This window comes from Physella acuta, unplaced genomic scaffold (genome assembly GCF_028476545.2).
Source record: "Physella acuta isolate Inbredline_101_S28 unplaced genomic scaffold, ASM2847654v3 ptg000010l, whole genome shotgun sequence".
NCBI lineage: Eukaryota > Metazoa > Mollusca > Gastropoda > Physidae > Physella > Physella acuta.
The window spans coordinates 9,809-153,987 of record NW_026731530.1 but is presented as its reverse complement, the minus strand read 5'-3'; the positions used below and the strand labels follow the sequence as shown (position 1 = coordinate 153,987).

The 144,179-nt window shown below is 38.2% G+C and overlaps 4 protein-coding genes and 1 non-coding gene across 6 annotated transcripts; 3 read left to right on the top strand and 2 right to left on the bottom strand.

The window, feature by feature from the left end:
• The first annotated feature begins 37,780 nt into the window (after positions 1-37,780).
• On the top strand, positions 37,781-38,364 carry LOC131931005 (dynein light chain 2, cytoplasmic-like). Its single transcript, XM_059287720.1, has one exon. The coding sequence runs from the start codon at positions 37,908-37,910 to the stop codon at positions 38,175-38,177; it is 270 nt and encodes an 89-aa protein (XP_059143703.1). The 5' UTR covers positions 37,781-37,907; the 3' UTR covers positions 38,178-38,364.
• Positions 38,365-52,775: 14,411 nt separating this feature from the next.
• Positions 52,776-77,211, top strand: LOC131930694 (repetitive organellar protein-like). Of its 2 annotated transcripts, none has more exons than XM_059287312.1 (9): positions 52,776-52,899; positions 57,991-58,617; positions 59,190-59,518; positions 69,133-69,392; positions 70,884-70,980; positions 71,583-71,714; positions 72,406-73,086; positions 74,141-74,329; positions 74,703-77,211. In XM_059287312.1, exons 2-9 carry the CDS (start codon positions 58,332-58,334, stop codon positions 74,871-74,873), a joined length of 2,145 nt encoding a protein of 714 aa, XP_059143295.1. In that variant the 5' UTR covers positions 52,776-52,899; positions 57,991-58,331; the 3' UTR covers positions 74,874-77,211. The 2 variants fall into 2 exon arrangements, with proteins under 2 accessions (XP_059143295.1, XP_059143375.1); XM_059287392.1 differs by lacking the exon at positions 52,776-52,899 and adding an exon at positions 55,614-55,672.
• Positions 77,212-96,564: 19,353 nt separating this feature from the next.
• On the bottom strand, positions 96,565-122,371 carry LOC131931092 (protocadherin alpha-6-like). The gene is made up of 10 exons (XM_059287828.1): positions 122,238-122,371; positions 110,539-110,967; positions 109,373-110,077; positions 107,732-107,868; positions 105,450-105,648; positions 104,541-104,693; positions 102,538-103,837; positions 101,459-101,587; positions 100,701-100,824; positions 96,565-98,356 (listed from the first exon to the last, which is right to left on the bottom strand). The coding sequence occupies exons 2-10, from the start codon at positions 110,796-110,798 to the stop codon at positions 97,785-97,787; spliced, it is 3,579 nt and encodes a 1,192-aa protein (XP_059143811.1). The 5' UTR covers positions 110,799-110,967; positions 122,238-122,371; the 3' UTR covers positions 96,565-97,784.
• Positions 122,372-129,061: 6,690 nt separating this feature from the next.
• On the bottom strand, positions 129,062-130,039 carry LOC131930016 (dynactin subunit 5-like). The gene has a single exon (XM_059286414.1). It carries the CDS (start codon positions 130,030-130,032, stop codon positions 129,499-129,501), a length of 534 nt encoding a protein of 177 aa, XP_059142397.1. The 5' UTR covers positions 130,033-130,039; the 3' UTR covers positions 129,062-129,498.
• An 8,806-nt stretch (positions 130,040-138,845) lies between these two features.
• LOC131931826 (U6 spliceosomal RNA) lies at positions 138,846-138,946 on the top strand. The gene has a single exon (XR_009384372.1). It is a non-coding gene; the product is annotated as a U6 spliceosomal RNA (small nuclear RNA).
• The last annotated feature ends 5,233 nt before the right edge of the window (positions 138,947-144,179 follow it).

Genomic DNA, 144,179 nt, shown 5'->3' with positions numbered 1-144,179 from the left:
GAGAAAGTTATAAAACACTATAATAAATGTCTTATATATGAAAAATACACAGAAACAATTATGGAATATAGGGGTCGTCCATAAATGACGTCACACTCGTAAGGGGGAGGGGGTCCGTAATTTTGTGACGGTGTGTGATGAGGGGGGGGGGTTCAGATTGTGTGACGTCACCTTTTTGCATTATAAAAAAGCAATGTTAGAAAACGAGTTTTAGCCGTTATTTCGCGTTTTAGAAAACGGTTTTAACAATTGCAATAGGAATTGATCAAAATATCGACATTTTAAGAAAAATTCAACAGCAATTTTGTGAGGGGGTTGTAGGCTGAGACGTGACGTCATTTTAGGGGGGGGGTCTGGCTTTTTTATGACGACGTGTGACGGAGGGGAGGGGGGAGGTAAAAATCGTCAAAAAAGCGTGACGTCATTTATGGATGATCCCATACCTCTATGCAAACATCTAAATATAAAAAAAAATATCTGTATAAACAAACATCCGCGAAAATTAGATTTTCGATAATATGTATTTGCTTGTTAAAGTCTGGTTTGAGGTAGTATACTTTAAATTTGATATTGTCCTTCTTGTATACATTGAAAATATGGTAACATTTAATGGTGAATTATTTAAAGCATTTTATATGACATTTTAAAATAATATTTGCTGAAGTGGGAACACGATAGAGAAGCTGAAATTAATAAATATTTTATATTCTTATTACATTAACCTTTAAAGTAAACAATCAGGTATCACTTGATTTTTAGAGCGAGACGAGGGGGAGGGGGGGGGGGGAAGGATATCTACAAAAAGCAAATACCACAGAAAGGAATATCCCAGAAAAAATATCCAGCTAAGAACCAATTCTTTACTAAAACAAATTTGTACAGAACCAATTATTCAAAGAAAGAAATATTTCCAGAAACAATAATCATCAGCCACAAACATCGAAGGAGAAGAATTCTTTACAAAAAAATAATTAATTAATAAACGAAGGTAATAAAGCTTATCCAATTAAAAATTAAAAATTTTATTTTATCAATTTACTTTATTAATTATAATATGTTGTTTGCAATTCGATCATTTTTTAAAAATCAGAAAATTGATTATGTTTATCAGTAACTGATAATTTCTGATATTTAGATATTTTATTTTTAGCAATGAGGTCATCTTTTGTAAGCAATTTGACTATATTTTGGATGAGTCGCTCTTTTCCTTATGTGTAAGCCCTGGTAGGTGGGGATGACTACACTATCTACCCTCCCTAGGCTTATCTAACTAATCTGTACGAATCAGTTCAACCGTGGTAAAGTAAAACCCACGGTGGTTAAATCTTATCCTTAACCTTAGTCTAAATAAAAAAAACTACAAAAATAAAACAAAGCTTTTAGAAGTTATAGAATTTATTTTATAAGGAAATTGGAACGAAAAATTTAAATGAAAAGGAATAGATCTGGATAAATTACATATGCAAAACAAAACTCAACAAAACAAAAGTCAACGGAATAAAACACCCAATTTCGGACTACCGTCCATACACCACAGAAACACGACACAGAAACACTTCAACACACAGGCCTCGACATTCCAAGAGAATGTCCTTCCCGGTCCACACACCACATTCACGAACTAAAAACCAATACTACGCACAAGAAAATAGTCCCTAATACTACAATGACTAACATCCAGAGGCGTAGCGACCCTTCCCGGCGCCCGGGGACAAACTTTTCGATTTGCACCCCCCCCCTCGAGATTTTGATTTGCACCCTCCCCTCAAACTTTCAATTTGCACCCCCCTCAAACTTTCAATTTATTTTTACAACCCATTTTGGCGCCCCCTAAGCTCGGCGCCCGGGGACATATGTCCCCCCCCCCGCCCCCCCCCCCCCCCTCGCTACGCTACTGCTAACATCCACGACATAAACCAAAGTGGAACCACACACCAAAGTTTGCATAAACAACATCAAAATATAAACAAGACAAAGCAACTATAAACCATTTTAAAATCATAATCATATCAGCGCCAGAATAGCGGACTATTTAGCTAAAAACCACAACAATCCTCAAAAGGAACACACAAAGCAACATTCACCTTTTTATACTAAAATAATAATTAAATAACTCCCCAGCCCCTTACATATTAACAGGACCAGCCATAAAATAATATAGTTTTAGCTGTAATTTAGATATATAAAACTTATATAAAACAAAACATAAAGATATATAGTTTAAAGCCCAATATCCAAATGTAGAAAGATCTTTGACCGTATGGTATTTGCTGTGTCGGTTCAGACTTCTAGTTGTAGGAAAGGCCTTTGGGCAGTTTGGACATTGAAATGGTTTTTGAGTCATGTGAACAGAACTATGTAGCTTGAGGTTATAAGCTGTGTTAAACATTTTAGTGCATTCGGAACATTTAAATTTTTAGCGCAATTTCCATTCTGGAGAATTGCGTTTATTAACTCGTCATTTCTGGGAATGGATGGATGAATGAATGAATGAATGTATGGATGAATGTGTGTCCGGGCTTTAAGTCGTATTTCCTCCTCAACGAAGCAATATCGATGACTAGTTCCAAAAGCAATTATGTTAAGCAAGTTACGAGAATGAGCATAGGCCATAAAAATTCCGGGTTTCTTTCATGTATTTCCCGGAAAAGCCAAAAAACCTCGAAAAAATTCAGTTTTTGGCCCATACCTCGGCAACCAGACCACATAGCGACTTGAAACATGTACCAATCGATTCCTGCCATAATTTAGAACAATATTGCCGAAGAAAGTTTTCAAAAATATCATCTCGTTCGGTCACAAATTTTAAAATTACATAAACACCTACAAACCGATCGTTCTTCTAGCTTGAACGCACCCCAGCATTATACGTCAGAGCTATTTTTAGATAACATAAGGAAATTGCGCATAAATGTCACTAGACTTTTTTAAATAACTTGTTTTCCAGTGATGTGAACAATACGGTGATGCTTTAGCCCAACTGCTGATGCAAAGAGCTTTGTGCAGATTGAACATTTAAATGTTTTTTGTGTGATATGAACAGCATTGTGGTGCCGCTGTAGCCAATTAGCTGTTAAGAAGATCTTTGTGCAGTTGGTACATTTAAATGATCTTTGACGCGTGTGAACGGCACTGTGTTGCTTTAGTGTAGACGCTGAAGAAAACATTTTAGAGCAGTTCGAACATTGAAATGGTTTTTCAGTTGCGTGAACAAAATTGTGGCGCTTCAACCTTTCAGCTGTTGAAAAAGTTTTTGTGCAGTTTGAACACTTTAATACTTTTTTCGGTATGTGAACAACGCTATGTAGATTTAGATTATACGTTGTGGAGAACGTTTTAGTGCATTTAGGACATTTAAATCTGTTTTTATTTATGTGAACTCTTAAATTGTGTGTTTTCAGTCTATCAGCTGTTGAAAAGCGATTTCCGCACGTTAAGCATTCAAAAGTTTTCTTAGCGATATGAACATCACCGTGCACCTTTAGTTTTCTAGCTGTAGCAAACATTTTTTGACATTTTTGACATTGAAATGTTTTCTCCGTGATGTGAACATCGTGATGTTTTTTTAGATTATACGATGTGGTAAGTATTTTAGAACAGATAGAACATTGGAATTTTTTCTCAGTCAAGTGAGTATAACAGTGGTTCCTTAGAGTGTTTACTGAGGCAAAGAATTTATTGCACGTAGAGCATTGAAATTGTTTCTTTTTTGTGTGAACAACTCTATGCCTATCTAGTTCACCAATGGTAGAAAAGCGAATCTTGCACTTTAAACATTCAAATAACTTCTCCCCAATTTGGATAACTTTCTCTAGTTTTACATTGGGCGCTGTATGTGCTTTGTCTGTAGATGGCGATATATTATTTTCATAGTTGTGTGCAGCTTTACTAAGTTGAAAACGTTTTGATAAAGTCAAGCTTTTTTTCGTCAACGAGCCATAAAAACGCTTTGGATTATTGTGCTTAATCTTATGCAGCGTTAAATTTATTTTGAACATAAAACTTTTCGTGCAAATTGAACATTTAAAAGGTTTCCCACCAATGTGAACAGCTACGTGCCGTTTTAAACAGAGTTCTGTAACGAAAGATTTTAAGCAAAATGTGCAAGAAAATGGCCTCGGGTTATTGTGCTCTTTTGCTTGGTGCTTCTCTAGGTCTTGTTTGGTAGTAAAAGATTTTCTGCAAAATGTGCAATAATGCTGCGTTACCCCAAAGTGTAAGTTTTGATGTTTTGTTAATTTGTCAGATGTGGCGAAGGATTTTGTACATGATGAACAAGAGAATACGTTAAGCGTTTTGCTCGAAAGACTGGTGTTGAGATATTTCTTAGACTGCAAGCAATCGTTTGATCTTTCACGAAGTTTACTCTGAAACTTTTTGGCATGGGGATTCGAAGTCTTTTCTGCGCAGGGATCTAGTGGCATTTCGCCAAGGTAACTCAACGACTTCTCTTCAAGTTGACTCAAAGGATTTTCGTCAAGATCACCCAAAATCTGTTTATTGAAAATATCCGAGCTGTTGTATTTGCTCTGCATAGTGTGATCTTGTTTTAATCTAGTGCTGTTTGTAAAACCGTTTTGGTAGGATCTGTAGTAAAAGGGATTTGATTTATCTTCTGTAACCCCACGCTTTGTTTGCTGGACGTGGGCAAGACTGGTCGATTTATTTTTTAATACGTTTTCCTTTAATCCCAATGAAAGTGTAAAAATGCTTTTGGGCCCTTGTTTGGGAACAGATGAACACGTTTCATCAGATTCTTGTTTCCCACAAACTTTTTTATTCTCATTAGACGAACTCGGCTCGCGTGAAGCTTGAATACGTCTGCCAGATAAATGTTTTTCGTTCTTTGACGATCTAGCTTTAGAAATCCTTCGTAACTTTTTCTCTGTGAAGGTACCTAAGTGAAATTTTAGATGGTGAGACACCTTCGGTCTTGTCCTGAAACTTGCGTTACATAAGTCACACTTAAAATGTTGGGCAACTCTCCCTTGCATTTTCTGTTTGTTAGCATCTGGTAGTTGATGCATACCAGATATAGTTCCTATTAAGACAGAGCTTATGGTATGTTATAAATGTTTAAATGGTTCTTACTTGTGTCACGTCAACTGATTCCAAACACAAAACTACTTTAAAAAAACAATTTGATTTTTGATTCCCACAATTTCTTAAAATTTGCTTTGATTTTCGATAATAATCACGTTGCTGTTTAGTAGAGTACTTTTAACACAGTAGCAGAGAGCGTACACTACATTATGTGTTGTCCTTGATTTAATCCAGAAATGTGATTTTACTTCAAGATTTGGGGTAGGTTAGGCAAAACATAAAAATGTCTGAAAAGGTAGAAATATGAGAAGGACGATTATTTTTATAAATACAACATATCCTTGTTATTTTAACTGTGAAGGTTTGATATATATTTCTTAAAATTTTTAAAAAATGTAACATTTCTTTATTTTGTATAATTATGTACAATGAAAGTGGAAATGCTAACATCAATTCGAGAAATACAAATTATTATTTCATAATTTAAGGAAAAGTCTAAAACTCGTTGTCTTAAAACTAAACGTAAAATTTGAGCGTATCTAGAATATCAGAAATATCCAATACACTGGAAACAATATACATAGAAAAAATTACGCACAGAAACAAATTCCACAGAAATAAAAATCCAGAAAAACAAAAAACAGCAAAAAATTAAAATCTTCAGATTGAAATATCCTTACAGTTGAATGTCATATTAAGAAATAGCGCTTGTACAATGTATAGATAAAAACAGATTTTCAGCGCTTAAGATTTAAGCACAATGATAAAGTGAGTTGTTCTATACATTAACTTTATCAGAGGCTGGGTAAAGACGATGGTAACAGCTGGAGGTATATTGGATGGCCCAGTCATTCTTATAGCCTATTGCTTTAACGTGATTTGTTTTATTAAAAATATTTCCCAGATAGCTTTATAAAATGGCAAACATGTCCTTTTAATTAAGTCTTATGTGACTTGTGATTATCAAGAAATAATTTTTATTCTGAGTTTGGGTATTTGGTGATAGGCCTACTTAAGTTGATGTTAGTTTGATCCCGTTGTGTTATGTAGTAAAGATCGTAATTTTATAGATGTATGTTGTCTTTGGTTATCTTTCTTGTGATCTTTGAATCTTTGTTCTATATAAAATAAAATTTCTAAGTTAGATGGAATTTGTAGAAAACTAAGATATTTTTTGTGAATAAAAAATATAACGTTTATAATTTAGGGTGATGAAGCTGTCTCAAAACTTGCGAGACCTTAACCTTTATCTGGTGTGAGCATAAATTAACAATGAGTGGTTCTATATAATTTTGGTGTTTTATAATTGTCAACAAGTCTTATATATTATTTAGCTTGTTGGATGTTCTTTGTATAGCCTGGCATGAGTCAGACACTGGCCCCTGCCCACCCCACTCAGGGAAAAATTATATGGGGCACCTGCCAAACTGGAGACCACAGTCCGGTTTATCCACGAAGTTGGACTTGTTGTCTGAATCCTCCACCATATTCTCAATTAAGAACGAAGAAGAAGAAGAAGGATGTAATCCAAAAACATTTTAACTATATCTATGCCCGAACCTTGGACCAAAAAATAAATCAATTCTAATCGTATTCCTGACACACATCGTTAGCTCTTACAATAACTTAGCCATGATCTGGGCCATGACAATAATGCTGTCCTTACTCTAAGCCAAACAAACCTTCAATATTTACAACAATATTAGCAACAATATCTTAATCATTTTTTTATCATCACCGTGTCTAGGTTGTGAGACTTTTGTGACACTGGTAAAAGTATGTTTTCTATATAGATTCCATTTCGTTCGGGTGGGGGGGGGGGGGGGGGCGGTAGACATTCTTCGGAGGGGTGCCCCCCCCCCACAAAAAGATGCCTAGAAGAAACTCTCAATACACATCATTGCTCACGGCCTATCGAGTTAAAATGACTAAATAAGTAATGCATTGTTACGTATAAAAAAAGTGGAAAAAGCGGAGTTTGAAGATTTCAGTTTATTTACTTAAAAAAATTATAATTTACAAGGGTAAATATGAAAAGTCTAGTTATCGTAGTTTAGTAAAATGATAATTAAACTATTTGATACATTAAATTGTTAACAAACAGTTTTATTTTATTTCCTGACTGAGGACTTGCTGGGGTGGGGGAGATAGAGGTGGGGGTTTGAGGGATAATTCTGTATCGTCATGTAGTAATTTAAAATATTCTCTCACGAATACTGTTTTATAGTAAGTAAGTAAGTAACGTTCCCTTTCAAACCTGACGGGGCAAGTGTTTTATGTCTCTTCTATTTTATCCCCGACCAACACGACCTCAGGATATTTGTCCTAAAAAATTGTTCCATATACGGAAAAAAATGTTGTGAGTGTCCTGAAGTGATATACAAAATTTTATCCCCGTCGGTCAAGTATAATGCAAATTCGAACAAAATTTTACAATGTGTCACAATAGAGTCAATTGTCAGTAACACCGTATAATAAACATGCAATTCTGGAAGGCTATAACTCAGTGTTTTGAAGAATACAAAATTCATAAGCCATCTAAAAAATAATCAAATAATTGTTTTAAACTTTCCAATATTTTTCGTCAAATTGAGGTCACCTTTTAAAAAAAAAACAACTCCAATTTAAATTTAAAAAAATCTAAAGCAATAAAAAAATTAAACTTCGTACTTAAATTGTAGAATGAAGATCCCGGAATACAAAGAGCGCAAAACAATATTAAAATTCGTGTTGTTACTTAAAAATATTTTTTTGTCAAATGTTTTGTGTACAAATTCGACCACCGTGTCGGAAAGGGGGTGAAGCTTCATTTCGAACACCTCTCTATACATAAACTGCAACCAACAAACATATGTACTGGTTGGTCAAACATGTCATATTTCTTGCTTGAGATATTCTTGAGAAGGCTCAATAAGGGAATGCTTTCTCGTTACAATGTATGCGAGAATGTTTTTTTATACCACCTAAACTGGAACAGGAATCACCACATACACTGCAAATAAAACGCTTCGTTTTTGTGGAGAGAAAAGCATTATAGGCCTGACCGGTGTTCTGCTTACATTTATAACAAGTAAAAGGAGTCCCCCCAGAGTAAACTTCACTCGGTTTGGCCGAGTTGTAAAATATATCGAACATTTCTCTGCATACGTTACACAGCATGTGTAGTTTTTTAGTATGCGAGAACATATGTTTGTTTAAATTTGTCACCACAGAGAATGCTTTACTGCAGATATTGCAAATACAGGACTTCTCGCCCGAGTGTATCGCGAGGTGCTGCTTCAGGGACGAAAACGAGGCCACTGTCTTTTGACAGAGGCAGCAGGTAAAACGCTTTGCCGTATGTATCTTCAGATGCTTATTTAGGCGATTCTCTTCAGCAAATTTCAATTCACACATACTACAAGCAAAAGGTCTTTCTTCATGTGATGCCATATGCCGCGTTAACAGATGCTTCTTGTCATACGATTTATCACATTTGCTGCACGGAAGAGCTTTCACCTTTGTGTGGACAAGAATATGTACTTTTAAATACTTTTCCCGAGCAAATGTTTTAAAACAAATTGAGCACATACTAGGCTTCTGTGCTGCATGGACACTAATATAATGCGCACTGAATACATTTTTATCCTCGCATTTTTTCTCACATAGCATACAGATATAAGCTTTGTCAAGCGCACCTAAGCGGCGGTAAGGCTTGATGTGAAATTCTAAATGTATTTTGAGCAACAAACGGGATTCGAACTTTTTGTTACACATCACACAAGTCAGCTGTTGTTGCGGGGGTTGGGGTTTACGGTTCCGCCGCGCAGGCCGATTGGAGTTTTTAGTTTTTTTGTCAGCGTTCCCTACAAGCTTCTCAGCATGGACGTTCTTAGTTAGATCAGAAAAGAGATTTCTGTTAGAAATTCCTCTTTTCGTATTTCTGGCAGTTTTAGGAGTTATCTTGGTAAGGGCTCTGTTTGTAATTAAATCGTTATCAGAATTAACTTTCTTTGGTGGATCAGAAAACACGTTAACATTAGAATTCACAATTCTCGTATTCCCAGCAGATTTAGCTGTTATCTTATTAAGGGCGCTGTTTGTAATTAAATCGTTTGGGTTATTATTTGAGATTATCCAGTTTAGGTTGTGGTTAGGGATTATCTCATTCGGGCATTGATTTGAGACTATACTGTTCAAATCATAAATTGGGATTATTTGGTTTGAGTCGGGTTTAGGGATTAACATATTTAAGTCATGGTTGAGAATAATCATATTCAAATCATTATTAGGAATTATTACATTTATATCAGGGTTAGGCATTATTATATCAAAGCTAGGATCAGGAATTAACATTTTCACATCCTGACTATCCGTCATCATATTTAGGTTAGGATTAAGGTTTATCATATTCATATCCAGACTAGGGTTTATCATATTTTCGTAAGGATTAAGTATCATCATATTTATATCAAGATTAGGATTTAACATATTTTTGTCAGGATTAAGCATCATCATATTCATGTCAAAATTAGCGTTTGTCATATTTTTGTCAGGATTAGGCATCATCATATTCATGTTAGGATTAGGGTTTATCATATTTTCGTCAGGATTTACCATCATCAAATTCATGTCAGGATTATGGTTAATCATAATTTTGTCAGGATTAGGGTTAATAATATTTTTGTCAGGATTAAGGTTTATCATATTTTTGTCAGGATTAAGGTTTATCATATTTTTGTCAGGATTATGGTTAATCATATTTTTGTCAGGATTAACCATTATCCTATTCAGATCTGGTTTGAAGTCAGGCAAACCCTGATCATCACCGAAGTCATCGCTCAAGACCTCTGACTTCATCTGTAGAACAACTTGATAGAGAACTGCAGAGGGGTCTGACAGTGTATTCACGTGCACTTTGTAATTACCAGACTGGTTTTCTCGTGAAAGATTGCTTAAATCTGTGACGGAATGTTTCGACAGCATCTTCAAAATCTTTTCTTGTGACTGATTTCGTAAATCCATGATCTAAAATAAAATTTAAAAAAATACACAAAATAATACTTCCCTTGAAGTAAAAAAAATAATTGTTTGAAACTAAGTTGTCATTTGACACTGTTTCTTTTAAATATTAAATTATTAATGTGTTGAATAGAATCTGAGCGTATCGAGTTCAACTAAACCTTTACTTACCGCTAAAGATTGAAGAGCACAAGAAATTGTTAAAAATTTGACAGAAACCTCTGCAAAAAATTTAATAAACTTCACTTAACGGTTGTGTTTCTGTGACCTCTGCATATGAAGGGAAAGGTATACATAAATATAATACCTTACTTAAAACAGTAGTTATTGGTTTTTGAGAAATCTGAGGTTGCCACGATATAATACTTATATATGAAATTTCTTCAACATGACTGAACCAGCACTCAAGTTATCCTATTCACAATCAGGCACACAGAGATACAGACACAGACACACAGACACACAGACACACAGACACACAAAACACGGAGTTACAAACACACATAATACAATTACAAAACTAAGTTATTCAGACTCACGGAGGTGAAAAGCGTCGAGATTTTATGAAAATATGGATTTTGATTTTTTTGCACGATTACAATGCTTCCTCCATATGCCAGAAAATAAAAATGGAGAAATTTTTAGCACAAGTCTAGCAAGGCTGCATATACAAGAAATGTTAATTTGTTTGATGAGTGTTGACTTTATTGAAAAAAAAACCCATTTACAACAGGGTCTAATGGAGAGGTAAAGCTGCGGCCTTTTTTGTTCATGGGTTTCACTGGATTAATTCAAGTCAACGCTAGAGTTTAAATGTATACAAATTAAACTAAAATGTATGAAATGTCTACTGTTTTTACCGGAGCATGTTCCATCATTTCCTGAGTTCCCCAGACAAAACCAAGTTATAGCTAAACGGTGCAACACACACGGGATAACAAATGTTTTGTTTGTGAGTTGGTTGAAGATCTACAGCTATCGGCGGTAAAGTAAAATTAATCTCTGAGGTACGCCTTTGATGTATTGTGATTAGAACTTGGTGTAGGTCTTTTTCCCTGCGACAGCTGTTTAACTACGAACCGAGGGTTTGGCTAAGGAAGTTCTAATTCAAATCTTGTTGACGTCTATGAAATAAATTCTTACATGGTTGTGGGTAGAGGAAGCTGAACTGTGGTAAAGATTTTTTTTATCGTTATCTAAAGCTGTCGCGTGTTGTGATTACATTCATAACACGTCTTACCACATTGGATGGGGTAGTCGAATGGTAGAGCGTCCGACTGCTAAACCAAAAGTCTCGAGTTCGGATCCCGGGCCCAAGTACAACTCAGCTCTGATGGGTACGCGACTCACTTCATATGTTGAGATCACCGAAACAGATGAACTCTACTTCACCTGACCTATGAGCCATAAAGAAGGTTCAAAAAGGAGATTTCACTTTACTTACTTACCAAATTGGTTAAGGGATCGTCTTATAAAGCAGTATATTTTTTTTCTTTTTGCGTTCACCACCAACAAATTCAGTAGGTGATCACGTGATGTGTTAGCCGTGATTTAGGTGACTCATGTCGTAATTTACTGAGATGATGCCAATTTATGACGTCACACACCTGGGAGTGGTCTAGCGGTAGAGAGCTGGACTGCTAACCCGTAAGTCTCGAGTTCGAATCCGGGTTCAAGTCAGTATACCATCCCGAGTCCACCCAACTCTGATGGGTACCTAACTCACGTTAGGGAAAGTAAAGGCGGCTGGGCATAGTGCGGACCACACTATCTCTTCATATGCCGAGGTCACAGAAACAAGTGAAGTCTACTTCACTTGCCCTATAGACCGTCAGGTTTGAAAAGGGAACTTTTACTCACCTGGGTGTGATGGTGACTGATTCAGAATTTTTAATTAGACAAAGCATTTCTTGTATAGGTAAGCATGTTGAAAAAATGGTGGGGTGTAGCATTTAAAAAATATTTTTCCTGAGCACTAAGTAAAAAAATAATGATACCTTAAGGTGGTATATTAGTCATTTTAATGAATTGGGTGTAACTTCTGATCATCTTTTGTGGAGACGGGGAAAAGGGGGTGGAGTGGGGGTGTTATGTCATCTGACCAAGAAATGGCGTGTGGTGAACATCTGCTACAACGGCGTGACGTCATTTCCGGAGGATACCTGACTAAAAATGTCAAAAAATCAAGTTTATAAAAAAATCAGAATACGATTGAATCATTTTTATTATTTAATTAGAGCCTACCAACTTTAACAATAATATCCATACTGTTCCAGTATATGATTTTCTACTCTTTACCAACACAAGAACATTTACCATACAATAACAACACACCAAAAATATAGATTGGTTTTTAGTTTGCAAAATGTCTATTCATTACTAACACGCACAAATATTTCTCATACAATAAGAAAACACAAACAAATATTGATAGATTACCTGAAATATAAAATCTAACCAAAACCTGATACAGTCTTTTAAAGTAAAGATAAATTAACGAACACACAAAAAATTCCAAGGGGAAAAAACGTGCAAATTCATTAATTATTTAAGTAAAACAAGTAAATTCAAAATCATGCGTAAGGACAGTTTTTAGAGATAGAAAGTTGTAACATATGGAATATTAAATACACATAACTCTCTAAAATGTCATGGTTTTAACAGAATTTATTTTTTTAAGTAACATTTTTGGGGTAAACCAAAGCATACAATGTATTTTTAGAGATGACGCAATAAAGCTGATTATATTTTCCAGAATTAAATAAAACATAACAAGCATTATATAAATATATACCAACAATTTGAAATAAAATAATTCTAAAATAATAATAAATATATTTTAGCCAAATTTATTAAATAGTGTAATTTTAAAATAGTCAAAATAAATAAATAAAAGAAATAGACATAGCCATTTATATTTTTAAATTCTGAAGTGTCAACGTTATAGAACTTTTTATAACACGTTATTAGTGACCGTAGTTACTAGATATGTGTTTAAAATTTCAAAAAAATATCTCAAACAGTTTTTGAGATATCTTTTGTCCGTGAGATCATTTGTCCTGAGATCATTTATCTTGAGATCATTTGTCGTGAGAATCATTTGTCCTGAAATAATTTGTCTTGAGTTCATCTGTCCTGAGATTCATTTGTCCTGAGAATCATTTATCCTGAGAATCATTTATCCGATTTGAAACTTCGTATCTTAAACTATGTTTACTCAAACCTCTCGAATATTATTGTACAACACAACCCATCCTCATCACATCAGAATGATTACAGTTACATTGCTTGACGCATGTAGTTTGTTTACAGAATACAGTGAAATATATCATTATATAACTTATAATTTTATTTCTATAATTACACCAGTAGATTCCCATTTTGTCCAAGTTGACAAATTTGATGTCGATGTTATTGGGATCCTTGATTAAATCTTTTCGTGCAGAATGTACAAGGATACCGCATTGACTCGCTGTTACAGGATAGATCAACCCTTAAATAACAAGCGAGTAGAAACGTCTTCAGACATTTTGGACAAGCAAAGAGCTACACGCCTTTGTGTGTGGTGAGATGATAGTATAAGTAGCCTTTTGTAGCATACGTCATCTGGCACAGGTGTCACTTATAGCCTAGAGTTGTATTGTGAAGAGTTTGGTGCCGCTTGAGTAAACATTTGGCGGGGAAGGTCATGCTACAGATACCACAAGATGTCGTTTTCTCAAGCGTAACATCACGTTCGTGATTCTGGGCATAAATTTGTAAGGTGAATATTTTTTCACACCATCTGCAAGGAAAACGTTTTTTTGTTAGTGTGAAGACGTTTGTGTTTCTTCAACCTATCAATCTTATAAAACCGTTTCTCACACAGCGAGCATTGGAATAATCTCGCCTGAGTATGTATTTGTTCGTGGCTGTTCAAATTTTCGATAAGATGAAAGCTTTTATCACAGGAGAAGCACTGAAATGGCTGGGTTGAATTGTGAAGTAGCCTGTGAGTGCGTAAAAGACATAAGCTGTGGAAATTTCTCTGACATAAATTACACGTAAAAAGTTTTTTGTTCTTGTGCACGAACATGTGACGAGCCAGTTCCGTGACGGAAGCGAGAGTTTCCGGACACCTTTTACACGGAAACATGTTGGCGTTGATGTGGTGATGGTTTCCGTGCTGTTTTAGAAGCCAAGCTTGGGAGAAAGTTTCGGTACAGAGGGTGCACTTAAATTTGTGAAGCCGCTGATGATAGTTTAACTCGCTGGCTTGATGAAAAGTTTCCGAACAAAACTGGCACGGAAGTGGAGATTGAACTTCGCAACTCGCCCTGTGTCGTGCTAAACAGGCAAAAGAGAAGAACGTTTTCAAACATTGCTGACAAGAATAATTGGTTTTACGGCTGTGATTTTCTTCGTGTTTTCTTAACAAGCAAGCTAACTTAAAGGTTCTTGAACACAGAGTGCATGATAAATACTTCCTGTTTTTGAGCTTAGTTTTTTCAGACCTATCCATGTTTGTAGTAACGTTTGGTGTAGGTTGAGTCCATACAGAAGGAATATTAACTAAGTGATGCGGGGAACTTTGTCTTGGCGAATTCAAATTATTTGTTGTTAAATTCTGTGTAGGCGGGGTGTATGCAGAAGGCTTTTTAATCACATGATACAGTGACGTTGTCTTTGGCAGATCCAAATGTGTTGCTCCTTTGAGTATAGGCGGGGTACATGTAGAAAGTTTATTAACCTTGTGAAATGGTAACGTTGTCTTTGGTAGATCCAAAGTTTTTGCCCTTTTGGGTGTCTGCGGGTGGCATAGAGACGACGATTCAACCACGTGATGCGGGGAATTATGTTTTTGCAGATCCAAATTTGTAGCCACGTTTTGTGTCACGTGATGCGGGCTAGTTTCTCTTGAAAGATCCAAACTTTCAGTCATATTTAGTGTAGGCGTGGTGTAAGTTGAAGATGTTGTATCCACGTGATGCGATGATGTTTGTTTTGGCGAATTCAAATTTGTAGCCACATCGGATGTAGTGGTAGTGCATCTGGAAGACTTTTGAACCACAGAGTGCGGTGTAGTTTGTTGTGTAATGTCCAAAATTTCAGCAATATCTGGATTAGTTTGGGAGCATACGCAATATATTTTAACAACGTGAGGTGATGTAGTTTCTTTTAACAGATCCAAATTGTCAGCCTTATTTGATTTAGGCGTGGTCCACACGGAATGTTTACTATCAACGTGATGCGGTGAAATTGGAGGTGTCGAATCCAAATTATTTATTGTTAAATTCTGTGCAGGCGAGCTGAATGTGTAAGGTTCATTAAATGCATGTGTTTGTAGCGTTGTTTTTAGTAGATCCAAAGTTGAGGCCGGGTTGGGTGTGGGGGGACTGTATGTGTAAGGTTCATTGACCCCGTGATATGGTGACGTTTCCTTTGGTAGATAAATATTTGTTGCCCCTTTGGGTGTCTGGGGTATGCATTTAGACTGCGATTTAACCACGTGATGCGGGAAATTATGTTTTTGCAGATCCAAATTTGCAGTCACGTTTAGCGCCACGTAATGCTGATTAATTTCTCTTGGCAGATCCAAAGTTGAAGCCGCTTTGGGTATAGGTGGGCTGCATGCAGAAACTTTATTAATCACGTGATGCGGGGAATTATGTTTTTGTAGATCCAAATCCGTAGCCTCGTTTTGTACATGCGGAGTGCATCCGGAAGTATTTTTAACCACGTGATGCGTGCTAGTTTCTAAGGACAGATCCACATTTTCAGTCACATTTAGTGTAGGCGTGGTGTAAGTTGAAGGTGTAGTATCCACGTGATGCAGGCTAGTTTCTCTTGACAGATCCAAACTTTCAGCCATATTAATTGATGTAGTTTTGGTGTAAGTAGAAGATGTGGTCTCCACGTGATGCGATGATGTTTGTCTTGGCGAATCTAAATTTGTAGCCAGATCGGATGTAAGGGGAGTGCATCTAGAAGACTTATGACCCACAGGATGCTGTGTAGTTTGTTGTGTAATATCCAAAATTTCAGCAATATCTGGATTAGGTTGGGAGCATACGCAATAAATTTTAACCACGTGATGCGATGTAGTTTCTTTTGACAGATCCAATTTTTCAGCAATATTTGATGTAAGCTTGGGGCACACGGAAGGTTTACTATCTACATGATGCGGTGATGTTGGACGTGTTAAATCCAAATTATTTATTGTTAAATTCTGTGTTGTCGGGGTGGATGTGTCCGGTTCATTAACCTCATGATGGGGTGAGGTTTTCTTTGGCAGATCCATAGCTGAAGCCAGTTTTGGTGTATGCGGGGTAGAAGATTTATTAACCTCGTGACGCCGTAGATGCCGGCGTAAAAAACTTGTTTTAGCGAACGATTTTGAGCACAACGTACAGGAGTAAGGATTCACGATGCTGCGCAGCCGTTTCCGTTTGTTAATTGGTAATTTTCCGGTCGGAACTTCCGAGCACAATGCGAATGTCTTAGAATCTCCATTGTGACGACACTTGTTTTGACTAGAACTCATGTCTTTATCAACCGCTGTATCGCAATGATCATCTGTTTCAGGCTTTGGTGTTGTGTCATTCAACGTTTCCTTCGGTTCATTAGAAAACTGGACGTGGCATGTTTTGCGGATGATCAACTTTATTTTTATGCCAGAGAGCTGGTTGGATTGGTGTACATCGTCTTTAAAACCTGGATCACAAAGCTCAGAAGTGTAGGCCGTCGTCTCCGGAAGTTTTGGGCTTTGTGATTTTGTTGTTTCCGGTTCCGTGGTCTGTTGACGTGGGGATGTTTGGAAGCTGTTGAAATGGTGTTTTAGTGCAGGAAGAACATCATGACCTGTCAAAGGTGGATATGTTTTTGTCATTTGTTCATGTACCGTTCTTTGGTTAGCAGAGTGGACCTTATGCATGGCGCTGATGTCATGCTGTTCTACTGTGGGATGAACAGCCTGACCTGCCACATAAAGATTTGCTGTTTTCATTACTTCACGTCCCGTGTTTTGTGTAGTCGAGTTATTGACACCGCGATGTGTTGGATACACCACAGGTAAATTTGCCAAATAAGACTCCCGTGGCACTATTTTTTCCCGCTCATTGCTATACGTGACAGGGTGCCTTGTGTAGTTACCGCCGAATGGTTGTGCTGCATGAACAAAAGATTGGTTTGCTGCATGAAAAAAAGGTGGATTTGCTGCATGAACAAAAGATTGGTTTGTTGCATGATCAGAAGATTGGTTTGCTCTAGAAGGAACTTGAAAACTATGGTGAGGTAGAAAAGAACTATGGCCACTCTGGTCAACTTTATAAGAACTATGGCCACTCTGGTCAACTTTATAAGAACTATGGCCACTCTGGTCAACTTTATAAGAACTATGGCCACTCTGGTCAAATAGATAAGACCTATTTCCACTATGGTCAACTTCAAAAGTTCTATGGCCACCTAGAAAAGAACTATGGACACTCTGGTCAACTTTATAAGAACTATGGCCACTCTGGTCACGTAGAAAAGAACTATGACCACTCTGGTCACCTAGAAAAGAACTATGACCACTCTGGTCAACTTTATAAGAACTATGGCCACTCTGGTCACCTAGAAAAGAACTATGACCACTCTGGTCAACTTTATAAGAACTATGGCCACTCTGGTCAGCTTTATAAGAACTATGGCCACTCTGGTCACGTAGAAAAGAACTATGACCACTCTGGTCACCTAGAAAAGAACTATGACCACTCTGGTCAACTTTATAAGAACTATGGCCACTCTGGTCACCTAGAAAAGAACTATGACCACTCTGGTCACCTAGAAAAGAACTATGACCACTCTGGTCAACTTTATAAGAACTATGGCCACTCTGGTCACCCAGAAAAGAACTATGGCCACTCTGGTCACCTAGAAAAGAACTATGGCCACTCTGGTCACCTAGAAAAGAACTATGGCCACTCTGGTCACCTAGAAAAGAACTATGACCACTCTGGTCAACTGTAGAAGAACTATGGCCACTCTGGTCAACTTTATAAGAACTATGGCGTCTCTGGTCAACTTTAAAAGAACTATGGCCACTCTGGTCAACTTTATAAGAACTATGGCGTCTCTGGTCAACTTTAAAAGAACTATGGCTACTCTGGTCACCTTGAAAAGAGCTATGGACACTACGGTCAACTTTAAAAGAACTATGGCCACCGTGGCTAAGTTTCTCCCTAGTACATTGATATCTTAATTTGTTTTTATCAGACACTCTGGCATGACGCCCACGAGAAAGTTTTAGAACTTTTGGTTTGCCAGATTTTTGCTGCATGCGCTTCCGTGAAAATTTTGTTTTGAAATCATGCGACACACTAGGCACCTTTCTTACATGACTTCCTAAATGATATTTTAAATGACGGTATAGTTTTGATATTATTTCGAAACTTTTATTACAGTTATCACATTTGTAAAACACCTGTTTGTTACCTGTCCTCACGTGTGTAGCTTCATTTACGCTCAGACTTCCGTTGTCAACAAAACTTTCAGATGTTATTTTATTATTTATGGTCTTCAAAACTTTGTTAACATTAGCTAATCTCTCGTTTAAGTCGTCAGTTTTCCGCTGTAAGCTCGGGTCAGGTTTTACACGATCCAATGTTTTGCTGACGTCCTTGAAGACCAATTCTTCCTCTCTGTCATCTGTCAGGCTCTCTGAATGATCCGATGTCGGAGTTTTGGACAGGTGGGACTGAATTTCTTCAAACAAAACCCTAGCAAGTAGATTTTTGAGAGCCTCCATGTCTCGGTCGGGGTCTGAATCCATCTGGATATACAGCTCGTCAATTGTAAATGAAAAAACACATCCGTATGGTAAATTATGAATGATGGATAAAGAACACGATTAATCTGTCCTTTGATTTTTGTCTATGATGGATGAAGTGTTGACATTAATCACAATTAGTTTGTTTTGATGTTAGTTAAAAACTTTCTAACAAAATGCACGGATGAAATGTGTTTATTTAAAGTCCAAGTATCTGAATAATAGACCGTGACGTACATTTGACTTGTACTAAGTCAGCAGACATTTCTTCAAACATATCAAATGATTCAAGAAAATTTTCCAGCTATCAGTAGGTAGGCTATACAGAGATATTAGTTAACAACTTAGCAAAGTCTCTTGCACTTTAAACTTGGATTAGTACAAGCATGTAAATGCACTCAAAATGTTTGTAGAATATTTTACATTTCTATACAACTTTGAACTTTATTCATTTCATTCTGGTAAATGCAATAGAAATGTTTTGAAAAAATAGCATATTCCAATACACGTTTAAACTTTGTTTATTTTACAGCCTAGAAAAACTTTTGTAAGATACCCCACAATGTCTTACAAACAAGAGGCTTATTTAGCTAGATCTTGATGTATGTAACAGAATCCCACACAACCCCACACAACCCCACACAATCCCACACTCCAGAAGTTTTTAGTTAAACCTCGGGCGACGTACTACGGCAGACAGCAAACGTTTCTCGCACCTCAAGCAACAGCTGGCAGAACTCGGGATGGCCCAGTGCGTCTAACAACTCTGGCTTGTCTGAAATGACTGGAGGATCGCTGCTCTTGCAAGTTCGAATTTGTACAATGGTACACATAGGAAAGTGTACTATTATTAAGATAGGAAAGTGTACAATGGTATAGATGGGAAAGTGTACAATGGTACAGATAGGAATGTGTACGTGGTAAAGTGTACAATGATACATAATGGAAAGTGTACAATTTAATATATAAAGTTCAATTCTGTATGCTTGTTTGTAAAATGTTTGTAAACTGTTTGTCGTGGATACTTCAATGGATTTAAGTGTTAGATTATAATAGTGCTCATGGTCTAAATTTATGAGTTAAAAAATTACTATTGAAAGTCTTTAAAAACAATTTTCATTTTATATACTTAGAATAATAATTTTTCAATTATATTTTATAAAAATAAAAAAAAAGTGTATCAACGTTTATAAAATTTCTAAAATTGTGTCTGAAATGTATTTGCATTTTGTCCTTTAGTTCTCATAACGTCCCTTGATTTGGAAAACACAGTTACTTCCCTTTAAAAAATTATTAAATCGGGGGAAGAAAGAATTTACTTTTTATTACTTTGTTTTGGTGTTAAGAAAAAAAAATAACATAATTAGCGGGGATTGATTAAGTGCAATGTCGTTGGTATTTTTAATACTGCCTTTTAATTATTCTATACACTGAACATACTGTTTACTAATTATTTTTTAAAAATCAATAACATTTAATAAGCCAGGTCCTACAAATCCTATATGTTTATTTCTTTCAATTTACGGATAAGCTTGGAGTATTATAATTTTGTTTATTAAATTGAAACAGGCGCGTCCGCCGGCGCCCCTGCACGGTTCGATTTCGGGCCCTGGGCTGTCATGTGAGCGCTATGCTGCATAATTTCGTTTTAAACAGTGCGATAGACTATGAATAAGAAAGGTTGCTATAGTCTTTAAGTTAATCAAATCCGGGCGTCTTCCGGCAACCCGACAGGGTGCTATTTGGCGCCCCGGGCCTTCCCGTGTTCGCAATGGTACCTACGTTCGCATAAGTGAGTTCAAAAGACTATGAATAAGTTGGGTACTATAGTCGTTTACTAAGTTAAATCAGGCGGTTACGCCGCACGTCATCATGGTGCGATTTGGCGCCCCGGGCTAGACTGTGAACACTTTGAGTTTATCTTTGCGTTTGTGTTTTCTTTGTGTTTGAGTTTGGGTTTGCGTTTGTGGTTGTGTTTGCGTTTGGATTTGGGTTTGGGTTTGGGTTTGTTTTCGTTTGCTTTTTTTTTCTTTACGTTTGTGTTTTCTTTGTGTTTGTGATAGTGTTTTTGTTTGCGTTTTTGTGTGTTTTCGTTTGTGTTTGTATTTGCGTTTTAGATTAGACACTAGTATGTTTTGGTCATGATTAATCATACTGGTATTCAGTCTCGAGATTTATCGTGACATTTTTTCTTATGTAGTTGTGAATACCATATGCACGTCAGGATCACGGACTGCAGTTAGCAGGACGCCCCATGAGTCCACTCAGCTCTAATGAATACCTGAATTATGTTAACGAAAGTAAGTGCGATTGGGAAAAGTGCAGACTACGTTGTCCCTAGATATGACGAGGTATTGGAAAGAGATGCACTCTAATCAGTGGCGTAGCGAGGTCGGTGTCACCCGGTGCGGCACTTAATGGTGTCACCCCCCAGAGGCGTAGCGACACCTTTCCCGGCGCCCGGGAACAAACTTTCAATTTTCGATTTGCACTCCCCCCTCAAACTTTCGATTTGCACCCCCCCCCCCCCTTAAACTTTCGATTTGATTTGCACTCCCCTTCCACCCTTGTCGGGATTTATCAAATTGGCTCTTAAAAGACTTTTTAACACTCGAATTAAGTGGAATTATCATTTTTCTCTCTATATTTTGCTATTCTTTGCCTTGGTGTCACCACCTTAAATGGTGTCACCCGGTGTGGTCCGCACCCCCCCACTCCTTCGCTAAGCCCCTGACTCTAATTCACCTGCCTTAGTAACCGTCAGGTCTGAAAGTGTATCTATACTTAACATAAAAATTCGTGTTATTTTGTAAGATTTTGTTACATTTTAGCATACGCTTAAACATTTCTGTTCAATAACATGTTTTACTAGCTTTGCTTTGATTTAACTTTGTTACACAATCTACACGTCACACAACCTAAAACCCCGAAGAGATGCCTGGAAGAAACTCTGCAAACAATAAGTGGTAGGTTCAACATGATAAAAAAAAAAGTTTTAAAAACAGTAAGCACCATGCATATATTTATAAAGCTGAAATTATTTGTCTGATTGGTATGTTATATTTTACTCAATAGAAATAATGTGTCTTTTGTTTGTTTTACATTAATATACTTTGATGTTGATATCCTTTGTATTGACGTTGTAATGTTATAAGCAGTTTTAAAGTAGTCATACACCAACGAAAAATAAGTAGATAGGAGAGACAATCCATTATATATTGTTTACAAACGGCACAACTCGAGTTGCCTTTTCTTGATTTGCCCGTATATTTATTTTCGAAAAGAAAAATAATGTTTGGTTGTGTTCTCTGATTAAGTCCTGGTATATTACTCTTTAAAAAAGCAAACGTAAACATTATGAGAATTAATGGAAAAATTAAAATTAAAGAATTTCTCGATTTAAAACGATAAACAATATTGTGATTTACAAAAAAAAATAAAAAATAAATAAAATCCCCTTTTATTTAACTTGCTTCCTCTGTCTATCGCCAGTGTCAATAGTCTGTCTATCTGTCTTCATCGATCGAAACGGGCGAGTGAAATTTCGGGCACTTCTAACAGATCCATTACTCTGACCCAATGACAATTCAATGTGTCATTAAATTTGACTTAATTGGATGACTAATTAATTTTTTTGTGAATTAATGTTTAAAAAAAAAATAATTAGTAGGTAAACCTATCCTACTATTCCTCACGGGGGGGGGGGGGGCGGATGGGTGTTGGGCAAAAATATCACTGAAAGAAACTGATCGATGGGTTTTGACGTGTCGAGCGCTATAGATCTACAACAGATTGGAGAGAATATCCTCCACCACTACCTCCCCGCACCTCACTGTTTTCTGCATATCCTACCATACATACGTGGCCCACCTCTCTCACTAGATGTCACAGATGGCCCCAACCTCCCCCTCCGCGCCCTACTGCCTTTATGCTGCACTGGATTCTTTGTTTAAAAAATGGCTGCCATGTTATGACCTTAGTTTATCAGGAACGCTATGCAGATTTTCCATTGGTATATTGTCAAATTGACCAATAAAATAGAACAAAACCACATATTCAAAAACAAAACAGAAAAAAGTCTAGGACGTTTACCCGACTGATTGAATCAAACGTGTCACACTTGGTTACACCGGCACGTGATATCGACCTACCTACACAGGTATGCTAAGTTTAGTTTACTGTTTTAGTTCTTACTGTCTGTATACAATACAATATATATGGATTGTTAGTTTTGTTATTAAAATAGATCGCTTAATTACGATAGTCTAAGATTTATATTATAACTTATAACTGTTTAATAGTATTATTTTATTTATCGATTTGTAGTTTCCCCCCTTTCATAATAGCAGTGGCGTAGCGAGGTCGGGTGTTACCCGGTGCGGCACTTAATGGTGTCACCCCCCCCCCCCAGAGGCGTAGCGACCCTTCCCGGGGACAAACTTTCAATTTTCGATTTACACCCCCCGCCAAACTTTCGATTTGACCCCCCCCCCCCGATTTGCACCTCTTAAAAGACTATTTAACACGCGAATTAATTACTTAATTAAGTGGAATTATAATTTTTCTCTATATATTTTGCTATTTTTTGCCTTGGTGTCACCCCCTAAATAGTGTCACCCGGTGCGGTCCGCACCCCCGCCCTCCCCCCTCGCTACGCCTCTGCATAATAGTCTAGTTGAGTATTTCTAATTGGCTGTGAGTACAGAAAATATTCCCTACAATCAACACTAACTAATTGGACATAAGTGTAATTTAAAAACTAGAAGTAATCAAATGTACAAATTGTCGCGATTATGACACAGCCTTATAGTCAGATGGGACCCGAACCTACACCCCACACGGTGTAGATTCGCTTCACCTACCATGCATAAAAAAAGATACGTAAATGCTAGTCAATTAAAAATCCTAGCGTTATTCTTCGACAATATCTAGTTTACCGAGGAAAAACGAATTGCGGGCATAAAAGAATTTAAGAAGCGACCCGCGCTTTATTTTAGTTAGTTAAATGGTAGTTCATTATCATTTATTTACATAAAATAACTTGTTTTCTTTTTTAAAACATTACTGCATCAAAGCTTGTTATGAAAACGTTTTTTATGCCTTTTTAAGCGCTTAAATTTTTTTTTATACAATAGAGTTGCATGACTAAAATCAATTACAATAAATGTGCGTACAATAGCGCGGTAAATAGTACTTTTTAAATGAAATAAATCTTTAAAAATTAATTAAGCATCCAATTATGTAAAACATGATGTCAGACTGCATTGGGTCTTGATCCACTTGCCAAGTATGAAAGAAATTGGTCGGTTAGAAGTGGTCAAAATTTTCTCGCCAGATTCGATCGAAGACTGACGACAGACAAATGAACGAAGAAACAAGTTAAATCAAAGCTTGTGAAAATGTCGCAAAAGTCGTCCAGCTGGTGCTGAATTCGTGAACGTAAACCTCATTGGAGAGCAATTAATCAATTAATGACCATAATAAAAAAAAAAAAAAAAAACCCTTTATCAGCTTTGTCACAAGCTAATGTGGTTAAATGCTAATTAAAAAACAACAACTAAAAAGGTGACTCTTAATTGTAATTAAATTAGTATGCAATTAAAGCCTACATGTCGAAAATTTAATTTATGACATTTGGCTGTGTTGTAGTAGAGATACAACAACAGCTCACGATAAAAACTGACTCGTTAAGTTTGGCGGATCCTGTGGGTGCGGGTGGCAGATATTGACACGGTGTACGGGCACAGATACAGGCACCCCCCACCCCCACCCCCCTCACACAAAGGCATTTTTATTTGTGTTTGGTGTGAATCCTAATGGCTTAAATATTACCATTACAATAAAAAACAGTATTCAAAAGAAAAAAAAATCTTTGTTTTTATAATAAGTCCCAGCTTCATAAAATATCAAATAAAAAAGAATAATTTCGAACAGTTTAAATAAATAATTATAAATAAAATATGAATAATTTAACCAGATTACAACGACAGATTTAATGACACATTACCTTTCCATTAATGTTGTCATGTACATTTTTGCAAACGTAGGCTTCACAATATTTACACAGCATAATTTTAAAACAACCATAAATGCCTATCAGAAATTTTTTTCTATTCCCAATCTGTCAGAAAACTAGCTTCAAAAACTAGAAACTGGAATTTTGAAATTTGCAGAGTTAAAAAAAAACTTATTGTATTTTATTTGTCACAATGAACAGCACCTGGACCCCCCAACCCCCCCCCCTTCCCCTCACCCAACAATCTTTTTTCAGCGTCACAACGTCACAAAAAGGGGGCCGCACCCCCGCCTCTAAATGTGCGTTTACTGTTCATTGATATCTCTTAATCAGGAAACATTATAATAAAACGCGACATTCTAAGTTGTTTAATATTTCAATAAAAATATTTTTTACCTTATTTACATAAAATTTAGCCCCATTTGGTTTGAGTTACTAACCCCCCCCCCCCCCCCCCCCCCCCACCATTTCCTGATATATTTTTTTTGCAGTCCCATTTTCTGAGATTTGCGCATGCCCATAGCAGTCTGTCAGCTTCCCTCTGTCTTTGTTGTGACCAGCCTCCATCTTGGACTGGAGTGTGGCCTTACATGTGGGTGATTTATCGTCGCGGATCTTTTGTTACTTCTTATGATAATTTTTGTAAGCATCGGTTTTTTTTCTCAGTTTTTTTTTGCTTGTCCAATTTATAGCACATCGCCTACCTGGCCAAAGGTAGACATCCATCATTTGATGACAGACACACAACACGAGGCGTCAAACAATCTCGGACCAGCAGAATTCACCTCAGCTGTCACATAACTGACTCACAGTTTAAAAAACTCGTTGACTTGAACTATAACTAATGAGCTTCAGTACACTAAGCTCAGACCTTACCTGATGCGTACTCTACTACTCTATATGCCATATTTGTTGAGTAATATTCCCACTTTAGGAATATGTTCGTTTTATTGTGATGAATTTCGATATTAAAGGATGCATGTGTTTTTTCCATGACTACAAGTTAAGCTGGTGCAGAAAAATGAAGTTGTAAGACGCTTGGCTGTACGTTGATGAAGGAAAACTAACAGCTCACACAGAATCAGACTTATTGCGTTAAACAAGTGCTACAAGTGATAGTGCGAGATGTTTCATCTTTTACAGACAATTTGAGAGTAATTCTTGTGAAATTTGAACGAACATTGTATCTGAATACATACAATGTGAGAGTGATACTTGTGAAATTTGAACGAACATTGTATCTAAATACATACAATGTGAGAGTGATACTTGTGAAATTTGAACGAACATTGTATCTGAATACATACAATCTGAGAGTGATACTTGTGAAATTTGAACGAACATTGTATCTGAATACATACAATCTGAGAGTGATACTTGTGAAATTTGAACGAACATTGTATCTGAATACATACAATCTGAGAGTGATACTTGTGAAATTTGAACGAACATTGTATCTGAATACATACAATCTGAGAGTGATACTTGTGAAATTTGAACGAACATTGTATCTGAATACGATTAAAGAGTAGCCTGTACACTTTAAACCTGACAATGTTTTAGATCACAACCCACCTAGATCAAACTGTTGTGACCATTATTGCCGACCAACTTGAACATTTTTTTGCCACAGTGAGAAGCTAGCAACATAATGAATTTGAACAAGGTTGGACATGAAGATATTTCATTTTAAAAGTTGTGTCAAACAGAACACACACAATAGGATTTTAATTGTATCACTTAACAGATAATGTCTTTATGCTACGGGCCATAGAAAATCATCTTTATGCTGTAGAATTCATTTAGAAAATTATGGCTATGCTCTAGACTTCATTGGGTATTGTCTTTCTGTTGTAGACTTCAGCCAAACGTGTATTTACGCCATAAACTTCAGAAAAAACGTGTCCTTTCGCCATAGACTTCAACAAAACTCGCCTCTTTACATCATACAGTTTGCTTGTTATTGTGATCATGGAGAATAATAAAGACGTTAACCAGGGGTCTAGTCGTATCCTATCTACAGTAGATGTCCTAGAAGACATCGATTCTAATTTTGACAAACTACGGAGTGTGATATGTACCCCGGCAAATTCAAACGAACGACCAGCGTTGAGCGAAGAAACGACGACCAACAACACTGCTGACAAAGATACAGCATTACAGGAGTTCTTCACCCAACATTTTGTATCAGAAGAACAAGACTTTGACGTTCATGAGACGACTGATGCAAGTTCTACCTCCTGGGCTAGTCCCTCGACCTGCGGGTCACCGCAACAGATGGACACTGGTCATGTAAACGACCTCAACGCAAACACGCCAACGTGTTCTCTAGAACCAGAGTCAGCGAATCCAGGCCAGGTGTCTTACGGTTGTATCACCTGTAACAGCACCACACGTTTCTGTCGATGTGAAACACCTGCGTCTCCCTACGATCACTTCGAAGACATGGAACCATTTTTTTCAATACATCGCCTTGAGCGAATCGATTTTGATAGCTCAGGTGTTGATACAGGTTCAATACATGGGCGGGTAGCTTGGGGGAGTTGTCATAGTTACACGGTCGGCGATGATGATTTTATGTGTGGTGGTTTTCTTGCTGGAGAATGTTCTGGTCGGTCATCGGAGGCATATGTGGATGACGAGGACAGTAATGTTGATTATGTTGACAATAATGTTGATGGTGTGAACAGTCATGTTGATGGTGTGAACAGTAATGTTGATGATGTGGACAGTAATGTTGATGGTGTGGACAGTAATGTTTATGGTGTGGACAGTGATGTTGATGGTGTCGGCAGTAATGTTGATGATGTGGACAGTAATGTTGATGGTGCGGACAGTAATGTTGATGATGTGGACAGTAATGTTGATGGTGTGGACAGTAATGTTGATGATGTGGACAGTAATGTTGATGGTGTCGGCAATAATGTTGATGATGTGGACAGTAATGTTGATGGTGCGGACAGTAATGTTGATGGTGTGGTCAGTGATGTTGATGGTGTGGTCAGTGATGTTGATGGTGTGGACAGTAATGTTGATGGAATGGACAGTAAGGTTGAAGGCTTGAACAATAATATTGATTGCGATGACAACACTGTTGATGACAATGAGAATAAGGATAGTTTTATCCATCCAGAACATAACCAACAGCCTCGACGAAGTGACAAAAATCACCCAGAGACCAACAATTATGTTGAGCTGAATGAATCTATAAAGCCTGAGGCATCCTTTATATCGATCAACATGCCTGATGTTTGTAGCTTGTGTAAAATTCCGGCACCATGCCAGTGTTCAATGGATACGGATGAATCCATGCAGGATATGGATCCGAGTGTCGCAGACACCATCAAAGAGTTGACTCTTCTAGAGGAGGACAAAGAAAATCGACCTTTAAATGACTTTGAAGGATTTCGAGCTGTTGCTGTGTGTATTTTTGAGCCATTTCCACGCGAGTACCGCTCGGATAACGCAGACGATGAAAACGTTGATGAGTGTCAGGTGGGTTCTGTGGTGGATGATCACCAACCTCTTCCCGTAGAGTTTCACCAGAGGGACGCAACTGACGCGGAATTCACTTTGGACATTATGGCAACACGTTCTACAAAGCAGATCCACACAAATGGTGTGGAAGATGTCTACCAAACTTTTCACACAAACTCTTTAGAACAGGTCGTTGATGTAGGATGTGTTATTGACAGTAACGTTAACAGAACGACGTGTAGTTTACAGCCGATGGATGGAGATGGCGTGAACGATACATACGAAATTATGTCATGTTCTTCAGAGTACGTGATTTCAAGTACCGTGATAGACACATACATGCCAACATGTTCTGTACATCAAGTGACTTCAGGTAGTGCTATAGACACATATAGTAACATGCCTACAAGTTCCACACAGCAGGAACCATTACATGTAAATGATGTTTCTTTTATATGTAACATTTGTAACAACCTTCTACCTTCCTGCCAATGTCCAGTGCCTCTATCCCCGGTGGATGGTCAGCAAGAAATAGCACCAGTTCCAACAGCAAATGGCACTAGAATAGCTCGAGTAAAATCAAACCAAAGTGTTTCTACAACAGATTCTACAATGACCAAAAGATTTTACAAAGACTCCGACGAGGATTCCAATGACCTATTATCTGCGGTTGATTTTCTAGAAGACATTGATACGATATTTGAAAAACTGCGAGAGAAGCTGGTAGCTAAGGATGGTTCAGCTACTCGTTTAGATGGTACACACCGAACAAAACATGTCGAGGAAGATTCGCATGTTTATGAAGGTTCTAATGACTTTCTGTCAGGTTACACCGAGAATTATTACATAGAATCTCATGGGAGTAATGGAAGAACTTTCAGTTCAACGGAGTGTGTGTCAACGGAGAGTTTTTCAGTGGAGTGTCAGTCAATGGAGTGTCAGTTAACGGAGAGTCAGTCGACCGAGAATGTGTCAATAGCCAGTCAGTCAACATTGAATCAGTTATCGGAGAGCGAACCAAAACTTAGTCAGTCCGCGGCCAGTCAGTCAACAAACAGTCAATCAACATGGAGTCAGTCACCGGCGAGTCAGTCAAAGGAGAGTCAGTCAACTAAGACTCAGCCAGCGAAACAAACAAACGGTCAGCGTGACCAGCAAGTACAGACGGATGACATAACTCTCCCCGATATCATCAAGTCGACCTGCTCTTTCGCACAACACGAAACATCGCGACCCAATTATACTTCAACCTGCAGAATTTGTGAACCGAATCGTCCTTTGTTTAAATATCCGAAGCCAAATTTCACCGCTCAGGAAACTATTTTTGTACACAACGTGTACAAAGATTTGGCCAACAAATATACTGTACCCAATCACCATCAGCTCTTCCATAATCCAGTAACATGTACACTGTGTAATCAGACATTTGTCGACCAGTCAGCCTTGGACCGACACATTCCCTTCCACGGGATAGCCGTCGTACCGTTGTCCTGTTCTGTCTGCTATCGAATCTTCAAACGGCCAAACCAACTGAAAAGACACGAACTCGAACACACAAAACGTTACAGTTACTTCTGCAAATTCTGCTCTGCCGTGTTTAGAAAACGGATTTATTTAAAAAAGCATGAATACCGTCACACGGGAACGAAGTCTTTCATCTGCGATCAATGCAATGCGAGGTTCATTCATAAATATTACCTGACGCGCCATCTTGCTCGCCATACAGGACTATTGGCGTTTGGATGTAAACACTGCGGGAAATGTTTTTCCAGGCGAAGTTCATTGAAAAGACATAAACTAACTCACAAACAAAAGCAAGATATGTGTTAGTATGTTTGAAAAGACATAAACTAACTCACAAACAAAAGCAAGATATGTGTTAGTATGTTTGAAAAGACATAAACTAACTCACAAACAAAAGCAAGATATGTGTTAGTATGTTTGAAAAGACATAAACTAACTCACAAACAAAAGCAAGATATGTGTTAGTATGTTTGAATAGATTGATATAAACTAACTCACAAACAAAAGCAAGATATGTGTTAGTATGTTTGAATAGACATAAACTAACTCACAAACAAAAGCAGGATATGTGTTAGTATGTTTGAATAGACATAAACTAACTCACAAACAAAAGCAAGGTATGTGTTAGTATGTTTGAATAGACATAAACTAACTCACAAACAAACAAAAGCAAGATATGTGTTTGTATGTTTGAATACACATAAACTAACTCACAAACAAAAGCAAGGTATGTGTTAGTATGTTTGAATAGACATAAACTAACTCACAAACAAAAGCAAGATATGTGTTAGTATGTTTAAATAGACATAAACTAACTCACAAACAAAAGCAAGATATGTGTTAGTATGTTTAAATAGACATAAACTAACTCACAAAAAAAAGCAAGATATGTGTTAGTATGTTTGAATAGACATAAACTAACTCACAAACAAAAGCAGGATATGTGTTAGTATGTTTGAATAGACATAAACTAACTCACAAACAAAAGCAAGATATGTGTTAGTATGTTTGAATAGACATAAACTAACTCACAAACAAAAGCAAGATATGTGTTAGTATGTTTGAATAGACATAAACTAACTCACAAACAAAAGCAAGATATGTGTTAGTATGTTTGAATAGACATAAACTAACTCACAAACAAAAGCAAGGTATGTGTTAGTATGTGCAGGTAGGCTAAAAGAAAAGATGTATACATGTGAGAAAGAGGGTATTTCTTAAGAACTAAAATCATCCGTGACATCTCGGCTCAACAGTATGCAAATTAGTTCAACCAGGTGTGTAATAAACATGTGTGGATATTGTATAAATGTGTGAATTGCGAAATATTTGTAATACTTGAAAAAGGTGAAATAAACATAAGGTGTAAAAAAAAAATTAATTGAAATTTAAAGGAAATGTAAGATGCTGTGTAAAAAATGTAAAATCAAACTGAGACAAAGTAAAATAAGTTCACATTTGTAAATTAAGCGTTTCAATGTAAGATTTAGTGTAAAACAGGTAAAGTCTTGTTAGAAATATATAGTTCAAGTAAAATGGTACAATATACCCATATAATGTGCATCAAATCAGTGTAAAATAGGGGTTAAATATCGGTCAACTGTGTGTCAAATATTTGCAAAATATGTATACCACTTGTCACATATGTTGCTAGTTTGTAGTAAAATTCGGGTAAGGAATAGAACAAAAGCTTTTGCACTTCTCAAGCAACTCATACAAAAACGTGTATGTTATTTTAGTGAACTGTTGATTTTGAAAAGACTGAAATGTATGTGGCATTCATTTATCACTAGCTAAATTAGTACGATCAGTATCTACTATTTAAATACATCATAAATGTGTTCTGTACCTCAATAATGGTGATTCATGTTCGAAAACAATGACTTTTCATAGCTTTTATCTACTTAGCCTCCTTATGGATCGTTACAATGTAGCTTCCGGGTTGTTTTAGGTATAAGAAGATACATTTGTGTCCAAGACGAATGTTAGTAACATGTAGGATAAACCCATTTTTTCAGAATGAAATAAGAGCTTTTTTGTTTTACTTTGTAGCTTTCCACTGCCTTTGTTAGGCGTGTGTTCCATTGGGTATCAAGAAATCCAACACATTTGCGATGATCTTATTGAAAACTGCCGTCAGTTTTATGTTAGTTGACTGATTCCGTGCTCACAAATTACCTGTACGGATAAAGTTTAATTAAGAAATATATTTTAGCTTCGGCTCATATACTTTGTATCGAAAGTGTTATTGTTTAAATATGAAATTTCACTTATAATGATTATGATTAAATCCTTACATTTTTAAAACTGTTTTTAAATAAAGTGGTATGATTATTTTTATAAATCATGTAAATCCGTCATAAATTGTTGTTCTGCGTAATAAAATGACACCATACTTTTTTTTATACCACCCCTATTTACGCTACCTATTTTTAAACATGTATTTTAGTTTTAATTGGTATCTGAATGGGGGAGGGGAATGTTTAAATGTTGTCTAACATAATGGAAGAATTCAGAGGTGTAGAGGGGACTAAATTTGGTGTCATACATAATGCACAGGGGTCGGTGAAATATGGCATTTTATAAAAATCTCAATAATTAAAAAATGTAATAACAATTTATGCTGTAGTTATCAAATCAATAATTCTTATATACGAAAACCAGAGAATTGCAATATTATCGCTCATAACTCTTTAAAAATTGGCTTTCCAATGTATTTAGAAATAAAACAGATGGTGTGGAGTATTTTGACAAACTAACAAGCAAACTGTTGTTTAAAAAAATTATTTAGTTTTCCCCCCTTACATACTACAGTGACCTCTATGAAAATCGACGTCGTTCGCAAGATACCAAAAGTTTCCCTTACTTAACCAACTAAAAAAAAGCCAGTGAAGTCAACTAGACTGCAGTTTAGCAAACAGTTAAGGGTAGACACCACGGATAGATTTTTTTTTTTAATTTAACGCATTTCTGGGTATTTAATAAGTACATATGTTAGTAGTTGTTAGGCTATAGACAAAAATAATATATGGCCGTCAATAGCAGTACTGGTTGCCATGGGAACCGCGAAAAGGTGTGAAAACTAACACCTTTTCAAATCGCTAAGGCTTTGTTCCCATAAGAGATTTTAAAAAGCGGATGAAAGATTTAGATTTACGAAACCAAACTACACATTTCTACGTTTGTTCATTGCGATAGCTTGTACTCAATTTTTATTACAAATTTTTACGTAAATTTATGTACAGAAATTAGGGGGTGGTGTCACATAAGTATTGATATTTTCTAAAGTATTGTAGTAAACTTAATGTACAAACGTAGTTTTGTAGATGGTATAATGCTAAATGCATGTGGAATGTTTCAGTGCTGTTACACTAAGGGTTCCAAAGCCTTAGCGATTTGAATGTTGAATTTTGAGTAAAAATGCAAAGTTGAGAAAACGTGAAAAGAAAGGCAGAAAAAGGCACTGTGCGTTTCCTCTTATAGCAAACAGAAATTGACTTCTTGTTATGTGTGGAAGAACCATTTGGCTAATAAAATACGCGTTGATTCATGTTGTAAGTTTAAGATAGATTTGTCTGTGTAAGCAGAAAATATGCATACAACAGGTAATAAATTAATGACTGTTAAGTCTTAAACATCCTATCATTCGATTGTTATTCTCAGAACAGCTATCATCAAACCAGATTAAGTTTTGTTTGTTAGTCGGTCTTCTCACGTCAATAGAATGTCTATTGTAGCTTACACAAGTTTATTGCCTTATGATAATAGCCTACTACACAACGCTGGGTACAACGCTTGAGGTTAGACACGCCCCTTCACCCCACCCCACCCCACCGCTGGATAGTGCGTGAAGAACCGATGAGCCATAGATTACCAATGTTCATTCAACCGTGAATAATACGTCTGTGTAGATAGGGTCAAGTACAGGGCCTAAGTGAATGCTTATCAGCTATCCCATCTAGTATTTACATTCGATGCTAGCAAACCCTGTACGGAGAGATGGGCGGGCATACACATTAACACATGTGTCGTATACAGTCCGGTGTAAAGCCTGATGAACGCGTTCAAGCCTATCACAGCATGCCGTAACAAGATTATAAACCGGCCGTTGGTTGAATGGCGAGAAGGGGATGAGGGGGATAAAGGGGATGGACAGTACATTCTTCAAACTGATAGATATGTCCATGACGCATTGTTTCAGCTTAGTATAATAAAGCGTACGAAACAGTGTTTAATAGTGTTCCAGTGACAATCAACAGTACATTTCTAGGCTAAGTTTCAATTATTAAACTTAATGTTGTTCTATAACTTTAAAACAACAAATAAAAGAGTATATGCAAATAAAGTAAACAAACTAAGACAGGCGATTGTTTTGTTTATGTAGAAACAAGATGGCTGCCTAGCACACGTGGTTAGTTGCAACCTATCGCAGATTATTTTGATTTACTGTACTATTGTATGATTGGTCAAACGTATCAATGAATCTCTTCCCATTCATTATTTTTACGCGCATGCCCTTATATGGAGTTTGACATCAAATTTTACATGGTAGAAAACAACGTTTATCCCACTTATTTGTAGAACAAAAGAAAAGGTCACTACACCAGCGGGTACACGAGTGCTTGGCCCTTAGATTGCTGTAAAGTTTATGGTGCCTCGCGGGCAATAAATGATGTAATACTCGCTCGAAGATAGCCGCTGTCCACGTAGTAGTGTGAAAACTTGCCGGGGGGTACCATGTTTCACATGGCAATAAACGGATAACCGTACGGCGTAGAAGTCCGAAATGTTCGGGTTAGATAGACAAAAGGTATTAGTACCGAATTAAAAAATAAAAATTTTGGGGAGCAAAATTATTTTTTTATCGAAAACATGGGTATCTTGTATCCTTAAACTTGCCAAAATAATTTCAAACGGGTTCAATTAAGCGACCGTATTTACACGATGAACAGTTTCATTGAATACAAATATTAAATATTTTTATAATTTAAATGCAGTTTCTAATTAAACTTTCCTTTTATTTTCTTGCTATTTGCTACAAGTGTTTGATTTTATAATATTTTTAATTGTGTTATACCGGTGAAAGGTGCTGTATTTAAAGAATGTTTGATCAATATTGGCTTATATTTTATAAAAAAATAATTTTTACCATACACACAAACATCACACAAGTGAAATTATTGAATAGTGAATAAAAATTAAAATTCGTAAATTGTTTTATTTTCTGATTGTAATATTTGCTAATAATTATTTTTTGGCCAAAAATATTTACTTTATAATGAATCTATTTATTTTAAACAATTATTATACCGGTGAAGGGGCTTTTGATCACAATAAATATCAATAATTACTATTTGAATATTTGCTTCTATTTTAGTATCTTCGCAGTTCGTACCATAAAACACTTTCCTGTGTTTTTGTAACGCCGGTGAAGATATTAGCCATAATCATTGTAATCATTTCATATTTGCTTGTGTTTTATTTTTACGCGAGCAATATTTATCGAATTTTAATGCACTTTTAAAATCTTGTACAGCTATTATTGCACGGATATGAAATCTTTTACATTGAAATAATTATCAGTAATTAATATTTTAGTTTTCACGAGTTTTTTATCTCAGTAATATACACTTTTATAGTGTGATTTTGTAGGGTATTAATTTGTAGGGGTAAGTAGTAAAGTAAGCTAGCTACTCTCTGCTACGTTACTGACAAGCAGAATACCATTTCTATTTTTGACGTATGAAGGGATATTTGTGGTCCACATTGTTTCAAGTCGTCTGTACATTATCCAAAAGACGCCAGGTCCTAATTAGAACTGGCGTGGTCAAAGGACGCCATTGGACTCTAGTCTGTACATCGAACGAGAGACAGCTTACACACTGTTTTTTTAATAATGAGGTTTAGCTAATATTTTATTTGCTAATATATTAATATGGACTATTTTTATTTATTTATGTGACCATAAAAAAAGGGTAGTATATTTTACTTAAAACATTATGAGTTAAGCCAAATTAATTCGTACATTTTGATTGCTTCATAATGTTGCTTTCTTATACTTTTGTAATTTTTATAATAAAAACGTGTGTGTTAATTCTTCGATGTTACATTGTTCGAATACATTTTTAAAAAACTTAATGTTGTAATTTGTGTGTGTTTGTTTTAAGTCACAATTTAATAACAACTGATTACAAAAGTGGAAATATGTTCTATTTAAACGATCCAGATGGACACTACGTTAAATTTACCAATTTACAAAAGAAGTGGGGTATTGCAGACGAAGTAGAGTTCATATGCCTTTGTGGGCAGCGAATATGCAACAGTGTTACAGTGATACACTGCATAAACGTCTTTTCTTTCAAGAAATTTTTATTTAAAAAAAATTACTTGGATCAACATATTAAGCAGGAGAAAACGCTTAGCAGAGTTAACATTGATAGAAACTGTATCAAACTGTGGTAGAAGAATGACACAGTTTTGAAATATGTTAATAATACTTTAATCGATTAGAACAGCTTTAGCAATGTAGGTGGTTATGTTAAAACCAATGTCTATGTAGGGGAAACACACACATATATATATATATATATATATAAATATATATATATAAATAAATTTATATATAAATATATAAATATAAATATATAAACATATATATATAAATAAATATATATATATATATATATATATATATATATATATATATATATATATATATATATATATATATATATATATATATATATATATATATATCTAATATATAAAGCTCAATTCTGTAACGCATATGTTTGTCGTTGGCATTTCTACGGATTTAAGTGTTAGATCAATTATCGTGCGCGTTTGTCTAAATTTATGAGTTAAAAAATTACTATTAAAAGTGTTGGGAAATCATTTTCATTTTTCAAATTATAGTAATAATTGTCGGCATGTTCATTAAACACAAGTTTTAAAAAAATATCATCTTTTACAAAAATTCTAATTATGTTTTTATTTAGTCTTATAGCGCTTACTTCCCTTTGATAAATTAGGCAAAACACAATTACTTCCCTTTATGAAATCATTGCATTAGTTGAAAAGCATTTACTTTTTAATTACTTTGTTTTGGTGTTGGGAAAAAAATAATTACATAATTAGCGGGGATTGATCAAGTGCAAATGTTTTAGGTATTTTACGGATAAGCTTGGAGTATTATAATTGTTCATTAAATTGAAACAGGCGCGTTCGTTTAAGTGAGTGCAAAAACTATGAATAAGTTGGGGTACTATAGTCGTTTATTAAGCTAAAACAGGCGATTCTGCCCCGGGCGTTTATGTTCGCGTTAGTGTTTTCTTTGTGTTTAGGTGGGTTTGCGTTAGTGGTTGCGTTTTGATTTGGTTCGTTTTTGTTCTTTCTTTTTTCGTTTTTGTTTTTTTTTGTTTGGGTTTGTATTTGTGTTTTTGGTTGGTTTTGCGTTTGGATTTGGTTTGTTTTCGTTTGCTTTTTCGTTGTTTTTTTTTGGTATTGGTGTTTGTGGTTGGGTTTGTTGTTAGGTTTTTGTTTTCGTTTGTTTTTTCTTTGTGTTTGTATTGGTGTTTGTGGTTGTGGTTGGGTTTGTTGTTAGGTTTTTGTTTTCGTTTGTATTTCTAATTGTGTTAGCGTTATGTTTGCGTTTTGTTGTTTTGGTTGGTTGTGGTTTGGGTGGGCAATGCCGGGTTTATGATGATTTCTAAACACACAGGTAATGGTCTTTAACGGAAAGGTTTTTCACAGAAGCCAGAGCAGGGCCTGGCCGGGACGGCTAGTATATATATATATTAACCTCATATGACAATAAACGCCCACCGGGAGATTATGTTGTTAGTTTAATAACCAGCATCAAGGATGTAAAAAAGTCTTTCACTTTATTTTCCTCGTTCTTTATTTTAACAATGGAAAGGAAATTCTTTCACATTCATCCGTTAGTCCTAGTCTAAAGAAGTTAAGGGAAAACCACATTAGCTTACTTATTGAAGACGATTTCAGCACGTCTTAAATTTAAAACAAACTTCAAGTTTGCATTCATATAACTAAGTAACCATGTCTGAAATTAAAGCCGTAATCAAGAATGCTGATAGGTCTGAGGATATGCAGCAAGATGCTGTGGACTGTGCTACACAAGCCTTGGAAAAATACAACATTGAAAAAGACATTGCTGCCTTCATTAAGAAAAAGTTCGATAAGAAATACAACCCAACATGGCATTGCATTGTTGGACGCAACTTTGGCAGCTACGTAACCCATGAAACAAAACACTTCATCTATTTCTACTTGGGACAGGTTGCTATACTGCTCTTCAAATCTGGATGAAGTGTTAAAAACTATTATAGACATATTTTATGGATTACTTCTTCTGACTGGAGTCCTAGATCTGTTCATCTCATTGAAACAAAAAATGCTGTGGCGGTGTTAAGATGAAGTGATAAAATTTATAAAGTTTGTTGAAATCAAGGACTACCTAAATTTTTTAAAATTGGAATGCCGTATGTTGAAATAAATTGATTTTCACAGTAAAAAAAAATAAAGGAAATTCTTCCCAACACAATCAAGCATAATGTGTCATCTGGTTAGCTAGGGTGGCCAAACGGTAACACGCTAGACTGCTACCCGAAAGTCTTGAGTTCGAATCCGTCTTCAAGTCAGTAGAGCATCCGTGAGTCCACCCAGCCCTGATGAGTACCTAACTCACGTTAAGGAAAGTAAAGACGGCTGAGCATAATGCTGACCACCCTATCCCTTCATATGCCGAGGTCTCTGAAACACAAATACATTCTACTTCATCTGCCCCACGTACGGTATAAGACAATCAGATGATGTAAGGTAGCTAGCAATATTTTTGTTTTGGGTGGGTAGGTTGTTCCGTCGTCTCTGACAATAGTATTAAGATCTTCAACAGGGTCGACTATTCGGATAAACAGTATCAGTGGCGCTCTAAAGAAATAAAGCAGGATTTAGCTCCCCTAATCTCTGATATTCACATTAAACAGAAAGAACTCGTATAGCTTTAACAGAGGAGTGGTAGGAAATTTTGTTAAAAAAAAGAACTATTAAAATTTAAACGTTCTTATATTATGCTGCTTTTTGAGAATGTGTTATAAAATTGTCACATTTTGAAAGTTTTGAGAATATTAAAGTACCAGTTCTGTTAATCGGAAATCGCTTCACTCTTTGAAAGATACCTACATATAGAATCTAACACTTTTGTATGAATTTTCGACCACCGAAGTGATGTGCTACTCAATTTATCGTGATTACACACATACACACAAATACGATTGAAAAACGGATCTTCTAATTGAGGAATGTGTAAACCTGTCTCGATTTAGATTTTATCATGAATCATAGTTCGTATATCGAATGTTCGTTCAGAAAAACATCGTTACTATTAAGTCTGCTGTGATTAAAGTTTATGCACATACATGTACGCGTATGTGACATATATTTAAATTATAGCTCTATGTAGGCCGACACTCACACACACACACACACTCACACACACATATATATATTCATAATTATATATATATATATATATATATATATATATATATATATATATATATATATATATATATATATATATATATATATATATATATATACTTTGTTTCTTGGGGGGGGGGGGTGAGACCACGACGAAGTGCCGCACCGGGTGACAACCGACCTAGCGACGTCACTGGCCCTTAATATCCTGCATTGCTGTTTGCATCACAAATCACCATTCCTATCCTGAATTGCCGTTCGCTTATCGAATGTCCGTTAATATTCCGAATCCCCGTTCGTATGACGATTCACCGTTCGCTTCACGAATCACCGTTCACCTCCCGCATAAATCTTTCAACAGCCGAGCTGGCGTACGAAACTTAAAACATTCCCACCTCGGGGTCGGTGACCCCCAACTCGGGATCTGTGACCCAGAGACCCACTGTCCTAGAATCCCACCAATTGTTCTGCCGCTGAAGTCAAACCAGTATGTCGAGCAAGCTGTTGTCGGTGCGGCCGTCTCACCACCCCGCTGGATTGGAAAAAGCCCACACAACATTTACATAAAGGTCTAGGAAATCTGTGATTAAGAAAGTTCGCGACGGGAACAAGCGGGTAGTAAATGAAAAGATAAAGGCAATTGGATACGGCGCGTCGCACGCTGCAAGCCGTTAAATGGTAATTAGCTTTTAACGGGAAGGAGTTAAAACGCAATTAGGGCTCGGGGGGTGACGCACCAGCTGGTTTTATGCAGAGGAGGGTGTGGGGGAGGGTTGGTTGGTTGGTCGGGGGATCTGGGCCATTGAACTTCATTGAAGGGTTGGGCTCCGTTAGTCGAAATCTGGGCCATCGAACACTTGGCCATCGAATAAAGAAATCTGGGACATTGAAGGGTTGGCCATCGAATAGAGAAAATCTGGGCCATTGAAGGGTTGGTCATCGAATAAAGAAATCAGGGACATTGAAGGTTTGGCCATCGAATAGAGAAAATCTGGGCCATTGAAGGGTTGGTCATCGCATAAAGAAATCAGGAACATTGAAGGTTTGGCCATCGAATAGAGAAAATCTGGGCCATTGAAGGGTTGGCCATCGTATAAAGAAATAAGGACCAGTGAAGGGTCGGACGTCGAGTAAGGAATTACAATAACAGAAGCGTTGCTATAGAGGCTATTTGGGTAAATTTAGGACTGTTATTTATAAAAAGAATATGTAATAAATTTCAAGGAATCGAAGATGTTTGTATTTTAGAATTAAAAAAAAAAAAACATTAAATAAAAAAGTGACATTTCCGACATCAATTTTATTATATTATTGACTGGCTTCAGGGGAGGTAAGTGTAAAAAACAAATCACACAACTAAACTAAGAGTTGTTGCCCTTTCATTTCTCAATTTGTCTTTGTTTGATAGGGTATCAGGAACATATTAATTTTATATGTGTGCATACTAATTAATGAAATAAAAAATATGTGCTTTAAATAAATAGATTCTCAAGTGTTGACAACCACATTTGTTGGTACAGTTCGTAGATGGATGGCGGCTAGAGAACTCTATCTTGTTTACATAGAACGTCAGAAGTCTGGTGCTACAGCACTAGAGAGTGGGATCGTGTGGTCGAGTGGTAGTGTACATGTAGGCTGACCTTAGTGTCTCGAGGAAGGTTCTTATGCTGAGATTCACAGCAGGCTCTTGAGCCCATTCAGCTATTTAAGATACCTGGCTCAAGTTGGGGAAAGCACAATTCTAACTGCACACTCATTTGAGTTTCAGTACTGCAGAAACATAAACTCTACTTTGTCTGCTTTTGTGTAGGTTTGAATAGCGTAGTTCAATATTTCGATTGTCAAACCCCATTATAAAATTTCAAAGGTTATTTCTTGTTTAAAAGTTTTCAGTCAAAGATCGAGACATACAAGAAAAATCAATTCCTATAAGAAACGTAAATATATTTAAAAAATGATGAGAAAGTTTCAGATAATTTCACATTTAATCGCTAATTACAAGACAAAAGATTAAAGATTTGTAGAAACAATAATATCAAGATTCACTTTTTAGAAACTTATATGGTCACAACATAAAAAAATATAGTTTAAAACTTAAAAAAAAAATGCAAAATCTAATTCAAATATTTGGTCCTAGGACCTTTGACCACAGGTGCTTTGACCATAGGGGGTTTGACCACAGGGGGTTTGACCACAGCGGACCTTTGACCATAGGGGCTTTGACCATAGGGGGTTTGACCACAGCGGGGCTTTGACCATAGCGGTGCTTTGACCATAGGGGGTTTGATCATAGGGAGTTTGACCATAGGGGGTTTGACCACAGGTGTTTTCTCAGCAGAGGGTCTTTGATCACAGGTGGTCTATCAACGGGTGTTTGATCACAGGTGGTCTATCAACGGGTGTTTGATCACAGGTGGTCTATCAACGGGTGTTTGATCACAAGCGCTGCGTCCGGCTTTAATCATAGGGTCTTTGAGCTCAGGTGTTTCGACCACATAGGGTCTTTGATCTTAGGTGGTTTGTCCAATGCTGTCCATATATGGTTAGGATTTATTTTAAAAGTTGCTAAATTATATTTAAAATTTCGACATGATGTAATAATATGTTAAATCATCATGTATAAATACAAGTCATCTAAACTACTCTATGTCAAAACCATGGAGAATCTCGGAGAGTATAGCACGTCGAAAAAAGGTAAAAGAACTTTGTTGTATCGTGGCCACGAGTTTTGGCTACACAGAGAACAAATGCACACGATTGGCGATGGTGTAGCACGAACAAATAACATTTGTGAAGGTTGGCATTACAGTCTTCAGTCTCTCCTCCAATGTAGTCACCCAACAATGTGGCGTTTCCTTGAAGGTTTACAGATGGACTGCACACGGCAAAAGACAACTTTCTTGCAATGTGTCGCAGGGGCAAGCTACCCAGCTAAGAGGCGATACAAGATGATGCACGAAAAAGTACATATGGTCAAACAGATGTACTGACATATTTGCGTGCTATAGCACATCTGTCATTTAGTTAACCATTTTATGTATTACATCTTTGACTATATTGTTGGCAAGTTTTGTATCATTTTTTATCCTTTATATATGCTATGTATTTTCAAGTACATCTACATTATTTATTTGTGAAACTTGTTATATGTCGCATTATTTGTGTTTCATTTATATTTAAAATAAATCTATGAGGCCTAGCACCAGCCTTTATGTGGAGACTAAAATATAGTTCTTGGCTTTTTTTAAATACATGTTAATTTCTATTAACGTACTATCAGGAAACATGTATAAAATCGTGTTAATTGTATCACACCTATGATCAAAGCCGGACACAGCGCTTGTGATCAAACACCCGTTGATAGACCACCTGTGATCAATGACCCTCTGCTAAGAAAACACCTGTGGTCAAACCCCCTATGGTCAAACCCCCTATGATCAAACCCCCTATGGTCAAAGCACCGCTATGGTCAAAGGCCCGCTGTGGTCAAACCCCCTATGGTTAAAGCCCCTATGGTCAAAGGTCCGCTGTGGTCAAACCTCCTATGGTCAAACCCCCTATGGTCAAAGCACCTGTGGTCAAAGGTCCGCGCACCAAATATTTTACAAGCCACACCCTGCAAAATAAAATGTATTTAACATATAATCCAAGCCGCGCCCCATAAAATAAAACACTAATCTATTTCAAACCATTTACCATAAATTAAAAATCTAATACAAAAATAGCCCAAAACACTCATCATAAGTAAAATGTTATACACACATATACAAAACCACGGGCCAAGCATGTATATGTAATAAAATTATATATTTAAAACCAAACCCCAGAAATTAAAATATCATGCTATATATTAAAAACCACGCCTTCAAATTGAAATGCAAATGTGGAAATCTAATATAAATCTAATATAAATGATATAGGTACACAACACTTAAGAAGAAAAATGATGAATACAATTGTGAAACACATGTTTGGATTACAACAAGTATAAAGAAAACCCTAGGTAGAAATCTTTTTAAATAAAATAATAAACATTGTATGTTTTTTTCTGTTATACAGTAACATTACATAGAGAAAACAATAAAAAAAAAATAGCCATAGAGCAGCAGCAAGTTCCATAGGCAATGCCATGACATTTGACTGAGGTCATATACATGATATTTGACTGAGCTCATATACATGATATTTGACTGAGCTCATATACATGATATTTGACTGAGCTCATATACATGATATTTGACTGAGGTCATATACATGATATTTGACTGAGTTCATAAACATGACATTTGACCGAGCTGATACTATGTGACATTTGATTGAGTTTATACACGTGACATTTGACAGAGGTAATACATATGACATTTCACTGAGCTCATACATGTGACATTTTTCTGAGCTAATAAACATGACGTTTGACTGACAAGTAACATTTGCCGGAGTTCAAACACATGGCATTTGACTGAGCTAATACATGTGACATTTTGGGATGAAAAGTGATATTTTACTGAGCTCACACCTATGTAGTTAACTGAGCTTAAGCAAGTGATATTTCGCTGACAAATGACTTTCAACTAAGCTCATACACGTGAGATATGACTGAGTTTATGCACGGGTAACTTGACTGACATTTTAACTGACATTTTTGTTGTTTCTTTTTTATGGATACCAGCTACCCATCGCTGCTTCTAAGTAGTCAAAAATGTAAAAAAGCCAGAAGGAAATAACAAGTAAAACTCATGGTCAATAAGGAAGAGAAGTGCTACAAAAACATGTTGTAAAGTGAAAAATAAAATACTGTCTCTTGTGAACAACAAGAATAACTTTAAAACACAAACAAATAAATCTCGTGCGTAACGATAAAGCTCTTAATTTTTCTTTTTTTTTCTGTGTAAATATTAAATCCCCATGGTCATTGCAGTTTTGTTCTAATGACAGTTATTTTGGTGTGCTATCGAAGCCAACTTCCATTTAAACCTTTTTTCGCAGATGTTGCAGGAAAACGGCTTGACGTTAGCGTGAACTTTCTGATGGCGCTTTAAATAGAGGAGTCCGCTGAAGCTCTTGGTACACCAGGTACAGGGGTATGTTTTGGTCGGAGGGCGCTTGGTCGGATGAAGGCTACCTGAGACGGCGGGTGGTGGCTGGGTCGGGTGGAGGTTACCTGAGACTGCTGGCGGTGGAAAACTTTTACGGAACCAGGTGGAGCCATGACGGCTTTCTGGATGGTTCGACGGGGGAAAGTTTTCATCCAATGTTGAGTTTCGATGAGTTTCTAAATAAGACGTTTGAGGAAAATTTTCATCGAATGTCGAGTTTCGATGAGTCTCTGGATAAAACGTTTCAGGAAAGTTGTCATCGTATACCGAGTTTCTATGGATTTCTGAATAAGACGTTTGAGGAAAGTTTTTTTTGCTAAAGGTTGAGTTTCGATGAGCTTCTAAATAAGACGTTTGATGTGAGTTTTCATCGAATATCGAGTTTCGATGAATTTTCGAATAGGGTGTTCGACGTACGTTTTCATCGTTGAATTCCGAGTTGTGATGAAATTCTGGGTAAGATGGCTGTGGAAAATTTTCCTCCCCGAGTGTTGACGGTTGATAACCATCCATATCAGCTGATTTGGGCAAGTGTTGATCACCCGATGCGGAGCTTCGATAGCTCTTAGAGAAAACAGTGCCAGGAAATCGTTCCTTGATTGTTGGTGGAATTTGACAGTTTTTCAAAAACGATTCGTCAGAAAACCTGACTGTGCACGTTGAAGGTTTTCGAAGAGTTTTTAAAATGTTTGGCACGGCTGCAGTAGAGTTACGCTTAGAGGGTTTGTTAAAAGTCTGTTGATTTTTTGAAATGAACTCGCCATTGAAACTTGTGGTGTAGATTGTGTTGGTGGGGTCGCGTGAAGATCTGGCCTCGTTGTCAGCCGGTTCGTTCACCTTTTGAGACGCCGTCTGCACTGTTTTAGACGCCGTCTGCACTGTTTTAGACGCTCCGTGTACTTTTTGAGACGCTGCCCGCTTTTTTGGTGTTTGCTGCTGAACGTGATTCTTATTAATCGCATGCGTACGTAATGCGCTAGACCTGCAATAACTCTTATCGCAAACCGAACACTGAAACGGCTTTACACTCTCGTGAGTAAATTTGTGCTGTTTTAAACTTTGGCGGTTAAACAATATCCTGTGGCAAATGTCGCACTGTAAAGTTTTGTAATGTTTATGGGTCCTTAAGCTTTGCTCACTGTAAAACCGGAGATTGCACTTGGAGCAAAAGAAGAGTTTTATCGTCGTGTGCGAGAGCTTGTGAGTGGTGAGCGAAGAATTCTGGTCGAAAGTTTCATCACAAAGGTCACACGCATAAGAGTTCTCGTGTGTGTGCGCTGAATCCTGTTGGTTTGTTTGTTCTCTTGCTGTGGTTTGTCGCGTGGGGTACCTCTTATTGTGGTACTCGACATTTCCTTCCATTGTACCCTCATACTTTCCCGTAGTACTTTCATCCTCTCCCGAAGTACTCTCATGCGTTCCCGTAGTACTTTCATCCTCTTCCGAAATACTCTCAAGCTTTCCCGCAGTACTCTCATACTCTCCCGCAGTAGCCGGACTCTCTCCCGATGTACTTTGATGCGACACCAAGGTACTCTCATGCACTGTAAAAGTACTTTGATCTATTCCCGAAGTACTTTGATGCCCTTCTGACGTATCCGGATGTGCACCGGAAGTGCCACCATTCCAAAGCTGAGAAAGTCGGGTCTGCCTTTGATGTTTCCGAATGTCTTTGAACAAAGCTACCACTAGTTTGTTTTTTAAAGACGCCATATTCTCTATCAAATTCAGCCTTGAACTACTACAGGCAATAAGTCCAAATATTTAAAACAAGCGCCAGTGTACGTTTGTTTCTTTATTCAGAAGAAGGCAAAAAAGTTTGGTTACCACAGCTCATAATGTATTTAGAAATAAACTGTTATCAATCTTGAAATATGGGTTATAAGTTTGTCTTTAACACGTACATTTAAAAAAAAATATTTTTCAATCTAATTTAAAAACAGCACTTGAATAATCTTAAGAAAACAAATACAAGTTCCTTAGATAAAATATTACAACACATTTGAAACTACGTTTTCCACAAGCGTCATAATAATGTTATCTAGAGCTCAGGGGATTTAGCTAACAGCTCGATGGATCAGTTAAACACACGCTTACTGACCACAAGCATTGTTGAGATGGGTCAGTTGAACACAATCATTGTTGAGATGGGTCAGTTGAACACAAGCATTGGTGAGTTGGATCAGTTGGACACAACCACTTTGTTGAGTTGGATCAATTGAACACAAGCATTGGAGAGTTGGATCATTTGAACACAAACATTGGTCCATTGGATCAGTTGAACAACACACCACTTTTGTCAGTTGGATCAGTTGAACACAAATAACTTAAATGAGTTAGATCAGTTGAACAAAAACATTGGTGAGTTGGATCAGTTGAACACAAACTTTGGTAAGATGGATCAATAATAACACAGTGTAGTAGCCAAAAATCAGTTAACTTTCTATTTTTTTAAAGCCCGAAGATTGTTTACATCGTGTATACTTCTGAAATAAACTGCAGTATAAATATAATAAAGTGGTTCTTTACACAATTACAGCAAATCTTGCTTCTGGTAACATTCTACACTAAAATGAAACCTAAACCATCCTTATCGAAATATTTGCGTCCTATCGATAAGCTACGTGAATCGTTGACGATATTCAGGTTTACTCAAGTCCAACATTAGACTATAGTGTGTTGCTTCAGTATCCAAATACAAGGGGTAACTACCCTAACAGAAATGTATACAACGAATACATAGTATAGATGTCCTCACACACTATCCCACTATCCCCAGGAACTCAGGATTTCTTTGTGAGGGAGTCACGTGACGAAATGAGAGCGCTGAGTTCAAATCAGGAGCGACAGCTTGCAAGGAGATGTCTGGACCAGCCCGTCTGGTCGCTTTACACAGTCCCCTGTCCTAGGGCAGATACACGGTTTGTTCATTCACTTAGTGATTGGGTAATTAGTGATTGGGTAGTTAGTGAATGGGTACTTAGTGATTGGGTAGTGATTGGGTAGTTAGTGAATGGGTACTTAGTAATTGGGTAGTGATTGGGTAGTTAGGGATTGGGTACTTAGTGATTGGGTAATTAGGGATTGAGTCAATAGTGATTCAATCAGTGATTGAGTAATTAGTGATTCACTTAGTGATTGGGTACTTAGTGATTGGGTAATTAGTGATTGGATACTTAGTGATTGGGTACTTAGTGATTGGGTAATTGGTGATTGGGTACTTAGTGATTGGGTAATTAGTGATTGGGTAATTAGTGATTGGGTAATTAGTGATTGGGTAATTAGTGATTGGGTAATTAGTGATTGGGTAATTAGTGATTGGGTAATTAGTGATTGGGTAATTAGTGATTGGGTAATTAGTGATTTACTTAGTGATTTACTTAGTGATTGAGTACTTAGGGATTGGGTTCTTAGTGATTGGGTACTTAGTGATTGGGTACTTAGTGATTGGGTACTTAGTGATTGGGTACTTAGTGATTGGGTAATTAGTGATTGGGTAATTAGTGATTGGGTAATTAGTGATTGGGTAATTAGTGATTGGGTAATTAGTGATTGGGTAATTAGTGATTGGGTAATTAGTGATTGGGTAATTAGTGATTGGGTAATTAGTGATTGGGTACTTAGTGATTGGGTACTTAGTGATTGGGTACTTAGTGATTGGGTAATTAGTGATTGGGTACTTAGTGATTGGGTACTAAGTGAGTGGTACTTAGTGATTGGGTACTTAGTGATTGGGTAATTAGTGATTTACTTAGTGATTTACTTGGTGATTGGGTACTTAGTGATTGGGTACTTAGTGATTGGGTACTTAGTGATTGGGTAATTAGTAATTGGGTAATTAGTGATTTACTTAGTGATTTACTTAGGGATTGGGTTATTAGTGATTCACTTAGATTGAGAGTAAGCAAAACTTAACATGAACTGTGGTAGGAGATTTTGTTAGAACTTTCCTGTGGTGGACATCAGTGTTTCTCCACCCCCTACCCCCCCCCCCCCCCGAAGAGAGCCTACGACCCCCCCCCCTCCCCCCACCCCCCGAAGAGAACCTACGACCCCCCCCCTCCCGAACGAAATGGAATTTATGTAGAAAATTGTCCGCCCCCCCCCCCCAAAAAAAAATAATTAATATTTCAAGTGCCCTCCCCCCCCCCCCCCCCCAGGAGAAAAAAGTCTTGAAGAAACACTGGTGTTCACAGCAATGGGATCAGCCTAACTACTCCCCCCTAACCCCTCAACCCTCACCCCTCCCTCCTCATCCCAGAACCCACAAGTTAAAACACCACAACTTAACACTAATAATAGAAAATCCAAGACGAAATGCTAAACCCAAAGCAATAAAAAGGAAATATCTTCCATTTTCTTGAACCAATTAGTTCAGTGTAGCCGGTAAATTAGCGTATATCAAAACACAGCTATCGTGGTAGCCGGTATAATAGCGTATCTAGAAACTCAATATTGAACTATTTAGAGAAGCACTTGGGCACGGCTAATGAAGATATTGCTTGATTAACTTAATAAAATAATATCGCCCTGATTAATCAAGCTGGACGCAGTTATACGACTTTAGTGAGACATTGGTCAAGTTCAGTTGAAATGGAAAAAAAACGTGGTAAGGGAGGTAACCAAAATAAACTTTAAAAAATAGGGCGTCGTGAGTTGTCTGTATTTTGTTTCACGATACTTTGTGATTTAATGTTGTTGCGTGTTAAGCCGGCATTTTAAAAACTGGCAGTTGTGAATTCGTTCTAGAGGTAGCAAAGGCCTGTGCTAATGGAGGATTTAAATTTCACTTTTTTTTTGTTTTAGTTTGTTTTCTTAAGTCTTAGTTCTATGTTGTGATTTTGACGTTTAAGTTTTTTAAGTTAAAGGGAACTAACCTGTAAAAACGTTCATAAAATAATAAAAATTATACTTTTTTCTGTAAAATAATTATAAAAGATAATTCTTTGCTGCATTCTCACATAAATTATTAAATAATTTATAAAATTGTTATTTATTGATTATATATTTTAGAATGTTTATTATAAATACGTTCTAGCATAAACAGGCAAGCATTAGCTTCATTAAAACCTTATTAGAAATTATCAAGCGTGGATTTAACATACATTTAATTTGTTAAAAAGTAACGTTGACAATAACTGAACCTATATTTCTTTTTCACATTAAAGTATTTAAAAAAAATAATTAAGTTTAGCTCATTACTTTAGTAAATCTCTCAATTGTCTGGCAATAATTATGTGTAAAAAAAAAAAAGCAAATAAAATGTTAATATAAACTTAACTCCTTAATACTATGAATATTTTGCTGTGACATATTTTGTCTGAGATCATTTGCCCGTGAGATATTTTGTCTGAGATAATTTGCTCGTGAGATACTTTGTCCTTAGATCTTTGACATGGAACCGTGTAAAGTGAGATGGATACACATTTGTTAAATGGCCAGAGACGTTCGTTTCAAGACCTCGCTATCCTTTCAACTAAGTCTAACTGTATTAATCATAAATACAGCTTTGAATCACAACTAAATTAAATGTGTAATTATTTGAACTATACTAAATGAGAGGAAAGGGGGGGGGGGGTACTAGTTTATGTTAGAAATCGACTCAACTTACAGTAGTAAGAAGCGGTTATTCGGCAAGTTAATACCCTTGTAGTGATCCGCCTTTGATTAAAACAATAAAATTTTCATGAAAGCATCGAATAAGACGGTAAAGACTTTCGAAAGTTTCGTCTCGGTAGATAATAAACACAGGCTACAAAAAACAGAAAGCTGTCATAAGTAAACTTTGCACTATCATTACGTGTACTTAACTTTGAAAAATCGATATCGATTTATTACTAAGCGATCTGTTTTACACTTTCTTTATTTGTACCCTATTTTACACACCTTCCTTTTATACTTTTTATACTTACCTTTTATACCTCCCTATAATTTTTTACTAAACTTTTTAAAAGTTTTGTCCTATTGTTCCCAACTTGCCTTTGATGTCAAAGTGTTATCTATGTTGAAAAACTAACTTCAAGACCAATTTTTTCTTAACTGTTTTGTAGATGTTCTTTGCAGTACTGTAGGTGGTGTAGAAGTTCTTTCTTTGGTATTTTTTAGTAGTGCGTAGCTAAATTTACGCTGACTTGCTTATCGTGTTGACTGTATAATTCAGTATCTACCCAGTCTGGTATTGTGTGCCTATTCCCAAACCAGTGGCGTAGGCGGGGGAGGGGGGGGGGGGGTTAGGGGGGGTCATAACCCCCCATAGACCCCTCGATATATATATAAAGTATGAGGGGGGTGCAAATCGAAAGTTTGAGGGGGGGGGGTGTAAATCAAAAGTTTGAGGGTGGGGGTGCAAATCAAAAGTTTGAGCGGGGGGGGGGGGGGTGTAAATCAAAAGTTTGAGGGGGCGGGGGGGTGTGCAAATCGAAAGTTTGTCCCCGCGGGGTAAAATTTTAACTCCCCCCCATGAGACGATCCTGGCTACGCTACTCTCCCAAACACTTCTCGCTCTACATACACAACACGACGACTGCCATACATTATACAGCATACATATATCTGAGCTGTTTCATAGTACCAGTACAGAAGTTAATGTTAACAATGTCGTACTTAAACTTTCTGCCGTTGAGAAAGATAATGCATGTAGTTCTAAAACTACAAAAATAAATCTTGCTTTAGAATGTGTCTAAAAATAGAAACACCGTATTAATTCCGCAATATCGACGACAATATCGTGTAGCGAGGGACGAACTAGGGGAGATAACAGTAGTTACAATGAATAATGGTGACGGCCCTTTGGTAAAGTTTTTATGTGTGTCCATAAAGTTTACATGACAGAAATAAAATGGTTTTTACAGATTACAATCCATTCATGGGGTATGTCTTTTATTGGTGGTATTTATAGGTAGGGTGGTTCATTAATGAAAGGCGATTTTTATCGTGTTTCTCTTCCCCTCTCCCTGTGGATATGGTAAATGTCGACTCTAATGAGGATACCTTTAGAGCAGCTTTCAAACACACGAATCGGATTAATTATGGTTCGTATTAAACGATATGGTTAATTTATAAGGGATCTTAGATGAAATTTTGTTGGCATGTAGGGTAACTTTAAAATCTATTCCTGATGCCACTGTTTTAGACGGTGAAACAAAATCTGGCATTAAAGGTAAGGTGACTCACAATCTTTTTCTAGGCTCATATTCATGTTAACTTTAGTTACATCTAAAGCTGAACATGAAACTACTTGAGATATCAGCATGGTGGCTTACAGTTGAACATGAATTACTACTTGAAAACCAGCACGGTGTCTCATTTTAAACAATCACAAAAAAATGACATGTGATTCTTATCTAGATTTGTGTGACCGAGCCTAATTCTGGCACCATCACCCTCCCCCTCCATTAGACTCAGTGGGTGCCTGGAGTTACCTTTGAAAGTAGCAGAACATACAGGTGAACTCTACTTCATCTGCTCAACAAAAGCGACTGAAAACCTCACCATGACCGAGTAATGAATGTGACTGGGTCCTCCCTACAATCAAATAACACACAGGTGAATACATCAGGTAGCCGGATAGGTGTTGACAGGTGGGCGGTACCGTTCAAGTGATTTCAAAACAAATGGGTGGTGAACGTCACTTGTCAAGGGGGAGGGGTAGAGGGGGTAGGGGGATCAAGTCACGAGTATAACACTACGTAAAGGGAAATGGGGAAAGTAAAAGAAAGATAGGTGGTAGTTGTGATTGAACTTTTCTAGAAAAAAAATAGGAAGTTAAGTAATGAGTATGTATACTTATGTTTATTTTGAAAATATATATGTAAGTATATGTTTATTTGTAAAATACGTGCGTGGCTATGCTTATGATGTATGTGTATTGGATTGTATAATTGTGTGCTGTGTTTATGTTTATAAGAATGTTATGTATATGTGTTTGTATAACATACGATCTAGTGAATATATGAATGTTGTAGCTCTATATAGTGTTTGACCATTCCCAGAAAGAACTTGTATGAACTAATATCTATAGCACCTGGTTAGAGACTATCTAAGCAAATATCTATAACACTGCTATGGCGGTCTTGTGTTGTGACTCTCTAAACAAATACCTAAAGCACTACAACAATACTCTCGAGTCTAACATGTTTGAAGTCTCTACAAGGCCTTCCCAACTGTTTGTGTACTTTACTACCGGATCTCTAAGGTCGAGTTTTTATGTCGACTTTTATTTTCTTTACGACGCCGTATAGATATGTGTTATCGATCGATTTTCTCGGGGCTGGTGTAACCCCGCTGATCGGAGCAGCGTATGCCCCATTTTGTTGTTGGATTTGGCGCTGTCCCGCTGTTTGCCGGGTTCAGTGGGGATATTAAAGTTCGGGTGTGAACTGGCCAATCTGGGATTAGTGCTCTGGGATTTTTAAATACCTGACAGAAAATGGCAATAATCTCCTGCGTCTAACGTGAGTTCTGTTTGATCACAAGTCATGTTTACTGACTTATTTACAAACTTTTAAATTATTTTTTGTGTATTTATCAGGTTTGTTGTGTTGTGTGTTGTTTTAAAAGTTTTGTTGTGTGTTCGTCAGAGTGCGTCGTGTTTGTTTACATGTTGTGTTTTTGGTCAGAATTAGTCGTCTTTTTGTCAAATGTGTGGTATTTTTGTCAGTGTTATTATTTTTGTCAAATTTGTTATGTTTTTGTCAGTGTTATCTTTTTGTCAAATTTATTGGGTGTTTTAATCAAATGTGTTGTGTTTTTGTCAGATTACTTGTATTTTTGTCAGGGTTAGTTGTCCTCTTTAGAAGTAAGTTTTTGCTTCTCATATTGGTTTTGTGTCGTTTTTCCACCGATGTAAATCAAGCTTTGCGGATTGTTCCGTATAATCAAATTTTTTTTACTTGTGTTTTTTTATTCTGGTTATTTGCATTGTGGGTGTAACGAGAAAAAAATAAGACATATTGTATCGTAATGATGAGTGGGTAAATGTCTGTGTATAGCGGTGGGGATCAATAAGGGATGAGATATTAGCTAATTATAAAACATTTCTTTCTCTTATCTCTCTCTCTTTCTCCCTCTCTCTCTCTCTCTCTCTATATATATATATATATATATATATATATATATACTCTCTCTCTCTCTCTCTCTCTCTCTCTCTCTATAATATATATATATATATATATATATATATATATATATATATATATATATATATATATATATATATATATATATATATATATATATATATATATATATATATATATATATATTAGACCTAAGACAATTTCGGTCAGTTTACTAACTAGAGGGAGCTACGTTTAAGTACGACTAGTCAACGAAAGTGAATGCGTTATTAAAGCTTCACTGTTTTAAGCGTAGTGAAGGGTGGAGTAGTGGGGTTTTTGACGTCACAAACAGGATTCATTCTTTACATCCGGGTTAAACCCAGGGTAGGTTCAATAGAACAATGATCGCAAGGATCACAAGGATCACAAGGATAAAAAATAGCACAATGATCACATATTCATCGTGAACGGATTTTATATTGTATTTCCACTAACCATAGCGAGAGCACAGAAAACAGATGAACTCTACTTCATCTGTTATATTGACTTGGAAACAAAACCAAAAAGAAAAGCAGACTGAAGTCGGAGTCAACCACTTGTATAGCTCATAACCAGTTGACACGTAATTCTTCATAGTGTTGGAGGGAATCCCTTTCGACATTACAATTGAGAGCGAAGAAAAAGAATACATAACCGGAATTGCGACCATACAAACAGAAACTAAGCCAATGTCTTTTGTGTCAATACATCTGCCCGTGTCGTCATTGGCAGTAGCAGAACATTCAGGGATGTTGCGTTAATCAATCGATTTTTGTCGTCTGTAATCCAAATGTGGGCATAAAGTAGGAACACGTGAACACGTGACTTGCAATCATGAGCGCTTGATCACATAAATTAACCTGAGGCTACACAAAAGCGACACCAACCCCCAGATTCAAATACATTTTAATGTGCGTTCTTCTCCATCTATCCCAGAATCTGACGACTTGGTATGAAGGAATCGAAATGGAAAAATGGAGAAACACGAACAAATTGTTTCTTTTAAAATCTTAACACCAATAGTACTATTACATCATCGTTCCTAGGGGATCCGCCGAGATTTTCATTTTTTTAGCGGCCCACCGGTAGTTTTCAAGGTAAACCGGCGGACCAGTCCACCCGTCACTACCCGTAACTCCATTATTGGTAACCAGAGTTTCTTCCAAGCATCTCTTCTTCCCCTTTTACCGCCCCCCCCCCCCCCGAACGAAATTAAATATATATAATTTATATAGGAAATATATACTTTTATCAGTGTCCGCCCGCGAAGAAAGTCTACCCCCCCCCCCGAAAATTTCAAGTGCCCCCCCCCCCCCCCCGGAGAAAAAAAATCTGGAAGAAACACTGTTGGTAACGGAAGTCAAGACTGACTGCAAGAACAGTAACTTGCATCAAAATAAAAACTAGGAAAAAAAATATTGCGTGGAAAAACACAAATACACTATTAACAGAAGTAAAAGCGTAAAAATAAAAAAATATTGTCGGAAAATAAACACAGATTGGAAAGAATTAATAAAAAAATAACACAGAGAAGCAAGGATTACAAAAAAGAAAGGAAGGAAACAGAAAGGACTGAAACAGAGATGAAGGGTACAGAAAGGAAAGACACTAAGGAAAAACATTAAGAAAAAAAGAAAGGAAGCAACAGAAAGAAAAAAAAACAGAAAGGAAGAAAATAGAAAGTAAAAAACAGAAAGGAAGGAAACTGAAAGAAATGAAACAAATATGAAGAAAACAGAAAGGAAGGAAACAGAAAGGAAAGAAACAGAAAGGAAGAAAACCGAACATGGAGACGAAAACGGATTGCGTGTACTAAGTTTACCCTCAATCGCCACTGTAAACACACTGATGGATGATGCCGGGTTGTGTATCCGCGTCACCATGGCAACGCCTTTCACCAATATTTGCGGGGTCGATATTCGCCGAGTATCGCGACAGGACAAGCAGACGATGATTTACAGTGATTTGATTGGCTGGCTCTGGATTGTAGCAGATCACAAGCTTTTTGTTTAAAGCCGGAGCCTGGTGTGAGCCTTGGATTAAACCTGGATTAAGACAACAGATCATAGTTGCAATTTTTGCAAGTGTTAGAATTTATAAATGTAAAATTGTATATAGCATTTGCTACGTAAGTATGTTCGGCTTTTAGTCTAGACCAGGTGTTTGTTTTCTAATTTCTCTTATCATGAGATGTGAATTTAGTTCAGTGACGTCAAGCTGTATAGGCCTATACGCCGAGTCGAGTAGTTGATTAGTTCTCTACAGCACTAGCGTTAATCCTAACTCTTGATCTAGTCCTGATTTTAACCAAAATCCTAACGCGATATAAGTGATAAACCATCCCCCTCTACTTTTAAATTGACTTCCTTATCTTTTGATTTATGGCAAGTTTGGTTAGCATAAATATTTTACGCTGTTTTATTTTTCGACGTAATCTGATTATAGAAATACCTCGGCCTATATTAACATTCCTGAATATCAGTACATGAAATAATGTTTGTTATCTGAATAAATACACTTTCTTGTCCAGAGTTAGGCATGGTTTCTTTTACTTTCGTTCTTATATGTAGTGTTGGAAAGAATTTCATCCAACACAAAATACGTGTCAACTTGTTATGCGGCATATTGGCCGTTATCTCCGATTTCAGCCTGCTTTAATTATGGATTCGCTTCCATAGCCTTTGTCCAACCACGCACAAACTACAATGCAGCAGGTGTTTGTATCCAGGGGGTTCGAACTGGGAACTTTTCAGTTTAGCAGTCGTGAGCTTTACCGACCCAACCACACCGACCCAGAGGGATTTTATTTTAAATTGTAGGTAAATGGTCTTTGGGCACATTTCCATTTTTTCATTAGCATAAGGAACGAAACCAACATAGAACACACTCTTTTATCGTCTTTGTCGCCAATGTTTGGTGTACCTTTCTCACATGTGTAAGGTCTTTGCCAGCTCAAGCAATAGCTCATTAGCCAGGCTGACTAGAAAAACATTGAGAATCGAACCTTCTCTCACCCGAAGTGACCACCCGTGAGTTGCCGATACTATTTTGCTTCCTCATGGGACGGAGTGGTCGGATGGAAGCGCGTACGGCTGCTAATCTGAAAGTCTCGAGTTCGGATCACTGAGAAAACCAATTGGTGGGTACCACACTCATGTGGGACGGTGTGACCTAGAAGTAGAGCTCTAGACTGATCACCCAAATGTCTCGAGTTCGAATCCGGGTTCAAGACAGGAAAACGTCACTGAGTCAACCTAGCTCAGATGGATACCTTACTACGTTAGGAAAGGCGTCTGGGCATAGTGTTGACCACAATATCTCTTCACATGCCGAGGTCGCAGAAACAGGTGAACTCTACTTCACTTCAGGTTAGCAAGTGCGTGTTCTGCCACTAGACCACACCGTCCCCAATTCGTGTTCCTAGATGTCTACTTTCTAATTCATACGAGCAAATGGGATGCAACTCTTCGCTATCTCAGTGGTTAAATTTTAAAAAATTCTATTGATTGGGGTAAAAAATACCAATTGTAGAAAATGTCATGGGATTAGTGAGGTGAATTAATGATGACTAGACAGGCGGATGTTGGGTGGAAGGGTGGTGGTGATGGTGTGTGAGGAGTTGGTAAATAGTTGGGATGGATACCTATGGTAGAAAGGTGGGATGGATACATTTGGTAAAAAGATGGGATGGATACCTTTGTGGAAAAAGGTAGGATGGATACCTTTGGTAGAAAGGTTAGATGGATACATTTGTTAAAAAGGTGGGATGGATACCTTAGGTATAAAAAGTGGGATGTAAACATTTGGTAAAAAGGTGAGATGGATACATTTGGTAAAAAGATGAGATGGATACATTTGGTAAAAAGGTGAGATGGATACATTTGGTAAAATAGTCTCAACGAGATAGGGATACTCTGATATTCGGGATATGGGGTGATGCGGACCATCATTTGAAAATTTGAAAATTCATAAGATAAATTTATCAGAGAATCTAAGCTACGGGTATATGTATAACAGCAGCATATTTGATTTGTATTGTAGTAAAACATGCATATCTTATAGGTATGTAGGAAATAGTTTATTATATATATATATATATATATATATATATATATATATATATATATATATATATATATATATATATCTGTGTGTGTGTGTGTTTGTGCGTGTGTGTGTGTAAATGCATTAGTAGATGCTTTTAACAGACAAAGCGTCCTCACATTGTCTACCACTGATTAACCTACCCTTGTCCACCCCCACCCCCCCCCCCACCTCTATCGACGTGCCCATAAAGACCAAAGAGAGAGGTGCTAGAACCCTGTCAACATTCACCTAATGCAGGTGTATTGACAAACCACAAATAGTACACAATTGCCGGTCTTTGATTAAAAAAAATTCGATGATTGGTTTTCATTTTAAATGCTTTTTTTTTTTATTTCACAGATAACAAACACGATGGCCTAATGTTGTGTAAAAGGGGATAATTTGGAATGGATGCCATTAGTGTGAGCAGAAAGAAACTTTGTTTTTTGGATTACAATTGCGGTGTGGATTTTGTGGATACACGATGTGGATTATATGACACAGAACAGGATTGAGCGCATATTTATTATGAAAGATAATGCAAGTTACTAAGCTCATTTATATGTAGGCCTACTCACATAGAACCTCGAATGTTAGAAGCTTCACGGATATCAAGATGTGACCTATGACCTTTGATACTCGTCGTTTTACCAGTTTTTTAAGTGACATCATTGTACATTGACATCTCTGGCGCTGTTACCATGGCAACGGCCGTCACCAGACCCACCTCCGGCACCAAGCGCAACTTGCTGGCCGCTCCGTCAAGACTGCCGTTCCCCACCTCACCCTCGGTGCCAGACCGTCGGGCCAGGTTACGGCGTGTGAATCTCAACAAGGCCAACGGTGGCCCGGCAGATCAGGGTGGCCCGGGCCAACCCAGCCGGTCAGATATCCTACGGCGGTTGGGTGGTGGTAACCTGGCCAATCATGCAAACCTGGTCACTCATTCCAACCTGTTTTCTGGACATGAGGACACGCCCACCACGAGTAAGAGCTATTAGTCACGCTATTAGTCACGCAGTGATGTGGTTTACCAATAGTTACATGATATATCACATTGATATAGTGTATATACTATCTAATTACCACCCTACTTATATATATATATATATATATATATATATATATATATATATATATATATATGGTGTGAGTGCGCGTGTGTGTGCGCACGCGCTCGTCTGTGTATCAGCACTATGCTCAGCCGCCTATACTTTCCCTAACGTAAATCTGGTACCCATAATGGGTTGGCAAAGGGACGTCCTACAATCTCAAGTCTGAATCGAGATCCCAACTCGAGACCTTCGGGCTAGCAGTCAAACGCTCTACTATTAGACCACGCATACCCTGTCCCTAGAAAAGGAGTCTCATATGCCCTGTATTTTATCAGACGTATTTTCTTTAAACTCAAAATTAAATCATCGTCTTAGTTGTTAATAATAATAATAATTGAATTGAAGATTTCGAAGGAGCACCAATTCCTTATACCACCTATTAAAATATTTCACAAAATGTGTCCTACATCTAAGGTAACGATGTTGATGTTCTGTGTTTCGCAGATGTGTCACTCAGGAAAAGCCATCGTAACATCGTGACGTCAAAAAGCCATCGAAACCCTGAGTTTATTCCTCTCACCGTCAGACCTCCCTCCCCCTCTCATGGAGGCGCCGCGGCTCACGAGGCTCCCTCCGCGTATCGCCCACCCTCCTCCCAGCGCCCTCCCTCCTCCCACCGGCCTAGGGCCACGCCCAGACCCCGCTCAGCTCGTCGAAGATCCCGGAGCCGGGCGGGAAAGCCGGAGCGGTTACGGCTCCCTAGTATAGGTCAGGTGAAGACGGTGGAGCTGACGGAGACTCAGGGAGTTTTTCTCACAGCTTTGGCGTACGAGGTAAGTGACTGCACATATTTATGTGGTGTGTAACATCCACATGTGATGTGGTGTAACATCCACATGTGATGTGGTGTAACATCCACATGTGATGTGGTGTAACATCCACATGTGATGTGGTGTAACATCCACATGTGATGTGGTGTAACATCCACATGTGATGTGGTGTAACATCCACATGTGATGTGGTGTAACATCCACATGTGATGTGGTGTAACATCCACATGTGGTGTTGTGTAAGGTCCGCATTTGTTTATGTGATGTGATGTAACGTTTACATGAAGTGATGTGGCATAACATCCAAATAACATGATGTTGAACAAGGTGAACATGGTATGAGATCCACATGTCGAGATGTGGTTACACGTTTATATATAGTAATGTGGATGATAATCATATATAGTGATTGTGGTATGATAGCCATATATAATGATGTTGTATAATTTCCAAGGATGGTGATGTTTGATCTCATAAAAAATAATGGTACAACTTTCTCATGTTGTCATAAGGCGTAACATCCACAGACATAATAGTAATCTGTTTAAACCACACTGTTTGTGTTATGATATAAAGTCCATATAAAGTGATGTGGTGTAACGATTACATAAAGTGGTTGAGTACAACGACCATAAGTGATGTGTTATCGCCACACGTACGTGTTTGATGTGGTTTAATACCCCACGTGCGTGAGTTGCGTGGCTTATATACCTTTTTTGTGAAGGTTAAGGTGTTTTACTTGTGTCATACACCTGATATTTTAAAATAGTCAGCATTTTGATAAAAAAGAAAACAGCATTATAAAAAGTACAAATCATAACGTAAACATATTCGTATTATTATATGTCCTTCCGTTTATAATGTAAAAAAAAATTATGTTTATCTTTCTGTGAACGACGGTGACCTTAACTGTCCAATTAATATTCCGGCTAACAACAGTATAGAACGTTCGTCCTCTGCTAACGTTTTGTAAAGTACACCTAGCTACGTGTTTTATTTCCCTCTGATTGTGTTCAAATGGCCGTACACACGACAGCGAATACGTAGGAGATTCAAGCAGAACTGAATCAACTTTCTAAACGCCTGCTCCCTGTAAGAAAGTCCACTTTAATCACACGCCATTAGCTGTTCGATATATCGGTATCGATCAAGGGAAAAAACCCATTCCCGACTTAAAATTGAATAGATAAAAGCGGTGGTGGAATCTACCTGACAGGTGATCAGCAGGATCAGGGACTTGAAGTGTGTCGCTGGTGTCGATTCAAGGTGTCATCTGCTAGATCAGGAAACACACCGTGTAATTATAGTAACAAGGGGAAGTAACCGTAGAAAAGGGAGACAATTTAAAATAAATGTTGACAGATGTAAAAAAAAATAATTAAAATGTACTTTTTACTTTGGTAATAAAAAATACAATAAAATAAATATAATTATTTAGATGTTACTTAATAGCCATACTATAGCCTAATTAAAAGTAGAATATTTCTGAAGAAAGAAAAAAATAAAATAAAATATCAACCCGCCCCCACACACTTCCCTATCATTTCGTTTAGTGACTCTTATAACGATGTGGGCTCGTGTAAATATACAGTATGCGATAACTCGTTTTTGGCAGAGTAGTAAAAAGTATATGACAGAGCTGTCCCCCTACCCCTACCCGTGTGATAGTTTAACAATAACACTTGTTCTTATCGCTTATATTGCCTGTTATGTCGTCAATATGTTTAGACCTGTAGTGTTAGTCAATGGCTAAGTCTAGCTTTACTGTCAGGTTTTAGGGTTGGCTAGGATTAGTGTTAGCGTTTGGCTAGTATTAGTGTTAGGGTTGGGCTAGTATTAGTGTTTGGGTTGGGCTAGAATTAGTGTTAGGGTTTGGCTAGGATTAGTGTTAGGGTTGGGCTAGGATTAGTGTTAGGGTTTAGCTTGGTGTTTATGTATCGTTATTGGCACCGGTGATCGAACTGTGCCAACAGATCTGGACAGTGCAGATTTTACTTACGGGTGGGGAAGGGGTGGTTGTAACTTTGTTTATATCTAGCCTGGGGTCGGTATACACGTGTTACAAAAGGGATTTGATTTTACCTATTATATATAAGCTACCTCTTCTTTCTTCAATATAAAATACCTTACACCATTTTGAAACGGAGATATGATGACAAGCAATCTTATGTAAATAGTGTAATACCAATAATTGGTTTACTAAAAGACAAAACATTTTTAGTACCAAACTGTTAAGACTCTGCAAGATGGAGTGGGGGGGGGGGGATAGGTAGGTGGTTTTTAGAAAAGACAAATAAGAAAAAAAGGTAGTGGCCTTCTGTGTTGTTATTTAAAGTTATATATATATATATATATATATATATATATATATATATATATATATATATATATATATATATATATATATATATATATATATATATATATATATATATATATGCGGATAAATGCCTATATATTCTCGTTAATAATAGCAGCATATGCAAAGATCACATATTCATACACTTGCAGATCAAACAGGAATATATGCGTACCTAATATATTAGTCATATAATCACTCATGTAATCATAAAATCTCTACATAGCTATAAACGTTACATTTGCTTTATTAGCGACAAAAAATATCTATAAAAAAACTATTTTGATCGTCTGTTCAGACCGACACACTCTTATTTACACCTGGTCTTAAGTTCCTGCTGCGTACCTTATGGTACCTGCTCACTCAGGTGTGACAGCCCAGGTGTGTGGAACCACGTCGGTTCTCTAGGCTAGACAATTAGACAAATACAGTTAAAAGGTAATTCAAGGTAAAAATCAAGTTATAGCGTTGAGGGGAGTTAACTTATTGATTTGTTCGAGTAGAAATCAATCAATAAATCATGTGTGTGGAGTTATGAGACCACCTACACTACACACCTGACCCCCCCCCCCCCCCTTAGATTTTATACTTAAAATCATCTCGACTGTAATCTTCGACCGGCATGTAAAATATCAGTGTGTCCACCTCCAAAATATCCAAGCTTATCCATCCTACAAATTTCCCTCTGCCTACCAACTTGCAACTCTCTAAAACTAAACCCAATAACAAACCCACTTTACCAACCCCCTCCTCTCTACCGCCCTAGCACCAACCCCATTCCAATCACTGTCCAATCACAATACAACCCCTACACTATCCCTTCCTACCCCCACCAAGAAAAACCAGATCCCACACCCGCACATTTTGTGACACCCAACACCACCCCAGTGACACCAACACCCAACACCACCCCACTAACACCAACACACAACACCCAACACCACCCCACTAACACTAACACACAACACCCAACACCACCCCACTAACACCAACACACAACACCCAACACCACCCCACTAACACTAACACACAACACCCAACACCACCCCACTAACACCAACACACAACACCCAACACCACCCCACTAACACACAACACCCAACACCACCCCACTAACACCAACACACAACACCCAACACCACCCTAGTGACACCGACCTTGTACAACCCACACAAACAATCAATTTAAAACCAACCCCTCAACTGTCCACTCTTAATCCATACACTTCCCTCATCCACTCAGAGAAAAAAACAACAACAACCGACACCCTCCACCTACCTGTGACACCAACCTCATCACCCTACCTTGTAGAGCTACACAACCCTAAAAACAATGCATCAGTGTAGTACCAGAACAAATGACGTCACTAAAATTGGAGACGAAATAAAAATACCTGACAACCGGAAGTAGACAGGTTGTCATGCAAGTGTAAATAATTGACGTGATTGGTTAGTTAATGGGGTCATATTAGTGCAGTCTGGGTAAGTTGCCAGGTGGTAATTAGGTGCAATTTATTACATCATCCTTTAAAATAACTAGTTTCCAGATGTTATAAATAATTAATGGTTGTATCTCTTTACCTCTCCCTCGATTTATATATATATATATATATATATATATATATATATATATATATATATATATATATATATATAAGTACTCATATTAAAGTATTTATTCAATATGTTACTATTATCCATAATTAATGTTGGTACTTGATCAACTAATTAAACGGCAATCTGTGTAGGCTACCTGGACCGCGCCAAATTACGTAACAATTGCCTTGATGTCGGACATGTAATGCAACCACCAATGGCGCCCATACAGAGCTCGTGTTCATTAAAATTGTGACGTGTTTGTAATTAAGCCTTTGATCTCATGTTACATCACTACCGACGGATCTAATTCATCCTGTCGTGTACAGACCTCTCTGTGGGTGTCAGGCGGGTGATTTTGGTTTGGAATTGTTCTTCCGTCTCTCTCTCTGTCTCTTTAGACCGGATGTAGGCGTTCAATCCTTCAATCTTTTAGGTACGCGGTGAAGGGTTTTACAACAGGACTATGAAGGCAGTTATAAAAGTTGTAAAGTTGATTCTTTTCTCACGTAGTCATTTTAGTCTTTAATGTTAGATAAACTCTTTGCGATATATATATATATATATATATATATATATATATATATATATATATATATATATATATATATATATATATAATCTGTAGAAATATATACAAATAAACAAATATAAATATATATAATACATATATGTGTAGGCCCATATATTTATACATACCCAAATATGTATATAAAAATATGTTTATACCTATACATATGTATATTATACATAAGTTAATGTCAATAGGCCTACAGTATAAGTATGTTTGAATATAAATAACACACAAGAGATGTGTCAATATGACACATCCAGTAATCAAACAGTCAACTCGTCAAACATAACCAATTGATTCGATCGATTTCTTATTGTAAAGCCACTAGCTTATCAAATCATTGATTGTTGATCCATTGATTAAAATCAACATTGTCTATTTATATCCTCTTTTATATTGGTCAGCTTCTAAAACATGTTTAAAATCTGTTTGATGTTCTAATGACTGCACAAGCGTGCTTTAATTCTATTTCTTTAAAGTCAATTCTTGTCCATAAATTTAGAATGAGGTTTCCGGGGTTCGTCTTTGTTAGGGTATACACGACTTCGTGTCAAGTCGATCTTTAGATCGAGTCAATGTTACAGTCAAGTCAACAATAGTGTAGTGTGGGTTTCCTTTGTTTGTTGTTGATGGCTGATGACGGAGAAAATATTTTATTTATGTAGTGGTTAGTTGTGGACGTGAGGGTGATGTTGTCGCGTGGATTTTATCTTTGTCTGCTTCTGTTGGGTTGGAGAATTGTTTGTGTATTGGGATAGTGAATCGAATCTTCTGTGTATTGGGATAGTGAATCGAATCTTCTGTGTATTGGGATAGTGAATCGAATCTTCTGTGTACTGGGATAGTGAATCGAATCTTCTGTGTATTGGGATAGTGAATCGAATCTTCTGTGTATTGAAATAGTGAATCGAATCTTCTGTGTATTGAAATAGTGAATAGATTCTTCTGTGTATTGGGATAGTGAATCGAATCTTTTTGTTTATTCGGATTGTGGTAGGTTGGTGAATATTCCTTCTTCTTCGTTGTGTAATGTTGGGCGGGATTTCCTCCATCAAAAAAACAAACTACAAGGCAGTAGTTGTTCGATTTTGGAATAGCCTCTCGCAGTAGGGTTGCTGTCCCCAGCTATTAAGCCTCATCTGCCCGGGGGTTCGAACTTGAGAGTTTTTGGTTTAGCAACCACGAGCTTTACTGTCCTGACCACGCCACCCATCGCCGATATTAATTTGTGTTGTTTCGTGGTTGGTTGGTAAAATATTATTCTTAAGAGCTGGTTTCTTATAGTGGTGGGATGGTGAGAGATTATCATAAAGTTGTAAGACAGTGATTGTATCATTTTTACCGAGTTATTGAATGTTATAATTGTGTGGCGAGGTTTTGGAAAATTATCCTTTATCCTTAAAGGATATTACTTTGATGATGGGATAGTAAGTAATACCTATGTATGATGTGTTTATAGATCTTATCCTTTTAACTGTACGTTGAGGATAAATTTGTGAATCAAGTTACGCAATCAAGATTCTTGTCAACTGATATGTACATTTTGTCGTGTTAAAGAAAAAAGTGAATACACATTTTACAACCAGGTTAAAGAAAAAAAAATACAAGTTTTAGATAGAGGCTGTAGTGATCTCATGGAGTATCAATGCACTCACCGTACGGGAGTCATGTGACCAAGCGTGGAGAACGTACGAGATTCAGTGTACCGTTGCGGTGAATGGCTGTCCTGTCTCGCTAATGAACACATTAAACGCGGCAAGTCTTCTGCTGACGGTGGAGCTACTATCTGCTGAATATAATCCAGTCAATCGATATTTTGCCTGTTTTGAATAATCTATTCAAGGGCGACTAAGTTTCGGGTTTTTTGTGTGAAGTCTATTGAATTAATTCAATTATCTCCCCCTGTTTTTGGCTGTTGTGACGTCCATGTGATTGACGTGCAGTGACGTATACAAAGTGATTCTAGAGCGGGGTGTTGGGGTGTTCTTTGGCTGGCGGAAGTGGGGACTGGTGTTTGTGTTGGTATTCGGATGGTGTAGGCTCGCGCTGTGCTGTGGCATGTGTAGTTGACACGAAGTGTGTTGCGGCCTGTGTAGTTGACACGAAATGTGTTGCGACCTGTGTAGTTGACTATAAGTGTGTTATGACGTGTTTAATTCACCAGTTTGACCAGCAGTGTTTTTAAGTTGGCCTTCAGTGTTTTTGCAAGCTGTGTAGTTGGCCATCGGATGTGTTGTGACTTATGCAGCTGGCCATCGCATGTGTTGTGACCTGTGTAGTTTAATTCAGCGATGTGAAGTGACAAATGACACACGTTATAGAAATAAACGAGAAGGATTCGCCCTAGCCTGGAAACATTCAATTGATTTCTTTTTCTACAACATAACTTTGAGAACTTAAATGGTAAAATATAAATTCATTTTTTTCTATGTCTATCAATTACATAATATAAAACAGACAGGATAGTGTTTTATCAATGCGTTGTAATTGTGTCGTTGTATTCGAGGCATGGTTTTTATGAAGCAATATATTTTTGTACAATCACCGATATTTGCAGAAAAATTGTCGGATGAATGATCCGACTACATTGTACCTTAAATCTTCCCAGCACTAAACCGTTACAATTCTCTATTATAGTGTGATTACACTAATTTATTTTAAAACACAACCATGTTGGTAGTACCACACCGGGGAAATGATAGAACGCCCATATGAAGATAAGGATAACTATTTCATCATTTCGTGGTGGGAATCCCCAACTGATTAGACTTTTGAACTCGCTTACACGACAGTAAACCATTCAATTCTAGTCTTAATCAAGCGTTTACTGTGGTGGAAATCCCCAACTGATTAGATACTAAAGCTCATATACCAGATTTTAAACCATATAAAGCTAGCTCTAAGCAAGAGCTTAAATTTAAACCCTAACCTAACATAACCCTAATACAATGAGTTAAAGTTTCGTTATCGGCCATCCCCGCTATACAAATAATTGCATAAGGTAGATCGATATAAACAAATCAACTCCTTTTTTGTGGAACTGATTCAAATGTTTACATTTTATCCTTCATGTGATGTTGGTCATTGTAAAATGTGTGTTTATTAAAGTTTAGAAAGAAAAGAAGCATCAGCCTACTACAAACGGTATCATCCGCCCTGGATGAAACTTGCGTTATTTATTCGTACTGAAGTGTTTTGTCAAATACAATTTAATGTAGCTACATTGCTTAAAACCAAATGATTGCGGTGTTCTGTTTGCATGATTAAGCCAACAAAATAAATTTCTTTCTTATTTTGTTCCGTTGAATTCATAAATTTGTCATGGTCCAGAGGCGTAGCAACCCTCCCCGGCGCCCGGGGACAAACTTTTCGATTTTCACCCCCCCCCCCCCCTCAAGATTTCGATTTGCACCCCCTCAACCTTTCAATTTATTATTCCAACCTATTTTGGCGCCCCCTAAGGTCGGCGCCCGGGGACATATGTCGTCCCCCTGCCCCCCTCGCTACGCCTCTGTCATGGTCAACGTTTTGTCATGGTCAATGTTTTTGTCATGGTCACCGCTTGTTATGGTCACCGTTTTTGTTATGGTCAACATTTTTGTCATGGTTAACATGTTTGTCTTGGTCAACCTTTTTGTTATGGTCAACGTTTTGTCCACTGTAATATGTATTGTTGTATTATTTTTTGTATCAGTTGGTTTTGCCTTGGTTTTGTACGTGCTGTCCACATAGTGTTCCAAGTTTACGTCCATGATTTTGTCCATGTTTTGTCTATACCTGTGTGTATAAATATTGAAAAAAACAACAACTTGGACAAGAACATGGATGCATATTTGTGTCTAACATTTAATTTTGAATTAATTTAATTTAATTATTAAATATCAAGTACACGTCTTTGTGAAGCATGGTGAGGGGTGGGCGCCCCCATGTGACACTAAGCCCTAGACAAACCACTCCGTGGTGTCCCAACGACCCTAACAAGGGTTCAGGGGTGGTTTCGATTTTAGATTTTTACAACGTCTATGTATACGCTTACAGCTATTGACACTTAGCAATTGAAGTTTTCAACTTAAGAGATCTTATTTTTGTGTAGCAAGCGGTTTAAAACTAGTTGTTCTTTATTCTTCCTCCTGCTCGTTCATAATTCTAGTGTTTGGAAGGGATTCCCTCCAACACCATCAAGTATTACGTGTCAACTTTTTATTCACCATAATAAGCCTTTGACTCCGATTTCAGCCTGCTTTTCTTTTCGGATTTGCTACCATCGTATTTGTCCTACCAAGAACAAACTACAAGGCAGCAGTTGTTTGATTTTGGAGTTGTCTCTTCCAGAAGAGTTGCTGTTCCTAGCTATTGAACCTCTTCTGTCCGAGGGTTCGAAATAGAAACATTTCGGTTAAGTAACCATGAGCTTTACCAACTCGAACACACCGACCCCAAAACTAGTTGTAAATTGATCCATTTTATTCTTCTTCTTCTTCTTCGTTCTTAATTTTTAGTGGTGGAAGGGATCGAGTCTTATCTGCCAGAGGGTTTGAACTCGAGACTTTTTCGAATTTATCAATCATGAGCTTTTGCCGACTCGACCACGCCTCCATCACAATTAAGGATTACGTATCAACTGGTTATGCGCCATTTAGGACGTTGACTCTGATTTCGGCCTGCTTTTCTTTTTTGGATTTGCGTCCATAGCCTTTGTTCAACCAAGAATAAACTACAAGGCAGCATTTGTTTGATTTTGGAGTTGTCTCTCATAAAAGAGATGCTGGCCCTAGCTGTTTGAGCCCAGTGTTTCTTCCATACTTTTTTCTACAGGGGGGGGGGGACTTGATATTTTCGGGGAGGGGGGGGAGGGGGGCGGTCACCATTTTCCGGGGGGGGGGGGGCGGACACTGGAAAAAGTATATGTTTTCTATATAAATTCCATTTTATTCAAGGGGGGGGGGGGCGGTAGACTTTCTTCTCAGAAGGGATGCCTGGAAGAAACTTTACCAACTCGACCATGCCGACCCCAAAACTAGCTGTAAATTACTCCAGTTTATTCATTTTGATCACTAATTCATCTCACATTCTCTCTATCTACCCCTAGGACTCCCCAATGCCAACAGACCGGCATGGTTCCATTTCCTCCCGGTCCTCTAAGGGCGAGGAGAAGACCTCGACTGACCTGGTTCCAGCCGAGCAACTTCCGGTCATCGACACGTCACGTGACAACCTGACCGGCAGGTCCACGGTCGCCCGGAACACGACCGGTCTCCAGAGGGTTTACCTGGAGGGTCTGGAGTACATGAGGGGTCACGTGGGGCAGGTGGAGGAGGAGGCGGAGAGGATTAATCGGGAGTTTCACAAGTAGGTTGTGTAGGTGAGGGGGGGTGTGGGGGGTGGGGCAGGTGGAGGAGGAGGCGGAGAGGATTAATCGGGAGTTTCACAAGTAGGTTGTGTGTGTGTGGGGGGGGGCTAGGGTGGGGATGGTGGGGATTAATCGGGAGTTTCACAAGTAGGCTATGTGTATGTGGGGGGGGGGGGGGGGTAGGGGTGGGGGTCGGGTTGGTGGGGATTAATCGGGAGTTTCACAAGTAGGCTGTGTTAGGGGGTGGGGTGGGTGGGTGGGGCAGGTGGAGGAGGAGGCGGAGAGGATTAATCGGGAGTTTCACAAGTAGGTTGTGTGTGTGGGGGAGGGGTGTGTGTGGGGGGAGGTGGTGGGGTTTAATCGGGAGTTTCACAAGTAGGTAGTGTTAGGGGGTGGGGTGGGTGGGTGGGGCAGGTGGAGGAGGAGGCGGAGAGGATTAATCGGGAGTTTCACAAGTAGGTTGTGTGTGTGGGGGGAGGGGTGTGTGTGGGGGGAGGTGGTGGGGTTTAATCGGAAGTTTCACAAGTAGGTAGTGTTAGGGGGTGGGGTGGGTGGGTGGGGCAGGTGGAGGAGGAGGCGGAGAGGATTAATCGGGAGTTTCACAAGTAGGTTGTGTGTGTGCGGGGAGGGGTGTGTGTGGGGGGAGGTGGTGGGGTTTAATCGGGAGTTTCACAAGTAGGTAGTGTTAGGGGGTGGGGTGGGTGGGTGGGGCAGGTGGAGGAGGAGGCGGAGAGGATTAATCGGGAGTTTCACAAGTAGGTTGTGTGTGTGGGGTGGGGGTAGAGGTGGGGGTGGGGATGGGGGTGGGGATGGTGGAGGAGGAGGCGGAGAGGATTAATCGGGAGTTTCACAAGTAGGTTGTGTGTGTGGGGTGGGGGTAGGGGTGGGGGTGGGGATGGGGGTGGGGATGGTGGAGGAGGAGGCGGAGAGGATTAATCGGGAGTTTCACAAGTAGGTTGTGTAGGTGAGGGGGGTGTGGGGGGTGGGGCAGGTGGAGGAGGAGGCGGAGGATTAATCGGGAGTTTCACAAGTAGGTTGTGTAGGGGGGGGGTAAGGATTGGGGTGGTGTAGGGGTTGGGATTAATGGGGGGGGGGGTACAAGAAGTTGTGTAAGGGATGTAGGGGGTAGGGAATAAAGGGGCTCACAAGTAGGTTGTGTAGGGGGTGGGGGTAGGGGGTGAGGGTGGGAATTAATTGCGAGTTTCATAAGTAGGTTTTGTTTTGGGGGTTTAGGGGTGGGGGTTTGAGTGGTAGGGATTAATCGGGAGTTTCACAAGTAGAGTGTGTGTATGGAGTGTGGGGGTGTGGATTGATGGGGGTAGGGTTCACAAGTAGTGTGAGTGGGGTGGAGGCGGTGGGAATTGATCGGGAGTTTCACAAGTAAGGTGTGTAGTGGAGGAGGATTAATGAGTCATAAGTCGCTTGGTAGGGGAGAGAATTTAAGTTGTAAGTAGTAAACTATTCCTAATTTTTATTTATTGTCATTTTAGGGTGGAATCGCAGGATTATCATCAATATTTAATTAGGGTCAATGAACTTTTGCTGGAGGCGAATGCTGGTCTACGGAAAAACAACGTTGCTCTGGAAGTAAGATAGTTTCGTTGTTTAGTGTGTTAGTGGTGTGTAGATGACAGGTGTGTAGATGACAGGTGTGTTAGGTGACAGGTGTGTTAGGTGACATGTGTGTAGATAACAGGTGTATTAGGCGACAGGTGTGTTAGGTGAGAGGTGTGTAAATGTCAAGGTGTTAGGTGATAAGTGTGTAGATAACAGGTGTATTAGGCGACAGGTGTGTTAGGTGAGAGGTGTGTAAATGTCAAGGTGTTAGGTGACAGGTGTGTTAGTTTACAAGTTGTTACATGACAGGTGTGTTTGGTGACAGGTGAGTAGATGTCAGGGTGTTAGGTGACAAGTGTGCTAGATGACAGGTGTTTAATGTCTGATCAGTTCTACTTGTGTAAGATGTAAGAGATGACATCTGTTACGTATGTCAAGTGTAAAAGATGATGCCAGGTGTATTAAATGTCTTATAGACAATTGTATGCAAGTGTTTCAATGTTGATTCTTGGTCTTAGATGTCAAGTTTACACCTGGTAATTCTGATTGTATGTGTTACTCGTTTATCTGCACATCTATCTGTAGTTTTTAGCTTTAAGTGACCTTGAACCATTGATTCCTTGACCTCGCAGGTTATAGACAGTGATACGAGACTTGTCCGGATGTTGAATGCACTGAGGGCGGAAAAACACCCGGATATGGAACTGGTTGACCCACTGACCACCTACTGGACAGAGCTCAAGTCAATAACGGCAGCATTGCAGGTGGGTGAGGCGTGGTGTCGTGATGTCATGTTCATATGTCACTCACAATAAAGTCATACGCCATTCAATGCAACAACGTCATCATTCACATTAATTCACGATATCACTCACTCTTTTCAAATATATCATCCACCGATGACCTTACACAAAGACATCATCCATTTATGTGAAAGACTTCCCACACACACAATGACTTTACTCAAAAAGATCATCCATTAATGTCAAAGATAAAAAAACAACACACACAGACCTTTACACAAAGATATCCCACACACACAAATGTGTAATTGCATCTCTTTCACATCAGCCTTAAGTAAGACCAGCAATGTTCACATTTATCTTTTGACGTATTTGTCTAAAAATGCAATAACGATGTATTGTGGTTTTCATTTATCTCCGCTTTATAAAACAATGGCATAAATCCCAAATGTATTCTTAGTTTTTTTATGACCAAAAACGCTTTTGCCATAACAATAAATTAATGACATTATGGCTTCCTAAATTGTCCACTTGTATTCAGTATCTATACACATAATACACATGCTGATCAAACTATTCTTTTACATGCAGATTACATTCTACGTTATCTGCTCTTTAAAACTTTATGACGAAAAAGTACTTTACTTCCTTTTTAGCCATTAAGGCCTACATAATTTATACTGAATCCGTTCCTATCTATCTTACCCCATAGATGCTCCTGGACAAGTTCAACACTACGGTGCTACAACGGCTCCGCAACAACTACATCAGCAGCCACAGCGCCGAGCTCCTGGTTCCGGTGTGCCAGCAGTACGCCCTGGACATCGAGGACTTCCTCAAAACTCTGGAAACACAGACCGGAAACGCCAGCCTCGTTCTGAAAAGCTACGCCAACAAACTAAACCTCGATCTGATAAGCCCTTCGCCTTTTCTGGAGAGACTGATGTTGTCGTGTGATACAAAAGCGTTTCCAATTCTCGGCGTTGTGTACGACGTCTGTACAAAAATCTTCGGCATGTGCGAGACGGCCAGGAAATGGCTGAGCAGGGATGAGCAGTTCATGCATGAGATGAACACTTTTATTCGCGAGACCAGACCCGTTGCTAGGAAACGAGAGCTCGTGTTGCAGACGGAGAAACAGAAGCAGAAGCGGGTTGAGAAGAATTTCCGGATAGCTCAGAACGTTTTGCACAAAAACCGAGAGAAGCTGCAGCTGATTGAGGCGGAGCTGAAAGAGTTGGAGCAGAAGATGAACAAGTCACGGGAGGAGCAGAAGGCGCGCATCAATGAGATTCATCAGAAGGAAAACATGGTGGACTTTCTGAAGATAACGGCGCAGCAGACGAAGAGGAACTACACGCTGCAGTCGAAGAAGATGAAATTGTTACGTCAGGTGAGATTTTTTGTGTTCAGTTTAGATATATGGTTGATGGATAAAATAGCCATAGGTGTATAAAGTAGAAGGAAAAATAGCTGTACAGTTAAATTTCCGCTTTATTGTAGATAGATTAAATAGTTGTAGGGTATAGATGAAGCAAAATAGTAGAAAAATATAATTTTAGATTAATGGTAGATAGAGTAAAAAATAAAATGAAATATATAGGTAAGGATTTTGACATTTATTAGTCCTAATAATAACACCATGTTAAGTTAGTTGTAACATTAACCATAACTTAACAGCCCCCCCCCCCCCCGCAGGATGTGACTTTTTGTTTTACGTACATGTTTAAACCGAAGTTTTAAGATAGTACAGATATTATTTATAAGAAGTGTGTATGGAGGTGGTTTATACTAGTTTCAGGTTGTGTAATTTGTGTTATATGTGGTATAGAGCGAAGATGTATATCACCACCCTGTATTCTTATATACAAACTTTTTCGAATGTTCTCTTTTGTTATTAAGAACTGTTGGCTGGATGGTCCGAGTTTCTTCCAGGCAACTCCCCCCCCCCCCGAAGAAAGTCTACCGCCCCCCGAACGAAATGGATTTTATATAGAAAATATATACTTTTAACAGTGTCCGCCCCACCCCCCCACCCCCTGAAAATTTAGTCCGCCCCCCGAAAATTTCAAGTGCTCCCCCCCCCCCGGAGAAAACAGTCTAGAAGAAACATTGTGGATGGAAACATTGCCAATCAGTGGCTTACACTTGAATGGTATAACTTAACACGTTCGACTGTGTCTAATCAAGATGTAACAGCTGATCTGCACTGAATTGTTTCCGATTCGTTTTTGGAAAAAAAAAACCAATAGCAACTATTCTTATACAAAATGCTTAATGGAGATTTGGGAGGGGGGGGGTCTTGAAAGTCTAATTAAATAGTGTAGTGGTTTTTGTGAATGTTTTAGAACCGTATATTATTATGTGCAGAGGTGGGTCAAATCAGCATTAATGTTGTTGTATAATAATAATATAACGTTGTATAACTGATATACTACTTGGACCAGGTGAAAGATTTAGAGGATTATTTACGTCTCATGGAGAGCGACCTGGAGGTGGTGCAGGATCGAATCCTGGCAAAGTCTCACGAGAGGATTATCTTGACAGACAAGATTAGCTCGTCTGAGCAGTCGTACGGCGTCTTAAAGACGGACCTGGACAAGTTCTCAGAGCACATGGAGGAGCTGGAGGCGGAGGTGGGTTCAAAACCACAACTTATATGGCCTTAGCCAATCATAGTCTTTGTTATTAGAGGAACAGGAGTCGTGAGACCAATCGCATTATTTATTACTGGCATTTCGCGTAACACTAGCTAATAATATGATCTCTTTTAAAATAGTGTATGCTGAGCCAATGACAACTGTTTAAAATATAAAAACCTTTTTAGTTAGTCACTATCATTTAATTTAATACTGTTTTAAAATAGTAAATTAATTCTTTAATAAAAGGAATTAACAAATATTATTGATAGTGACAAAAAAAATCATAACATTCTAGATATTAAGCCAAAAGCAAGTTATATGTAGTAATACCAGTATTAGTATTTTGATATTTTTGTCTACTTTATAGGTCACATGTTTATCTGGCCAACTGCTCCAGATGGAAATCGTCCACACGATCAGAACCTCACCGGAAACACTGGACAACCTAGTGGACCGGCCCTCCACCGTCAAACTCTCAAAGTCCCTCCAGGACCGCATCAAAGAGAGGAAACGCAAGGCCGCCATCAAGTCGAGTTAACGTTGATGGTCAGCCAATCAAATGGAGTTATATGCAAAGGTCAAGGTTGGGTTTGGTGACGTCAAGAGCCGAGAACGACCCTGACGAGAGCAGGCTGATCCGACGAGAGAAGACCTGGTCATGTCATATGGGGTGGTCACGTGTGACGCCCAGCGTGAAATTACGGAAGTGATGCAACGCAATGTGGAAACGACTCAAACATAATTTTTGACGTAAATTGGTTTTAAATCGATGAGGACCTTCAGCTTTGATTCGTGTCTAGCATTACTTTGGGGAGATGGAAACATTTTTAGTAATGTGAAACGTTAGCTTTGACAAGTTTCAGGTCTAAATTGAGAACAGTTACAAACAATATGGGTTTAAGCTAAGCTCAGCCTTAATATGTGCCTAGCTGTATTTGGTGAGAGATAACGACCACTGGCTATGAGCAAACTCAGCTTTAATGTGTATATAAGCGTATTAGGGGAGAGCTAAATACTAGAGGTTGAAGTCGAGTTTCGTACCAAACCTTTATTGGTAAAGGAAAAATTAACTTTATACCTCAATTTGCACACTTGGTCGGCACACTGTACACGGTGACCGTGTCCAGTTCTTGTTAACTTGTCACGTGATCATAGACGTGTAGATGTCACTCAAAGATGACTTTCGTGGTCAAGTGACTCTGGCGCAAATTGTTCAAGGAAACACAGTTTATTTTCTGACAACTTCATCTGGTTTGAAGAAAAACATTTTCTTTTTGGTATGTTGCGTTTGTGGATGGTAGACCTATATCAACTTTATGTTGGTGGTATATCAATTTTATGTTGGTGGTATATCAATTTTATATTGGTGGTATATCAACTCTATGTTGGTGGTATATCAACTTTATGTTGGTGGTATATCAACTCTATGTTGGTGGTATATCAACTTTATGTTGGTGGTATATCAACTTTATGTTGGTGGTATATCAACTCTATGTTGGTGGTATATCAACTTTATGTTGGTGGTATATCAACTTTATGTTGGTGGTATATCCACTTTATGTTGGTGGTATATCAACTTTATGTTTGTGACTTTGGCTCTACGGAAGAGAAGGTAAATCGTCCAGTACATAGAAAAACAAACATTCTCTGTGTTTGCTAAACAAATAACTTTATCCAGCTGTTGGATTTCAAGTTTTGAGCGATATATATTGGCATGTTGAACTAGAATATTGTAAATTGTTTGATCGTATAAAACCATTGCTCGTTCTTCTTATAAAAATGTTATTTTCATGAGGTTAAAATTTAAAAAATAATATTGTATAAGAAACAGCTTATTGTTAAAAAAATAAATTATTGATGTATTGATGTAATTAAATGTTCTGTGATAGGGCCGTGTTGAGTTGATCATAATTTTCTTGCTTAAATCCTATTATTCACTTTCAGCTAAAACAGAAACGTAAACATCTGGAATTTATAACTAGCCGTTAACTTCGTATTAATACATTAAATGTTTCTTACATATAATCAAAATTGAATACAAGTATGTTATGATAAAGCAACAGTTTTTAGGCTTTCAAATACAATCTACAGTTAAGTATTCAATAAGTAGAAGATATTGTCATCACAATCTTACATAGCTAATATACAAGTTTTATTATAACTATTAGGTAATGAAATTTAGAGCATTTTATTTTGTTTTCCAAGCATGTCTTAGTTACACTTGGTTAATTTAGCTATTTTCGTGAAAGTAATTTCCCTTGAATAAAATTTTGGTCTTTGCGTTTTTAAATGGGAGATAATTCGTTGTTTAACTTTACATTCATTTCAAATTCCTGCACCTGAGGTTGACCGCTTACCTATAAATACAACTTTAAGTTATTATTTGCTATTGTAAAAATTATATAGAGCTTAAGTTCTATGCAAAATAGTTTGGTAGGATTTTTAGCATTATCAAGTTGAAAAACAAATATATCAGTAGCCGTTGTATATTGCAATACTTAATGTTAGTAGACATGCAGTCGTAGTCGTAACATCTAATTAATTTTTTTTTTATATTTTCACCCTCTCCTAAAGGATTCACATATAAAAATTTTAGGCTGGAATCTATAACATTTATAACCTTTTTTTTTTCAAAAACAAAAAAACGTTACATAATCACACAATATAGACATTTTACAGTTATAACTAAAGACAGTCAAGCTTAAAACAGGTAATTTCCGTTTTGGAACTCACCTTGGGAGGACTGCAGAGAGCCCAACACTACAGGAACTGTGTTTTTTTTTTGAGTGTTTTTTTTTCAGACTTTCTTCTCCCTTGAATTGAAGGAATTAGTACAAACTTTTGAGACGAAGGAGGCAAGTAAAATTTAATTTTAGGCGTAGGCCTATGCAATTGATAATAAATAAATATGTCACTGAATTGTTTTCTTATTCATATGTTTTAGTAATCAATTTGTGTGAAAAGGGGCGTTTTAGTAAGTTTTGCCTAGGGCGCTAAATAACCTGGCGCCGGCACTGCGTCTAGGAGCCTCCGAAGCGGGCTCTAGAAGGAGACTTACATAGCGCTTGAATGACCGACCCCAGGTAGAGAAAGTCACCATCTTGGGGCCATAATAGCAGAAATTTCCATTATTTGTGGGTTGATTAGTAGGCTGTCTGTTATCTATTAATTATTGAATTTGTATTTATTTAGGAAGAACATATTCGAAATAGTTGCAGGGGTCCCAGAAAGTCAGCAATTAGGGGCCCCACCCAAGATTAGTACGCCCCTGCATGTTAATGCACGAAAGAGCAGTTTCCTAAATAGTTGGCTAAATAGTAATTGTAACAACAAAACGGAAATTCCCGGAAAGTTGCACAGTGCGCACTACAAACGCACCAATGTTTTGTGTCGAGTTTTCTTCCGTCAACCCTGAACTCGGCGCTGGAGAAACAATGCGTTTCCTGACCAAACACCTGAAGTTTAGACACTACCTACAGAGGTTACCGTGCAGGATTTTCACAAAGTAAGTTCCCTCGGCACTGCATGAATGCTGACATTGATGGCTGACTTTGTCAGATTGATGCACAATATTACAAATTTTGTTAAACGTTTAAGAAAATAATGGGTTGCACTGCATCTGATTTGTTTGTTGTACCCGATGGTTTTTCTTCCGGTATCGCTATGTTAGTACGTAACCATTGATAAAGTCTAGACTGTTATTAGCGGCTGCTTCAGACAAATACTCAGGATCCGCTGGCTCGACGTCATTACCAACGTTCACATATATAGTACACGATAGAGCAATCTGCCGCTGAAGAAGAAATAAGGAAAAGAAGATGGAGATGGATAGGGCACATACTTGCCAGACTGCTAACCAATATGGCCACACAGGCATTGAGAAATCGCAAAACCTGGGGTCAGGTTGAGAAGATGGTACAGGACAGAGGACTCTGGAGATGTTTGATTGGCGGCCCATACCCCAACAGGACAGAGGACTCTGGAGATGTTTGATTGGCGGCCCATACCCCAGCAGGACAGAGGACTCTGGAGATGTTTGATTGGCGGCCCATACCCCAACAGGACAGAGGACTATGGAGATCTTTGGTTGGCGGCTCATACCCCAGCAGGACAGAGGACTCTGGAGATGTTTGATTGGCGGCCCATACCCCAACAGGACAGAGGACTATGGAGATCTTTGGTTGGCGGCTCATACCCCAGCAGGACAGAGGACTCTGGAGATCTTTGGTTGGCGACCCATACCCCAGCAGGACAGAGGACTCTGGAGATTTTTGGTTGGCGGCCCATACCCCAGCAGGACAGAGGACTCTGGAGATCTTTGGTTGGCGGCTCATATCCCAGCAGGAAAGAGGACTCTGGAGATCTTTGGTTGGCGGCCCATACCCCAGCAGGACAGAGGACTCTGGAGATCTTTGGTTGGCGGCCCATACCCCAGCAGGACAGAGGACTCTGGAGATCTTTGGTTGGCGGCCCATACCCCAGCAGGACAGAGGACTGGAGATCTTTAGTTGGTGGCCATATCTCAGTAGGGGTGCCGGGTAGAGATGATTGCTATTTAAGTTAGGATTATGGTTAGGATTAAGGTTGCTGTCAGGTTTAATGCCAGAGTAAGGCTAAAAATAACTTATATACACCATGGATCTAACTCATAATTTTTGGTACAAAATAAATTTATTTTAAACAAATGTGCTAAAATATTTTAATTAAATATTGACGTTGATTATCCGTGAAAATCTGCGGTTATCGCAAAAAAAAAAAAGCTTTTTGCTTCAGAGTTGGTGTTAAGATAAGATAGTCCTTTCGCAGTTCGCTCAAACCCATACCATATATGGTTAATGAGTTAACTGACCATAGCAAGATAATAGGTAAGTGAACTAACCACAGCAAGATAAACTGACCATAGCAAGATAATAGGTAAGTGAACTGACCATAGCAGGATAAAAGGTAGGTGAACTAACCACAGCAAGATAAACTTACCATAGCACGACAAACCACTAGAGCAGGGGTTCCCAACCTTTTTTTTTTAACTCTAGAGTACATTCTAAAATATCGGTAGGGTGGCGGGCACCACCTATTTTAAATCGACAAACTCCTTCCATAACTTTTCATTTTCCCATAATTTTTTGTCTTATTTTCTTATAGTCATAATGTATTAATAAATAATAAACAAAAATGTTTCAAAATAATAAAATTATTTGACATTTTTTTCAAATTGCATACACACAGAGAAATGTATTTACAAAACGTAAAGAAAGTAAACAAAACACATAAATACAAAGAAAACATTTAATTAAAAATATAATAAAGTCAATTTGATCTTTGGCATTGCATTTCATTGGCCAGAGCTTCATAATTAGGAGCGTATGACGATAATCCTGTTAGCAGACAATTAAAAAGATGCTCATCGGTGAGTCGAGATCCTTATCTTGATTTTATTAAGTTCATGTTTGAAAATAATGATTCGCATAAAAAATATGTCGAAGCGAAAAATGATTCAAATGGCACTAGCCGTTCCAGGCTAGCGTAAATAGTGCAGTCTGGCTCGCCGCTAGACATGTTGGGACAAGTATCGAACATATTTGATAAACCTAGGCAGTCAAAAAAAAATTGAAACTGTAACAAATGAATAAAAATAAATCATATTTTAAAATAATGTTTATGAAAAGAATTCTGTCTCTGTCGAATAGTGAGAGGCGGGCACATACGAATCGTTCAGCGGGCGCCATGGCGCCCGCGGGCACAGGGTTGGGAACCCCTGCACTAGAGTATAATACAGGCAAACTACACATACACACGCATTTCTTAATAATTTACCTTGTTTGTTTTAGACACACGCCAGATGAGCTTATTATGGAATCTTTAATTGATTCCGTGTGTTAGTTTAAGAAGATGTGATTCGTTTAAAGCCGACTCTTCAATGGGCTAATGTAAAACCATTTGTTCAATGGGCTAACATAAAGCCCTCTATTCAATGGACTTCCCATCATTTCAGGTGCTTGGACGTTACCTTGGGAACAAAAAACGTGACCTTGAAGGCCCTGTTACTTTTTGTTGGGGCTATTACCAGCACTGCTATGGTCATCTTCATGACACAATACTATTACATATGTAAGTTATTACACACAATACTATTACATATGTAAGTTATTACACACAATACTATTACATATGTAAGTTATTACACACAATACTATTAAATATGTAAGTAATTACACACAAAACTATTAGATATGTAAGTCATTACACACAAAACTATTAGATATGTAAGTTATTACACATAATACTATTACATATGTAAGTTATTACACAATACTATTACATATGTAAGTTATTACACAGAATACTATTATATATGTAAGTTATTACACACAATACTATTACATATGTAAGTCATTACATACAATACTATTACATATGTACGTCATTTCACACAATACTATTACATATGTAAGCCACTAAACACAATACTATTATATATGTAATTCAATACACACAATACTATTACATATGTAAGTCAGTACACTATACATATGTAAGTAACTACACACAAAACTATTACATATGTAGGTCACTACACACAATTACATATGTTAGTCAATTCTGACAATACAATTACATTATAAATCAATCCTGACAATACTTTAACATATGTAATTCCCTACACCAAGTTTTATGATGAAATAAAAGTATAGATTTTGGCCTACCCTCTCCACTCATTTATTTTATTTTGAAAGAGTGGCGAAAGAGGGCTGCAAAATTAAATTAATTTTAGAATACTGTGTTCTATCATTTAAGAAAAAATACAGTAAATATTTTATTGTTAATCAAACAAAAGCGAAGTCTAAGTATTTTTTCTTTGTTTTCATAAAGGATAACTAATAAATATTTTAATTTTTAAATGGTAATATATTTATTATCTCCCTTTAACTTATAGACACATTCAACAAACGCTGCCTGTTTTTAGAACAGCGTTGATCGAATTTTTAGGGAAGAGTAGGGTCTCTTGAAATGTATAATAATATTTATTTTTAAAAAAACATTCATAACAAATTTAGAATAACCAGCTTATAAATATATTAAATTTTAAAAAATCAGTTAGCCGACATGTGTTATAATAAAGGTCATAAATGTTTTTAAAAATGTTTATACAACCAAGGGAAACAACCACAGATAAAGGCCTAGAATTAGTTTATAATCGATACATTTGACAAAATACAACGTAAATGGATTTTTTTTTAAATCTCTGTATTTGCATTATACTTGTTAAAAAATTGATTTTTCTTCTCTTATAGATCGTTTTTTTTTTTCAAAAATTGTATATTTGACTCTAGTAAAATTTAACCCAAAAGCTATAGCTTTTTTTAATGTTATGAAAATAGAAATAAGTAAAACGTGTTTATGCAGTACTTCTAGAAGAATCATCAGATATATTATAAACGTCTTTGTGTCGTTTCTTTTTCTGTCCATGGGTGGCTACAATGTGAACTTTTGACACCTCAGCTAACGACGGAGCACGGTAAACTAGGCAGTCAAGAGAAACCCAGTTTGCACACCTTATTTTAGTCTAGTTCTTAAGTCATTTTATTTTCTCCCTTTGATTATTATATATGCAATTGATGTTCATGTCTTTGATGCTGTGTAAAATCTATCAAATAACTTAGTATTACTGATTTAAATGTTTAAAACAATTGAATCAGTAAAAATAAAGGAAAAAATAATTTAAAAAATAATCGAGGACTGCATAGATATAGATGTTTGAAAGGGAAGAGTGTTTGTTGTGTTGACGTGTCTCATTGTAATAACATAACTTTTCCGATTGCTTAAAATTTGTATCATTTTAATTCTCTGTAATCCCAAATTTATTTCAGCTCTACTTTAAAAAAAAACAAATTCCACCCCCCCCCCCCCCCGTCCCCCGTCCCTCAGCCCACCACGCTGAGGGAAAAAAATCAATTGAATCATCATTTAATTACACATTTGCATTTTCAGTTTCAGGTTGGTTTTATTTTTTTTTTATTTTTTTTTTATTTTAGACGTTTTGTATTAGATCTATATATAAGTAAACCATCTTTAATGAATGAAAGTAGGCTACAAGTAAGAAAGAAATATTACTATTGTAAATCTGTGTCAGTCCTCACAAGCCGGTGATGAAAACTGTAATACTAAAGCGAACACACACAACTGACGCTGTAAATTACATGTCTGAGGCAAAAAAAAAAATGTGTGTAATCCTCGATTTAGATCTATTTACAATTTAAAAAAAAAATCCCTTTAATTAAATCCCGAGTGTTAAACTGAAAATAGAATCGAGCTTAACGAGGGAAATATATCTTTTTAAATTAAAACTAGCTAATCACGCATTAAAAAATAATTTTTTATTCTATACAACTAATTTTATTATTAAGCTTTAAACTGTTTTGGCTTATCGATGATAACACAACAATAAGTAAAATTGTATGTAACTGAACCATTTTTGTCCTGCAGACTTCTATTCACAACAGTCTTCACACATCGCCATACAGGTAGGTGACGTTACTCATCATCTTTCTTATAGATATTTTAATGTAACAGATAATAACATGATAACATCTTTTACCGTTCGTTCCCAAGATACGTTAGGCAGGTGAAGTAGAGTTAATCTGTTTCAGAGACCTCTGCATATGAAGGGATTATTATAGTGAACGATCAATAAATAAATTTATTAAAAAAAACCTGGAATCAAACAAAGCAAATACTAAGAAATTAAGAAATTAAACTAGAACTAGGCGATACATTTACAAACTAAAATCACAACATGCTCAAACTAAACAGTGGCGTGGCTATGTATAGCAGAAGACCATAGGGTACATCATATGACGGTATTGTGTAATAGACGACCGTATTGTACAGCAGACGACGGTTTCGTAAAGCAGACGACGGTATTGTAAAGCAGACGACCGTATTGTAAAGCAGACGACCGTATTGTACAGCAGACGACGGTATCGTAAAGCAGACGACGGTATCGTAAAGCAGACGACGGTATGGTACAGCAGACAAAATTCTAAGTCTGTCTCAGACTTAGAATTGAAGCCACTACGTCACTGACACTGATGTTACGTCTACTATTGACATATTTACACGCGCACCCCCCCCCCCACCCGCTCTCTCTCTCTCTCTCTCACACACACACACACACACACACATATATATACTAGCTGCATCCCGTGCTCCGCCACGGTAAATCTTTTTTAAATGTACCAACTTGGGAACAGAACAAAACTAAACACAACACAAACGAACGCAAAAAAAAACAAACAAAAAAAAACGAAAAAACAAACACAACACTCATAACATAAACACAATTTAAATGCAATCATACAGGCATATTGCTCACAGTCTAGCCCGTAGCGCCAAATCGCGCCCTTTACGGTGATTTGCGACCCCCTCAAACTTTCGATTTGCACCCCTTCCCCCCCCCCCCGCCCTAAAACTTTCGATTTCCACCACCCCCCCCCCCTCGCACATTTTTTCCAACCAACTTTGGCGCCCCCTAAGGTCGGCACCCGGGGACATATACCCCCCTCGCTACGCCTCTCCTATAAAACCCGAAAGATAGAATAATAATTAGAAATCAGCATAAATAATAGGCAGTAATTAAAATATCCGTGTTTTACCTACAATATTTCACTTTATCCATTCACGCATTTTTTTCCAGTACTTTAAATTTTAAAAATTTACAATAGAGTTTCATAACTAAAACCATTGCGCACCTAATGAACGTGATGACGCGTCTATAATAGTGCTGAATAGTTGATTAAAAATTATAAGTAATAAACGGTAGGGCCTACATTCAGTGAATAAAATAAATAAAAGATTGCCTTTTATCAATCCATGCTAATTATAATTTTCTAACTATAATTTCCTCTTACACATCCGAATCATTTGCATTCACATTTTGCTAATTATATTATTGCAACACTAATTCCTTCTATGACGAACGTATATTTGCATTCACATTTTTTATTAGCGTGAGTTTAATGTATTTTCAAATTACCTCCATTGTCAAAATTAGAAAAGAGTTAAATTAATTTGATTTTTTCTACCGTACTGTTATTATGTTATTAAAATGTATCCACTTTTTCTAGGAATATAAACGAAAATGATATTTGACATTGATCCTTTTAATATGTTTTAGAAATGTGCGTGTATTTAATATTTTCTTTAAGTTATGCAAAAGAGTAAACACAGTGGAAATTATAAAATAGCTCTATGCCGCTATATAAACAAACCCTACTCTATTACTTATAGTAAGACACTGCGGTGCACTGAAAAGCACAGCATGGTGCGAATGTTTACTTTTATGGTTCCAAAAGCTATAGCGATGACAGAAGGAAGGAAGGAAGGAAGGACTGACACACGCTCAGCCCGCTTATATTATAGATATATATATATATATATATATATATATATATATATATATATATATATATATATATATATATATTATATATATATATATATATATATATATATATATATATGTATATATATATATATATATATATATATATATATATATATATATATATATATATATATATATATATATATATATATACACACTAACACTTTTTTTAAAAATGGTTTTCTTAGAGTCTAGTAGAGGAGCTGAAACAGAGGCGTATCCAGGTTTTCGTTGTAGGGGGAGCGAAAAGAGCAAAAAAAGGCGCCAAACTTTTAACACGTTCTGTATACGTGTATTATATATATATATATATATATATATATATATATATATATATATATATATATATATATATATATATATATATATATATATATACATATATACATATATACATATATAATTACTAGCTATATGTCATTACTTCGCTATGATGTAAAATAAATTAACACACAATGTAGGCCGACAAAACAAAAATTGTATCAATCTAAACAAAAATATATATATATATACACACTACAGCCAAAAACAATGAACGTAACACAATCTGTTTTGTAATTCTTGTAAAAAAAAATTTCTTACATAATAATTCCTGGGAAATTATTTAAGACAAGTGAAATAGGGGAAATAATCACTCTCTTAATATAAATATGTATATATCTACACATTTAATTATAAATGTCAAAACAAATAAATAATTCGTGTTTACAAAATCTTTTTGTCTGTAATCAGAATTTAATATATCTTCATCATAAATGCTAAAGTATTACAGCATAATGAAAGTTTTTTAAATCAGAGTTGGTATTAAACCACGCTTTTCGATATAATGGAAAAACATTCGGATTAATAGCCTACATTTAACCAAATATAGGTGTTTTAGTTCAGATCATATATTTTTAATTAACTACTAATTAACTACTGCTTCTTAGTGTTCTTTAAAGATCATTTTTTAACATAGTGATTGGTATGGGTTAGATCACTGTATTGATCATACACCTTTTTACTGGTAATTGTAAAAACAATATTCACAGAGTTTTACGTTTAAAAAGCTAATTTTCTGGCGGCTTGGTACTTTGGTACATCATTACGCGTTTATCTACATGTACTTATAAGATCAGTTCGGGGTGGGTTGGGGGGGGGGGGTCACCAACCCAGTGTATACCTAGGTGTGACATTAATGTCGCTCTACACAATTGTGGTGGTGAGGTGTGTGTGTGGGGGGGGGGGGGAATAACCAACTCAGAGTGAACCTAGCGCCAGTTTTTAGATGCCTGTTCTAAACATACGTATATATTATACCAATATATACTACACAAATATATATTACAGAAATAGATTTAAATAAGTAGCAGTGGTATTATGACAATATTTTTTTACAGAAGGGTCCGTGGGGGAGGGGGGGTTGTAACTGTTTCATATAATTTGTAATCGTAATCACTATCGCCCAAACTGTAAGAATACTACTACTTCATCGTGATGATGTTGTTGACCTTGTCAAAATGTCCCCACCTCTACGCAGTTTGCTCATAAGTAAATTTAAATAAAGGTGCCACATGAGTTGTATTTGTTTCTGTATTGTAATTTTTTTTTAAATTAATCGCACGATTCAAACTGTATATATAAAGTAATTATGTGTGAAGTTTTATGTATAACATTTTCTAATTCAATTATTCGTAAGTAAATACATTATACAGTTGCCCTAAACTTAACACCCCTCTTGCCAAGTGGTACTACCGTAGAGGTTTTTTAAACATTGCAATGCATCGTAATGGTTATTTTTAGAATGGCAAACTGATGCAGCTGTTAATACGTGTTGTAAACGTAGACACTACTAGACTAGTACAATAATGCTTAATTGCTGCATGAAAAGAAATCTTGTGATTTACATAGATGTGCCGACCAAAAATATTTTTTTAACAAATATCATTGTTTAAAAGTTTGAGTTTAAAAAGTTTCCAAAAAGGCGCCACTTTGATGAAAATGGCCAGAGGGGGAGCGGCCGCTCCCCCTGCTCCCCCCCTGCGTACGCTACTGAGCTGAAAGAAGGTCCTACACAACCCAATTGAGTGTAACAGATGTATTACCTCGTGATTTGAGTGCGTTAATTTTAAAATTAAATTTATTTTTAAAATAATTAGAATTTCCTGATCCATAAACTCATTACGATCATAATGACACAATAATTACGAGAATAAACATTATAATATATCTTTTAGCCTATTCGCAAAATTTATGGGGTAAGGGAGGTGACTACACTTATATGAAAGTTCTTTTTTACATGTCCACATTACTTCCCTTTTTTGTTGTTATTGTATTTCTACTGGTAGTATTGTGATTGAAAAGGTTAAAAAAAACAGCATAAGATGTTTAAAACTAAAGTTCTGTACTAAATCTTTATTACTTAACTATAATTGCTTAGCACACAAACAATTTATAAAATCCGCTAATTTTTCAATTTTTCATGCTTCTGTTGATTTTGTGTATTTTTAAGAGCCAGTAAAGAAGTCACATTAACTTAAGGGTTAAAGTAACATGTTATGTAATAATCAATTCACACCCTTATTTTAACCATGCATTAATGTTAATTAATTAATATTGATGAATTATGGCTAAAACAATTAAAAGAGATGGACAATAAACGAAAACAACGCCTAAATCTATCAATATTGTTACGCATGCAGATTTACGATTTCAAACTGTTTTTAACCACTATTTTGGAAGTTTTTATAGACGAAAAAAAACAATAACATAATAATATAGGGCAGTGTTTCAATTTAAATGTTATAATAAGTGGTACTCGCAAAAAGAAATAATGAAAATTTTAGTTTGATTTTTTTAAATTAAGCACATTAAATAATTAATCATACATGAAGAACAATTTTTGTATTCGAATCTTCATTGTTTTAAGACATTGCCTGACATCATCTCTAAATTTAAATTAAAATGGTGTTTACTGGACTAGTTAGTGAAGGGTGTTTTTTTTACAATTCTAGGCTTGTATAAGACTGACATAAATTATAGGCCCTAATTTACAAAAAATTACTTATCTTCTTTCAGTGTGTGGAAATGTGGATACATTACAAAGTTTGAGGATTCCCAACTCTACAACAGTGAAGTCTCTATCAGTCAATTCTACTTCAGCCAATTCTCTAATTTAATCAACTCTACTTCAGTCAACTCTACTTCTGTCAACTTTACCCAAGTCAACTCTACACCAGTCAGTCAATTCTACACCAGTCAATTCTACATCAGTGAATTGTACTTTAGTCACTCCAACTTCAGTCAACTGTAACTCAGTCAATTCTACTTCGATCAACTCAGCCTCAGTCAAGTCTACATTAGTCACTCCACATCAGTCAACATTAGTCAACTCTATATCAAGCAAACCTACGTCAATCAACTCTACTTCAGTCAACTCTACTTCAGTCAACTCTACTTCAGTCAACTCTACTTCAGTCAACTCTACTTCAGTCAACTCTACTTCAGAGTCAACTCTACATTTATCAACTCTACTTCAGTCAACTCTACTTCAGTCAACTCTACATTCATCAACTCTACTTCAGCCAACTCTACTTCAGTCAACTCTACTTCAGCCAACTCTACTTCAGTCAACTCTACTTCAGTCAACTCTACATTCATCAACTCTACTTCTGTCAACTCTACATTCATCAACTCTACTTCAGTCAACTCTACATTCATCAACTCTACTTCAGTCAACTCTACATTCATCAACTCTACTTCAGTCAACTCTACATTCATCAACTCTACTTCAGTCAACTCTACATTCATCAACTCTACTTCAGTCAACTCTACATTCAGCAACTCTACTTCAGCCAACTCAACTTCAGTCAACTCTACATTCATCAACTCTACTTCAGCCAACTCTACTTCAGTCAACTCTACTTCAGTCAACTCTACATTCAGCAACTCTACTTCAGTCAACTCTACATTCAGCAACTCTACTTCAGTCAACTCTACATTCAGCAACTCTACTTCAGCCAACTCTACATTCATCAACTCTACTTTAGTCAACTCTACATTCATCAACTCTACTTCAGCCAACTCTACTTCAGTCAACTCTACTTCAGTCAACTCTACATTCATCAACTCTACTTCAGTCAACTCTACATTCAGCAACTCTACATTCAGCAACTCTACTTCAGCCAACTCTACTTCAGTCAACTCTACATTCATCAACTCTACATTCAGCAACTCTACTTCAGTCAACTCTACTTCAGTCAACTCTACATTCATCAACTCTACTTCAGTCAACTCTACATTCAGCAACTCTACTTCAGCCAACTCTACTTCAGTCAACTCTACTTGAGCCAACTCTACATTCAGCAACTCTACTTCAGCCAACTCTACTTCAGTCAACTCTACATTCAGCAACTCTACTTCAGTCAACTCTACATTCAGCAACTCTATATCAAGCAACTCTACATTCATGTCTCATACATAAAGTCACTCCTTAGATCGACATTACCTTTGACCAATGGTTTGGTCCAGCTTGGGCAGGACTTTTGCTGCCTGTTTCTCTACCAGTATTTACCTGGGACATCTACACAAGCATGTGATAAACAAACGAGACCATCAGAACTGAAGATAAAACTGTACACGGCATGTTATTTGAACAGACGTAAATAAGACATGTAGTCGATAGAACAGAAAACAAAGATGATCTCGAACCACCCAAGACGGCAGACAAAGCGTATGTTGCCATGATGTGTAGGCAGTCGATGGGAACTGGGGAAACAACTGGCCACTGAGACAATTTTCATGAGATATGACACTATTGTTTTTTTTTTAATTCAAAAGTACGGTTTTATAACTGTCATTAAAGAAATACCAGAAATAACTTACTTAAAGCTGTCAGCATGTTAATTCGCCATGTTCAACTAAATACTATGTAATAATACAATCTGGTATAATTTGGTTTAAAAAAACAACACATTGTTGAGGGCCTCTTAAAATCGGGGCCCTGGTATGCTGCCTGCTCAGCCCCCAACACTTCATCCGCCCCTGGCTTTGACCTCTGCCCCCAAGCGCGTGTTAATTATGACACGTTTAATTAACTTGCCCTAAATGATTTGATCTGCTGTATTAACACGTCACCTGGGGGTGTGATGTAGATGATTGACACCTTGATTATCGATCTCTCGTTGATTGACTCGTTGGCCGTTTGAAAAAAAATCATCGCATATTTTGTAAGTGGTTTATTTCCTGCTTGAGTGTAAAGTTAACATCAAGTTTTTAGCATGAACTACATTGGCTGTCAGATGTTTGTAATATATTTTTGTGCACAGGTTATAGGGACGACGAACATTGGCAAAATTAGTTATTTTGGTGATCGTTTCGCGAGTTACAGTTTTATATTTAAAGCGTTAAACATATTTATAACACATTTTATAATTAAGTTTGTGATTAAGCTTTTCGTTAAGCTAAAAATATCATTTGAGCATAAAACCAATACAACAAAGTTTATAACAAAGCTTTAACTTTAAGTAAAAAACAAAGTTGCAACAAAGGTAATTTTTAAAAACACATTACATTTGTAGTGCATTATATGCATATGTGTGTTGGTTTCAACAGTGGAGACGTCAAGTAATAATTAATTTGAAATCAGATTTCTACCCGTACTTAGGTTTTATGCTTCAAGGGCAATCTCTCAGCAGTTTAACACGGCAGTTGCGGATCTTTAACCAACGTATCTGATAAAAACTTTCTTCATTATATGAAAAATGTATTCGGTTATTATAAATATTGATTCTCTACGATTTACTAGATGTAAAAAAATAAAAATGATTTCAATATATTTGCTGTTAGTCATAGCTGAAGATTTATGGTTCCGAATATCCTTGTGGTTTAATTATTCAGCCTTTACCATCTCATTCTGGTGAAGTATCTACATTCCATTCGGGTGAAGTTTTCTACCTTTAGTCAAGTTTTACCCATATCATTTATCACATTTTTAGTTTCCAATTAATTTTTCAACTTTGTTTTCAGTTTTCGTTCCATATGGTGAAGTTTCTATATTTTACTTTGGTGAAGTTGCTTCATTTCTTATTCCATGTTGGTCAAGTTTTTTTGTTTCTTGTCAACGTTCGTCAAGTTTCTTCATTTCGTTTCCATGTTGGTCAAGTTTTTACATTTCCCATTCCATGTTCGTCAAGCTTCTGCACTACCTCATTCCATTTTTTGTCAAGTTTCTACATGTTGGTCAAGTTTCAACACCCAACCTGCTCGCCATGTTTCACTGGGCGTGTTTTCTAAATTCCAGGTTTGCAAGTGGGCGTGGCGTCCCCGTGAATTATTTATCTGTTGTATCAGGCCACGGCCGCGTGCCGCTGTGGTCTCGAGACAATAGAAACCCAATTTTGTTTTAGAACAAAGGAAACGTGTGTTCCACCCTGTCCCTAAGCTGGGGGGGGGGGGGGTGAAAAGTGCCAGACTGTCACCCAAATTTATGACGTTGGGGTATTGATCAAGTCTTAAGAATGAAATTACAGCGGAATTCAGGAGCAAATTAACAGAACTAACCCCATTGGTGTGTGTGTGTGTGTGTGGGGGGGGGGGGGTGATTTAACTCGGAGGACACCCGTTGGAGGACGGATAAGACCTCGGTGGAGGACATCTTGGTCCTACAGGGGACACCGCTGGGGATTGAAATTGTGAGAAGCTGAGACCTACAGAGGACGATAGCGAGAGAGACCAGATAGAGACAGCAAAAGACCTTCTGCAAAAGACAACTGGCTTGACATTTAGATTTAAAAAAAACAAGCTAACTATCTTTTAGTTATGATAATTAGCTAAAGACATTCAGATGGAAACAGCTAGCTAAAACCTTTAAAAATAACAAGTTAAAAGCCTTCAGATGTGGACAGCTAGCTAAAATGTTCATGTAAATACAGACAAGTAAAGACCTTCAGAAAACAGCATCAAAGACTTGCGGTGGAATATCTCTAAGACCTTCAAGTGAAGAAAGCTAGAACTGTATAAAAAACAAAGACTTAATAAAGGAAATTCATGACTATGAGAGGAAGCATATATGACGTATGAGAAGAACAAAGACCTAAAAGTAGGACACTAGAGGACATAGTAGAGGACAGAGTAGAGGACAGAGTGGAGGACATAGTAGAGGACAATCTAAGCGTATAAAACAGTACGGCGGCGTCAAAGCCGTCAAAACATCAAAGAAAAGTTACAGACTGAAACTAAACCGTTGACCGACAATGATGGAGGAAAGCTAATTTTGCTGTGTTAACTAACGATTCTTGATAGGATATCACGTGACAGCTATATAGGACAGTCAAGTCAATGACAACCACTGAGGTCAACCACTATTCATATTTGAACAGCCATGAAAATGTGATATAGAAGTAATCGTATAATCCATGTTGGGAAAATAATTACATTAGGGTATCTAATTACAATTGATAATCCCGGACAGTTAATTTATATAGGACAACTATATGTAGAACTATTGTAAAGTGAAGCTTTTTATAAGTCTGTTTACTTATAATTTCGTATCATGAACTTCGGCGACCCTCATCAGCAGGTTTACAATCCATCATGTTTCTTGTATGACAAATCCCATAGCTTGACGGAATGGAAGATGAAGAAAGAGATAACTAAACAGAGAAAAATAGAAATTAGTGAGAGAAACGATGGATTTCTTAATAAAAAGCTTCAGCGTCCATAATTTAGATACTAAAACTGTTACCATAACTCGATTTTTATGCGAGTTAATGGCAAATTAAATTAGTTCCCCACATAACTAACTGATCAAGGTTGGGTGTCGGGGGAAGGGCGGGAGTGAGAGGGGGGGGGGGATAGTGCTCAAGAATGTTGAATTAGGCACGTTGAAGTAAATGGCCTGGAGTTTATCTGGTAGGGACACGCCCCCTTCCCCCAGTGTTTCAAATGAGCAGTGGGGTATTGATACTCACGCGCAGGGCACACAATGGTCACGGCGGTTCTCAAAATGCCCGGGCACGGTCGTCGAGGGCACTTGGAGTGGCATCGTGTGCTGGGTAAATATTTGATCCGGCAAACATTGGCCACAATGACCGGTGGCGGTCAAAAGACCGGGTAGGTTGACCGGGGAAGAGGGGGAGGGAGGGGAATAGTGGCTTTATAGAGAGGGGATGAAAATACTACTTTAGGAGCGGGAGGGATTTAAGGAAGGGTAAAGGGTGGGGTTGTGTTTATAAATGGGCGTGTTATACAATTAAAAATGAAGTAATTTTAATTGTGAAGGTTTTTTTCTTCTTTAACATTGAAATGACGCCGAACTGAATAGTTTTTGTTTTTTCTTTAAATAAAGTAGAATTGTATTAAAATGCGGAGACTCGAGTTCAGATTAAAAGCTAGTGCTGGTATTTGCATCTTATTCCAACGTGGATTCATTACACTAAATTTACTATATCTGCGTGAAATGCTATTGTTGAACTCAGACAATAACTTTTTTCCCAATTTCGGCCAAGTTAAGGGCAGAGTGAATCATTCCGAAACTTTACTTTTCCTACTACTCAACAATTTACTGTCTCAGTTTCTCATACTAACATAAATTGGGCAATTTTTTTCAGGTTTTGAGTATTGTTTTTTAAAATAAAGATTTGTTTTTAAATCAGTCGATTACCTTATTTCGAACTAGTTTTCCTTAAAAGTTGCTTTGACATATTGTTTCCATTGTGTTGCCACGCTTAAATTACACAAGTTGAAGAGACATTCAAACATTCTACATTTTTCTAAGCAAAAACAGTAGAATAAAATATAGGTTTATCTGATAATGGTCTATAATCGAAACTTTCATTTTCTAAGCTTAATAAGATAAAACATATTTAAAATGAGTTTTACGCATGTTTTACGCAGTCGGAATATTTGATAGACCATGTAGTGAAATTTTTGATGATTCAAGTCGACATATTTGCTAGATCGTATAGTAAAAAATTTGATGATTCAAGTCGACATATTTGATAGATCGTATAGTAAAATTTTTGATGATTCAAGTCGACATATTTGCTAGATCGTATAGTAAAAAATTTGATGATTCAAGTCGACATATTTGATAGATCTTATAGTAAAATTTTCGATGATTCAAGCAAGCTCAAACACCGATACTGTGACTCACAGATTCCTGATATCATTACTAACTAATTAATCAAAGCGATTGACGGCCCAGTGGGGGTTGACCCCTGAGCGACTGATGTCAAGACACCGATGACCCCTCCGTCTTTACGTGACGCTGTGAGGAAGCTTATCATTCAGTAGTTGAAAATACTTTTAACTCAACCCTTTTGTATGTCTTGTACGTTTTGTTAGTTTTTATTAAAAATGCCGTCAAGATTATATTTTATCGTATTGTATTTTTCTTTCTATATTAATTTGGGTTAAAGTTACTGTCAGGGATAGAAGTATATGTGTTAGTGAGAGTTAGTGTTTAGTGAAGAGGTTAAAGCAGGTTAAGGTTTAAGCTTAGGGTTATAGAACCGACACATGCAGCATAGCCTTAACCTCGTCTCTCCTACACCATCATCCTTAATGTTTTACCCAGGGGCGTAGTAGCGAGGGGGGGGGGGGGGGCGGGGGGGGGGTGCGGACCGCACCAGGTGACACCATTTAGGGGGGTGACACCAAGGCAAAAATAGCAAAATATATAGAGAAAAACTTGAGGGGGGTGCAAATCGAAAGTTTGAGGGGGGGGGGGTGCAAATCGAAAGTTTGAGGGGGGGGGGTGCAAATCGAAAACTTAAAAGTTTGTCCACGGGAAGGGTCGCAACGCCTCTGGGGGGGGGGTGACACCATTAAGTGCCGCACCGGGTGACACCCGACCCTGCTACGCCACTGGTTTTACCACTATGTAGTTTAATACAATGACACGTATAGGGAACTGGTCTAGTACTTTATATAATGTGCCTTAGTGCAGGATACATTCGGGGCCTCTTGAGCGAGGTGTTCGGGAGAGAATGTAGACGTTTAACTTAAGATTACTCGGCCGCCGTGGACTAAAATTTCTTTGACCACTGTCCACTGTGTATCGCCCATCACACCCACTCAAAGCTGGCACACATACCCCCACACACCCCCACACACCCCCACAACGCCAACCACTTGAGGTATTTATGCCAGGCACGTCAGCAACTAATTCTTGCATAATTTCTTTTTCAAAAGTGTCCGGCTCCCCCTCCCCCTCCCAATCCACAAAATGGGGACAGGGAGCGCGGGCTAATATTATCTTGGTCAACACCACTTCCGGTCCATCGTCGCGGGGGTCCGCGCGAGACTTGACCACTGGTCAGCAGCGACTGTATAGAATGGTCATACCTCTCTGGACACCATTAGACGGCGCTTCCTCTCCAACGCCCGTCCGTGAAAGCCAATGGATTAGCTGAGCTGGGGTCTTGATCCCATTAGAGAGGATCTAAGTGGCTGCATCATGCAGGAAGTCAACTGATTTGAATTCAACGTGCTGATCTTAATCTCAAGTGTGCATTTTCTATCTAAGAAAGGCTCAAGTATATGAACTAGGTTATCTCAAACATTACATCTTTAGATAAGCAAGATCTTCTGTCCATTTAATGAATCACATAAATGACCCCTTACTCCGGGGTATGATTGGGGGGATTGCATGCTGTCACTTTAAAAAACAACGTTGAAATGTGAATGTTTTAGACGAAACTCCGGAAAACCTTGATCCAAACGCTTAACTTAACAAGTTTTACAATTAACAGCAGTTTTATTAACTGGTTATGTTTAGGGTTAATATGTAAAGGTTTCTAGAAGTATAGACTATAAGTATTATACGTATGTCTAGTTTTAACAATGAACTACCTTGGAATTCTTAATAACACAAGCAGGCCTATCTTTCAGTTTCTTTATTTAGTAAACAAATTTGACATAGGTACACATTGTGAAATGACATATTATAAAAAAAAAATAACCGACACACATGAATTATAAAAAGATTTCAGCCAAAACTATTTTTAGCTGGGTGCAACATCATTAACATATTTTAATATAACATTCCCATATAACATTCCCATATTCCATTTTTATTGCATCTGAGTTAACCAAGTTCACAGTTTAAATTATCTCACAAAATTATTCACACTTTATCGCCCTCGGGTCATCTTTTATACTTTCATTCATATTACATCATCTGTCACACTGCCAACCATCTCACATCATTGTTAACACTTTCACCATCTCACATCATTGTTCAGACTTGATATCTTTCAAAGCTAGAATATCCGTTTCAAGTATGACATAGATATTGTAAGAATCTAAAAAAAATAATTTTCTCTCACTATTTCAACTTTTTACAACCCAAGCCCTTTTAATCCAAAGTGAAGGACATTATAAATAATGTAATGCCGACAACTACATAAGTTCATTAATGTTGTAGTTCCAGGGCTTAATGAGTTTAAGTTTAGAAATAATAATTTAACTACTCCATGGTTAAAATAAACATAAATACGTTTCCACTAAGTAAAATATGTAAACTGAATCTAACGAAACAAAGGTTCAACAAATAAAAAAAATATTTGAAACTTAAACCCGAAGGTTTAACAGCTTACAATGGTTTGGGCAGATATCTAAGTTCCTAACTGGGCAGATAAAAAGATGGGCCCGGGGGTGGGGGGGGGGGGGAGGTATTATACAACACAGACAGCTACCAAAGTCATTCTCACAATAAATAATTTCATTTGAGCGAACAGGTCGTAGTGGTATAGACATTTTACAATCTATTGCAAGAACAAGACATGTTCTTAAATAATTTCACATGAGACAACTCAGAATTCAATGGATTGTTAATTTATACGCATTATCCAATGAATTATACAGCCACGCTCCTATCCAGCAAGGATTATACAGTTACACAAATTTTTCTCAATATTTACATACATACATTCCCATTCATAACAGCAGATAAACTATGCTATACTTACAATTACATACATACTATCATTGGCATTTCACTGACATTTTCATTTTTACTTCGGTAAAGTGTATGATACATATTTACACGGTGACCATGTGATTATATACAATCGTAATACCTTAACAGTAACACAAGATTTCGTTTTGTAATACTTAGAAAGGTGGGGGAGGTTATAAAAAATAATTCTTTTGACCTAAACCGTTATACCCCAATATAACGGCTTGATTGTTTAACTCATATTATCTGATTGTAAAGTCCTACATTTGTAGACAGTAGAATACATTGTCAAAATAATGACAGATGTAATCATGTAGGCCTAAGTTATGTACGGGATTGGCCATTTCGTAAAGAATTTTATGATTTCTTTTTTCTATCTGTGGTTTGGTAGACTTGGAGATGGGTTGTTCATGGAGGTTGTGACCGTAACACCATCAATGTCAAGGTTAATGACTTGCGTTGTTCAGTAGTTGCCAGCAGTATAAAACTGGTAGTAAAGTAACGAATATTAGCTCGACCATCGCACGGATGAAAGTATACAATAGAAGGTTGAAAGTATACAATACAATGTTGAATGTATACTATACAAACCACACACCAGAATGGGCGCAGTTCTTGTGCAAGTATAAACGAACCAAACTTCGAATGGTTCTCTCGATTTTAAACTGCATAAATTGTACAACTAAATTGAATTTATACTTGCCAGTATTTGTCACGAAGACAAAATTCAAAACATGATTAGGTGAGTTTCCATTGTCAACATTTTGAAAATTATTTCGTCCTGGTTGTGTTATGTTATTCTCTGGTATACGAATTATTTTATCTTTCGTTGTGGATTCGCTCTGATGACGCAACTAGTGAGCCGTGTACTAGTGGGCGTCAGCTAACACATCGAGTTCACAACAGCTCGTGACACACGGCTGTGTCCAAACTCACTGGAGTTGACCTTTGAGGTGCCCGGTCACGTGACACACAATGTTATTGTTTGAAAACAACATATCAACATCTTTGTTACGACATCGTTGAATTGTTTAAAAAAATATATATATATTATCGATTTTTGTTCACACTACAACGTCTTTGATTTGTTCGAAAAATAATTTATCGATCTCTTCACACAGCTCTTGTGGGTCGACCGTGTAGCTACCGGAAGTGGTCGTGTCCGCATCCCAGTTGTTGGTAGAGTCCATGCAAGAGTTATCTGACCCTGGCCTCGGCGCCATGTAGGGTCGCATACCCGACATGTCCATGTACTCCCCGCTACGATTGGCTGAAATCATGAGACGGCTGCTCCCATTGGTTGGGAGGTTTGGACGACCGTTGGCTTCGTTGGTTAGTTTCAGGTAGCTTCCGCTTTTGTCAGAGAAAATGTTTGGGTTGTACTGTTGAGCCGCGTGGGGGTAGGACGATCCCGCGGGGTGGGACGGGCGCGAGCCCAGGGGTGCACGGCCCCCCGCCCCGAGGTGAGCCTTGTGTGACTGGAATGTGGGGCCGGGCTTTGGGTCCGGGTGAATGTTCTGGAACTGCGCGGAGCTCGAGTTTTTTAATCCGCAGCCGGCGCTTGCCCCGTAGCCGACAGGTGTGTTGAGGTTGTTGTGGGGGCTGAGACACCTTTGGTTGGTGAAGGACAGGTCACCTGAAAACAGGAAAAGGTAAACTATCGTTAAACCATGCCACAGAAGGTTACATACATCATATTCTGGTGATTTTATATATATATATATATATATATATATATATATATATATATATATATATATATATATATATATATCTGTGTGTTTGTGTTTGATGTATATGTATTGTTTGTTTGATTTCCACTTCGTTGAACGAAAGTTTCGGTGTACGAACGTTTCGGTGTACGAACATTTTGGTGTACGAATATTTTGGTGTACGAATATTTTGGTGTACGAACATTTTGGTGTACGAACATTTTGGTGTACGAATATTTTGGTGTACGAATATTTTGGTGACCAAACCCCGTACTGATGAGTAAATAGGCTTGTTAAACCTATAAACGTGTTGAGTGTCAAGAAGAAATCGGAATGAGTAATAGTTTCACGCGTAAAGTACTCAGCATGCAGGTGCCAATGGTGCACGTGTGAGGCCATTTACGGTCGATTAATCATTCTAATCTTCACCTTTCCACTCTGGTTGCGGCTATCTTTTGTCAAGTGTCTTGGGGTAACGCCCCTGAGACGCCCTCGGCTTCTGGCACCTGATTCCCTCCTACTGCACGTTTTTAATGGAGAGATGGTGCTAGGTATTACAAGAGGTGTAAAGTCTCGATCACAGTAACTAATCTTTGACTGTTACTAAAATCTAACTTTTTTTAGTATGTGGCAAAAAAATTTTAAGTTTTAAATTTTAAGTTTAATAGTTTAATAATACTATTAGTTTAAAAATAAATAAATTATATAGTTATATCTTATTCTGTGAACTTAACCTTTGGACTATCCGTAGTCTCAACCGTGTAATATGCAAGGTCCTATATCTCAGCTTATAGACATATCAACAGTAAAGATTCTTGATGAGTTTAATATGGCTCCGTCTGCCATCACGTAAATTGTAGTAAATACATTAATTGACATTACAAAGTTATCTAAAGTTACAATTACTTTTTGTAAGACAAGTTTTTTCGACAACAATTTGATGCATTGCGAACAAAAATAATTTATTTGAAAGGATATTTATTATACAAATGTGTATATTTTAATAAGGTTTATATAGAAAGTTTCCCATCATTATTTAATTCACATCTTGCTACAACAACACCGCTCTTGTGTTTGTGAGGTCGTGTATAGCCGAGCCACACCCTGAGGTTCCACTCACAGCACCGGCTTTCAATCCCAAGAGATGCGCGAGAAATCTGCGCGGGCGCAGCGTAGATGGAGTTATGGCCCCTGCTATCTCGACTCTACCGACCAGCGCGGCGGTTCGCCGGCGCGCAAATTTCGGCCTTTGGGAATTCGGTAAAATTTATTCGCCGCGTCCTGAAGTTTTTATTGATAAGCTCGGCTGAGAAATACGTCAGGAGACAGAGCGACTGTTTTTCAAGCACCGTTGCGGTTCTGAACCTGATAAGGTTTTTTTTTTGGAGATAGTGTATTTTGGGGAACTTTGGGATAGTGTGTGAGAATATATGACGAAAAGATTACAGAATTGGAGCGGTTTTTCTAAGCACGTGCAGAAAACATGCGTGTGTATAAACAAGTTTTAAATATAAATCATGTTTTCAAATAGTGCAAACATAAAATAAAAAAAAAATTAATGCAGGCGTCAGTTACAGAATTATGAACATATTTTAAAATATCACAGGATCAAACATGAAGTTATTGCAACTGAACTGAATAAAAAGTACATATTTCTTGTGTTAATGGGAAGTGAATTTAGAGCAAGATAGCAGGTGCAGATAACTCCATCCCCTAGTAATTAATTTACTAGTGCCCGCCATGTCGGGTTGGTTAGTTCACGATAGGGTAGTGGTTTGATACGGCTATAGGTTCTAGACTTGCGACAGGAGTAGGTCTATTACATATATTGATTCTAGACTTGTGGCAGCTATAGATTATAGATGTGTGACAGCTATAGGTTCTAGACTTGTCGCGTCAAAGATCACTTAAGTCCTGCCGTCTCTAGCACTAAACTCTTAAGTCCTATCTAGTCCCAGATCTCTAGCACTAAACTCTAAAGTCCTGCCGTCTCTAGCACTAAACTCTAAAGTCCTGCCGTCTCTAGCACTAAAAAGTCCTGCCGTCTCTAGCACTAAAAAGTCCTACCGTCTCTAGCACTAAAAAGTCCTGCCGTCTCTAGCACTAAAAAGTCCTGCCGTCTCTAGCACTAAAAAGTCCTGCCGTCTCTAGCACTAAAAAGTCCTACCGTCTCTAGCACTAAAATGTCCTGCCGTCTCTAGCACTAAAATGTCCTGCCGTCTCTAGCACCATGTACCACAAGACAAAGTTCCCGTGTGACCCTCATACCTGAATCTTTAGACGTCCCACTCTGTAGCTCCACGTCACTTCCGCCCCTGCCACTGTCACTGGTACTGACATCAGCACTGACGTCACTCAGGTTGTCATCGTGATTGTGAGCTGACATGTTGTTCTTGAAGATGAAGAATGAATGACAGTTAGAGAAACCGACACTGACCAAAAAAAAAATCTCTGCAATCCAAGATTTCTTCCCCAAAAGCGACTGTTCTATTTTTATCCCAATTTACATTTAGATTGTGTTTTATATTAGTCATTAACCAGAGTCGGCATTGTCCTATTGATCTAACGAATTCAATCCATGGTTAGGGGGTGGGGACGATGTAGGGGGGGGGTGAGAGATGGGGGTGTTGGTTTATGGAAATATAAAAATTGAAATCGGAAATTTCCACAGAGAATAAGTTATAAGATTTGTATTTACAGCACTCTAGATTAGTCTAGATCATAAAGCCAATGCAAGTGAGGAATATAATTGGAATGCAAATAAATCAGTGGGTATTAGTTACCATGCGAAAATTTGTATCAGCCGTTATAATATTAAAAAAAAAAAAAAAAAAAAAAAAAAAAAAAAAAAAAAACAACTTTAGGCTTCGTTAGTAATCATTATTAAAACTGTCTAGATCTAGTACGGTAAGCATAAAAAAATAATTAAAATCAAACCGCAAATTAGAATCACATTCAATACAAGTCATTCTAAATTATCATGCGTGTGTAGGACAGAGGCAGTAAGAAGGGGTGGGGTGACTCACCTGTCGGTTTTTGAAGGTGGTGCCGACAGTCGGGTGCACCTGATGGAAGTTGAAGTTGCTGATGTCCTTCTTTGAGACGGCCTTGGCCTGTCTGTCGGCCTGGTAATGGTTGCTAGACAACGGGTCACACTGTTGGCAGAAAGAATATCATTGGCTGTGAAAATGAGTCGTGTCGTATCCCATTATGGAGCAGAGAACAAATGCTGGAAATAATTTAACTTATTTGTTTCAGCGCAGAATTCCAGGTTATAATTTTTATTGCTTGTGGCATTTTTTAAAATGAGCAAATTCTTTAAAACACATGGGTTCTGCTTTGATATGTGTAAAATTCCGTAGCATCTGCGCATGCGTTATTAAATACGGAATTTCGGTAATTTGGAAATTTTCCTAGGTTAAAAAAAAACAAAATTTGTGTAATTAATGGTTAGGAAATTTAAAACAACAATAGAACGAATGTTGTGTAAAAATTATGTAATATTCGCAATTTATATTAATCTACAATGTACGGGAATTTTTTGAAGCCTACATTTCTCTACAATGTTGTTTGTTAGCGATATTTGGAATATGCTTTTTGTTTTTATGTTAACATTCTATAAAAACTCAGTATCAAAAGTTAAGTTCCAATCGAAATTAAACCGACGGATTAATCTGCTGTTCAAAGTAGCCTTATCATGTTCATAATTTAAAATTAAAAACCCTGCTAAATAGATTTATTTAAGATTGGTATCTGTGCACACTTTTGTTAAGACATATATTTGTGACTTTGTATCCGGAGGTCCTTCAGACCTGATGGACAATGATGCAGATAAAGTAGAGTTTATCTGTTCCCGTGACTTCGACATTTGAAGGGATAGTGTGGTTGAATCTATGCCCCCGCCGCCTTTACTTTCCTTAATTCAAGTACCCATTAGATGACTGTAGACTAGTTGACGTACTACTTACTTTGAGCCCATTCATTCAGTGAATCTAAAACAGTGGCTAGATTTTGACATACAATGCCAACTTAACTGTGTAAATTAACCACTGCAAACACACCATGTAACGTTTACCACTCAAAACTAAAATTAAATTAAACTCACTTTGATGTTTCCTCTGTCTTTCTCTGGGATCAGGTCATACTTGTCTGTGGGGGCGGGGCTGAATGTCGTCAACGTTGGTGGGTGGTTGATGTTGTTGTCCTCATCCAAAGAGAAACTCACTTCCTTTTTCTTCTTGCCGCCGTCTTTAATATCCCCAGTCAGGTCAGGCGCGCCGCTAGGGATTTCCGTCTCCTCAGTGGGGCACTGGAACATGTCTTTGAGATTCGCCTCCACTTTCGTTTCTTCGACTTTGGCGTGGTAGAGCCGCCGCTGTTTGTCCACTCTTCTGATGAGGATGATGGTCAGCATGATGATGAGGGACAGAACCACCGTCACCACGACCAGGATCGCCACGACAACAATGTTCCTGAAACCGAGTCCATTGTCTTGCGCGGATACAGTGGCGTTGCCTTCGTAGACTAAAATGTGGAGCACGGCTTGCGTGGACATTTCGGAGGGGTAGCCTAAATCGTGAGCAACGATATTGATGACGTGGAGCCCGATTTCGTTGACGGACAAAGGTCGGATTAACACGACTTGACCGGAGCCGGAGACGATGTCGAAGAACCGAGTCCCGTTTCCGCTTTCGGCCGTGAACTCCAACGCGCCGTTCTTACCTTCGTCGGCGTCACTGGCATCGACTTTGGCGAAGGCGGTATTCGAACCCAGAGTGTGTGGGACTGAGAGGGTGATGTTGTCGTCTTTAGGGAACGTAAAAACTGGGCTGTTGTCGTTCACGTCTTTGATTTTAACTGAGACGTTCACCGTGGAGGACAGCGATACAGGTTCACCAAGGTCATAAGCGATGACCTTGAAACTATAACTAGGTGTCCGCTCTCTGTCAAGGTCACCGGCGACCCGAACACTCCCGTCAAGGCCGATTTCAAAAGGCACCTTGCTGGAGAACCCGGGCGCCATCTTGAAATAAAAGATGGCGTTGGTGTCGCGGTCGGCGTCGGTGGCCGACACCCTGCCGATGGACAGATCGTACGCGGAGTTCTCCGGCACTTCCAGACTGTACGCCGTCTGCGAGAAGACGGGCGGGTTGTCGTTGACGTCCCGGATGGTGAGCACCACGGTCGTGCTCCCGGAGAGGGGCGGGGTGCCGTGGTCCACGGCCACCACGGTCAGCTCCCGCTTGGCGCCCCTGACCCTGTCCTCCCTGTCCACCCCGTTAGGGTTGGCCACGAAGATGAACCCCTCGCTGTTGACACCAAAGTCCGAGTCACCTTGAACTTCGTAGCTCAGCTGGGCGTTGACCCCGGCGTCCAAATCTATGGCGTGAACTTGGATAAGGCTTCTGTGGAAAGGATTTTATTTTAAAAAAAACGTATGAAATATAAATATATAAAAAAATACAACATGGATATAGTTTATCTTACTTAATTATGTTTTTGATTTTCGTTTACGGTAATTGCATATTTAGAATTTGTTAATGTCTTAATTTCTCCGCTACTGTTATTGTGAATAGTGAATTATTTCAAAATCGTCTTGTAAAATTACAAGACAAATATTTCTGAATTTAAATTTAATATTAAAAATGAGCGTCTTCACAAAACACCAAGTAGGTGTAAAGTCAGTACAAATCCGTTTTCGTAAAGCAGATGAAGTAGAGTTTACATGTTTTTTTCTCATCAGCATATGAAGAGATCGTGTGGTCAGTAACAATACTTTCCCTAAAGTTGGGTAGACTCACTGGCGCTCTAGGCCGGACCGAGATCCTAACTCGATACCTTCAGGCTAGCAGTCGAGAACTCTACCAGTCGACCACGTCCTCCAGTCAGTTCTACTAGTCAGATATCTAGCAATGTCGTTTATCTTAACAAATTGGTGCTGATGTATAGCAATGTTCTATTTATTCTGCTGATGTAGAGCGATGTTCTATCTATACCGATTTGTCTTTAAAAAAAACCCAACTTTTCTTCTGTATTTTTTACATTTGCCCAGTTCCGGGTCTAAATAACTTGAAATTTAAAATGATATCTTAGAGTGCGCTCCCTTACCTCTCTACATCCGTGGACCCCTCCGTCACTTCCGCTGTGTAGAAAGCGGACTCGAACACGGGGGCGTTGTCGTTATCGTCCATGACCTCGACCTTGAAATTCGCAGACGTGTGGAGGGACGGAGTACCAGCGTCGGCGCAGTCGACTGTTATACTGCCAGACAATTTAATTAGTCATTATACTGCCAGACAATTTAATTAGTCATTATACTACCAGACAATTTAATTAGTCATTATACTGCCAGACAATTTAATTAGTCATTATACTGCCAGACAATTTAATTAGTCATTATACTGCCAGACAATTTAATTAGTCATTATACTGCCAGACAATTTAATTAGTCATTATACTACCAGACAATTTAATTAGTCATTATACTGCCAGACAATTTAATTAGTCATTATACTGCCAGACAATTTAATTAGTCATTATACTGCCAGACAATTTAATTAGTCATTATACTGCCAGACAATTTAATTAGTCATTATACTGCCAGACAATTTAATTAGTCATTATACTGCCCCAGACAATTTAATTAGTCATTATACTGCCAGACAATTTAATTAGTCATCAAAAGTGTTGTAGTGTAGACGTTAAATATAATTTTGAAATGTGGAGGTATAGCCTTTACAAAATTTATAAAAACTAGCTTATAGCTAATGAGTGTGTGTGGAGTTTGGGGGGGGGGGTAGACTGACTTATGATAGGCTATGTGTGTGGTGGGGGAGGGGTAGACACTTATGAAAGGCTACATGTGTATATGTGTGTGTGATGGAGGGGGGTAGTCACTAACTTAAGATAGGCTACGTGTGTATATGTGTGTGAGGGAGGATGGGGTAGATACTCACTTATGATAGGCTACGTGTGTGTGTATGTGTATATGTATGTGTGTATGGGGTAGACACTCACTTATGATAGGCCACGTTCTCTCGGTCCAGTCTCCGGGTCAGCATGACCTTGTACTGGTTGACGTCCATGGCCTGCAGCTGGAACTGGTGGCTGTTTAGAGCACACGTGACCTGGCCGTTGGCCGTCATGTTGGAATCTGGGTCAGAGACGGACAAGATGGCGACCACCCGCCCCACCTCCACAACCTCTGAGACGTAGGCTGAAAACAGATGGATTGGTACGGGATTGAGGGAATGGTACGGGATTGAGGGATTGGTACGAGATTGAGGGAATGGTACGGGATTGAGGGAATGGTACGGGATTGAGGGATTGGTACGAGATTGAGGGAATGGTACGGGATTGAGGGAATGGTACGGGATCGAGGAATCGGTACGGGATTAAGGGAATGGTACGGGATTGAGGGAATGGAATGGGATTAAGGGAATGATACGGGATTAAGGGAATGGTACGGGATTGAGGGATTGCTACGGGATTAAGGGAATGGTACGAGATTAAGGGAATGGTACGGGATTAAGGGAATGGTACGGGATTGAGGGATTGGTACGGGATTAAGGGAATGGTACGGGATTGATGGAATGGTACGGGATTGAGGGAATGGTATGGGATTGAGGGAATGGTACGGGATGGAGGATGGGAGAGACGAGGTATACAGAAAACAAGGGCGGCAATTGTTTTTCTACATGGGAGGTCACTCTAACCACCACTTTAAGAAAAACAGGTTGTCTAATCTTTTAAAAACAAAGAACTTTTTTTTTCTCTACGTAAGTGTGTTGTATTTTAGTTTTTTAATCACCAGCTAATTGCGTTTGTTTATTTTTAAAACGTTATAGTATATTTATGTGCGTTTGTCGGAGTAGGGGAGGGGTTCCATTGTGACGCCATTGAATAGAATTGTCCTATTTTATACTGCAAAGGTTGATAAAGAGATAGAATAAGACCGGCGAGGTCAGAAATACATCAATAATTTCCAGTATCTCAAATTCACGTGAAATCTGTTCCACGCGAGACTGATTATGTGCCGGAGTGATGCTGAAAATCTAATACAACGACATGTACAATGAGTAATACAACGACTAATACAATGAGTAATACAACGACTACTACAACTACTAATAGAACGACAAATACAATGAGTAATACAACTTATACAACGACTTATAAAGCGACTAATACAACGAGTTATCCAACGAGTAAAACAACGACTAAAACAAAGACTAATACAACTATTAATGCAACGATCGCTACAACGTTTAAACAACGACCAATATTTCTTCGAAAAACAGCGACATAAACGACCACAAATGCAACGACTAATTCAACTGAATTGTGTGGACACAAATGATAAGAGAGTGCGATTGAAAACAGCAATGAATAACTGTAATGGCCATAAGGAGGCGGCAATGAATAGAAGTAACGGTGGTAAGGAGAGGGCGATGGCAAATGTCTCTAGTAGACCGATGGGAAAAATATCATTGTTAATTAGCGCGCCCGTGTGAGTCGACTCCCGTTTTAGAAAATTTACCCCCGGTAACGATCATCTGAGGAATTGTGATAGCTTTCACATTCCGGTGAGTTTTTTGTGTAGTTTTTAGATCTCAAGTGTGTTGGATGGGTGGGCTTAGGTTGTGTCTCCTACAAACTTTGCGTATGTTTTTAGAGGATAAGATGTAGAGCGTTGTCCTACCACCATCTAAACATTCCTGTGTTGTTCAATAGCTTCAAATTTACATTCAACTCTCAATGGAGCTGTATTTAATAATAGACCGTTGTGCTTAACGTTGTAATTAGCTCGAGAAATGTATAGCACTTGAATTTGTTTACTGTACAGAGTTAAAGTTAATTAAATGAAGATAATCTATCATTTGCGTAATATTTCTTAGAGACAAATAAAACAAAATCTTGGTTGATGCTTAGATAAAATTTCAGACTTAAGTCCATAGCTTCACATGACATATCATGGACCACATGACATCAGCAGGTGCAAATGACATTTTACGGTACAGATGAATTAGGCCGTCTGGCCGCACACATGACATTTGACACTACATGTGACATTTGAATGTACATTGACATGACATCTGACTGCGCATGACATCTAACCGCTCAAATGACATCTGACTGTACGCATGACATCTAACCGCTTAAATGACATCTGACTGTACGCATGACATCTAATCGCTCAAATGACATCTGACAGTACGCATGACATCCAACCGCTCAAATGACATCTGCCGGTACGCATGACATCTAACCGCTCAAATGACATCTGCCCGTCCACTCACCTGTGCCTGAACCAGAACCACCGATGACATTGAGGACAATTTTCGGCTCGCTGTTCTGTGTGTCTAGGACACTAATGTCCACCTCTGTCCGGTCCTTCTTGGGCGAGATGTCCGAGTCCTGGGCTATAACGGTCAGTCTGGTGATTAGCATTACATAATTAGGATCAATTAATTAGCATTACATAATTAGGACCAAATAATTAGCATTACATCATTAGGATCAAATAATTAGCATTACATAATTAGGATCAATTAATTAGCATTACATAATTAGGACCAAATAATTAGCATTACATCATTAGGATCAAATAATTAGGATTACATCATTAGGATCAAATAATTAGCATTACATCATTAGGATCAAATAATTAGCATTACATCATTAGGATCAAATAATTAGCATTACATCATTAGGATCAAATAATTAGGATTACATCATTAGAATCAAATAATTAGGATTACATCATTGGAATCAAATAATTAGGATTACATCATTGGAATCAAATAATTAGGATTACATCATTAGGATCAAATAATCATCTTATTGTTTGGCTCGCTTTTTTAACAAACATTTTTTTTTAAAATAATAAAACGCGGATAAAACAAAACAGTATTGTATCGATTTTTTAAAATTCTGCCGGTATTGCTGTTCGGGTCAGGTTGGGATTAGGATTAGGGTCATGGATACTACGGCCTGGCTTAGAATACGGGTCTGGGTTAAGGTCAGGATTAGGGTCACGACTAGAACTAGGAATGGAGAGCATGGTGTAGTAAGGATGCTAGAAAAATACTCTTGTACAATCGATGTTTTTTTGTAAGAGGCTTGATTTTTTAATATACGTCAGATATGATGGGAGTGATTTCCCCTTTCATCTCATTAATGAATGGTCTCGCGAGATGTAATAGACTAATCTGTTAGCGAGTGAAAGTAAGATCCATCGATCATAATATTGATCTTACGAGAAAATATCTTGACCAGACATCAGAAAATGAGATCGTTGGTCAATAGAAATTATACTTTGATGTAATTTATCATGGCGCGCGCTTGTCTCGTATTTTGAAAAATGCGGTAAACTAATATTCATTAAGTTTAGTCTTATTTTAACACTTTGTGAGATGAAATTTTTTTTTCAAAGTTTAAATAGAACTTATGCATCGATCATCTATGAATTGAATTGTTTTTTCTGAACTCAATAACTGAAATATTTGACATTTGTAAAATAAAGTGGGTTTCTTTTAATTTTAAATTACAAGTATATAGATTCCTCCATTGGGCAAATGTAGTAGAGTTTATGTTTCTTGACTTCGGCTTATGAAGGGAAGGAGTGGTCAGCACTATGCCCAGCCGCCTTTACTTTCTTTAACGTGAGTTAGGTACCCTTTAGAGCTGGGTGGACTCAGGGGCGTTCTACTACCTTGAAACACGGATTCGAACTCGATAATTTCGGGTTAGCAGTCTAGCGCTCTACCGCTAGGCCACTCCGTCTCACAAAATACAAGTATGGAAGTTTCGTATTCTTCTAATTTTAACGGGACAACAATAACCTGTTTTTTATAATTTAAGTTAACACTAAAATAAATTAAACAAATATAATGATTAAACTCTATTCTAATGAGGCAACCTATTTATAGATAACATACCTGTAGGTTCTCCCAGCGTAGCTATCCAGAGGCAGCAGGGTTCGAATCTCCCCACTCTCCGGATTCATGCTAAACATCAGAAACACCTCCAGGTCCGTCTGCGAGGAGTCCACTGTATACCTCACGGCTCCGTTCAGTCCCACATCCTTATCCGTCGCCCGGACCGTCCCCACGGCAGAGTTGACGCCCAAACTCTCCGACACATTGAAAGAATATTTCCCGAACTCAAACACCGGGGCGTTGTCGTTGACGTCATCGATGTCGATGTTAACGGTCAAGGTCCCGGTTTGACGAGGGGTCCCGCCGTCGATAGCTTGGATCAGGACTTTGTAGAACGGGACGGTTTCCCGGTCTAAGGGCTCGTCCAGACGAAGCTTGAGATCGAACGACGAAGCAGAGTTGCCGTTGACGACTAGAGTAAAAGGGGCGGAGCCCACGACTTGGGTGTAGGAGACGATAGAGTTGCCAGGGCCCATGTCGAGATCGGTGGCCGTAGGGATGCTCTGGGTGTACCCGGGCAGGGCGTCCTCTGCGATCTTCAGGGTCTGGGTTGACGGGTTGAACACGGGCGGGTTGTCGTTGATGTCGGTGATGGTGACCTTGACCAGCACGATGATGAGGAACGTCCCCCGGTCATCCTGCACGGTCGTCTGCACGCGCAGCTCGCACGTGATCATGTTGCGGCACACGCTCTCACGGTCGATTCTGGAAGAAATAACAGGTGGTACATTATTATACAAATAATTTCAGGAGGTTAAGAACTAATAGGTGATACATCATTATACAAATAATTTCATGACCTGAAGAGATAAGTGATACAACCCTATACAAATAATGTCAGAAGCGTAATTAAAAATAAAAGTAAAAAAAAAACTATTTAAAGAAATCATTTCTTAAATACTAAGTTGGTGTGAAATTGTGTGCTCTAAAGAACACATAGATTATAGGGTCCATTGGATAAACAGCATAGTTTTTTCTTCCGATTGATGCCAGGTACCCAATATAGCTGAGTTGGCTCATTTAGATAAGTATAGGCGTCGAGTGTAAAACAAGAACCGGACGCAAATGAGATTAACACCTACAATGCTAAGATATCTGGCACTAAGGGTGTTTTAACAAATTGAATTCAAAACACAGAATAAGTTACACTGTGGACACGGACATACCTGGACGCAGTTTTCAAGTCCCCGTTGGTCGCGTTGAGCCACAGGTAAGCGGCGTGGGGGTTCCCCGCCGTCATGAAGTTGAACCTCAGATCCTGGAGGTTGCGTGTCTGGACAGCCCGGCCCAGGTCGGTCAGCAGGTTGCCGATGTACATCTGGGGCCGCTCCTCGGGGATGCTGTACTCCACCTCCAGGTTCTGTGACGTCACCGGTGACGTCAGGGCCAATATGAACCCCAAGACGAAGACGAGTTGTTTGCCCATGACGGTGTAAATTTTTTTTTTCAAGAGTTATCAATCTTGATAATTGTCAGAGTACTGATTGATGACCAAACGAAATGACCAATTCTGTCATTGGAGAAACATCCAAAAAATGTGTACCTTTGTGTGGGTTACTGGGTACAAGAATTCATCGTTCTGAATAGATCTTTCTCTGTAAATAAAAAAGCGTGTAAATAAAGCATACATTGAAAGGAAGTTTAAACAGTGTTTACATTGGCCTTAAGAAATCGTTAACTCGACAATACAAAGTCTAAATGGGTGACAATTCTGTAGGATAGGTTAGGTTCGCCTGTCGCCCCTCCTGGGATATAGGCCGTTGACAAGAGCTTTCCAGGCATCTCTATCCTGGGCTAGTCTCTCCAACTGTCCCCAGATGTATCCAATCTTCTTAATATCTTCTTCTTCCAGGTCATGACAATTTTTTAGTAAAAGATTAAAGCTTAAATCCTGACAAGCTCGATGGTATGGCTATCCCTATTGAAATAACTAATCTTGTGAAAACTTTCACTACCAAACGTGTACACGCATTTTTTTTTATCGGCACTCGCAAGTGGCATCGAGGGCTGGTGTAGTCCACAGGAACATGTCCAAGACACAGACTCAAGGGATTACAAGGGGTGAACGACCTTTCAATCACGTGACACCAGGACACCAATGGCAGTCATCGGACCCAATCAAGGACTCGCGAGATGTGTTTGGTTTTTATTGGAGGGTCGAACTTAATTACCTGTTGCAGGCTCGAACTTAATTACAGGTCGCAGGGTCGAACGTAATTAGAAGTTAAAGGGTCAAACATAGTTATCTGTTGCAGGGTCGAACTTAATTACCTGTCGCAGGGTCGAACGTAATTACCTGTCGCAGGGTCGAACTAAATTAACTGTCGCAGGTGTGTTGTACTGCATGCAGCATGGTGTAATGGTGTTGGAAAATGGGGGGGGGGGGGCTGCATTTTGTAGAAAATGATGCAGGAGTTGCTAATGGTACTGGGTGGTGAAAGAGTCAAAGAAAAAAAGTAGTTGAGGAGTGATGTTGCTAGTAGCAGAAAGGAATGGGGGACGATCTACCCGCTATGTCTTTTGATCACAGGCCATTGCTCTAAAGGGCGTAAGGTGCAGCAGGGCGGAAAGCGAACTTTGACAGAAGCATCGATACCAACTGTACCAACACAAGCATCGATCCCAAATGTACAGCACATCGATACCAACTGTACCAATACATCACATCGATACCAACTGTACTGACACATCACATCGATCCCAACTGTACCAATACATCAACTTGCTGCTCAATAATGTACGACCTCAACCCCCCCCCCCCTCTAACAGAAAAACGTAAAAGCGTATGTACCCTCGCTGTCTTCAACAGGCAGTTGAAGTAGAGTTAGGCTGTTTATTTCACCTCAGCATAAGTAGAAGTTGTGCGGTGATTGTAGGTGATTATTGGTTTTGTGATCTAATGATAGTAGGTGACTACTGGTATGGTGAACTAGTAATTGTAGGAGACTATGGTGGTCTCATGATTTTATGTGTCTAATAGTATGGTGATCAAATGATTGTGGGCGAATACTGGTTTTGTGATCTAACGATTGTAGGCGACTACTGGTGTGATGACCTAATTATAGTAGGTGACTACTGATGTGGTGATCTAATGATTGTAGGTGACTAAAGGTAGGTGATCTAATAATTGTAGGTGACTACTAGTATGGTGATCTAATGATTGTAGGTGTCCGATCGGTGCGCTGACTGCTTGAAGCTATGATCACCCGTCACTCCTGTACGTCCGCGCCTTATTTTGATGGAGTTGTCAAACTTGAATCATCTGTCATTACCCGACCGACACGAACATAACACGTCAATGTTCAGCCAAATGTCTTCGTCAAACCTGCACGCTGGGTTTTCCCCCGAGGTTCGTTGAAAAACATCAAACAGGTAATTTTGGATCTAACAACAGAGCAGTTGACGGTGTTAGGTGAAACAGCAGGGGGGTGGGGCGCCGTGGTGAGGGTAAGGATTAGAAGGTTGTCTCGCTTTCAAGTATTGCACTCCAGATAATGGAGAGCTCTATTTCGTTTAAAATAAGTAAATGCTTCAAAATTAGTTTGAGATTTTATTTAAAAAAAAAACAGCTTCCATTCTGATGTTACACTGGATTTTCGAAACTCCTGGTGTGACATTAATTTTACTATGCTATAGAAAGTGTTAAATAAATGAAAAGACATATTGTTATTGTAGCAGAAGAAACATTGCTTGATAGCGGCCGTGAATGTGTCTTGTATTTTTTCATAAATTTAGAACAAATCGCTATTTTAAATTATAATTTTATTGAACTAAATAAAAATGTATAATTACTATTAAACTGAATTAAAAAGGTATGTAAACTCTGCCAATTTTAAATGTTAAATTATCATTAAGTTCTCTAATGATGAATCCTTCACCAGAGGGTTGTACCGTTCAATAAACAACAGGCCAAATGTCATCCAGACACACACGCATCAGTTCACCTGGTGCCCACCTTTCTTATACCTCACAGGTGATTTTCACAGGGGGGGGGGGGGGTGATCGCGGCACGCTTCAGGTGAAGCTGATGATTGACAGCTTGTCAGAGGTCACGGCCGACCCGCACCGTTATGCAAATGTGACTAATATCCCCCCCGCCATCCCCCCGTCCCCCACACACAAACCCGTGTTCGATCACCGAGGAGATTTGATTTGCATATTCATTCTGTTAACGCACCTCTGGTCAGAGTTTCAACACGTACAGAGGATTTGTACGGCAATGATGTCACGACACGAGAGGAAACATTGGCGCATGCGCAATGGTTAAAGTTTAACGCTAAAAACTATACATATAAAATACTGAGCAATCTTCATGTATAGTATACATGAAGATTGCTCAGTATTTAATAAATGTACGTATCTAAAGTTATGTAAATAAAACAATGGCGTCGCTGAGAAGTGTGTTGGGGTAGGACGCCCCGAGCTATATAATAAATACAGTCAATGTTAGCTGTACTGTTAATGTGTACAGTGCTAGGATGTAACAGGTTGACGATTTACTTAAAATAAGCCTCGGAATTTAAACTCGTTAAAAGACATGCTTAAAATATGATTAAGAACATAATATAAGGTAAAATTTTGCTAAAATTAGGCACATTTGTTCTATAATTAAACGAATAGTAGCCTTAATAAATTAATATCACTGACAAGTATCCCTAAAATTATTATCTTTACGTCATCCTTCGGATTCTTAACATTGGTTCGTGGCACCTCTAAACGGAAAAGTAAGCAAAAAATAAATAAATTCTAGTAATACTCCTAGGTTTGAAAAATAAATAAATAATGTACTTGCAGTGTTAATTCTAGAGTGTTAAAGATTGTGATCCGAACCCCCATCCCCCCCCCCTGTCTTAAGCCAACGCCATTTTTTTCTCTCCTAGGCTCAGATGCACAATAGCGTCAAGAAAATGGACTCCTTTACATTTTTCTAAGCGGTACATGACAGCCACCCCCGGGGGAGATGTCCCCGGGGTGAAAAGAGGGACATGAAAAATAATAGAGGCAACTTTCTCCCCCAGTGTTAGCTGACGCCTCCTTCTCCTGAGGGGGGGGGGGAGGAGATGGGGGGTTGTTCATTTCGTTTATCCCCCCCCCCCCCCCCCCCTGCGAGTTTCAATCATAAGAAGAATAGGTCAGCGCGTACGTAGGTGTCGGGGTGAATGGAATCTACGGGTCAAAGTGGGGATGGTAAAATGATGGGGATGGTTGAATGGTGGGGATGGTAGAATGATGGGGATGGTTAAATGATGGGGATGGTTAAATGATGGGGATGGTTAAATGATGGGGATGGTTAAATGATGGGGATGGTTAAATGATGGGGATGGTTAAATGATGGAGATGGTTAAATGATGGGGATGGTTGAATGATAGGGATGGTTAAATGATGGGGGTGGTAGAATGATGGGGATGGTTGAATGATAGGGATGGTAGAATGATGGGGATGGTTGAATGATGGGGATGGTTAAATGATGGGGATGGTTAAATGATAGGGATGGTTGAATGGTGGGGATAGTAGATTGATGGGGTGGCATATAAAGACATAAAAATAGATACTTTAATAAAATGATGGTACCATGGAGTGTTTTAATGTTACAGTATATGCCTGTACATTAAAATTGATTATATATCACGTGGTTCCCGTCATTGTGGAATGCCTTTGTAATTTCAAGTTTAGACGCGATAGTAAACGGATAGTTATGACGGAAAATGATTACAATTTTAACGTTTAAACTCGGTGGTTTTTAACTAATGTTTGATTGCAATAGTTATACAATTTAATATGGTATGCTTATTAATATTGATTAACAAGCTAATTATATAACATGTTTTACATGCAACTGTAATTTTTACACCGTAATCTTAGTCTGAAAGGGGTTTCGGGGGTGACGATCACGAGTATAACTGCTTTTTTAACAGCTAATTAAGTATTAAATAGCACAATGCCTACTCACTTGAAAATTAACTTGGTACATAATTAGTTTTTACGGAGTGTTAAAATATATTAAAAGAAACGTGTTCAAATAACGCCAATGCAATAACTGAAGAGCAAACGTGTTAATAGAGTGATCCCTCCCCCTTTAAAAAATTCGGTAATTACTAATTAACATTCAACAAAGAGAATGATCTGTCTTTGAGCTGGCTTCTTTTTTTCGTTCTCAACATGCTAATTTATGCTAATTTGGATTTTGCTTTAAGTTTGTTTTAAAAAAACTGATCGCACGAAGGAACACGAACAAAATTGTTGAACAAAGGAAAGACTGAACAAGATACGATTGTTCAATGTGGGGTAATTGGTGGGTTGTATTTTCTTGGCATGAAACGTGCTCTAGAAGTGTTCTCAACACACCACATCTATGGGTTGAGTAAGTAGGTAGATCGGCTACACACTCATAGAACACACATCAAAGGCCTACAACATGCAGATTAACTACACATTCACAAAAACACATCAAAGGGCTCCAATAGGTAGATTAACTACACAATTATAAAAACACATCAAAGGGTTGAAATTAGCAGATCAACTACACACTACAGAAAACACTTCAAAGGATTTAAAAAGGTATATCAACCACCCCCACACACAAAAGCTGAAAAATCTGCTTTAACAACAACATTCCAACCTGCCGCCTTTTGAAATCTTTAACTGAATGCTTAGAACATGAGACGAGTAGTTAGACATGACATGTTTTGTCCATGTCATAAAGCAGATCACATTTCAATAAATTAGCTATAAATTAGCATGATTCAAGGTGTCAATTACTTCCCTTAGTTGAAAGAGTCCCGCCTGAATGGTGAAAATTTTTCTTTATACTATTTTTTTTTACTATATTTAAATATTTTTTTTTTTTTGGAGAAAGATCAAATAAGTGGTAAATCGTCTAACATACTTTCCAGAAAAATGAGTTTGAATTTTTTTTTATTATTATCGTATATGCGTCGTCGGTTCGCACCCTTCTCAGCCTGAGAATCTTGTAGTTTTTGTCGTGAATTTGTTGAATGATATCGCAGAGTTAAAAAAAAATCCGACGATAGATAAACAGATTGAAAAGAGAAATAAACGGAGGGACAAACACTGGTAGCAATAGAAGGACAAGTATTGGTAGCCACAGATGGTTAAAAATTGGTAGCCAAATATACAAATATTGGTAGCCACAGATGGTCAAATATAGGTAGCCACAGTTGGTTAAATATAGGTAGACACATATACAAATATTGGTAGCCACAGATGGTCAAATATAGGTAGCCACAGATGGTTAAATATAGGTAGCCACATATACAAATATTGGTAGCCACAGATGGTTAAATATAGGTAGCCACATATACAAATATTGGTAGCCAGAGATGACTAAATATAGGTAGCCACAATGCCACATATACAAATATTGTTAGCCAGAGAAACAAATATTGGTAGCCACAGATGGTTAAATATAGGTAGCCACATATACAAATATTGGTAGCCAGAGATACAAATATTGGTAGCCACAGAGTCTACATAACAAGCAGGTAATTATCAAGTGAAACTTTCAGTAAACAAAGCAACTCCACTAGAGAAATATTTATACAATTAAATCACACTTTTACCACCTTGCCCCGCCCCCTCTTCCTCAACAACCCACACCAGCTGTTGTGTGTATATGATCCGTATCGCTGCACTATTATAGCACGTCAGAAAAGAGAAAACAAATGTAAGAAATTCATGAGAAAACCGCTCAAGTTGCCAACAAGGGGAGTTAACTTCACAGGGAGGTAATTACATCAAATAAAAAGAATAACTAGGTGATTGCTTACTTACCCTAAAAGAAAGATAATGAACTTGAAGAAATATAAACTTTATATGTCGTCTTCTAATATGTTAAACAAAAACTATGTTACAAAACGGAATTATACGTTTCAATATGAACTTCATATGTCGTCTTCTAATATGTTAAACAAAAACTATGTTACAAAACAGAACTATACGCTATACGTTTTCACTAGTATGATGGACCAACTTAATTCAATCCAAAATTTTAGAAAAAGTTAACACTCCCCCCCCCCCCCCCCAAGTCGGAGTATCAACTACGTCAACCGGTCATCACCTCGACCGGTCTGTTTGTTCACGGTTTCCGGCTTTCCATGGTTGTGGCTGCCAGGAGACAAGTGTCAAGTTCGCTTGACAAAAAAACTTTTTTGACACGTTTTGCCAAGTCGGCTAAGGCTTAGCCGTACTCAACATCCACGTGCTAAGGTCGAAAAAACTGTTTGCTAACCCGTACTGGCGCACTACGACCCACACATTTGCTGTAAGGACACCCGACCACCGCACAAAAACGTCATGACAGCTAATATTACAACATGATAGGTAGTATCCACACATTTACTGAAAAGAACCACAGACCCCCCCCCCCCCAACACACACACATACATCATTACATCATGACTGACAATATAACAACATGATAGGTAGTAATATCCACACATTTACTGAAAGGACCACCGACTCTCCCCCCCCCCCCCCCCATACACAAATACACACTTCATGACACTCCATGCTAGTCCCACATATTTACTTCATAGATCTGCCTTCCCTCACCATTACTCAAATATATGACAGCTATGTAATATGTAAGGACCAACTCCAATCCCCACATACGTATACCATGGCAGCCAACATACTCTATACGGCACGCCCCTTACGCCACACGACCGTGAAGTACACAGAGTTTCTTCCGGGCATCTCTTCGCCCCCCCCCCCCCCCAACGAAATGGAATTTATATAGGAAATATATACTTTTGACAGTGTCCGCCCCGGAAATTTTAGTCCGCCCCCCCCCCCACCCGAAAATTTCAAATGCACCCCCTGAGAAAAAAGTCTGGAAGAAACACTGGAAGTACATGTTGAATTATAGCCACGTTCGGGCTAAAAAAATCCACACGCTAACAACATTGTAGACTTATATACGACCGCCATACACACACATACAACAAAAGCAGCACATAACGCTGGAAGATCTTCTAATGTCTTGACTCTCTTCTACAATATAATATATTTCACACAAAGCAAGACCCACTTTATATCCCCCAAAATAATGCAGACCCTATTACACATACTATAACTTTCAAACCAGACAAAATTCCCCCTTTCCCACAATACCCCCTCCACACGCTCCGAAGACCCTTACACCACATAACTTCCAAACCCGACTAAAATCCCCCACCCCACAATAACCCCCGCACACCCCGCAGACCCCCTACACCACACAACCACCCACCAGGTAGAGCATCTCCCGCATAGACCTACCCACCTGTGTTATAAACTGCCGACTGTTAACACGCCGTTACCACCTCGTTTTGTTGCTTCATACACAGCAGCAAATTCAACGTCAACATGGCTACTACACTACCAAAACAAAAACCTGTTTGGATAATTTTATTACTCGAGTCTGATGGAGGCCTTTGTCGAAACATTAGTTTCGATTTGCGTTTTGTTTAAAAAATAATCTACGTTAAATTTTAAATTGTATCCCAATGACTAGTTGTGGTTGTTGCAATATAGGTATCAATCAATCAATCGATCTATCAATCATACACCCCCCGATAATCCTGAAAGGGGGTTGAGAGTGCAGGGGAATGCCGCGTGGGGATACCAAACTTTAATTTTTCTTGTCTTTTTGCCATTTTTCAATAGCCTATCACAAAGACGAGATCATCAAAAGTGATGTAAAATTATTTAAAATAAAAAATTATATTCAGCAGAAGGTTCTAAATTAATTCCTGTATTTCCGTTTTTATTTCCCGTGTCTGTTGGATTGTACTTTTTCCAAAATAATTTCCGAGCCAATATTTAAGAGAAAAATAAATAGAAATATTTCCAAATTCTAGACCAGAAGAAAAAAAACCGAAGGAAAAAACAATTAAAGGGAAACAACCAATACACACAAATTCCGATTGTGTTCGGCCTCGGACATTTGTATAACCAGGATGTCTGGCATCTCGGTGTTGTCGCTTCCAACACTTCCGGTCGGCTCCTGGAGTCACAGAGCTGGTGAACACATTTCCGCTCCACTGGTTCCTGTGGACTGGCTGACGATAATGGAACTAGCGCCCAAGAAAACACAACTCTTGATTAGGTCTGAGGGATTTTTTTTTTATTCTTACATCTTGGGGGAGGGGGGGTGTGTTTTAGTACTGGCCTTGACCTTTGGTTACAGATGGGAGCGTTAAGTGTTCTGGTCAGTTGTTTTAAGTTGGTCTTTTGGTCACTTGCTGTTGTCTAGTCTTTGGGTCAGTGATGGCATTTTGTAAAGTTGGTCTTTTGGTTCGTTGTTTAATCCAGCTTTTTGTCAATAATTTGAAACTGGACATTAGGTTAGTTGCTTTAAAACCGTTCTTCTGGTAATTTTTTAAAACCCTTACCTCATAGTCTCAAGTTGTACCTACAACATTACTTGCACATCAGTGAAACGTTGATAATGCCAAAGTTTTTTTAATTAACTTGACAACGCATCCAACTAAATGTATGCGATTACATTAGGTAAATACATTTGATTACCTAAATTCACGTCTAAGTTTGTAAGTATATAAAAAAGTAGGGCCTATTGATATTTTTTTTATTAACACGCCACGCCAGCTTCAGTAGACTAACCGATAATACATTGTTTTAAACGTGGGACTTATGGCTCCCTTATGAAACGTTTATTTCCTGGTCAAGAACTAGCTCGTGTCTTTTACCTCCCTCCCCTGGAACTGGAAACCTGGGGCGTTGGAACGAGGGGTGATAAATGTGGGTGAGGGTATGAAAGGGCCCGAGTTTTAAAGTCAATTAGGTCCCCATCACCGCTCAAAACAGTCGGCCCGATCGAATCTTACAGATGGGTGGTAGCGGGATGGTCTTTGTGACTAGTGACAGGGGGAGGGGTGGAGGGGGTAGGATGGAGAGGGGAGGGTTATGGAATGGGGGTTGGGGGTGTGGGGTGAAGAGAGGGAGTAATATAGAATGATGATGAAAACTAACAAACGAGAGAGTAGAAGGATAAAGTGGTATTATCTATACAGGCATTGTCCATATACGGAGAACATTGTATTTTTGTCTAAAAGTTAAAGAGGACAAAATTGAAAATGTTTAATTTTTTTTACACAAAAAAGTTATTTTGCGAGTGTGTGTGAGTAGGCCCTATGTGTGTTCGTGTGTGTGTGTCTGTTCGTTGTGTGTTTGCACCACAGGTAAATGAGACAAAATAGATTTGTCAAATTAAATGACGCGCTGTAGCTTCAATACTACCTTGTCAGTACTACATTACATTGACGTAAAGAAGAACATAATTCATCTTGAAATTATGCCAGAGCGATACATATGAGGAATCACAGAGCTATACGATAATACAACACGGGATATATCACAACATAGGCTACATCGAAATATAAGGTCTATAATAACGTATGCTAAGTCCCAACATAGGCTAGAATACAACAGTTCTATATCACAAGATAAACTACGCCGTCCCATATGCCAAGTCCCAACATAGGCTACATTACAACATAGACTAAAGTACAACAAAAACAAAAACAATACACATGCAACAACAAGAGTGACAAAACAATACAAACCTAGACAAAAACATTGCTCGGGTCTATAATTTCTTTCAGGTTTTCGATCACTCTTTACTTAATGACACGCTCAGTTTAGGAATTATACAAAAGAGACGGCAGAGTATATGTCTATATAACAAAAGTAAATGCTTATGTTCAATTTATCTTCTATTATGATAGTAGCTATATTTTTACAGTATGTTAATGTGGCGTACATATTATCGTTGTTATAAATTTCAAATCCGTCTCTTTAACATACCCCGATCTTTACAAACGTTAACTCTTTGCGTGATCTATTCAGCTTTAGATTTAAAGCAGGAGGTTGTGAAACCACCTAAATATTTTGTAATTCGGGATATTAATTATGAAAACACAATCATATATTGATAGCCGGGATTCAAAATGAGAAACCATAACCATCTCTCCTGAGCATGAATCAAATTATGATTTAAATTATGAAAACATAATCACACTTGTAAGCAATGATTCATAACGTGAAAACATAATAAAACTTGTAAGCCATTATTTAAAACGTGAAAACATAATCACATCTTACAGCCCACGATTAAAGCATTGTGGGCTATCACCAACGGAAGCCCGTTAGATGGAACAGTACAACGGGAAATCCCAACAGAGGAGCCCGGACAAGTTCGTTAAAGAAATCAATGTGTCCTTCAGCGTCCCATCACTTACAGCCAGAGAACACAGGGACAGATCCGTTACTCGTTATGTAAGTTGTTGTTAGTTATATATGGAGTACACGATGTGTGTGGGGGGGGGGGGGGAGGGGTTGTAGGAGGTGTCATATATAAAACAATTACAAGGTGTGTGGTATTGACTTTGCTTGGTCATTATAAACCTCAAGTTTATATACACATTATTCGTTTAATATTCACCTTCGATTAAGTATGCCAGTTAATTTAATGTGCATAAAGTAAATTCAAGGTAATAAAAATAATCCACACAAGAATGTTAAGATAAACTAGATCTAGATTCTATAAACTATAGTTTGGAAAATATGATAAATTCCTATTACAAATATAGCTATTGAAAAATAAAATTAATAGTGGTAAAACTCCTTCAATTAAATTTTACCGATTGAGTTTGTCTGTGATCATCATATTACTGTTTTGTTACTTAGTCATTAATTAATAATTAGCATTTGAACATACATCAAACAAAATGAAAATAGAAACATTTTACATAATTATTTTAAAAACTTTCAGCTTAAATGTCACAAGACTAAATTAAAATTGAAAAAAAAATTAAATTAGAACACATCACATACAATAACTTACTTATTTTATAGATCAATACTCCAGGTTAGAAATCAAAACATTCAACACAAAATTCCATCGAATGTGCACAGTTCATCGCATGTTCGGAGTTGTGTTATCAAAATGTGAAGGTACGGCCGACACTTTTTAGGACATGCGCACAGCGCGCTAACTTTCGCTGTCAGCCGAAATTTGCATACAGCGTCGCGCGGCGTCTGTCCAAACAGTTCAAGAAATACTCTCCAACCATCTCTCTCTCGCGCGGCGACGGCGGCGACGCGTCGTTGCTAACACCAGTAGCCAATCGCTGGTCTCATACCACGGCTGCCCCTTAAATCTGCCCTGAGGGCTTCAGGTGGGGGGAAATGGAGTGCGGGGGGAGAAAGGAGGGGTTGGGTAGATAGTCGAGACGGATTATATCAAAAGCCGACTTCGGAGTCTTTTCATTTCATTTATTTAGCGAACAGTAGATGAATTTGTATCTGACAATGGTCAGTGACACCTACTCTATAACCCAGGACCGAGTTGTTTTTCTTCTCCCCCCATAGACTCGATAGCCCACTGTTGCGATAAATTGGTTTGTTCTATTGAAATCTAGCCTGGGTTTAATTTGATTTCGAGTGGTCATTCGCACTGTGGTCATTGAAACTATTTCATGGAACTAGAATCAACAAATAAAACCACTTGTATGAAATATGAGACGTTGTTTCGTGGGAAAGTGGCCGAGTTACGTCACGGGGGGTAATTGTGTTTTCAGAAGCAGATAATAAAGAAGACACTCGAGTCGGGCCGAGGTGGGTTTGAACCGCGGGTCATTTGACCGATGGGTTTAATTTATCTATTGATGTTGACGTAGAACGTGAACAGAAACGGTTCGATTCGGTTCACGCTGAGAACTGGTTTACGTCGAGGGCTGAAGGAATTGAGATAAAATTAGAAGTCGCGTTTATCATTCCCCCCCCCCTTCCCCCACTGTAAGGTCTATCTACGTTGCATTCTTACACAGATTAAAACTATAAACGTCCGAGTGGTTCCTTTCTTTCGTGCCGTTCTCATAGGTTTTTACTTTCAATGCTGGACATAAACGGTGAGTGGTATGTTGGTGGGGGTGGGAGGTAAGGGGGGGGGAGGGAGAGGGAGCAGTTCGAGTTAGAGATTGGACCGAGTGTAAAAGATAAAGTTTTTGCTACGATAAGAGATAAAGTTAACGTTAAGATCTGGAGGGTAAGAAGCAGATGGGATAAGAGCTGGGTAATTAGCGAACGGTGGGATTTTATCTTCTGGCGCCATGGTTAAAGACCGGCGACCTTGAGATGCGGCGTTGACCTTGGCCAGGCTAAGTACCAGGTGGACTCAAGGACGGTCGACTCACTGTTTAGGACACGCGCTAGTGATGACCTCATCCCATGGGTTGGTCACACGCTGGCCACATGCAAGCATTGAGTCCAGAGTTGCTCCAGGTCATCAGACAGTACATTCTCGCCTGGCCAAAGACTGACCCAGAGGATCCAATAGAGAGATTGTACTCTTAACACGGGGACTGACGAAATAACAAGTTTGGATCCCGGGTCCGAGTCACTTGGATGTCTCTAAGTCCACCCAGCTCTAATCGGTACCTGACTCGCGTTAAAGAAAATAGAGGTGGCTGGGCATAGTGCTGGCTGCACTATTCCTTTATTTGCCGAGGTCACTAAATCAGATAAACTCTACTTCCAATACCTATTAACCGCCAGGGAATTTACATTTATTATTATTTTTTTTTACCATTAAACGTAGAGATAATAAAATATAATTAATCTACCATCACTTGTGAAATTAACATATTCTCACAATATAGGCTAACAACAATGTTCCAGCAGATTGATTAAATGCATCACTTAAAAACTTTTGAGGCTGATATACGTTGTTGTTTTTTGAGTCGTAAGATCCATAAGCTGTATGCTGGCACAACTGATAACAATTTCATGATTTTTGATTGATATGGTTTATTAGTAATAGGGGCAACAGGATTGGGGTTCTGTGAGATGTTGTATTGTCATTACCACCAGTTTCAACCATTATATTTCTAAGTATGCGGTTTGCCCGAAAAGTAGCCTACAACAAATTACGTCGTTTTAAATTTAGATATTGTAGTTTAAAAAATTTGATAAAATTAAATAAAATATATATTTTATGTAGTTACGTAAACCTAGACGCCGGCGCTGACTCTACTTCAATACAACTACTGACGCCAACAATCAAGAGCTCGAAACATTTCTCTCATTGAAAAACGACCTACTCAAGTTGAACTTATTGTGCGTCTGGGCCAAAACCTAACCAATGATTGTGTGATTGTATTCATGATTTGTCAGACCTCTTACTTGGTCTGGGTGGCTTTAGACTTTAAGAAAAAAAAACCCCTCGAATTGTTAGGAATAATTGAGTGCCAAACACACGCTCTGTCTAAGTTTAAGTTCAAGTTTTAACTTAAAACCTGAGGTCGCGTCTGAGCACGTATTGTCTGCATTGATTGCACAACAACACAACCCCACCTGGCGACGTCACAAAAGACGCGAGTGAACGTCACAATGCCACGGTCGTGGTGACGTCCATTCACCCCTCTTGTCTGCTTGCTCGCTGCCCTCAAATAAATAAACAAACCGACCCTTGACCCCAAGTATTGTTTACAAGAAGTGGGCTTTGTTATGATTACCAAAAACTCTTGAAAAAAATTTCCGGCAATTCAACAGTAGCGCCTCGCGGAACAATAGCTAGGCGTGCGCCGGAACCGAGGATCGGAAGTTGAAGTGGTCAATGTCTAGTCACGTGACTACCCCTGCCACGGTCAACATGGATGGGGGGGGGGGTGTTTGCTTTTGTGTGACTTACATACAACCTGCCATCGACTACGTGACAGTTTTGACAGAAAATTGATTTCTCGCGTACTGCTAAGTAAATGTAGCCCATAGAGGGACCGGTAACCTCTTAATTCATAGGTTCACTTCTCAACTGACCAGAAGTGACCAGTGTATTGATTTATTGATCACTTGATCAAGTAGGAATCTGGGACACAGCAAGTAGAATTAATTGTTATATATATATATATATTGAAGCCAATTCGTCGTTCAATAAGTGTAAATAGGCCTCTCTCTCTCACTCTATATATTATATATATACCCAAAAATAAATTATTTTCATTAAACGAAGGAGAGGGCCGTCCTCTAAATCAATTACACCCAATTAATTAATCGAGTCAGCGTTAACTGGTTCTAGAGGACGAGATAGATACAGGTTAGCTAGGCAGAAAGAACAAATTGCTGTGGCTAAAATTGGTTTTAAATTTCCGCCCGTTACGGATTCAGACATTTAGATAAGGGTGTGATTGGGTTTCTCCCAGGGGTGGGGTGGGTGTGTGTGAGAGAGGGTTGGGGGTTGGGTGGGACGAATGAATGAAGGATAATTAACGAGCTGCATAGCTCTGTAAACTGTGAGCTCACAAAGCAGTCATCTTTACTCATACTGTTACATAGGTATCACGTATATCCAAAGGCGTAGCGAGGAGGGGGGCGGGGGGTGCGGAGCGCACCGGGTGACACCATTTAGGGGGGTGATACCAAGGCAAAAAATTGCAAAATAGATAGAAAAAAACTTGAGGGGGAGTGCAAATAGAAAGTTTGAGGGGGGTGGGGGGGGGGGGGGGGTGCAAATCGAAAATTTGAAAGTTTGTCCCCGGGAAGGGTCGCTACGCCTATGTGAAGTGACACCATTAAGTGCCGCACCGGGTGACACCTGACCTTGCTACGCCACTGCGTATATCAATTTCTACAAGGTGCATGTTATTTACAAGAATTTTTATAGGCCTACAAATGTGTATGCGACATTTGACTTAAGGAAATTCTATTTATAGAAGGATAGTAATAAATAACTTTACATTCTATTACATGTAAGTTTTCTGAAAACTTTTCTGGCCTGTCTATGGTCCAGTAATTAGCTGTGTATCTGCCTGCATACGAAGGGTTGGGGTGGTCAGCTCTGGTCAGCCATCTTTGCTTTCCCAGACCTGTGGCCAACGATCCATGTAATGAGCTTAGATCATACAGCCTTGCCTTGGCTGTAAATTGAACCCTTCAGTCATGTTGTGAATACAGATAGTCTTGTACAAGTCCCCCAATAACAATGCGTGCACAAAACGGTAGGGGACGGCGTGGTATAGCGGTAGAGCGCTAGACTGCTAACCCGAAAATTTCGAATCCCGATTCAAGTCAGTAGAACGTCCCTGTGTCCGCCCAGCTCTGATGGGTACCTAATTCACGTTAGCGAAGGTCGTCGGCTGAGCTACGTCCTGACCACACAATCCTTTCATGTGTCAAGGTCACACAAACAGGTTAACTCTACTTCACTTGCCCCGTGGTCCGCCATGTTCGAAAAGGGAACTTTGTTTACTTTACATACACAATACCGTTGCTTCATACGGTTATGCTTTTGTAAAGGGAATGTTGCCTGTGTGCCAGGTACGAATTAGAGCTGGGTGGACTCGAACACATCTTAAACGCTCAAGTCCAGATGTCGAAATTAATCAAGCGCTCTACCTTTTGACCACGAACACTATCAACCATTTCAGTACATAAAATGTGGCAACATGTTCTTTTTTTTTTTTGAAAACCAGTGATTTCCCTATTTTACTATTACACGTCTCTTACCCTGCGATTTACGCACGCCACCCCCCTCCCTCAAAACGTTTGCACGTGTTACATCACGTGATTCGGGTGTTGACGGCGTACGTCATCAGAATGCGTGTGGTACGTAACGCGATGCGTGTGCTGCGACACGTGAGTTGACGGGCGGTACCAAAAACCAACGCGAGTGAGCGCGAGTTTGTTGTGACGTGTACGTGAGCTCACCCATTTAATTGGAGATCGTGTTCCCATCTCACCAAACTTTTATTTATTTTTCTCCCCCCCCCCCCCCCTCTTTTTGCCTCCATTTCGATTGAAATTTGATTTCTTTACAAACGCAGCAGGCGTGAAGCAGGCGGCAGGGTTTCTGTGAGTGTTGTCTGGAACTGACTGCCCTCGTGTGGCGTGTGTAGGTATGTGTGGGTGAGCACTGGGTGAGTACAGCGCCGTGCGGTTAAACAAATTGAGGTTAAACGTCAGATAATCCAAATCTATTCATCCCATAATCCCCGTGGTCATACAGTCCATGAAGGGCAGTGGCCTGTTACACCACCTTCCTCTCACTTTGTTCGCTGTTTCTTCATCCATATCTGAACTCCACGCTAGACAATAGGCAGACATACACAAAAGGAGAATTAGCGTTATCGGTGATGATACTGCCCATCCTTGCTTTCATGGGTAATATTGGACCGTGCAACGTGGGGAATGGGTACTCACATCGAGGGTCATGGGTTGTTTTCCTTATCGTCGTTTCCATGTAGGCTACATGTTGTAATAAATTCTGACTTGGCTAAGTAAACAGATAGACCATACTATCCCAGGGGTCGGCAACCTTTTGATACGCAAGAGCCAAAAGTTACAATTTACAAACTTTCCCAGTTTTTAAAGAGCCACAACATTTTTAGTTGAATATTCGGTATTTGATTAGGATTAGGTAAATAAAATTGATTTGTTATTTAAAATAAATAGCTTTAAATATGAAATAATATTTATTCATATAAAAACAGACATGTTTTGCCCGAATAGTAAAATTAGTAATCAAATAATATTATTCTAGGGCTATCTCAATTTACTTTAGAAGCTGTTAATTTTTATTAACACGTTTTTATTAACTCAGCTTCGCGTGTGTTTGTTGTTAAAATTGACATCGAAAATTAGCCCACTTCTGATTGCTCTATAGACCTGAAATTTGGCATGCATGCTACTTTCGCCTAACAATTTCAGATGCAATCATAAAAACTAGCAATTAGAGACCGTAATTAGCTTAATTTAATTACGCCCCAAGGACCATACAATTGAGGACATGATTTCTAAAGATACCGACAAGACTGGAGGCTTATCGACACAGTTACTTCGGCCCCAATCGATGTGAGCGCGCTGGCCGTGATCGTATAGTGGTTAGTACTTCTCGTTGTGGCCGCGACAACCCAGGTTCGAATCCTGGTCGCTCAAGATTTTTTTAGTCCGTGTATTTATAAACACTTAGTCAATTCATACTTAATCAAGTCATTAGATAAAGTAGAAAATAAACTATATAAAAAACTTTTTTAAAAACCACGTTTTTCATGTGTAGCAACGGACTAAAAAGGAGAAAATAAAATACTTAAAAAAAACTTTTTAAAAAACCACGTTTTTCTTGTGGACTAAAAAGTAGAAAATAACTATTTACATACATTTGATGACAAAAAACGTGGGTCGGGCAGATGGGTCGGGAAATTTGATGGTGAACGTACCCACGTTTTTTGTCATCAAATGTATGTAAATAGTTATTTTCTACTTTTTAGTCCACAAGAAAAACGTGGTTTTTTAAAAAGTTTTTTTTAAGTATTTTATTTTATTTTTTCTTTACGGATATGACCGGCTCAGGAGGTGTCTCCCATTAGCCAGTCAGGCCTCAACACGGCAAACGCCGACTAACTGGCTTAAATATCGGTTTGAATAACTTGCATCGTTCGCTTCTATCCTTTGGTTCTCATCAGGCTTATGGTTCTCACCAGTCTTATCTTCCATCCCACTGAACGCATGGTAAAGTCGTACCCCACCGTCCAGTAAAAAATGACTATATAACTATTAATTTGTGTGCAAGGAGCTGGAGAGTCGCATCTGAACGTCAAAGGAGCCTCAGGTTGCCGGCCCCTGTACTATCCGGATTATCCACAGAGTTTAAATGACACTTTGTTTTTTTTTGTGTGGCTATGTCACTAATTTTTATTTCAGACAATTTATTTTCACAGCACAATAGCATTAACCAGAAGAGGATAGGAACAAAACTAAGCCTTGTAAAAACCTTGTAACCACAACCTCTCAGTATCTACCACTGAGTGTCTCTGTATAACACAATGTGACAAACCTACTTCTGATGAATCTGGTTTATAAAAGGACACCCTAGAGATGAACTGAGCAAAAATTCAGTTACCATACAAACAAATGAAACCTCGTAAATTATATGGACTAAAAAGCTATAAGAACAATATCTTAGCTGAATTTTTACATTTTATTTTGGAAGAAATAATAAATTGTAAAGCAACTTAGCATAGTTTAAACCAGGATAAATAATGATCTAGGTCAGCATTAAACATAAAATACATAAATAGGAGAAATTGATAGATGTTAATAAATTAATGTTTTCATTTTGCTTTTCCATGGGGCTTGAAGTGTTGGTAGTAATTGACTGTAATGTCTATCATTAAATCCTGTGTACAGTCAGGTAGATCAACTGTCATTTTCCCTGGTGATCCGGAGTAGAGTGTGAAAGGCGGAACAACTGTTTCAGGAGGTACAACTGTGTTATCTTTGAGTAGTGATCTTCGACCAATGACACAGTTTTTTCCTATGTGTACAAATGATCCTACTTGAGCAGCATTGACTATAGAATCCTCTTCAATTAATACATGGTCACCAATATGAAGAGGAAAAAATGCCACACCTTTTGAATTTTTTTTAAAAGCTGGTCGTATTACAGCATTTTTACTGATAATACAATGTCTCCCTATTCTCACATTAGCCAAGTCTCCTCTAATGACACATCCAGTCATTACAATAGTCTTTCCATTTATGACAATGTTCTGGCTCCCACACAAAACCGACTGTCTGCTAACTTTATTTCCTGATGCCGTTTCAATATACTGTGGACTATTGTAGAATTCTTCCTGAAGCGCCATTTTAATTTGTTTTTTTTTTTTTTTTTTTTTTTTTTTTTTTATATTTTTATTTGCAATTAAAACAAGTACATCAACATCAAATTTTTTAACATAATTTTGAACACCAAATGAAAACGAAAGGTTTTGCAAATGTACATAATGAATATTTACATGATGTCATGTATTTGATTATAAAAAAAATTGCAAAGGATGACAGTAAAAGGGGTGAAGGTCAAATGAAAGTGTCAGAAGTCTGGGTGGGGAGAGGAAAGGAAATTTTTCAGAATTTTAATTTGTTTTCAAGTTTATATTTCTCGAGAGGTAAAACTGGCCATCTAAATATCATTCAATGTTAACATCGGAGTCTTATTAAGTCAACCATATTATTTTCAATAGGGGTGTATGGGGCAATTTTGGATTATAAAAAATTACAGTAATCATGGATTAGTATTACAAGACCATTTGTCCCACAATCAGTTTTTTTTTTCGCTGGCTATTAATAGTCACTATTTTAACTTTTGACTTCACAGCTAAGGATAGAGCGACAGCAAACTGAGCAATCAAAAGAAACAGAGTTGCATCCCTTATTTTTAGTCGAGGTTTCTAAAACATTTTACTCAATTCATTCAACTAAATAAAAAAAAATTATGATCATGTCTTTGAAACTGTATAAAACTACAAAATAAATAATTATTATTGTTTAAAATGTTTGAAATAAATATAAAATAAAAATTATTAAAATAAAAACGGTGGGGGATATATATACATTTTTGAAAGTGAAAAATGATTTGATATATCTCATTGTGCTATACATATCATCCAAGCTGCTTATAATATTTTTGTATTACCACTCTTTAATCCCAGATTTATTTTAACTCTAATTATATGCCCATACCCACTCAATCCACCCAACTACTGTAATGCCAACTACTGTAATATCAACTATTGTAATATTAACTACTGTATTATCAACTACTGTAATATCAACTACTGTAATATCAACTACTGTAATACCAACTACTGTAATATCAACTACTGTAATATCAACTACTGTAACATCAACTACTGTAATATTAACTACTGTAATATCAACCACTGTAATATCAACTACTGTAATATCAACTACTGTAATATCAACCACTGTAATATCAACTACTGTAATATCAACTACTGTAATATCAACCACTGTAATATCAACTACTGTAATATCAACTACTGTAATATCAACTACTGTAATATCAACTACTGTAACATCAACTACTGAAATATTAACTACTGTATTATAAACTACTGTAATATCAACTACTGTAATATCAACTACTGTAACCATGGCAACACACCTGGTACATTGACCTGAAGTGGCCACCCAGCTAACAGTGAGGCCGAAGCTGTTGTCGCCATGGGTACCTTTGTTGTCGTGTTGATTAACCAACACTACAGCCAGCCTGTGTTCGGATCCAAGTCAGGTGTGACGCCACGGGCACAATAACACATTTGTAGTGGCACCCCGCCACCTATCACGACACGCACACACACACAAACACACACACACACACACACACATATATATATATATATATATATATATATATATATATATATATATATATATATATATATATATATTTATTTATTTATATGTATGTATATATATATATAAGTATTTATAAAAATGAAACTTTTACGTCCATGAGTACATCAAACATATTTTAAACTATTTCCGCAATTTTAATATTAAAACCATCGTTTCTATACAGCTTCCTAATTCTGGTACCGAAAACACTTTCCTCTCAAGAGAAAAAAAAACCCCTCAACCATCACTAACTCTAGTCTTAAAGATGTGTTTTGGCAAGCAGGGGCAGTTAATCCTTCCCCCAGTTTAGCAGTCGTCAAAAAGCGGCGCTATCTTTATTACCTCCCCCGGCCTCCCCAAAGAACTAAATCAAATCTCGCTTATTTGCGGGGCTATAGATCTGTTATCTGGGACTCTGTGCCTCCCTCTGGTGAGTCAAGTGTAGGTTTTATCCGGCAGGGGAGATAACAGATAAAATATCTCTGTGTAAAGATTGGGAGAATTCATTGAAATGTTTTTACAGTTCGACTGAACTTTTTTTTATTTTTTTTTTAAATGGAGGGATTCGCCTTTCTTGAAAATAAAGTTTTTTTAGTTTAAAGTTAGGTCAGGGTTGAGTCAAGATAAAGAACGTTAGCAGACGGCAAACGCTTCTTGAAACGTTTCCTTATCGTCCAACAGAAAAAGTACCAGTTCCTATTTGCGAACCCGGAAATTTCCGGCTAAGTCTGTAAAGCGCCCCATAACAAAGAACTCTGGAGGACACTGGGTGTTCATATAAATTTGGGGCCAATTTACGCAGCTCGCTCTATTCAAATTAAAAACATTCAACGTAATATTTAAATTAATTAAATGCTTAATATTCTTAAATGTTACGCTAACTATGACGTCGATTCTATAATCTGATTGGTCTATAAAAATAGAAAAACATGTTAATGTGTGTTGATTTAGCAACATTGACACCTCGTTAGCCAAAACAAGATTTCCATAGTTGCTGAATCCGAAGTCTTTTGTCCGTCAACCACATAACACGTAATGTCTGGTATCTGCACGTAGACAAGGCATACTGGAAATCGTTACACGTAGACAACATCGTCATATGTAGACAGTGGCGTAGCGAGGTCGGGTCTCACCGGTGCGGCACTTAATGGTGTCACCCCTCCCCAGAGGCGTAGCGACCCTTCGCGGGGACAAATTTTCGTTTTGCATCCTCCCCTCAAACTTTCGATTTGCACCCCCTCAAACTTTCGATTTGCAGCCCCCCCCCCCCCCCGATCAAATTTTCGATTTGCACCCCCCCCTCAAATTTTTAGCTATAAATTTTGCTATTTTTTGCCTTGGTGTCACCCCCCCCTAAATGGTGTCACCCTGTGCGGTCAGCACCCCCGCCCCCCCCCTTCGCTACGCCTTTGCATGTAGATAATATGTAACATACTGGACATCGTTGCACTTAGATAAGTAACATAATGAACATCGTTACACGTAGACAACATCGTCAAATGTAGATAATAAGTAACATACTGGGCATCGTTACACGTAGACATGTAACATACTGGACATCGTTACACGTAGATAATATTCAACATACTGGACATCGATGCTACCGTCTTAAAGCATAATATTAAATTAATTACTTGATGGATATGTATCATTATGATTAGGTTAGTTATAATTTAGGTAGCTCTTGTAGGCATCAATACACCAAGTAAAACATATAGACACGTAATGTTATGGCCTGCACCATCAGGGTTGAAAACCTTTCTGGATACTATGCAAGATCAGCCCGTGGTTTCTGGATACTATGCAACATCACTAAGTGGTTTCTGGATACTATGCAACATCAGTAAGTGGTTTCTGGATACTATGCAAGATCAGCCCGTGGTTTCTGGATACTATGCAACATCAGCCCGTGGTTTCTGGATACTATGTAACATCAGTAAGTGGTTTCTGGAAACGATGTAACATCAGCCCGTGGTTTCTGGATACTATGTAACATCAGCCCGTGGTTTCTGGATACTATGTAACATCAGCCCGTGGTTTCTGGATACTATGTAACATCAGCCCGTGGTTTCTGGATACTATGTAACATCAGCCCGTGGTTTCTGGATACGATGTAACATCAGCCCGTGGTTTCTGGTTAATATGTAACATCAGCCCGTGGTTTCTGGTTAATATGTAACATGAGCCCGTGGATGACAGTATGAAGTTACGACGATAAAGATGACAAGGACGTGGATGTAGAATGTAGGCTTGGTCTGGTGATGTGCACCCACAAGGACACAGCATCGAATATTGTGGATTGGGGTGGGGCGGGGGGTGGGGGGCAATACTGAAGACGGGGATTTGGGGTAGCCAAACACACCTGACACGTGGGTAGGTAGAGACTGAAGGTCCAACAATGAAGATTGAAAATCCAGTAAAGGAGATTGAACATCTATGAAGGACAGAAGTCTCTAAGGAAAATCAAGTATAGAAATAAGTAGACGAAGCCTCAAAACACTGAAAAAGAATCTATAGACTAGAAAATATCAACTGTTGCACATGTCGATTATAACACATACCAGCTGTAGTATATATTGGATCTTGCATATGTTAATTATAGCGAATGTTAGAAGTAGAACGCTATAGCAATAGCAGAAGTGGGCAAAGAAAGTCAGGCTACATCAAATGATAAAAATCCCATATTGAAACGTTCAATGATGATTCACCTTAAAATAGAACAGCTTCTGATATCATATCTACATTTATTTTTTGAATTATTCCAATGATGAGATGTCATTTAGAAATCTCATGAAACTAAATGAGATATTTAGGAGAGTAAAAATATACAAGTTACGTTATCGTTCATTCCCCCCCCCCCCCCCCCCAATCACAAAATTGAGTCATGAATTTCAACACTCCGCACATTGCCTCTTGCCTTCACCATCCGTCTGTCCCTCCGTATCAAACGACTACTTATTTCATATTTCACAATTTTCATAAAGCGAAAAATAAATTAAGATAAGGCGCGCCCCGGCACTCACTGAACCAAACAGTTGCGCAGGGAAAGAAAAAAAAATTCTAGCGCAGTAGTGCGCAATCAAGGATGGTGCGAAGATAAGGTCTTGTCCCTAGACTCCAAAACGCCTAGTGGATAAACGTTTAAAAGATACACTTTAAAATCTAACACTCTCTCGCTATCTATTTAACTCACACATATATTTTTTTAAAAGTTACTTCCCTTGAAAAAAAGTCACATCCTCTTGAAAAAGTTATCCCGCTTGGGAAAAAAAAAAGATTACCTCCCCTTGGAAATATTTCTCAGGTGCTGGAATCGTGTATCACCAAGGGAGATAATCAGGCAAAGGTCAGGTTGTGATTGGGCTGGAATTTAATGGCACCAGACGGGAAAATACAATAAATCTTTATGTTTGCTGGCTATCAGGACGGCGGTTATGGACTACTGGCAGCAGTTCACAGTTAAGTGACTTTTCCTTTTCTATCTCTTTAAGAAAGGAATTGGTCGACCCAGTGACCGCTAAGCATATACTCCTTACCTAAATGTTAACCAAAAATCCAAGTAGCTAGTGTTTATATATACACACGCACACACACACACACGCACACACACGCACACACGCACACACACGCAGACACACACACACACACACACATATATATATATATATATATATATATATATATATATATATATATATATATATATATATATATATATATATATATATATATATGAGACACACACACACACACACACACACACACATATATATATATATATATATATATATATATATATATATATATATATATATATATATATATATATATATATATGTGTGTGTTTATAGACAAAAAGATAACTGTGCAAAAGTGAAATAAATTTAAAAAGAACGATATATACATTAACTCATAAACGTAACTAATCTTCTGATAAAACTGTTCTCAAAGATTCACTTCTCATGGCCTCGAGGACCACTGTCCTACCCAACTCTTAAAGATTTACTTCACATAGCTTTAACCATCAATGTCCTATCCAGTTTATCAACAATTTACTTGACATAACCTCAACGACTAATGTCCTACACAGTTTATCAAAGATTTATTTCACATACCTCAACGACCAATGCCCTACCCAACTCTCAAAGCTTTACTTCACATAAACTCAACGACCAATGTCCTACCCAACTCTCAAAGACTTACTTCACATAGCCTTATGGACCAATGTCCTATTCAACTTTCAAAGATTTACTTCACATAACCTCAACGACCAATGTCCTACCCAATGCTCAAAGACTTACTTCACATAGCCTCAACGACAAATGTCTTACCCAGTTTATCAAAGCTTTACTTTACATAACCTCAATGACCAATGTCCTACACAGTTTATCAAAGATTTACTTCACATAACGTCAACGACCAATGTCCTACCCAACTCTCAAAGACTTACTTCACATAGCCTCAACGACAAATGTCTTACCCAGTTTATCAAAGCTTTACTTTACATAACCTCAACGACCAATGTCCTACCCAACTCTCAAAGAATTACTTCACATAGCCTCAACGACAATTGTCCTACCCAATTCTCACAGCTCGTCAAAAACTGCTGTAGCCGGGGCGATTACATAATCCTCCGCCCTTTGTGAAACAAGAAAGCTGTGAGTGAGCACTGGCATCCAGCACGTGCATCAGGTTGTATTTATTGGTGAGTACAGTCGGAAGAGATTAGATTAAATGGAGGCGGCGTGACTTAATTCGCTCTAATGCACCGGGGTGTTGTGATAAGGCGGGGAGAAAGGGCGATATGATTGGCTTCATAACATATGGGTTGGTTGTAATGGTTGTAGTGGGATATGGCGGGTGGGAGGTGGGGGCGGGTTGTGGGGTGCGACGGGTTGTTGGTATGGGCGGGTTGGCGGCAGGAGCGGGTTGGGGTAGTGGTGAATTTTAGGCACGTGTTGATAGAGCCAGAAGTGGGTTGGAGGTAGGGGTGAGATGGAGGTAGAGGTTAATGGGGGTAGGGGTGGGATGGAGGTAGAGGTTAATGGGGGTAGGGGTGGGATGGAGGTAGAGGTTAATGGGGGTAGGGGTGGGATGGAGGTAGAGGTTAATGGGGGTAGGGGTGGGATGGAGGTAGAGGTTAATGGGGGTAGGGGTGGGATGGAGGTAGAGGTTAATGGGGGTAGGGGTGGGATGGAGGTAGAGGTTAATGGGGGTAGGGGTGGGATGGAGGTAGAGGTTAATGGGGGTAGGGGTGGGATGGAGGTAGAGGTTAATGGGGGTAGGGGTGGGATGGAGGTAGAGGTTAATGGGGGTAGGGGTGGGATGGAGGTAGAGGTTAATGGGGGTAGGGGTGGGATGGAGGTAGAGGTTAATGGGGGTAGGGGTGGGATGGAGGTAGAGGTTAATGGGGGTAGGGGTGGGATGGAGGTAGAGGTTAATGGGGGTAGGGGTGGGATGGAGGTAGAGGTTAATGGGGGTAGGGGTGGGATGGAGGTAGAGGTTAATGGGGGTAGGGGTGGGATGGAGGTAGAGGTTAATGGGGGTAGGGGTGGGATGGAGGTAGAGGTTAATGGGGGTAGGGGTGGGATGGAGGTAGAGGTTAATGGGGGTAGGGGTGGGATGGAGGTAGAGGTTAATGGGGGTAGGGGTGGGATGGAGGTAGAGGTTAATGGGGGTAGGGGTGGGATGGAGGTAGAGGTTAATGGGGGTAGGGGTGGGATGGAGGTAGAGGTTAATGGGGGTAGGGGTGGGATGGAGGTAGAGGTTAATGGGGGTAGGGGTGGGATGGAGATAGGGGTGGGTTGGAGGTAGAGGTGGGTTGGAGGTAGGGGTGGGTTGGAGGCAGGGGTGTGTTAATTACAAACTTTTATGTACTAATGCACTAACAATTAGTAATTAGACAATAGATTATTTTCTTTAATTATTTTATAATACTATATTATTTGAATAAATTTAAAGAAACGCGTGGGTCGCTTCCTAAATATTAGTAAAAGCATACAATAGATAATATAGTGATCTACGCTATTCTTTACAGTTATTTGATTAGTAGAGTATTAAAATATATTAAAAGAAAATTATTTATCTTCTCCTTTTTAATGCATTATTACATAAAAGCTTGTAATTAAAACGTTTTTTATTAAGGTTTTTTTAAAGTGCTAACTTGAAGCATATACCCCTTTAAATACTAACATCCAGAAAGTGCTCTCTAAGAACTATTTAGAACTCTCTAGGAGCTATTATTTAAAACCTACTTGCTAAAGCTATCCCCACTGTCTTACTCTGTCTTCTGTAGTACACAACAGTCTTTATTTGAGATCACATTTAGTACGTTGCTCCTTTTGTAATTAGGCAACATCTTCTCTACTCACTCTGACTTACTCGTTCCCACGCAACCCCCTCCCTCATTTCAGTGGGTTTTTTTTATCTAGTGTGAAGATATTTAGTAATATGTAGTCATGCAGGCCTACCGAAGGTACTCGCCCCGACATACTGGTTCACACGCACCCCCCCCCTCTTTCATATGGGTTAGTTTTACGATAAGGGGAAAAACCTCTGACAAAAGTCAAGCAGTCCTATGATAAAAACAAGAGTTTTCCATCAACTAAAAGACATGCCATTTTTGAGTGACCTCACCGATAGATTAGTCCTGATCCGTTAACTTCATGGAACTCTAGATATCCGGTCTATAAGGAGGTGGGAGTTAGCTCCCATCTCATGATAAACTTGGCGAGTTGTCCCTGGTGGGGATAATGGAAGGCAATCATCTAGGTCAGGTTTGCTAGATATAGTATTTATAGAACTAGATTAACACCGATTATATATATATATATATATATATATATATATATATATATATATATATATATATATATATATAAGATTTGACTCATTGTTATATATAATGAAGATTTTTTTTTTCTATTGATATTATTTTACCACTCATTTATAACCGTGAAATCAACCATGGGAGACAACCTATCATTGTTTGCACAAACATCGTTATCATATCAAAGAGGTTCAACAACAAAAATTACAGAAAGTATTTTTAATCTGTTATATTTTCATAAATATGTTTTTTTATTATTGAAGTATGTCTGCTTTTATATATCATATTTTTCAGACGTATTGTTAGTCTGTAGTTTAAATAGATAACCATTACTAATAAAACTTACATGATCTCTTAAGAAACGTAAATTTTTAATGATAAACATTCACTCCTGTGCAAAATAAGACTTATACTACATACTCAAATTTAACTGTTCACGCAGTACATATAATAAAATTGGAACGATACAGAGAAGATTAGCATGGGCCTCGCGCAGAGATGACACGCAGAATCGGGATACTCAAATTTAATTAAAAAAATAAATAACACAAATTAAAAAAATAAATAACACAAATTAAAAAAAACAACTATCAAGTATGTTAGAACACTAGAATGCATTTGTACAATCCAAAGCAAAGGCTGACGAGTTTTTCTTTTCATTTTAATTTTACTCTTATAGTCATGTATTGTGTGTAGGCGAGCGTAAAGAATGGTGAGGTACCCGAATATGTTTTTTTTTTAAAAATAAATCGAGGCAAATGACAACAAATGTGGCAACAGCTGTTAAGTGTACAAGATAGGCTGTGGGAGCAATGTATCAACCTGATTTGGGTAATGTGATGTTAAGTCAGTGTTGAGCACTGGTTGTAGGGCGATGAGTAACATCATCATTTTCACGTGAAATGGCTGTTGTGGCCAAGTGCTACTTTAGATGGGAGCCCGGTTGAATGGGTACATGGTCTGAGAGACGAAGTTCGTGTGTGGCGCTTTTAGCCCCTGCTGTCACACATTTGTCCTTCTATCTTACAGTCTATCATTTCATGCCTTGACCTTTTGCGCTTCAACCCGCTTCCTATATACCCCCACCCCCAGTAATGTACCACCCTTAAAGATTTCAAAGTTCCGCCTCACTCATTGGAATATATAACCCTTCAAACTATAAAATATACCACCCCACCTTATCAATTTACCACTCCCTACCCACATAGGTATACTACCCTCCCCCTTTCATTGCACTACTACCCCACCCCTATCAATGTACCACCACGTCCCCTCCTCCCCCTACGGACGCCGAATATAAATATTTCCTCCCTACCTTCTGGCATACCTAGTTTGGCACATCCGGAAAAAATTTATCTGGCAGGAGATTGAGTAATGGTTCGCAGGCCTGACCCCGGCGTTTTATTTCAGTTCCATTACGTTTACCTGATTGCACCTATCTTGCCCCTCTCCCAAGACCATCCGGTGCGTTAGATGATAAAAGTTCAAATGGAAATTGAACCAGTCACAAAATCTAACAAAATAAACAACGCAAAATTATATATATATATATATATATATATATAAATATATATATATATATATATATATATATATATATATATATATATATATATATATATAACTGACGACACAGACACACAATTATAGCTCTCTACACAGATGTCGAAATCCTGATGTTTATATTTCCTGTAGAAATCGATTTAATTGGTTCTCTTGCAGATAGCAGAAACTAGTTAACTAACAGCTTAAGCTGTTTGGAAAATGTCTTTACTATCGCCTAGTGTTTACCATGCGAAGATCTGAAATACCAGTTATTTTAGAGTCAAATATGTGAGAGTCACAGTTTTGAGAGTCACAGAAGGAGTATTGTCACGGCCCATTCTAGCTGGACAACGGGTGCAACGAAGCGAAAGTCAACGGTCAGTTTATCGTGGAAATTGGTGGACGGTAAATTAGGACCCAAGGGGTCATCTGTGCCCCTTCCACCACCCCTCTCCCCATGTTTTCTACTTTCTACGTGCCGAAGTCCCTAAGACGAGTGACCGCACCTTCTGCAGGCAAGAGAACTCGTCTTTTGTGCGTCAGGGCGCGTCTTGCTCTTCCACCTTTTGTGCAGCTTTTCCCTCTCCCCCCACCCCCTCCCCCAGGCTTTGTTCGCGGGAAGCGAGGCCCGGCCAATTTGAACCAGGCCGCGAGGAGGTGTACTCGAGCAAGGTAAACAGTGTTCGTGTCGTGTTGAAGAAACCTGGCTAAACCACCCGAACCCCCGGGTGGCCGATGGTCAGCTGACTCGGGTGTTAAGTTACAACAGGTCAAAGTGACCTACTTGAAAACGGAGTGGTTTCGTTTTAAGATTTAAAAAAAAGTGTTTAACAAACAAAAGCAAATATTTTCATTTCACTAATTTTAAAACTCTTGAAGACGTAAAAGAAAAATACGATGTTGTGCTTTTTTTCTACAGAGCAGTCATACTGTAACAATATGACATGGCAATAGCTCACATTAAAGGTCTAGGACATGTCATAATGCATTTTTTACAGTTTTAAAATATACAGTAAATTGTATAATTAATATTCACTAAACTTGTATAATTAATTTACATTAAACCTGTATAATAATAACAATATTATGTCATTTTTATACCACTTGAGTAAGGTATGGCAAGCAATTTCTAATATGCATTACCGTTTTTTTTTCTTGTAAATAGCTGATCTTATACAATTGTTGAACTACACGGCCTTGCAGGATTTTGAGAAAATATCACATGATTTAAAGATTTTATTAAATCCACCTAACTCAAATGATGTATGGAGTTTGGATTAATGGCGTATTGAGGCCTGGTGGTTTTCAGAATGTATGCATAAGAATACAACTTTAAAAATTCTTTAAAAAATATTTGTTTTAACATTCGCTTCCACCACTCCCCATTTCACGGCTGAAATCCCAGTTATACGTCACATTCTTCAACAACCTCTCCCCGGGACCGGGACTTGTAAATCGAGACGCGCATGCGTAAACAGTGCCGAAGACTTTGGCATTAACACAGAAAAAGACACCGCCCACGCAATCAGTTAAAAAAAAAAGTTGAATTTAAACTTTACCAAACTGTTACCTGTTGATGGATGGTTTTGCCCCGGGTTTTGATTTCAACCAAAACTAGTTTATAGCAAAACTTCGTTTCAACTGTTGTTTATCATTGGTTTTTTAAAAACAGTTCCTACCACACATACACACACATACACACACACATATACGTATATATATATATATATATATATACATATATATATATATATATATATATATATATATATATATATATATATATATATATATATATATATATATATATATTTACAAGATTGTTTCAAAAGTAGTGGAATACATTTTTAAATTTTAAATGCCAGAAACAACATACAGAAGAATGTTTTGATTTTTCCCAACAATAACAGTTACACGCCCCCCCCCCCCCCTCTCCCCCCGACACACACCTCCGTATTGAAAGTTCATCACTCCCTCCACCTGCAGCCACCCTGCGACCCCCACAGGGGCGGTAATGTCTGCTCACTTCCCCCGCTAATCTCGCGGAATTTTACCTCCCCTTGTCTCCAGCATTCAGACCTTCACACGAGTATCAAACAACACATCCCGTCCCTGCCATCTATGTTGCTTCCAGACAATCGGATTTCCCTTTCCAGGGGTGGAACTTTCCAGGCACGCTTGCGACAACATCGGGGCGAGTTTCATGTCTTAAGATGTCGCTGGTACAAAAGACAGGATCTGAGAAATAAATTCCGACAGTTTGAACGCCCGGCGGGGGGGAGCGACGAACTCCTGGGGGGAAATGACTTTTAAGCCGGTTTTATAGTCTGCTAACGCGGACCGGCGCGGAACTTTACACTTATCCCGGGGGTGTGGTTGAGACAAAATGTTGCAGTGGGTGACGTCTGGTGATGGAGATGGAGGTTGCGTTACACCTGGTGAGCAGTTAGCGGTGGAGGTGTGTGGTAATAGGGTTGGGCATTTTTTGGTTACACGATTCTGGGAGAATTTTTTGTGTGTTTGAAACGAGGATTGTAGATTTTGTTTTATTTAGCTGCCGTGTGGCGAAAAGATTTGGGCCTTTTTGTGTGCGACAGAGGGATAGAAAACTTGGGCAATTCTAAATGGCAGTGGGTTTGAAAATATAAACTTAATTGAGTGGAAGAGAGTTACAAAATTGGGGTTTTTTGAGTGGTATAGGGTTACAAAATTAGGATAACTAGCAGAGGCTAGGAAACTTGGGCTCAATGTACGAATATTGCTAGAGTATTCAAGTTTCTTGCTGTGACTACAACTAAGCCGTGTACAAAATTATTTTACTTATGAATAACATTATAGAAAAAATTATATGCAAACAGATACGGTTTTGGTACAAATTAACATTTTAAAAAAATAAAGCCTGTCCCGGATTAACCTTTTGGTAAAGTTTTTTTTTTGTTTTGGCCAAAGAACATATCAATTTCTAAACATAATAAACTAAAGTCTTCTACAGCACTTGATCACCGACGGGTCCTAGCCGGCACCGGTTTCATCCGGCACGAGAATCACGCTGCTTTACTGCGGCACCGCCCACCCCTTAACACGGCGCCTGACACACTCTAATTATTCTAAGACCAAAATTGCGCAGTGATTATGAAGTTGTGAAATTGAAGACGCAACGGACCCCCCATAAACTGCCGGGGCATAATCAATAGTCGCGTGGTATTATGTGTGGGGGACGTGATGGTGGGAGCCCAAAGCTTCCAGAGTTCCTGCTAACGTAATTATGAGTTACGATTCTATTTGATCGTTTCAATTATACCCTGGAATAACCGAGTGCTTAATTTGTTTGGTTTTTTCAAGTGTGTAAAATCTACTTATTTCCCTTGATTTAAGAAGTTTTTATTTATACACTCAATTTAGTTTCGTACTAACGCAGCTAGCAAAAAAAAAAAAATAAAAAATACCATAGCTCTTTGTTTTACTCTCTTTAAAAAAAAACTTAATTGTTTTTTCTCACGAATAGAGTTGTCCCCCCACTTGGCAGGCAATAACGGCCGGTTAATTTAAAGCGCAATTACATCGATATCGTAAATCACCGTGATTTAGTTAATCTGGTGCACATTCCCTCCCCACTTCACTGAACGTAACAAGGGGTAGTACCCCCCCCCCACCCCTTACCCAACCCAACCCACTCCAGACTAAAGCTAACAATCTCAGTGCATTTCAACGAAGGTTTTATTTTTTTTCTTTCTTCCTTCGACAATCTAGATAAGTAGCAAGTTAAAGCGTACTTGAACGAAACAAGTATTAATGACGTAGGAAGTATACAAAGTAGCAATCACTTAGGTTAAAAAGCCAGCCGCAAAAGATCTAAAACACTATAAAGTGAATTGGAAAACTGCACGACTTAACATGTAAAGCAATTTCGCCTCGACGCTTTACACTCTATTACTTTAGGACCCTAGGCCGTAAATTAAAAAAAAAACAGAAAGGAAGGAAAGAAATCGTCCTCAATATGCAGATAAAAAAATCTGTAATAAAATGGGAGGGAACTCCTGACGCAAGTTGAGGAGAACTCAGGAGCAATAACCGTGTAAGACCCTTGGGGGACATTCAATTAGGTAACGCCAAGGGAGCAGGGTTGTCCTTTCAGAACTTGACGCGTGTTGTCATAAAGTGACTTCATATTCATTTCCTATGACCAATGAGGACATCTTAAAATCGGTTGTTGCTAATTTC

Coding starts and splice junctions, on each gene's coding strand:
- LOC131931005 (XM_059287720.1), top strand. CDS start 37,908: ATGTCTGAAATTAAAGCCGTAATCAAGAATGCTGATAGGTCTGAGGAT.
- LOC131930694 (XM_059287312.1), top strand. CDS start 58,332: ATGGCAACGGCCGTCACCAGACCCACCTCCGGCACCAAGCGCAACTTG. Junction 58,618..59,189: donor TGAGGACACGCCCACCACGA/GTAAGAGCTATT, acceptor TGTGTTTCGCAG/ATGTGTCACTCAGGAAAAGC. Junction 73,087..74,140: donor AGATGAAATTGTTACGTCAG/GTGAGATTTTTT, acceptor TACTTGGACCAG/GTGAAAGATTTAGAGGATTA.
- LOC131931092 (XM_059287828.1), bottom strand. CDS start 110,798: ATGGGCAAACAACTCGTCTTCGTCTTGGGGTTCATATTGGCCCTGACG. Junction 101,588..102,537: donor AAGACAGAGGAAACATCAAA/GTGAGTTTAATT, acceptor TTCTGCCAACAG/TGTGACCCGTTGTCTAGCAA. Junction 100,825..101,458: donor CCACCTTCAAAAACCGACAG/GTGAGTCACCCC, acceptor TTCATCTTCAAG/AACAACATGTCAGCTCACAA.
- LOC131930016 (XM_059286414.1), bottom strand. CDS start 130,032: ATGGCGCTTCAGGAAGAATTCTACAATAGTCCACAGTATATTGAAACG.